Below are 126,387 nucleotides of genomic sequence, written 5' to 3' on the forward strand. Positions count from 1 at the left end.
ACTGTATAAGAGGCTACCGTCAGGTAAGCAAACAGAACCTCGTCCACCTCAGGACTGGATATGATGGGTGGCCGAGATAGGTACTCTTTAAGATGTTGAAATGCTACAACATATTCCTCGGTCCATTCAAATCCTTTCCATTTATGCAGCAAAAGGAAAAAGGGTCTGCACCAATCTGCTGACCTGGAGATAAATCAGTTCAAAGCAATAGTCATCCCGGTCAGTTTCTGGACCTCCTTAGGATTCCGAGGTGCTTGCAAGCTGTTAATAGCCTTAATCTGATCTGGGTTTACCTCAATTCCCCTGTGAGTCACTATGTAGCCCAAGAACTTTCCCAAGCCTACCCCAAACAAACACTTAGAAGCATTCAGGCGTAACTTGTGCTTTCTCAGAATTCCAAAAATTTTCGCAAGATCTCCCACATGCTCAGACACCACCTTACTCTTTACAACCATATCATCAATATAGACTTCAATGCTCTTGCTCAACTGTGGTTCAAACATTTTAGTTATCATCCATTGATAAGTAGACCCTGCATTTTTCAAACCAAAGGGCATTACTTTGTAGTGATAGTTTCCAATGGGAGTGACAAAAGCTGTCTTTTCCTGATCGTTCAATGCTAATGGTATTTGGTGATATCCTTGAAAGGCGTCCAAAAAACTCATCTGAGGATGACCTACCGTCGCATCCACCAACTGTTCTATCCAAGGCATAGGGAAAGGATCTTTAGGACAGGCCTTATTGAGGTTCGTGAAATCCATACACACATGCCATTTCCCAGTTCTCTTTTTCACCACCATCGTGTTAGCTAACCATTGAGGATAGAAAACTTCCTTGATTGCCCCTGCTTGCTTCAGCTTGGTTACTTCATTTCTAACAGCCTCGGCGTGCTCTTTTGACGGACGCCAAGGTGGCTGTCTCTTCGGGGTGATGGAAGGGTTAACATTCAGATGATGACAAATGAAACTTGGATCTACACCTGGGGCTTGATACGCGTTCCATGCGAACACATTAACATTTTTTTCTAAGGAATTCAACCAATTGTTCCCTCTCCTACAGAGGCAGTTGAGCTCCAACCTGAAAGAACTTCTCCGGATCATCGCCAACAATTATCCTCTCTAGATCTTCACATTTCGTCTCGTCGGTTGGTCCATTGATGGGCAACACTGGAGTTTCTGATTGCTATAAGCCATTATCAATGGTGGCCGAGATTTTAGCCTTAGGCCGATGTTGGATGGCCGTTACCAGGCATTGTCTGGTTGTAGACTGATTTCCTACTATCTCCAAAACCTAGCCTTTGGATGGGTACTTCATCTTCTGGTGAAGAGTAGAGGAGACGACCCCCAGGGTATGAAGCCAAGGTCTGCCCATAATGGCCATGTAGGGAGAGAAAGCATCTATGACAATGAAGTCCACTTCCACCACATCCAGGTCGGTCTGCACAGGTAATCTGATCTGACCCTTCGGAACGACCATTTTACCTTCAAAACTCACTAGAGGAGAACTGTAGGCTGTCAAGTTTTCAGGTTTCAAATTTAGCCCCTTATATAAGTCAGGATACATTATCTCAGCTCCGCTGCCTTGGTTAATCATCACCCTTTTCACATCGTACCCACCAATTCTAAGTGTAACCACTAAAGCATCATCATGGGGCTGTATGGTTCCAAGTTTGTCCTCATCTGAAAAACCTAACACTAGTGGGATGCCCATCTTAACTCTCTTAGGCATTGAGTTGGATTCTTCAGCTGGGTAACGAGATACTGACATTACTCTGGAAGGACAAGATCCGGTCCTACCCGGGCCAGCAAAAATGACATTTATTGTGCCAAGAGGGAGTCTTGAAGAAGCATCTCCCCAAAGCTCCAAACCCGTTTGGCTTCCCCGACCACTGGAATGATGCAAGAGTTGCTTCAACTTCCCTTCCTGGACTAGTTGGTCGAGATGGTCCCACAAGTTTCTGCAATCCTCGGTAATGTGTCCATGATCTTGATGATATTGACAGTAAAGGTTTTGGTTGCGCCTCATAGGATCTCCTGCTATTTTGTTCAGCCATTTAAAGAACGACTTGTTTTTAATCTTCTCCAGAACTTGTTGTACTAGTTCTCGAAACACAGCATTAACCACCTGGGTGTTGGCAGATCCTGTCTGCCTGACGAAATCTTTCCGAGGTCGATTATTATTGTAACAGTCCGACCTGAAATCCCTCCTCTCCTGAGGGATCACCTTAGCCTTTCCTTTCCCCTGTATTTGGTTTTCCTCTACCCTTCTGTACTTATCAATCCGATCCATAAGTTGGCACACACTGGTAACAGGCTTACCAGTCAGAGACTTCCTCAGGTCATGCTCGGCTAGGAGGCTAGCCTTGAAAGTACTAATGGCCACATCGTCATAGTCTCCGTCTATTTCATTAAACATCTCCCAGTATCTATCTGAGTAGGCCTTCAGAGTTTCCCCCTCCCGCATGGACATAGATAACAAGGATCCCAAAGGCCGAGGAACCCTACTACCAGTGATAAAGCGAGCACCAAAGGCTCGGGTGAGTTTCTTAAAGGAATCAATAGAATTCGCCCTTAAACCATTGAACCATCTCATCGCCACTGGGCCCAAGTTAGATGGAAAGACCTTACACATCAAAGCCTCATCTTTAGAATGAACAGTCATCCTTTGATTGAAATAACTAACATGTTCCACTGGATCTGTTCGACCATTATAAATGGTGAACGTGGGCTGATGGAATCGTCGAGGAAGACTCGCACCTTCTATATTTCGCATAAAGAGTGACTTAGAAACCTGACTCAACGCCTTGTTCATGGCATCGTTCCCTAGGCCTCTGCGAGGCGGGCTCTTATATCTACGTCTATGGTGATATTCCTCGTCGTAGGAGAATGTCTCACTAGGCGGAGTTCTGGATCTCCGTCTATAACTAGCACCATCTGTCTCCTTAGAAGACAGCTCGGAGTTAGGCGACGAATGTCTTCGCCGTGCGTGGCGCAATTCCCTCTTCAATTCATCGATTTCCCGTTGCATGTCCCTATCATTCTTTGCATGGGAAACACGGCTCTTCCCTCGAGATTGGCTTTTACTAGTATGAGCTATGTGCACACTCCCCTCACGATCTCCTCTCCGTTCGAGGCTCTTTCATGGATTGCTATGTTGAGAACCCCTAGATTCTGCTTGGTGTAGATTAGCATCCACCTGGTGTGGTCCTGTCGCTGCCTGGTGTGGACCTGCTTCTTCCATCTTAAACGTTGTACCCGAATCTCTTTTAGAATAGATCAAGTCTTCCCCACAGACGGTGCCAATTGTAAGGACTGAATTTGGATTTGACCCAATATAAGATTGGGTTTTAGCCCAACAAGCCCAAACAATGAATTTGTAGAGCGTGGATGAAAGAACTAGATCTACTCCAGAAGAAAAACAATAAAAGTTGCTGAATTAAGATTGTTAAGTACAAGTAAAATAAGAAAATCTGTCATCGGCACGGCCTGAGGAGCTTATGTTATAATGTCTTGTTGATGAATACAGTTACAAGAGTTCACAATATTATTACAAAGATTTCTTGATTTTTTTCGATCCTCCCTCTTTAGGCCACATTCCCATGCTATATACTACAATCTTGGTATCATCCCTACCATACACATGTAGGTTGGATTCTAGGAACTCCTTCTTGTCTCATCCAACACCTCCCAAAACCATCAACTAGTAGCTGTAAGGCTGTTTGATCACTGTTCAGATATCACCTCCACATTAATACGGCCAGAGAGTTAGTTGGGAGGCATTTAATGTGGAGGTAGCAGCTTTTGAAGATATTTGTTGCCACCCTTTGCTCATCCCTTATCCAATGCCCGACTCTTAGTTGTGATGCAACCTTGAAGGATGTCTGGGATGATAAGACATTCTTATTGACCTTGGATCCCCGTTTCCGAGATGAATTTTCTCCTCGGACATATTTTGGACTATCACATACAATCTTTATTTCTTCTTCTTATACCATTCCCATTATAACCTTATTTAACCATCCTCGGATTGGTTGATATCTTCGGATTGGGCGATAGGCCCAATTCATACAGTTTTAATAGTACCTTCTAGATAGTTGGCCCCCCACAACCATCTTCTTAAAAAAAAAAAAAAAAAAAAGACATATAAAAAATTTATTAGTAAAAATATTTTAAAGTTAACGAAACATATACCTTTTTCAGTTGAGAAAATCTGAGATGTATTCACTTTTAAAATAATATTTATTCAACTTTAAAGATTGATGATTATGATTTAAGACTTAAAATTTTCAGGCTATATTGTTTAGATTTTGATGTTTTTAATTTTATGCTCAAGGGTTTAGGAGCCATTTTTAAAAGCCTATTATTTTAGGTTTAGGGCCCATCATGTTAATTAAGGAAAAAGAAGTGGGTTGCAATAAGTTAATAGTCAACCGCAAAATTTAGTCACTCTATTATGAATAAAACCATTACAAATATTTATCGTTGTTGTTTATGATATGCTAGAATATACTTAATGATATCCTTTACAATTTAAAAATTTTGTTTCCTAACAAAAGCTAGTTGCCCCTTTTGTTAGGAAACAAGAAACCCAACCCAAAATTTTTGAGATGTGAACAGTAGAAAACAAAGAGCAAGAAGGATTAACTCTTTTGCACACGAACACTTAGATTTACATGGTTCTCCAAAAACTAGGGCAATGTCTAAGAGTTGCCGTAGTCTTATTATGACGATTATAACAAAGCTACATGTATCATTAATATAAATATACTGCCCTATTACTTTGACTACACGCATGTGGGACATTACAATAAAGGATCTAGGCATCTAAAGTGCACTTAGATATAAACAAATACTCAATATATTTGTACGGACAACACTTTGGGCATGTTGATTTGAACTCCTAGCATGATTAAATTAACACAATTGATCTAATTATATATAAATTAAAAAAAAAAATCAATAGACCAGACTTCACACACCTCTCATCACCTTTTGGCCTAGGTGTGGATGCACTATACAAAAACAAAACATCAAGGAAACAAAAGGTTAAAAAGTGCTGCAAAAAGTGTTTCTAAATCTGCTTGTAGACACTGCAGCTTTTAAAAAAACTCCACACCAAGGTGTTCTACATTTTTTTTTTTCTTATTTTGATCCAAAGAAATAAATTAGTTTCGACTATTGTTGCTTAAATGGCTTCCATGAATTTAAAATCACATATTTTAATTCCATTTAGCTTGAAAGAGACAATATACCTCGACTTCCTAATGGTTAACCTGTTTATTTATTTATTACTTATATCACATGGAGGATTAACACATGTTGATAGAAAATCTGGGATTCTCCTAGTTGAACTCATACTCCATGTTGAGCTTCGTGGCCACATTCATGTCACATCGTATGGTTTCTGTACATTTAAGGTAATATACAAATTGATGTGTGCCTATGTTTATTCTTATGATTCGGAATTTATTGGAAGCAAAAACATTTCACATTACAACCAAATACCATGTAACTACAAATTTTGATGAACACAATTTACTTGTTGGGATCGGGAAAATTAATTTACACTGGAAGAACTAAAGAAAAAGATTCAAGCAAAGTAACCAAGAGATGATAAAAGTAATACAGAAGTAGATTAGGATATGAGAATTAACACAAGAATTAGATGTTATAACTCTCCTCAGATTGTTTCAGATTCATTATTTTCTCACTAATAAAATACACACTTAACCTTCCTATTTTTTTGAATCCCTTCTTAGATGGGGGTATTGCTCTATTTATAGTGGAGGAGTCCTCTTCTTAGTGGATTATGGTGATAGTCGCAAAGAGATACTTATCTCACCAAGTGTCTCCTCTCCCTTTTGTACATTCAGGTGGAATTTTATATTTTAGAAACTATTCAGGTTGGTTATTCAGTAATAAATACAACTCAGGTTAAGTAGATTTACTTAATTAATGTGGAGGTAACTTTTGTCATGTTTAGACGCTATCCCTTTTGGTGGCGGTCGTCGGGATGGCTGTGGTTCTCGGGTCCAGTCTTACTTCAGCCAAGGTGGGGAACATTATTCTTTTGATTTGGACCTTCCAGGGGGGATTCTTAGGAGGGGCCTCTGGACCCATTGGTTGCGCCAGGCCTCCAGACATTCTTTAAACCTTTCTCGGGCCTTTGGGTCTCGGCCCAGGTAATGGCTACATACCCCTCCCACAGTAACCACTCAATTCCGATCAAATTTGTCCAAAAGTTTTACGTGCAATGACTACACTCACTCACAGCCCTTCATTCACTTGCACTGTTGCACATGTGCACATCCATGTGTGTTTCTCTGCATGGCAGTGTGCTACACTGCAATTTGTGTTGGGTTCAGGAAGTTTATATTGAAAACAATTAACATCAGAAGCTAAAAACATATTCATCTGAGAGATGAGATCCTCTCCTGACTCCTATCTTCTTCTAGGCACTCTCACCAGCTAATACTAGCAAATTGTCCCCGAACACCATCCTATTTGACAGACTAGCCTAGATTTTCAAGATCATCTGCTGTCTTCAATTTTGTTTTTAAAGAGACAAATTACTAACCAGAATTTGGCAGATGGAAACCACTAGTCTAAATATACTGCTGGGAAATATGGGATTTAGAAACATCACTTTAAAAGGCTGTTCTCGTTTACTACTCCCATAATTTCCTGTTATTGTGAATGATTACAGAAGGCTCCTCTCTCAAGTCTCAGACATGACGAGTTGAGATCCACAATATCTTACCGAAAGCTAAGTCCTATAGACTTGCTTACAAGTAACAACTAAGTGTGGAAAACTTGTGGTATGAATGATCCTTGCAATTGAATTGGCCCCACTCTTCACTTCGTATGAAGTCTAGTTTGTGAATAAAGCTTCCTATTTCATTAAAGAGAAGAGAAAGGGAAAGAATCAAAGAGAAGATAAGGACAAGGGAATGGGCCAGAACGAGTTATTATTAGAGTCAGCCTAATGAGTTAAGTTGTGGGGCACCACAATAGTGCACTACCCATTAATTCACACGCAAAGCATGGGTCGAGTGCTTCTGTACACGGACCTTATTAAGACGATGATACGTGTTTACTATTGATTATATGTCACAATCTTAACGATTTTAGTACACGTAACATTGAATCCAACTAAGATGTAACAAACCAACCACATGAAAGCTACCAATGGATCTGGAAGAGTCACAAAGCTGGGCCAAATCACTTTCGTATCATAAAATCCATGATATCATTAGTAGTAGTACGGCCTTCTACGCCTCTGCCACTCAAGTCCATCTGTCCAACCAAAATAAGAATTCTTGAAGTGAGGTTGAAGAACTATCTGGTCCTGAAAGAAACCCATATGTTCATATCCAAGTGACTGCATGTGTTAGACATTTGATAACTGATGAGGTGCTATGAGGTGAGGACTCCAATTTCACAACAATACATGGTAAAAATTGATACACACTTCTGATAATTAGATAGTTAATTATATGGAAATGATATAAACTAGTCTAGTCACATGCTGGTGAAAATGTTCACCTATCCTTTTGACTAGAATTGGTAGAAATGCAAATAGCTAGTGTAGTCTCGACTCTCAAATAATTATCTCTAAACGTCATATGTCTATTTTGGTTTGGTTAATATAATCGTCAGTGGACAACAAATTTTAGGTCAACTAGTACTACTTAGTATTTGCATTGGAGACGTCTAAAGGTTTGAATCTTTCTCCCCCATCTTCTCAAAAAAAAAAGTGTATAAAAGAATTATTAGTAAAGATATTTTAAAGTTCAAAATTAATGAAAACATATACCTTTTTCAATTGAGAAAATTTGAGATGTATTTACTCTTAAAATAATATTTATTCAACTTTAAAGATTGAGGATTAGTAACCCAAAAAAAAAATGAGGATTAGGATTTAAGACTTACAATTTTTAGGGTATATTGTTATATTTTGATGTTTTTAATTATATGCTTAAGTGTTTAGGAATCGATTTAAAAGCCTTTTATTTTAGGTTTAAGGCCCAACATATTAGAGAAGAGGAGGGTTGCAATAAGTTGACAATCAACAGTGAAATTTATGATATGTTGTTGTTTATGACTAGATCTACTATAAATACTTCTTCTTGTTGTTTATGATATACTGGAATATACTTAACGATACCTTTATGATTTACAAATTTTATTTCCTAATAGAAGCCAGTTGCCCCTTTTGTTAGGAAACAAGAAATCCAACCCAAGATTTATGGATGTGAACAGCAGAAAAGAAAGAGAAAAAAAGATGTAACGAAGCTACCTATATCATTAATATAAATATACTGCCCTATTACTTGCGCCACAGGCATGTGAAAAATTACAATAAAGGATCTAGGTATCTAAAGTGCACGTAAATATAAACAAATATATGCCCCAAATATTTGTACGGACAACACTTTTGGACATGTTGATTTGAACTCCTAGCATAATTAAATTCACACAATTGATCTATTTATCAATTTTTTTTTTTTTAATTTTTAAATTCAACAAATCAGGCTTCACACACGGAGGTGTCACACACCGCTCATGACTCATCACCTTTCGGCCTAGATGTGGATGCACTTTACAAAAACAAAACAGCAAGGAAACAAAAGGTTAAAAGGTCCTGCAAAAAGTGTTTCTAAATCTGCTTGGGGACACTGCAGCTTTTAAAAGAACTCCACACCAAAGTGTTCTACATTTTTTTCTTTATTTTGATCCAAAGAAATAAATTAGTTTCGACTATCGTGACTTAAATGGTTTCCAAGCATTTAGAATCACATATTTTAATTCCATTTAGCTTGAGCCTTGAAAGAGACAGTATACCTCGACTTTCTAGTGGTTAACCTTTTTATTTTTTATTTTTTTATATCATACGGAGGATTAACACGTGTTGATGGAAAATCTGAGATTCTCCTAGTTGAACTCGTACTCCATGTTGAGCTTCCTGACCACATTCATGTCACATCATAGGGTTTCTGTAGGTTTAAGGTAATATACAAATTGATATACGCCTAAGTTTATTCTTATGATTCTGAATTTATTGGAAGCAAAAACATTTCATACTATTGCAAATACCAAATCTTGGTAAGTGTGCGAGTCAAAACTTCCAAGGTGGGCCATAGGAACCTTTGATGAACACAATTTAATTGTTGGAATTGGGACAATGGGAGATCTAAAGAAAAAGATTCAAGAAAACAAGTAACCAAGAGATGATAAAAGGAACGCAAAAATTGATTAGAATGTGGAAATTAACAGAAAAATTCAAGGTTATAACTCTCCTCGGATTATTACAGGTTCACTCTTTTTTTATTAATACAATACGCACTTAACTTCCCTATTTTTCCAAATTCCCTCTTAGATAGGGGTATTTTCCTATTTATAGTGGAGGAGTCCCCTTCTCAGTAGGTGAGTTGTGGTGATGGTGGCAGAGAGATACTTATTCCATCAGGTGTCTCTTTCTTCTTTTGTGGACTTGAGTGAGATTTTAGGTTTGAGACGCTATTCAGGTCGGTCATTCAATAATAAATATCACTCAAATTAGATAGGATTGCCTAATTAATGCACAGGTAACTGTTGCCTGTTCAGTTACTACCCCCTTTCGGCTCCTTGACGGTCGTAGTGTTGCCTGTGGTTGAGGTAACCCAGTGTTACTTAAGCCATGGGGGCCGGGGAACATTGTTCTTTTGATTTGGACCTTCGAAGGGGGATTCTTTGGAGTGGGCCTCTGGACCCATTGGTTGCACTAGGCCTCCAGACCTTCTTTATGCCTTTCTCGGGCCTTTGGGTCTCGGCCCTGGTAATGGCTACATTCCCCTCCCAGTCTCCCACAGTAACCATTCAATTCTGATCAAATTTGTCCAAAAGCTTTATGTGCAATGACTACACTAACAGGCTCACTGCCCTTTATCCACTTGCACATGTGCACATCCATGCATGTGTGTTTCCTATGCAAGACAGTGTGCTACACTGCAAGTTGTGTTAGGTTCAGGAAGTTTATATTGAAAACAATTAACATCAGAAGCTAAAAACATATGCATCTGAGAGATGAGATCCTCTCCTATCTTCTTCTAGGCACTCTCACCAGCTAATAATAGCAAATTGTCCCCAGACACCATCCTATTTGACAGACTAGCCCAGATTTTCAAGATCATTTGCTGTCTTCAAATTGTTTTAAAGAGACAATTACTAAACAGAATTTGGCGGATGGAAACCACTAGTATTAATAATACCATAAATATTAAGGGTACTTCCAAGGACTTTCGGTGCACTAGATGCCAATATTGTTAGTAGTCATATCAAATATCACTCGGAGCCAGCTAGAAATCTACTGGCAAATTGACCATTACAATAAAAAGAAATAGACATTGCTGGTCAGTATCAGCTTTTTTTGTATGAAATTTTCTTTATCATAATAAAGTTTGTAAACCAATTGGTCAATTTCAGGTGTTTCCCCACCTAATTGAATGTAAGTTCTACATGACTACATGCCTCATTCAATACCCAGACAAAATAAGGAAAATACAAAAGAGGGGGAGGAGGGAATAAAAATAGTTAAATACAACATTTTTCAACGCTTGAGTCACTTTAAGATAGAAGTGACCCTTATTGATAAAAAGATGACGGAGAGTCTCTTAAATGGTTTATTCATATTAGAAAAAAAAACAATTACTTCACCAATGAGAAAATTTGAGTTGATTCAAGTTAAGGGAACAAAAAATAACATTAATAGAAGTAATAAAAAAGAACATCTTAATTGGAAGTACAAATAGAGAGTATAAAATCAAATAAAAGAAAAAATTATATGAGATTGACCTGAACATGTGTCAATTAGATTTGACTGTATTTTACAATTATTGGCATAACTTTTGATTGTTGTGGTTGACTCAAGTTAAAATGATGTTACTTAAATGATAACGGATCATGTCAATATTCGTGGAAAAAATCATCACTCTTAATTGAAAAAAAAAAGCCTATCAATTGAATCAAAATGATGGGAACTTGACATCAGTGGTGGTGCTTGCTTATTGCTTTGCATAAGCCAGAAACATTGGCATAGGATGCTGGGGCGGCGCAACTTTATATTCAGGGGGTTCAAGTGATTGTAAATCGTAAGTGTTTTTAAGTGTTTGTAAATCGTAAGTGTCACTCTTTTTTATAAATTTATATTATGTGTGAGTGTGTCTAATATTGATTGTGTGCATTACTTTTTGTTATAATGCTATTTGTGTAAATTATGATGTGTGTGAACGTTTGTGTGTACAATATAAATATAATATAAATTTATATAATTTAATAATTAGGAAATAGAGATGGTTTGTTACATGTGTGTATATTGTTATCATGTTATAATAATTTTTTTTTTATAAAGTTAGTAAAATTTAAGAAAAAAATTGTAAAGTTAATAATTGTCCAAGCATTTGATTGGTTAAGTAAACACATAATGTATAATTTTATGTATGAATGAATGTGGTTGTGTGCGTCAATAATTAATACAAAGCTAATGAGTTTAGTTTAGTCATTTAGTTTAAAATATTTTTATAAAAACAATAACAAATAGATAATAACAACTGCATAAAAATAAAAATGTTAGATAAACTTAACAAAATAAAATAGTCATAAGCTCATAGCTATCCACATTGGTCATTGGCAATAGATACTTATAATAAACTATCATATAACAATTCAAAATTTGAAAACTTGTAAAAGAAAATTGTAAATATTCACGTATTAATTTTTTTTGTCGATAACTTGAATATCTTGTAGAAAAAAATTGTAAATATTCATGTATTAATTTTTTTTGTCGATAACTCAATATATTCAAGTCTTTTTTTATTAAAATTTTTTAATGACCTCCTAAACAAAATTCCTGAAACTGCTACTAATAGGATGACCAGTTACAGACAAAAAAACTGTTTTCCTTTTGGTCCATGCCAATCCGTGGATATATGTAGCTTATGGTCCACACGCAGTACTAGAAAGGAAACATATTCAATGGACTTTGCAGGTAATACTAATAGCAGTATAGAACCCATCAACGAAGTAATTGTCTAGTCATGCCCCTAACTTTTAGGCAGCCCCACAAGCCCTGCCATACTTCTCAGAGTCACCCCCACATGATTGTTCTTAATCATTATTGTCTTTAAGATCCAAAGTGACTACTGAAAGACATACTAGGCAAAGAGAGAGAGCCAGCTAGTAACAACTAAGCATGATTTTGAACCTCTCTAACTAAAAACTCTCAATATATAACCAACTAATCATATTTTCTTTGCATCTATCCAATAAAGAATGGCTTTTCTGCAAGACAAAATACTCTATTCAGGTCTCCTAGTCTTCTGCATGACCATATTGGTGTCTTCACATAGTAGACCTTACTCGCCCTCAGGTGTTGCACATTTAACAGATTACTTTCCACATGTCTCAATTTATCAAGGCTTTTCTAAGTCCTTTGGAGGCTCAAATATCCAGCTAATCAGTAATGGTTCTATGGCCAATCTTGCTCTTGACAAAACATCAGGTAAAGTCCTTTACATATTATGGCTTAAATTGATACATGAAATTGTATTTTCAGAATTTACTCTAATGTGTATCTCTTTATGTTGTTTTATAGGAGCTGGATTGGTCTCAAAAAACAAATATTACTATGGATTCTTCAGTGCTGCAATTAAGCTGCCATCTGGTCTCTCATCTGGAGTTGTAGTAGCCTTCTATGTAAGCTCTTTCATTCACATACAAGAAGTCACACTTACATACAACATATTACATTTGACTGCAATATTGTACATATTGCATGGCTAAGGCAAACTGTATGTGTAACATCTTCTGCCTTAGCATATAGAATTGTACATTAGACATATATTTTTTCAATTTGCATGCATGTATTTATTTTAAACATGTGGCTACGATTGCATTGTACAAAATGCATCCATTTGGACATGAGAATATGTATCCAAATATGTTGACTAGAAAGTGGAATTTTCAGTTGTCAAATGCAGATACTTTCCCTCATACCCATGATGAGATTGACATAGAGCTGCTTGGTCATGAGGAAGGAAACGACTGGGCCTTCCAAACAAATATATACGCTAATGGAAGTGTAAGCACTGGAAGGGAAGAGAAATTCTATCTCTGGTTTGACCCAACAGAGCAGCATCATCAATACAGCATCATCTGGAACAGCTATCATACAGTGTAAGACAATCAAAACTCACATACATACACAGACACGCCTGCGCGCAAGTTTTATTACCATTATTCTAACACTTCATCTCACATGTGAGCCTAGACTTCCCTTTAATAAGTGGAGCACAACATGTGAGAGTTTGAACTTTTGGTTCAAACTCATATCTACCTCTTATGAGTCCCAAAAGCTTAAAACTATTATGAAAATGGTGAATTTAATCATTTTAGCTGATATTGTAACATACCTAATGCAGGTTTCTAGTGGACAACATACCTGTAAGAGAGTTTATTCACAAAAGTGCCTTCCCTTTTGTTTATCCATCAAAACCCATGTCAGTTTATGCAACAATTTGGGATGGCTCAGCGTGGGCAACTCATGGAGGAAAATACCCAGTAAATTACAAATATGCTCCATTTGTAGTTTCTTTTGCAAATGTGGAAATGAGTGGCTGCATATGGAATCCAACAGCTCCAGTTTCTTCATGTTCTAAGGCTGGTACTTCTAGTTATGACCCTGTTGAGGGACCAGAGTTTGTTAAGCTATCAAAGCAGCAGATTGAAGCAATGGACTGGGCAAGAAGGAAGCTAATGTTCTACTCTTATTGTAAAGATAAACCCAGATTTAAGGTCCTGCCACCTGAGTGCAAGTAAAAGATATTTTGGCATTCATATTTATTATTTAGTCATTTGTGAAAGTGCAATTGAATAACGTTGAAAGGCATTTTCACACTAAGAACACTACTGATAGATATCAAATAAACCAAAATGTTTATATGGTACTCTCTCTTTATTCTTTTTGTTCTCCACAAAGTCAAAGTTAATCATAACATTGAAGGCATTGTCACATTGATTAAGAGCACAACTGTAAGTAATCAAACAAAATGTGCACTTTAATATTTAAATATCATTTAAATAATATTTATTTAGTTAACGATATTATAATTTTTTTATTTAAAATTCATTATTTTTTACCCTTTTTTTTGTGTACGAAAAATGGAGGCCTTTATGGCTATATTATACCCTCGAGCAGGGAACCGTTTTGACATAAACTCCGGCCGTTCTTACCAGATCGTGTGGGGGATCAACCCCACCAAGGATGCCCACCAACAATTGGCTGTGGAGGTGATTCGAACCCAAGCCTGACAAGCAGGGCCATGAACTCCTTACCACTGAACCAACCAACCTGTTGGCTATATTTTTACCTTTTAATATAGCTAATTCACTTTGACGATTAAGTTGGATTTCTATTAATACATATATATATATATATATATATTTTTTTTTTTTTTGGGAAAAATGCTAAATCTATTATAAATTTTAGTACAAAAATCTTACAAACTAATGTAATCATGAATATAATTGGTGAAACTTTTTTTTTTTTGAGAGAGTTTCAACTTATGGCGTCCACTCCTAATAATAGCTCTTAATTATCAGACCAAGATATCAATTAGTTTTTGGTATAAGCGGGGATTGAATCCTAGATCTCTTATACAACCATCAAAGACTTTACCAGTTGAATTAACTGGAACCCACGGTGACACTTTAATAAAATAATAAATAATTATTTGAATTACTTTTTATGATTTGTGATACATTAATTTATAAGACCTATATAGTTAAATTTGTAATACTTAGAGCATTCCCATTAAGGATTGCATATGCCAAAAGATAACTTTTTTTTAGCATTTATAACCCAAAAACCCGCTCCATCAAAGATTGCATATGCTAAAAAATTTGCAATGTTGCTATAGTGCGCTCTCATTTTTGAGACCGCATTGTAGCACAATACTATCATTTTTTATTAATTTATTTCTCTCTCTCTTCCGTGTTTGTCTCCTTCCCAAGTCTCTTCTCTCTCCTCTCTCACTTCTCCTCTGTCACGCCATCTCACTCAAGCTTCTTCCTCTCCCTCTCACCATCTCACCCAAGTTTCTCTCTCTCTCTCTCTCTCTTTTTCTTTTTTTTCCTCTCTTCTCACCGATTCTCCCTCCTTCTTCTCACCAATGGATTGTGGTGGTGGTGGATCGTGGATCATGGTTGAGATTTGCTCCGATTTGATGGATGTTATTGGTCTGATTTGGTGGATTGTGGCAGAGATTCAGTTTGATTTCTTCTCTGGAATCTTTAGTGGTGGCTGAGATCGTGGCTAAGATTTGGTCCAATTTTGGGTTTTGTGGTGTTGTCTTTGAATCTTTGGTGGTGGATGTTGTTGTTTTTCTAGGTTTCATGGTGAATTTTGTGGATCTCTGTTGGTCATCGATTTTGGGTTTTGTAGATGCTGTTGTTTTTTGGGTTTTGTGATGAATCTCTGTGGGTCTCCGTGGGTTTTTCTGCATCTACTAGTCTTTTTTTTTTTTTTTTTTTTTTGGTGGTGGTGGCTGGGATGGATATGGGTTTGTTGGGTTGAGATGGAAGAGTGTGAGTTTGTTGGATAGATGGATGGGTATGGGTGGTTGGTGTTTTTTTCGAATGTTGGTGGATGGGGTGGGTATGGGTTTGTTGCGTTGAGAATGTCAAGTTTGCTGGGTTGAGAGTGACAGAGAGGAAGAGAGAGAAAGAAATATAATTGAAGAATAAAGAAATAATAAAAAAAAGAATATTTAAATGAAGTGGTAAAAAATATAGAATCTTTGATGTTGGGTGTATTGTAAAATGATTTTTTTTTATTATTATTATTTATAGATGTTGTTGTTTTCTGGGTTTTGTGGTGAATCTTTGTGGGTCTCCGTGGGTTTTTCCTGCATCTGCTAGTGTTTTTTTTTTTTTTTTTTTTTTAGTGGTGGTGGCTGGGATGGATATGGGTTTGCTAGGTTGAGATGGAAGAGTGTGAGTTTGTTGGATAGATAGGTGGGTATGGGTGGTTGGTATTTTTTTTGGGGTGGTGGTGGATGGGGTGGGTATGGGTTTGCTGTGTTGAGAAGGTCAAGTTTGCTGGGTTGAGAGTGACAGAGAGGAAAAGAGAGAAAGAAATATAATTGAAGAATAAAAAAAGAATATTTAAATGAAGTGGTAAAAAATATACAATCTATGATGATGGGTGTATTGTAAAATGAGTTATTAAAAGATAAAATTTTGGGTTTTGAGGTGGTATATGCTAAAAATTTTACTTCCTTTGATGGGAATGCTCTTAGTATCACTTAATTTTCTGGATCTTTTCATAATGGAGAGAAAAAAAACTCATAACTTTTTTTGTAAAAAAAAAAAAAAAAAATCACTTATTGTTCTTTATTTGGGAGCTTTTCTCTTGTAAGGGGGCCTTAAGTCTTGGACCTGGAGTCATAAAAAATTGCACTCAAATTTTCAAATTTTCACAATTATCCTTATTTGGGCCCACCACGATTAATGCAAATAGAGTATATTAAATTTTTGACAATTTTTTTTTTTTTTTTTTTTCATATTGGGTTATACATTGAGGGTGTTTATTGGTAGAACTTGAGATTTCATCTTGTTCGAGGTAGCATAATAAAATAATAGTTCTTAGGTACTTTCAGAATATGGAGAATGCATAATATAAGTTAACCTTAACTTTAGCCTAATATAAGTTGAGGTTAAAATGCATAATGTTTTACTACAAGAAATTCGGGTTAAAATGCATAATGTTTCATTTAATCCATATACATTCATAATTATTGATTGGAGAGAGAGAGGTGGCTTTTGTTTCCTTTCTTTCAACTGCTCCCTTACCTACTTTATTGTCACGCATCACAAGGGGAGCATGGGAAGACTTTAGCTGTTATCTGCTCTCACCAAATATATCATCTCAAATCAAGTTTTTTATTTTAAAAACACGTGGGGTAGATAAACTAGGGAAAAAGGAGATGTCCAATAAGGTTCCTTTTTTTTTTTAGTTAATTATTTTTTTTACTACCTAAACGAACTATAAAGCATCATATAAGATGATTGTTTAACACTAAATTTTATGATAATTGCTCTTTACTGCTACTCCAAAAAATCAATTAATTTCTTTTTAGTGCACACGAAATTCAAACCTAGTTCTCATATTCAACAATACGGGACATTACTTGTTGAGCTAATTAGTCCCTTCAAGAATACATATCTTGTTTTTCTGATTCCACAAAAATGAGGAGCTCTATACGGACAGGCAGCTGTGTGTGAGCTGTGAAATATGGACTATTTGTCCATAGGCAGAAAACTAATTACGTGCAGCTATTGCAGCAGCCAAAGGACGAAAACATGTGGTGCTTAAGGCTACAAGCCTACAATACATACAAGATACCAGATGTAATTGACATTATTGACTACCAAAAGAGAGAGAAATAATCCACAGCCAATATAGTCCCAAAAGGAGTTAAATTAAAAAACAGCTAAAAGTCAATTTATTAAATATACACTGCAGCACAATTGATTCACCCAGGATTTGCAGTCAATTACAAACAAAGATTTTATCATCGTCATCAGTCAAACATAGCCTCCAATTTTGATCCGGTCTTCTCTTTATTTTATTTGCAAAATGCCGCAGATAGAAAAAGCAAATTGAACTTAGAGCCATGCTGGATTATGCAAAGGAGTGACAACAGCCTTCACTTGCAAGTAATTATTCAAACTGTAAATTCCTTTCTCTCTGCCTTGCCCACTCATCTTGTACCCACCAAAAGGAATTGCAGCATCAAAGGTATCAAAGCAGTTCACCCATACCGTCCCAACTCGTAATGCGCGTGTTAAAGTGTTAGCAGTGTCTATGTTGTGTGTAAACACCCCAGCAGCAAGCCCGTAGGGTGTGGAATTCGCTCTTCGAATCACCTCGTCAAGGTCCCTGAAATTATAATAAGACATTCAGAAAGTATTAGGATACTCTCTCCATTTAAAATGGATCAAGTTCATGACTCAAATTAAATATTATAAATCTAAAGGTACATCCAGTATCGTGTCTAAATGTAAAAGGGACTCAGTTTCTCACTTGAATTTCAAGATGGTCTGCACTGGACCAAATATCTCATCTTTTGCTATCAACATGTCATCCTGATATAAGTTACAGTCAGTTGCATTCATAAACCGTGTTTCAATCTTCGTGGTAAAATGATGGTAAAACTAAAAGGTACCTTAACATTTGAGAACACTGTGGGCTTAATGAAATAGCCCTTGTTGCCAAATCTCTCTCCCCCAGTTTCAAGGGTAGCTCCACTTTCAATACCAGAATTTATGTAATTCAGGATTTTGTCAAATTGATCTGAGTCAATCTGATTCATTGAGTAAGCAACATTTAGTATCACTAAAGTTAGCAAGCCAATTTATACTTGTAGTAAATTGAAGCAGAAAGAGACATTACTGGTATTGTCCAAGATTTTATGAAGCATTACATGCAAAAGGTAAAAGTTATAAATGGAGGTGAGGCTTTTCAAACAACTTTCAACATTGAAGATGTAAGATCAGTGCCAAGCATATAAACAAGACATTAAAAATCAATTCACATGAACAATTGTTGTTGATTACCTGAGGACCTTGTTCTATGCCCCCCTTGAATGGATCACCAACAGAACGATTCACAGCACGTGCCTTTGCTTTCTCTACAAACTCATCATATACACGCTCATGTACAAATGTACGAGATCCAGCACAGCAGCATTGTCCCTGCAGATTGGACAAAATCAAGATCAATAAAATGAATTTTAACTTCTTTAAGACAAATCATAGTGTCAGAACAATCCTATGGTCAAACCTGATTAAAGAACAAAGCAAAGTGTGCAAGCTCAACAGCCTTATCTACATCAGCATCCTCACATACAATAAAGGGGGATTTCCCTCCAAGTTCCAAAGTAACTGGCTTTAGATTGCTTTTTGCTGCCAATTGAAGAACAACTTTTCCTGTAGCTGTTGATCCAGTGAAAGCAAGCTGCACAGAAATTACAGAGTGTGTAGGAGATATACAAGCAATTAAGCAATGATCTGTATATACAATATGAGAATATGTGTCCTGGATTGTTAGTATTCCCCCTAATCATTTCAAAATTTCATGGAATAACAAATAAATATCCCAGTTGATTGCTAAACACCCTTACAAGAAATTTTTATCTTTCTTGAGAGGCAAATTACATCTAATAGGAATGCAATCTTAATTCAGCTGAAGACCATGCCTCATGAAGTGGAGGTCACTGGTTCGACTCTTCTCCTTTTAACTCCTTAAGACCAATAAATCACTTGAACCAAAAGAAATATTTAGCCTACCTTATCCACATCCATATGACTGGCAATAGCTGCACCGGCAGTTGGACCAAAACCAGAGACCACATTTAGAACACCAGAAGGAAGTCCAGCCTGTCACAAAGATCATATGATCAATAGATGATAAAGAGAGCGCTTTTTGTTCAGAAAAAGATGAGTTAAGACAGTTTATTAAAATATATTGTCCAAAATGAACAGAAGATTGAAAAATGTTAATACATATAAGCTTGTGCTAGTCCTCTGCTAAAAAAATTTCAATAATTGTGATGTGATGTAAAATTTTTATCTTCAGTCAAGCTTTAAAAAAAAACAAAGACTGATTGTATCAACCACAATCATGTAGCACCAGGTCCAATTCTTGTGAAAACTTAATTCAAAGAGAGAGGCTGAGAGAATATTTGCTATTTAGAACAGCGCAATGAAACATTAAGAATTTTCATGGTCGAGGCCCAATATGTAATTTGTGAAATTTGGTGACTTAAACAACCTTAAATGTAAACGCATAAGTCATAAAACATCAATGTGAAAAGAACAAAAATTTTGATCATGATCTACCTCATGCAGTAGCTTTGCTGCAAAGAGAGCAGACAATGGCGTCTGCTCTGCTGTTTTCATTACAATAGCGTTGCCACATGCTAATGCAGGCCCGACCTTCCAAGCAAACATGAGAAGAGGAAAATTCCATGGAATAATCTGGCCCGCAACACCAATAGGTTCATGCAAGGTTTGCACATGGTACGGTCCATCAGCCGGAACTGTGAGACCATGGATCTTATCCGCCCACCCTGAAAGTTTCATATATAGAAATCTTAGAAATCTAGCAAAAATAGATAAAATGTAAGGAACACTCAAAATTGATAAAGCAAAATATGAACTATATCTACAGCACATACCAGCATAGTATCGCATTAGTCGTGCCAACATTGGAACTTCAATTTTGGCGGCCTGTTCATAAGGCTTTCCATTGTCCCAAGTCTCAAGTGCAGCAAGTTCATCATTGTGCTGTTCAATCAAATCAGCAAAGCGCAAAAGTACCCTTTGCCTTTCCTGGATATTATTTAAAATTTAAAAGAAAAAAAAATCAATTGTATGGTTTATAGACAGTGATGTTTTTGTTCTACATCAAATTAAAAGTGAAAAATAGGAAAACCAAAAAGGAATAGTTACATAAGCAGCCATCCTTGGCCATGGTCCTTCATCAAATGCCTTGCGAGCAGTAGCAACTGCTCGATTTACATCCTCAGCATCACCTTCAGCAACATTAGCAATCACATCCCCTGTCCTAGGATCCAATGTCTGAAAAGTTTTCCCTGATGCCAAACGTAGCCATAGCATAAATTTCAGCACACATCAGAATAACAATATAATGTGTCTGAGGATACCATATTTCCAAAAAATTTAGATTAAGCATACTGTAATGCATGGATGAAATTTTTTTTTTTTTTTTAATTAAAAATTAGTAGTATATATATACATGCATCCAATTGGTTTTGAATCAGCAAGTTTACCATTTCAGTCAGAACTCATTAGCATTGGAAAGTCTTACCTGATGCTGCATCCACAAATTGCCCACCAATCAAAAGCTGGGTATAATTTACTTTAACCGGTGGATTAATTGGATCTTCAACAGCAGCAGCAGTGCTATATTTATATATTCCTCTGCTCAAGTTAGAAGTACTTCTACCTGAAAATACAAAACAACATTCAACCAATAAAAAATCACTATTACTAAACCATAAACCAAGGAACAATATCAGAGAACATTTCTAAATTCCCAAGTTCGTTTATTTTTTAAATTTGATTTTTTTTCTTTTCCTAAGAGCTTTGCAGCTTAATTCATATATCCTAATGTTTATGGCGACATCCAAATTCAAATCCCCAACCCAACTATTGAATTATAAAAATAAAAAATAAATTGATGTCTTTTTATTTTTTTTAATTTTGAGAGAAAAAACTATAGGTGCTCCAGGAGCAATGCTCCCTCCTCTCGCATGAGAGGTGGGCCCCATATGTGGGTCTCGCCATAGAACCCACCCCTCATGTGAGAGGAGAGAGCATTATATCTGGAGAATGTAAGAATTAACCCCAATTTTTGGAAGTGGATTAGGAAAAAATCAAATCCAGTACAGAATCAGATTCATTGCACTTGGTCCATTGGGACCATTACTATTCTAAGATTCCATCCAAGAACAGTGGGGGCATTTCACAAATATATGAGTACAATGTCATTTTCAATATGCAATCAAGAATATCAAAAGTAAACAAAGACAAGTAGTTGATGTTGACAATTAAGTGAATTAACAAATTAGAGCAAGAAATTTACATACAATAATGTTTATTTATTTATTTATTTCTTAAAAAAAAAAACTATCCCCGTGAATATCTTTAGCTGTCACATCAAAACCTTGTAGAAATGTTCAAAACTTCATTCTCATTTTGTCATCAGTCCTCACTTTAGTCTTCGCAGGCATATTTTTCTTATCCAAAAACATGAATATTAACAAATTAGAGCAAGAAATTTACATACAATAATGTTTATTTATTTATTTATTTCTTAAAAAAAAAAAAAACTATCCCCGTGAATATCTTTAGCTGTCACATCAAAACCTTGTAGAAATGTTCAAAACTTCATTCTCATTTTGTCATCAGTCCTCACTTTAGTCTTCGCAGGCATATTTTTCTTATCCAAAAACATGAATATATTGAATTTAAAATCAATAAAATTATCAGACCAAATATATATTCTTTTTCTTTTTCTTTTTGTGAGCTAATAAAATCCGATTATTTGAATTAGAAATCCAAAAAAGAAAAAAAGAAAAAGAAAAGAATGAAAGCATTATGTTCAATTACAACCCTTTTCTTTTGGAAAAGAAACTAAGAATTCAAAAAGAAAATCAGATCCGTTTGGACTAGTTTCCATTTTTCGTTCAAATACACTTTTCTGGTCAACCAAACACAGCTGGGATATAACTATGATCCGATCAAAAACATCATAAGAAAAACACCAAACCTTAAAAAAACAGAACTCGATCCTAACCCCACAAAACACAGAATATCAGAATCAAACAATAACAAAACAAATCTTAAAAGAACTTAAAGATAAGAGTTTGATGTACGGTTTACCTCTAGAAAACAGAGTAGCTGAAGAAGAAGAAGAAGAAGAAGAAGAGAAAGAACGAGAGAGCAGTGAAGAGATCCTCCAAGAAGCCATGGTTCTCAATAAGACACACTCACAGTACAGTATGTCTCTCTCTTTGATAGATAGTTTCGAGCCAAACTCGGTCTATATAATGGCGTGCACTTCAGAGTTTTGCACCAATGAATGGTTCTTGTTGATTTTTTTTGTCTTTGAATATTATTGCTGTTATTATTTTACTATTATTATTGTTATTTTCAATTGTGTTGAAAGAGATGATAAGTGTGACGCATCAGAAACGTACCGCCTACCAACCAGTTGCAAAAGCAAAAGCAAATCCGTATGCAAATGCTATAATATTGGAACTTTCTTTACTGGGAAGTGGGGACGGTGATACGGCAAGTGGGAACTTCCTTGACCAATGTCATACGGCACTCATTAACATTTCTTTATATTTATTTTAAGAATTTATTTAAAAAAATATATATCACATTTTAAATTCTCTTTATTTTACATGGTATTTTATTAAAATATAAATTTTTTCTTGATTTTTTATTTTTTAATTGTTTAATGACTATTATTTATTCTCTTTCTTGATCTTTGGTATACGCAGAGAAATAATAAAAAATTAAATACAAAATGAACAATGTTAGTATAAATTTATTTAACTATGTAACAAATTTGTAAATTTACACACTAATATGAATCTTTTTTAGATAAAATTGTGTAAATTTTACATCTTTTTCTATTATACACCCACTGATCAAAGGGTATTGGTTTAACAATTACTTTTAGAAAATTTTTATGGAAAAAAATTGACTTTTTGACCATATTTTACGTTTCTCATAAAAGTGGTATTAAAAAATTCTTAAAATTATCCATTAACAAAGGTTAAGGACACCCAATTAGACCTTCTTTATTTGTACTCTTTTTTTAAGTTTTTTTTTTTTTTTGTTTATCAATATAATATAATTATAGCATTGAATGCCTGTTCAAAAATAAATAAGCAAAAAAAAAAAAAAAAAAAAAAAACTCGTCCAAGTAAAGACACATCCACTAGAATTCTTAAGATGACTATGTGATAGACTTCCAAAATTCTTTTTATTTTTTATTTTAAATAAATGAAGTTGATTTTTTGCCACCTTATTAATAATTTAAATAAAAAGTTAACAGATGCACTAAGAATATTGATTTAAGAAATATTTTTAAAAACTTTTTATGAGAAAAAAAAAGAAAAATAAAAATTTTGACCACATCTATAATTCTCATTAAAGTGGTGTGATTCTTTTTATAAATGATACATTAACAAATGTTCTAAGAATACATTATACATGTTAACCGGACCCTATAAATAGATGCTAAGCTAAATTTTTGACACTAAAAACTCTAAGGAACCTTATCCACGAGAAATTATTAGGTCCATTAGAGGATTGCTAAAATGATCCTCTTGATCTTTCTAACTAATAACACGTTGTCATTTATGTAAATGTGACATCACTTAGTAGTTTTTAATTTTTATTCTTGTGTTGATTAAAAATATGACTCACACATTTGCATAAATGACATTATTTCATTGACTAAGAAGATTACTTCAACAATTCTTATAATGGAACTAATAATTTTTCCCCATTCACGTGAGCATCTTTTTTGAGAATCAACGTCAAACATCTAATTTAAATAAATTGCATAAGTTGTAATAATAATGTCACTAAAATGACGTGGAATTCCCAACCAAAAAAATAATAACGACGTGGAATTTCGTGTAGGATAAGAGTAGATTTATGGTCAACTATCCTATCCTATCCAAATTATGGTGTGAATAAAAGACATTTTTAATAACTTCTAATTTAGAGCTTTGACTTATTGTAGCTTTTTAGGCAATCAAAATCACTTGTTTCACTTTTGGGTAATTAGAAATTAAATCATAGTGTTGCCCATAATGAGAGTAATGCTACAGACACAAACTATTCTACAAATATTTTATAAACTGCTTGTGTGGCATACTCCAACTCAGCTTTTTAAAAACTAAAATACCACCTCAGAAATTAACAAAGTAAATTAGAAAAACCCCAAATAACATTTGCAACAAAACCCTCTCCCTCTCCCTCTCTGCGCCTCCCTCTCTGCCTCAATTGAAAAAAAAGTAATTTATTGCTAATTAAATAGAAAAATTATTTACTCTTACAGGAGGAGTTCTATTAAACTCAAAGACAATTTTGGTAATTGAATTAACTGGTCTTTATGTAAGTTCACGGATAAGTTCAAATGTTAATAATTTGTAGGGAAAAGAATTGAAACGAATTTTTGGTGTGCTAATTGCTAAAAATGATTATGTAATTGTAAAGGACTTCCAGCTCTATTACGTAATTGTAATGTTGCAAAAATCATTATGTAATTGTAAAGGTCTTCCAGCTCTATTACGTAATTGTAATGTTGCACAATATGGTTGACTTGTAGGAAAATTGTAAAATAATTGAATTTTTTTATTTTTTTTATTTTTTTGATGAACGTTTGTAAAATAATTGAATTGAGTTATGAGATTCAATCTTATCACATCACATGGAATTATTACAGGCAAATTTAATAAGGAATCATTATTTCTTCCTGTGTGAATAATTTCATATAAAATATGAGATACTATCATCCCTTTTTCCTGGAAATAAGAGATGCTACCAGCTACCTTGTTACGTGAAAGCATGTCTCTGAAGGTCATGGGTAATATTATTCTCACAATAAGAGCACCTATTGGTGGAGCTATAAATTTAGCAATATGACACCAAAAAAAACTACGTTATCTATTTTACCACTTCAGTTTACAAAACACTCAATATCAGTGATTTTATTTTAGTATTCAATACAATAAAATAATATATCTGTTACAATAAACAACCACCACCACCACCAACATAATAAAATAATATACTGTAACTTTTAATATATATATATATATATATATATTTTACCTTCTTAGCTATAGTGCACAACCATCTTTAGCTGTGCATTCTAGCTTAAAAGCCAAATTTTTTGGCTTTCCTTTCACCATTGCAGCATGTTTTTTAGTTTTAGTGGTACAAATAATATGGCTTTTTAGCACCACTAATACTAATGCTATAATATATTTGTAGGGATGAGGGGCCTAAGAATATATGTTGGGCCTTGGGCCTTGTCTGAGGACACTTTGAGGTCCAATGACAGATAAATAGTAATAAAGATGTAAGACTCAGGACTCCATGAGCAAGCTACGAATGAGAAGGCTGGGGAAGGTAAGCCAATGAGGAGTATCTTCTTGACTAAACGAAGTAGAGGTCAAAAAGTGTGTTCTGTCATCCAGGGTGACATTCCAAGTGATGACATTCCAAGAAATTCTATTGATAAATATATGCATTATGAATGTACAGGACAAATGGGAGCTGGGAAATATCTAAGGGAAAGCTGCTACCATCGCATTGAATGCTCTGCAACTAACTCTTTGGTCGCATTATTAAGGAAGTGATACCTGAATAGTAGTTTTCAGCCTTACAGCTACTCCCTAGAGATTTCAGGAAGGTGCTAATGTGATAAGGATCAACACCAACAATCTAATCTACACATGAAGGGCAGAGATGAAAGGAAAAAGATAGTATAAAATAGAAGGGAGGCCTTGAGAGAGGGGGATCAGAGAATTGAAAGAGAAATATTGTAGCAACAAGAACTGTACTTGTAATCAACTTCAATTATATACAAAAACTGATCTCCTCAGATTGTGCCGAAGACGATTTTCTTAGATAAAACCAGTTTATTTTTACTTTATTGTCATTTGGATCCACTATAATCGTTACCCAACCTTATTAGAGCCTAATTTTCCAACCCACTCTTAACAAATTCATTGTATTGGGCTCTTTGGGCCTAAATCCTTTTAACTTTTGGGTTTAGGACTCAAACAACGTCCTTACAATTGGCGCCGTTTGTGGGAAATTTTGGTGTTGTGGTGAGTTCAACGTTCAATTATGGTAGGTTTAGGTCCGAATCGGGAAGAATCTATGGGGTCCCAATGTCAAGATCATTTTGTTAATCTTGAGCGAAGAAGGGATCAAGAGGTTAGTGTGCATACCACTCATACTAGTAGGAGTCAGTCTTGAGGCAAGAGCCACCTTTCTCATGACGAGAATACCAGAGCCATGCAACTGGAGATTGATCATCTGAAAAGGAAGTTGCGCCATGAACAGCGAAGACGAACTCCCTCCAATTCTGATTTCTCTTCTGGCGATGAGGAGGATGATAGTTATTGACCTAGGTCAAGGACCCCCCCAGTGAATCTTTCTTGTGTGAAGGGAACTACCACCATGGGCATAGGAATAAAAGCCCGCCTTGCAAAGGCTTGGGAAATGACGCTATGAGCAAGGTATTAAATCAAATTTTCAGATCACCTTTCAAGTGCAGAATCGAGGGAGGGAGACTTCCTTAACGGTTCACTTAGCCAACGTTCACCATTTACAATGGTCGAACAGATCCTATGGAGCACGTGAGCCACTTCAACCAGAGAATGACTATACACTCTAGGAATGAGGCCCTAATGTGCAAAGTATTCCCATCCAGTTTGGGGCTTGTGGCCATGAGGTGGTTTGATGGCTTGGGAGCAGGTTCTATTAATTCTTTTAAAGAACTCACCGAGTGTTTGGATCTCGCTTTATTACATGCAGTAGAGTTCCTCGGCCCTTGGACTCCCTGTTGTCTATGACCATACGAGAAGGGCAGACCCTAAAAACGTACTCAGATAGGTACTAGGAGATGTTCAATGAAATAGATGGGGACTTTGATGATGTGGCCATAAGAACCTTCAAGGTCGGCCTACTTGCCGAGCATGGCTTGAGAAAATCTTTGACCAGGAAACCTGCTAATAGTGTACGTCAACTCATGGATCGAATTGATAAGTATAAGCGAGTCGAAGAGGACCAACAACAAGGGAAAGGGAAGGCTATGGTTATCCCTTAAGAGAAGAGGGGTTTCAGGTCGGATCGCTACAACAATAACCGGTCCCGGAGGGACTTTGTTGGGCAATCGGGGTCTACTACTACTCAAATGGTTAACATGGTGTTCCGAGAACCAGAACACCAAGTCTTGGAGAAAATTAAGAACGAGCTATTCTTTAAGTGGCCAAATAAGATGGGAGGTGACCCCATGAAGCGCAATCAAAGCCTTCATTGCCAATACCACAGGACCGAGGGCACACCATAGAGGACTGTAGAATTTTGAGGAGTCATCTGGAGCAACTGGTCAGAGATGGGAGGTTGAAACAATTTCTACATTAGCCCAATGGACCAGGGGGTTAGACAGGATTAGGATTTCAGGGGAATGCTTTTTCCAGAGCCCCTTTGGACACCATCAATGTCATCTTTGCGGCCTTAAGGAGAACTGGTTTTCACCCTTCCAGGGTAATGTCTGTAGCCCGACCACCTACCGAGAACTCTAAACCTAAGCTAAAGAGGGCTAGAGTTGAGAACTGGCCAGCAATGAGTTTCTCTGAAGAGGACAAGGTTGGAACCGTACAACCACATGATGATGCCTTGGTGATCACTCTCAAGATAGGGGGATATGATGCTAAGAGAGTGATGGTGGATCAAGGCAGTGGGATAGAAATTATGTATCCTGATTTGTATAACAGACTGGGTTTGAAACTTAAGGACTTGACAACTTATGATTCGCCTCTGGTAAGCTTCAACGGGAAAGTTGTTATTCCAAGGGGCCAGATTCGACTACCCGTACAAGCAAGATCAGAGGTGGTGAAGGTGGATTTCATTGTAATGGATGCTTATTCTCCCTACACGGCCATTGTAGTAAGACCTTGGCTTCATGCCCTAGGAGCCGTTTCCTTCATTCTACATTTAAAGGTGAAATATCTGTCTAGGGACCTGATTGAGGAGTTGGTTGGGAGCTAATCCATGGCAAGGCAGTGCTTGGTCGCTGCAATAATGCATTAGCCAGGGGTGGAGTCCTCGACATCTGCTAAGAGGAGCTTATAGCAATCAAAGACTTTGGTGTTACCCGAGGATGAGATAGATGAGGGGGCAGAGTGTGAGAATTTAGAAAAGATTGTGGTAGATGATGATTTAGAAAAGTTTTTTCAGGTCGGAGCTCAGCTACCTCCTCAGGAGAAGGAAGAGCTTATAGAGTTTCTTAAGAGGAACATTAACATGTCGCATGGAGTGCTTACGAAGCTCCTAGGGTGAATCCAAATTTCATTTGTCATCATTTGAATGTCAATCCATCTGTTACCCCTAAAAACCAACCACCTCGACATTCATCTAGGGACCATTCTAATACTGTCAAGGACGAGATGACAAAACTTAAGCAGGCTGGGGCTATTAAAGAGGTGTTTTACCTCGAGTGGATAGACAATACTGTGGTGGTGAAAAAGAAGAGTGGAAAGTGGCGAGTGTGTATGGGATTCACAAATTTGAATAAGACCTATCCAAAAGACCCTTTCCCTATACCTCGGATAAACCAACTAGTGGATGCAATTGTAGGCCATTCTCGGATGAGCTTTTCGGATGCTTTTCAGGGATACCATCAAATACCACTGGCCTTGGGTGATCAGGAGAAGACATTTTTTATCACTCCAATTGGAAATTATCACTACAAGGTAATGTCTTTTGGTTTGAAGAATGCAGGATCTACTTATCAGAAGATGATGACTAGAATGTTTGAGCCGCAATTGGGCAAGAATATTGAGGTTTACATAAATGATATGGTGGTGAAGAGTAAAGTGGTGTCCGAGCATGTAGGAGACCTTAGGGATATTTTTGAGATACTGAGGAGACACAAATTGTGCCTTAATGCTTCCAAATGCTCCTTTGGTGTGGGATCAGGCAAATTTCTAGGCTATATGGTCACTAATTATGGAATTGAAGTCAACCCTGATCAGGTTAAGGCAATTAACAGTCTACAACCACCTCGGAATCCTAAAGAAGTCCAGAACCTAACTGGAATGACTGCTGCCCTGAATCAATTTATTTCTTGGTCAGCGGATAGGTGTAGAGCCTTCATCTAGTTGTTGAATAAGTGGAAGGGATTTGAGTGGACTGAGGAGTGTGAATTGGCCTTCCAGCAGCTTAAGGAATGCCTTTCTCGGCCACCTGTCATGTTCAACCTGAGGTGGACGAGGTCCTATTTGCTCACATTGTTGTGGCTTCCTATGCTGTGAGCTTGGTGCTGATACGAATTGACAATGGTGTGCAGTGGCTAGTTTACTATGTAAGTAAGTCGTTGCATGAAGTAGAAGTTCATTCTCTACCATTGAAGAAGGCCATTTTGGTAGTAGTACATGTTACACGTAAACTCGCTCACTACTTCCAATCCCACACAGTTGTTGTTTTAACCCAACTTCCACTTTGATCACTACTTCGGAGTGTTGAATTCACAAGGAGGATTGCCAAATGGAGTACGATCTTAGGAGTTTTTGATATCAAGTATATGCTTCGCACCTCTATCAAGGGCCACGTCCTCGCAGATTTGTTGCTGCATTTGCTGAATCCCCATTAGAAGAGGAGATATAGAGGCAAGACATGGATGGTAAATCAGTTAGCATGGTCACCTTGCAAGAACCTTTATCCTGGAAGTTATACGTTGATGGTGCAGCGAATCAAAGAGGATCCGGAGTGGGGCTAGTTTTAATATCTCCTAAGAAGATCACTATTGAGAAATCCTTAATATTGGGCTTCTCGGCCACAAACAATGAGACTAAATATGAAACTCTATTAGTAGGGATGACCATGGTCCAAAAAATGGGAGGAAAAGCAGTGAAGATCTTCTCGGATTCAAAATTGATGGTAGGCCACGTAAAAGGAGAATTGGAGGCCAGGGATGTGAGAATGCAAAGATATTTAAGTCAGGTAAGGCACTTGCGATTAGGGTTTGAGTCTTTCAACTTACTGCAAATCTCGAGAAGTGGAAACACACATACTGATTCCCTGGCCACTCTTGCAATCTCCTCAGCATAAGACTTGCCTCGGGTTATCCTTATTGAAGACTTGTGCAAGCCTGCCAAGATGAAGAAGGAGATGGTTTAGATTCATCAAATTAGGGTGGAACCTACCTGGATGGACCCTATAGTGCTATTCCTGAAAGAGGATATTTTGCCAAAGGGGAAATTCGAGGCTGATAAAGTGCAAACGAAGGCTCCTCGGTTTTGGTTGTTCGAGGACCAAAAGTTGTACAAGCGTTCTTTCTCTAGGCCATATTTACTAAGCGTACACCCTGAGGCATCAGAGCTACTCTTGGAGGAATTACATGAAGTGATTTGTGGCAACCACACAGGAGACAGGTCTTTATCTCACAAAGCCTTCACTTAGGGATACTGGTGGCCGAACATGCAGAGGAAAGCGCAAGAGTATGTGAAGAAGTGTGACAAATGCCAAAGATTTGCACCAAACATTCACCAATCAAGGGGAGTCCTTAATCCTCTGTCCAACCCTTAGCCATTCGCTCAATGGAGCTTGGATATTGTAGAACCTTTCTCTAAAGTAGCAGGGAATAAGAGATGGTTACTGGTCGGCACGGACTACTTCACCAAGTGGGTTAAAGCTGAATCATTAGCAAATATTAGGGACGTGGATGCTAAGAGATTTGTTTGGAAAAATATTGTTACTCGGCTTGGGATCCCTCATACCGTTATCTCTGAAAATAGTCTTCAGTTTGATAGCAAAATTCTTCAGGAGGTATTGTTGTGACTTGGGAATTATGAATAGGTATTCCACCCCAGCATATCCACAGGGGAATGAACAAGCCAAGGCTGTCGATAAGGTCATAGTGAATGGACTCAAGAAGAGATTGGATGATGCGAAAGGAAAATAGGTGGAAGAGCTGTCACACATCCTTTGGACATATCAGACCACCCCTCGTAGGTCAACAGGGGAGACACCCTTTTCGATGACTTATGGAGCCGAGGCTGTTATTCCTTTGGAGACTAGGCTTCCAACGCTGAGAACGAGTTCTTTCACTCCGAGCAACAATGATGGGCTGTTAGGGAAGAGCTTAGACTTAATTGAAGAGCGAAGAGAGAACACTATGGTCCAACTGGCGTATTATCAACACAAGCTCAAGTAAGGGTATGATGCCAACGTGAAGCTAAGACCATGGGCACTTGGAGACTTGGTATTAAGAAAGGTTTTGGGTACTGCAAAGAAACCCGCGTGAGGAAAGTTAGGGCCCAATTGGGAAGGACCATATCGCATCACCTTAGTGGTTGGAATATGTGCATATTATCTTGAAGATCTAGATGAAAATATTGTACCACGCCCCTAGAATGTAAACAACCTAAGAATGTATTATTATTAATAAAAGTTTTCTCTGCCATATTTTGGTTTATTACATTATGCGTCATGTGTCCTACTATTTATTTGAATATCAAACAGTACATTGGTCATATCTGGATCCTCAGACTATATACCTTGGGTTTATTGATATTTTCAATAATTTTTCTAAGTATTAAACAGAACCTTAGTTATGCTTGGCTCCTCGGATCACATGCTTTGGGTAAATTAATACTTCATGTCATTTCCGCTAAGTATTAAACAAAACCTTAGTTATGCTTGGTTTCTCGGACCACATGCTTTGGGTAAATTAATACTTCATGATATTTCTCTAAATATCAAATAGAACTTTGGTCATGCCTGGCTCCTTGGACCACATACCTTGAGTAAATTGATATTTTAAATTATTTTTCTATGTGTTAAACAGAACCTTGGTCATGCCTGGCTTCTAGGACCACATACCTTGAGTAAACTAACACTCTCTATCATTTTTTTTTTTAAGTGTTAAACAGAACCTTAAGTATGCCTGGTTCCTCATATCACATGCTTTGGGTAAATTAATACTTCATGACATTTCTTTAAATATCAAACAGATTCTTGGTCATGTCTGGCTCCTTGGACCATATACCTTGGGTAAATTGATATTTTAAATTTTTTTTCTGAGTGTTAAACAGAACATTGGTCATGCCTGGCTTTTAAGACCACATACCTTGGGTAAACTAACACTCTCTATCATTTAACTAAGTGTTGAGTAGAACATGGGACATGTCAGGTTCCTCGGATCACACACCTCGAGGAAAACATTTGGAAAGCTTACCCTAGGTCTTGATTAAAGGATTCGAAGGATACATTAATAAGATACTCTTAAAGGGAAAAACCTCAGGCGCCCTCTTTCTTTATTAAGCATTTCATTTGTCTCTCAGGATTTAGTCATTTTTCTCACCATGTACACATGTTTAATTTATTTAAGTTAACGGCTAGTTATTACTGCTAGCTTTTGTCAAAGTGTGGGTGTTCACCTTTGGAGGCATCATCGGTTTAAGGTCTCAGCAAAGAGCAAAACAAGGATTATAGTCAACCAAAAATAAGTATTGTAAGAAAAATAAAGATTCAGAAAATAAAGTTGAAATCTTTTCATTAAATAAAGGAAAAATACATTATAGACAATAGCAAACTGCCAATATAAAAGAAGAACTACAAAAGGAAAATAAAATCCTAAAGCTAAACCTTGGAATTGGGAGGAGGGTCTTCTTTGTTGCCGGACTGGGAGGTAGGAGCATCTTTGGTCTTGGGATCAACCTCCTTGGACTTGTCCTCGGCCTCCTTTGCCTCGATAGTAGCGTCCTTGGCCTTGGCAGCATCCTTGGCCTTAGTGACGTCCTTGGCCTTGACAGCATCCTTGGCCTTGACAGCATCCTTGGCCTTAACAGCGTTCTTGGCCTTTGGCGGAGGTTGGACCTCCTTACCCTTGCCCTTATCCTTGGCCATCTCAACCCCCTAGCCTTGGTCACCAACTTGGCTAGGCCCTTTGGGGACCTCGGGAGGGGGAAGAGAGGCCTGAGTGATAAAGGGCGGCTCAATTAAGAGTGGTGTAAGAGCAGTGGAAGGTGGGAGTTCGGCTGGAATCTTGCGAATGTTAGGAGGGTAGTAGATGTTTCCAACCTCCCCCCACTCTGAGGTAGCGGGGACTCCTGCAAGGTTGAGGGCCTCTAGCCACACTTCCTTGTAGTAGTCCCTGTAGACCTTGGCCAACTCATCTGCCAGTTAGACCTCGGTCTCCTGCACCCCAAGTTCGTAGGATGCTTGCTTTAAGGCCTTTGTGGCTTCCTTGGCCATCCGAGTAGCGGCCTTAGCTTTCTCTAGATCAGCACTTAACTCCAGGACCTGCTGCTTTACTGTGGCTAGCTTTAGCTTTCTCTAGATCAGCACTCAACTCCAGACCTGCTGCTTTACTGTGGCTAGCTATATCTCAGCATGGTAGAGCCTTTTACGCTGGTCCTCAGCATAGTCCTGGGCATTCTTCAAGCCCGCCTCGGCACTCATACACACCCTCTCCTCGGCAATCAGCTTAGTGGTAAGATTTTTATTCTTTTGCTTAGATGCACCCAAGGCCTTACTGGTCTTGGCGCGAAGGTTGGCCTCAACCTTGGCATCATTTCAGGTATCGTTGACCCACTCTTTGACTACAAAAACTTCCTAGATAGCCTGCACAAAAACAACAAGGGAATACCATGTAAAAAAAAAAATTATATATATATATATATAGTGAAATAATAATTAAAAAAAATGGGAAGGGCAACTTAGCATTTAAACTAAAGGATATGATTGTGAACCTACCAGGCCTAGATCCTTTTTCAGGGACATAAAGTGCTCTGGCTGCCTCATGTGCCTCAGAGCAGACATATCTTTCGGTAAGAGGAGGGGCTGCTCTAGGGCCTCAGCCACGTAAGAGGAGTGCTCTCTTTGAAACTCCTTAATAGAGGAGTTCCATGGAATGGCTGCTCCATCTAACTCCAGCTGAAGAGCCCAGGTGTGATGTTGTTGGTGCACCTCGGCCACATCTGGATCCTCCCTGCTCTCCACTGAGGAGGCCCGTCCTTTGCCTTGGGCCATTTTCTGCTCCTTGGCCTCCTGGTAGATCACCTCACCCTCCTTCACTTCCTACTCCTTCATTTTCTTCTTCAAATTGGGAATGGGGTGCAAGTCAGTAGTAGAAAGAGGAGGAGGGGGAAGAGTAGGAAGGGGCTGAGACTTTAAGGTCTCCTTAGAGGATGACCCCTTATTCCTCCTTGCAAGGAGATCCTTCAAGCATTTCCTCGGGTTAAGTGCCATCTCTTCTTCTTCCACCTCGGAGCTATCATCTATTTTTGCAACTACAAAGCCTAGGGTGTGAACACCTGAAGTCTTGTCAAACTCGTCCTCTGGGTCCGATATGTGGATGATAGGATCTCCCTGCTCCTCCCTCTCTTCCTCGAGTTGGAATTGGTCTATTTCTTCCTTGAGTGATAAGCGTGAGGAAGTAGTCTCTTCCCTCGGAGCCACTACTTCAGGGAGAACAAGTTGGGGAGGCAGCTCAACTGGCACAACATCTTCTCAGGCAAGGAACCCAGGTACAGAAACGTCTATCCTGTGGAGCTGAGGGTCGCCTGCCCTGATTGCGTGGCCCACGTCCTGGAAAGTGTCCTATAGTGGCTCGAAGTCTAGAATGAGGTGGACCGCTCTCAGCTGCATGTCCTCACTCATAAACACCTCGGACTTTAGGACTCTGTTGAGGTCTGGGACGTTGACCAAATTAAGGCTAGGCGCTACGTGTCTTTTATCTACAAAAAACAGCTGAGGAGAAAAATCACAGTCAGATTGATAAAATCCATCATAAAAAAGAAATGAAGTGTTAAAGGGAAGAATAGCAAAACTAAAAACCTAAATCCTGTGCCAAGGGATCTAACCCTAGAGCACCTCACCTGGCTCTCCCTCCCGAGTTAGGCAGTGAAGACTGTCATGCCATTCCCCAGAAGTGATTAGGTAGTTGTCTTTCATGCCTTTATTGGACTTGGGAAGATACGATACAAGCCTAACGATTGAGGACCTCTACTTAAGGTAATACCCTGAGTCAGCAAGCAAATGGCATTCGTACATATATACGACATCGTGCCAGGTGAGTCTCAGACCCATTTGCTTATTGAGAGCATTGATGCTACCTAAGACTCTAAACAGGTTAGGTGCGCATTGGTGAGGTCACAACCTATGGGCAATCAAATAATCTTTGGTTACCCTACCTATGGGAAGCGTTATTCCTTCTTCTATAAAGGCGGTCATGGGAATGACGACCTCCCCTTCATTTCTATGTGTGAGCACTTGGTCTGGAGCACAATATCATAGGGAAACTCCTTAGGGAATGTGATACTTGGCCTTAAAGCCCTTCATACTGGCAGGGGAATCTACAAGCTTGAATCTACTCATCTAAGCAAGCTAAGGGGAAGTAAGGGAAATGTTTTTGAAAAGGAACTGAAGATTAGAAGGTCGAGGAGGTTGGCCGAGAAGAAAAGAACTTAAGAATGTAAAGACTTACGAAAATAAAAACAGGTGATACTTCAGGAACTTCTTGAGAGTTGGGAGATTTGGGAAGTCTTGAAAGTTTGAGAGTTTGAGAGGTCTTAAGAGTTTACAGATTTGTGAAGTAAAGAAAAAAGTAAACCCACCAAGCGCCTTATATAGGAGGCAGAATTAAGTGGGAGTTATCCCGCTCAAAATTCAAGGAGAAATGCTAGCCATAGGATCTACATCTCACCATAAGATGCAGGGAACAAAGCGCCGCCTGGAGCATTTAATGAGACATCGCGGGCTCCGAAGTGTTAGGAACAGTTACAGGACACGCAAAGCAACATTCTCAAGTGTGGAAATCAAAGAAACATATGGGATTAATTATCCAAAGTCAAAACCCCATTTTTTCTCCTCTGACTGGAAGGAAAAAACCGGAGTTTTAAGGGGCTATTGTAGGGATGAGGGGCCCAAGAATATATGTTAGGCCTTGGGCCTTGTTCGAGGACACTAGACAAATAAACAGTAATGAAGATGTAAGACTCAGGACTCCATGAGCAAGCTACGAATGAGAAGGCTGGGGAAGGTAAGCTGAGGAGGAGTATCTCCTCGGCTAAACGCAGCAGAGGTCAGAAAGTGTGTTCTGTCATCCAGGGTGACATTCCAGGAAATTCTATTGATAAAGATATGCGTTATGAACGTACAGGACAAATGAGAGTTGAGAAATAAGGAAGTGATAAGGAAGTGATACCTGAACAATAGTTTTCAGCCTTACAACTACTCCCCAGAGACTTCAGGAAGGTACTGATGTGACAAAGATCAACACCAACAATCTAATCTACATGTGGAGGGCAGAGATGAAAGGAAAATGACAGTATAAAATAGAAGGGAGGCCCTAAGAGAGGGGGATCGGAGAATTGAAAGAGAAATACTGTAGTAACAAGAACTGTACTTGTAATCAACTTTAATTATATACAAGAACTGATCTCCTTGCATTGTGCCGATGACGATTTTCTTAGATAAAACCAGTTTATTTTTACTTTATTGTCATTTGGATCCACTATAATCGTTACTCAACTCATTAGAGCCTAGTTTTCTAACCCACTCTCTACAAATTCATTGTATTAGGCTCTTTGGGCCTAAATCCTTTTAACTTTTGGGCTTGGGACTCAAACAGCGTCCTTACAATATTTATTTCGGAATATTTGTGAGGTGGACATGGGCGACTCCACATTGGAGATAGGGTTGACACAAGACCACTTTGACTTGGAAAAAAATAATTATTATATATAAATTTTAAAAATTTTATAATTTTTTACCTTAAAAAAATTCTGACACCCTAAATTTTTTTAGGTCCAACATAATTAAACTTAGAACAAAATTTGGAAACAAATATGGTTATAGACTAAAGTCACAACTTCACTTAACATTTTTTTTTTGTTGGATGTGAATTTTGACAAATCCACCGTTGAATTATATACTTTTTCTTATATCCTCTATGCTTGCAAAATTTCAATAAAATCAAAGATCAATAGTTATGTTATCAATCAAATGTTTAAATTTCAAGTTTTTATAGTCTAATATTATACATAAAAATAAAGTTTATGGATTGAATAATAAATAATATCCGATTGACATGAAATTTGACACGTGTTTTAAAAAATACAAAGAACATGTAATTCAACGGTTAGATTTTCAAAATATATAATTATGTTAATTTGTTTAGTGAGTGTTGTAGCATTAGGTTACAACTAAGTTTGTAACCAAACTTAGTCCTTAACCTTTAGTTCCCTTAACAATATATTAGACCCTTACAACAAAAATGAAAAGCATAAGAAAATTTTTATTGAACTGAAATTCTGAAAAAGATGTAGTTTGCAGCATTGATGATGAGAATATCATGCAATGATTTCAAAAAAAAAAAAAAACCGAAGGCAATTATAAGATTTTATGTATTTACGTGTGGCTTTTTTTTTTTTTTTTTTTTTTTTGTCAATATGCATGTAAAACTCTTTATATATATATATATATATATATATTAAATTTTGTATAATTTAAGTTTCATAAAAATTCCTAGAATCACCACCGGTAATAAACTCAATAAATTTGTAGGACAGACAGTAAATCCATAAATCTCATGTTTCCTCCATTAGACTATCTAGATATCACTGTGACGGGAAATCTTATTCATTTCTCCAAGTTGCTTCAATAAATATATACATGGTCTATTGAACAAGCAATAGCTTATTTTCTCCCCTTTTTTATATGATCAAGTCACATGAGAAATAATAAGGATTTTAATATTACCACTTAGTCCCATGAAAGTGGGTCTAACATGATTGAAAGCAGATCCTAGTCCTACCAATCTGGCACAATAATTGAGACAAAATAAAATAAAATAAAAATAAAAATAAGCTATTGCACGTAGTCCATTGAATAATAAGCAAAATAATTGCCCTTTGTTCATATGATCACATGGATAATAATTAGGATTATTTATATTATCACTTCGTCCCACGAAACTAATGAAAGTTGGGACAAATATGATTTAAACCAAATCCTTCAATATAACCTGTAAAATCTTCATTATTTAAATTCAATCTTATCATCTTCATTATTTATTATTTTTTTTATAACAGTTACTTACAGCCTTACAGGCCTAGTTGAGATCCTATGAAAGATTTAATGCACCTAAACATAAATTTCTCCATCTTGATAAGTCAATGATAACAAAACCCTCCCTTGATATGTTTGAACCTCTCATCTTTTCTATCAAAAAGAAAAAAGAAAAAAGAAAATCTCTGATCTTCAAATAAAATTATTAAGATTCACAAATTTAACGAGCTAAAAGAAATATAGAAAAAGCACCCCAAAACAGGTAAATTTAATATTTTCACAGTACCCTTTTCAACAAATTATCTCTTATCTCTTATATATAAAAGCCGCTATGCCTGCTACAGTGCTTTGGCACTGTACACTCAGTGTGTTTGTACTGTGCAAGCACTGTAGCGGCTACAGTAATTTTTGGTTTCGTGAGCACCATACCGTACTGTAGCTACAGTACCTAAAGATTTTTTTTTCCAGAGTAATCCGTTTTTTTTTTTTTTTCTCCTTTTCTTTTAAATATTTATATAAACTGATATATATATATATATATATATATATTTTTTGTTATACTAACACAATATATTTTATATATAAAAGCCACTATAACTGCTACAGTATTTTGATACTGTACACTTAGTGTGTTTGTACTGTGCAAGCACTGTAGCGGCTACACTAATTTTTGGTTTCGTGAGCACCATGCGGTACTGTAGTTACAGTGCCAATAGATACTGTAGCTACAGTACCTAAAGCCTTTTTTTTTTCAGAGTAATCCGTTTTTTTTTTTTTTTTTTTCATTTTCTTTTAAATATTTATGTAAACTGATATATATATATATATATAGTTATACTAACACAACAAATTTCACAATATTTTTACAATTATTGACGTGTCAATTTCTTACAAATCGAAATAAAATAATAAAATATAAGATTGTAACTAACTACAACTAAAAATAAATGTTTTGAAAAAATATTACAAAATTTATTGTGCAGTGATTTTACTTTATTCAACTGATATTATAGCTACAGTACTTTGGTACGGTATACTCAGTGTGTTTGTATTGTGTAAATACTGTAGCGGCTACAGTAATTTTTGGTTTCGTGAGCACCATGCGGTACTGTAGCTACAGTGCCAGTAGGTACTGTAGCTACAGTACCTAAAGCCTTTTTATTTTCAGAGTAATCCCTTTTTTTTTTTTTTTTCCTCCTTTTCTTTTATTTTCTTTTAAATATTTATGTAAACTGATATATATATATATATATATTGTTATACTAACACAACAAATTTCACAATATTTTTACAATTATTGAGTATCAATTTCTTACAAGTTGAAATAAAATAATAAAATATGAGACTGTGATCAACCACAACTAAAAATAAATGTTTTAAGAAAATATTACAACACTTATTGTTATTACAATATTTTCACAATTGTTGAGATCTCAGTTTTTTATAGATCAAATAAAAAAATGCTAAATTCACAACATTTTAACATTAATTCTTACAATGCCTAAAGTTTTTTTTTTTTTTTAGTTATCGATTTGTGTTTTTTTTGTTTTTCCTTTTAAATATTTATGTAAGCTGGCATATCTATTTCTATTAACTATATAAATAGAGCCAAAGGTTCATGAATAGTGTTTTTTTGGTTTATTCAATTAGTGATGTGCACTTTTTGTTTTGTTTTCTTTTTTTCCTTTTTTTTTTTTTTTTCTTTTTTCCTTCAAGTATGCCAGTTAGTTTAAGCTTTATTTTTGTTTTTGTTTTTGTTTTTTGTTTTTTTTTAAGATCTTTATATGTTTACTTTGTACTTGCAATGTAAGTTTACATTGTAAATACACAAAAGTGGTTAATATTATACACATTTACACAAAAAATGGTAAATATTGTATAAATTTAATTTGCCAATTTTTTTGTGTCTACAATATAAATTTACATTGTAATTAAGTACAATGTATACATAGAGATATTGTGAAAATGTTGTGACGCATGTGTCAATTCCTTATGGGTCAAAATAAAATAAGATAAAATAATAAAATATCATACGGAGATCTAGCACAACTAAAAATGTCGTGACATATTGTTGTTATTACAATATATTTACAACTAATTATGTGTAAGTTATAGGTCAAAATAAAATAATAAAATATTAAATTGGGATCCGTAATGGTCTTATACAAATGAGATTAACTTTTTATAACATAATTATCAAAATTTTTAAAATTAATGTCTCTTTTTATTTTGTGATACAAATAAAATTTAAAATTGGTCATAATCACTATTTTTTTTTTTTCCCCATGGCTAGCACGTGCCTTGCACGTGCTGCCTTAACTAGTGACTAATAAAAAGGTATATATTGCTCTTTTTTCATCATTGTTTCCTTGACCTAATGGGAAGAGATAACCAAACAAAACAGATCAGAGGCACACAAGAAATTAGGGATAGTAAATATTTCCTACTTTGCATGATCCATCCTACCATGCCTCACTCTAAAAAGGTGATTGGGGGAGGGGGGACGAGTTTGGCTCGCTCAGCCTTGTCTTATACTATCTCGAATATATATATATATATATATATATATATATATATATATTTAAAGTACATTTTTTACACATTTTATTTACAATATTTTGTTTTACATATTCTTTTACTATCCTCTAAAATACTGAACTTTTTTTTTTTTTTTTTCTCTTAGCATCCTCATGATTGTCCCTCCCTTTTTTCTTTCATCTCTATCTAATTAATGTCGAAACCAACTCATTAGGGAAGAAAATATAACTCAAGCCTACTCCAACTCACCCTGTTCTTGCCCTGAAGACGGATGCAACACACTTGATATGACCTTAACTCACCTCGTTGTCATCCTTACAAATAATAATTCATGGTTTTGACATCAACAAAAATGAGTTGTAATATATATATATATATATATATATATGTTAAACTTGATGAGATCAATCTCAATGCTGGTGATGCAGTGGCAATTCTAGGAATTTTGTTTAGGGTGTTCCTTAAGAAGCATAAATTACACAATCTTATTTCTTTTTAGCCTTTAGATAATTAGGTTTGATTCAATGTTATTAATTCCATTCCGCAATGGCTGGAAAATACCGTGCCGGTAAACAAACCGGAATAGTAACCCACCCTATTCTACTTAGGAAAATTTTTTGGGTCATTCCGATTTATTTCGAGTGTTTCGAGGTTAGTGGCGAAGCCAGGAAGTTTTCCTAGGGGGCAAATTAACTATAAAAAAAATTATTGAATTAAAAAAAATTCAAGACCCAATAAATTTTTTTATTTTATGAATTAATATTTTAGCTTAATAATGTTGTGTCCTACATTTTTTTTTATTGTATAAAACTCATTTATAATTTAACCACTCAAGCCAAAATATAAATGCAAACAACAGTACATTGTAATAACTAATTATATATAACGATATTTTATAATCTTATATATTATTATATAACAGAAACTCAAAAATATTATAATATATTATATAATTAAAGTGAAAGACAGAAATCCACACTTGTCAAATTTACAGTCACAAAAATGTCATTCTCACACTCAGACACAGTATTTTGAAGTGTTGTACAGCAATAACACAGCACACAGAGTTATACAAAACACATAGTTATAGAAAAAAACGAAAGAAAGAAAAATAAGGTAACAAACACACAACAAGAGAGCGAGATAAAAAATGAGAAAGATACCAGTGATTCATAGAAGGGCGACTGGCGGTGTGGAGGACTGTCATGGAGAGGCAGCGTGATGGGGGCATTATACTCCCAGTAAATGTAAGAGGAGATTTGTTTTGCTCTTTTGTTTATTTATTAGTATTATTTTTTTCATTGGTGATTTGGAATTTGACGGAGAAGAATGGGGTTTTTTGTTAGTATTTGGAGGGTGGGTTGAGGAATGAACGGGTTTGCTGGGCTTGCACAGATTAGTCTTATACCGATCAGTTTTTTTTTTGGAAAATCCATGGGTTTCTGTTTTCAGTATATTGGGTTTTTTTTTTTTTTTTTCTTCGGTGGGCTTGACTATTACAATTTTTTTTTTTTTTAAGATTTTAGTTCAAAAATTTTTTTGGGCTTTTTTTAAAATTTTTTTTATTTGAGGATGTTCCTGATTTTGATTTTGATTAAGGGTGTTCCTAATTTTTTTTAAAGGATAAACAAATAAAAAAAATTTAATTATTATTATTATTATATATATATATATATATATATATTTTTTTTTTCATGTCAGTGTGTTCCTGGGAACACCCTGACATGAACTTGGCGTCGCCACTGTGGTGATGCTAGGACTGCTGCTAGTGCTATGGAAGATAGGTCCAGAATTGATACTAGTGCAGTGAAAGGCAAGACCACGATCCCAAGGGCAGAACATGAGGTAATGGACATGAGCTATTGCTGCCCCATGGCTGCTTGGGGAGATAAGGCTCTGATATAAATTCTTGTAATCATAGATAGTTGTAGTATAAGCTTGTAACCACTTTTCCCTACAAAAGTGGAAATTAGTTTTTCTTTAATTTTATTAGATAGCTCTTGTATATAAATAGCTAGGCGATTGTATTTTATTCAATTGTGTGGTTGTATTGCTCAGTTTTCTTCAATAAAACACAGTTTTATTTAGAGAGGGCCTTCACTTTTTACAATATATATATATATATATATATATATATATAAAGAGAAAATTCTCCTTTCACACCAACAAGGTAATAATCCTACCAATGGAGTTAATCTCCAACTAAAGCTTCAATTGTTTCCCATTAAAAAAAAAAAAAAAAAAAAAAAAAAAAAAAAAAAAAAAGCTTCAATTGTTTCAACGTAAAATGTTTTGTTTAATAAATTGAAGGAGATAAAAAGCAGAAGCATGTGTTACATTTTTTTTTTTTTTTTGCCGAGAAGAAGCATGTGTTTGTTACTATTTTGCTTGAAAAGTTTATTTATTTAATGTTTATTATAGAGATTATAGCAATGTAGAATTAAATGGCTATGGATAAATAGATAAGATAGTATATTAATGATAAAAGTTTGGATTGTAAACAAGCCAAGTCAAATATTAAATGTTCATATTTGTTCATTTTAGTTTTATTTTGAATGCGAGCTGAGCTCGATCTTATTGCCAAGCATTCATACTTGCTACATAATGTAAACATGGACACCATAATATCGTAATAATATCAAAATTCTGAATCAAGTTGTCATTTCAGGGACCTTTTTTAATAGGTAAGTAAGAATTTGAAACCTTTGATATCAGTTCCTTTAATAAATGATCTTTATCATTAATTCAAGATATCAATTGATTTATTTTTGACATATACAATACTCAAATCCTGTTATCTTGAATAAAAAAGCCTATATCAAGCTGAACAATTAAAAAAAAAAGAATTTATTTTCCATGCTACGTTGACCGCCAGAAATTAAAATAAGTAATTCTAAGTTTTGCCCTGCGCCTGCATTGTCCACTTCACCAACCTCCAGAAATTTCAAAACTTTATAGTGCTACACAATGGGGGTTGATCTTTACTGTAATATTAACGGATCTGAAATTTTAGATGACTTGGGTATTGGTCTTACCGGTAAGATTGATTCATATAATCTTTGGATAAAATATTTTCCTATCGAAGGGGAAATTATGGGACAAGGAATTGAGTAAGATCTGTTAGAATAAAATACATGGGTCCAGGCTTGGAGGTGACGAAATGGGCAGCCTCGGCTTGAAGAGAAAGCCATCGTCTGAGGTGTTGTGGAGTGGTGGTTGTGGTGAAGAAGCTCATGTTTCGGCCATGGAGGCTTGCTGATTCGTGGGTATCGAAGCCTTAGAGAGAGTGAGATCAAGATAGAGAAACCAAGAGATAGATATATAGAAAGTGGAGTTTGGTTTGGACTTCGGAGAAAAGGTCGACATGGAGACCTCATGGTGAGTCTAGATCTGAAGTTAGGGAGAAGATATGGAGACGTAGAGAGAAAGTGTTAGGGGTTTTAGTGTTTTACCCGTGAACATATATATATATATATATATATATATTTTTTTTTTTTTAATCTGAAGTGGCGGTACAGTAAATTGTTGATGTGGCATGAAAAATTATTTTTTAACACATTAGTTTTTATTTATTTTTTATTTATTTTTTAAAATAAAAAAGATAAAGGAAAAGACTAAATTGACACTACATTGAAAATGTTAGGGACTAAATTGAGATATGATGTAAAAGATATGATCTACTCTGTAAGCTTATTTTAAATAACCTAGGGCCCGTTTGGTAAAGGAGTTTGAATAATATTGTTTGTATTTTTTTAAAATACGTGTGGGTAAAAAAATATGTGAAAATGTGTGTAATATTATTTAAAAATTGAAAACATATTGCTAAAATGCTTTATCAAATGGGCCCTAATCTCTTGACTTCCATCCATCTAGGTGACTTCACTAACCTTATTTCAAGTTTTTTTTGTAGGTTTCGAAGGACTACAGAGTTGAGATTTTCATTCTCACATCTTGGTAATTGTGGAATCGAAGGAATGCTGTCCGTCGAAGCCGCCCAACTCATCCTTTGGACCATATCCTCTCAATTGCAAGTGGTATGCTCTAGGACTTCCTCAATGCTCAAGTTGTCATGCTCGTTGCAGTTCAGATTCCCATCTCGCATCAATAGCGCCCACCTGACCATCCTCAGTTCAAAGCAAATTTCGACGGTGCTGTTTTCAATAGCATCAATGTGGCTGGAATTGGAGTGGTTGTTCAAGATTTTAGAGGTGATGTTGTTGGTGCTCTCTCTATGCGTATTCCACTCCCTTAAATTGTTGTAGAAGTGGAGATCCTTGCGTGTCGATGTGCTGTCCAATTTGTATGTGAGATTGGCATCCATGAAGTAACTTTTGAAGGTGATTTAGCGCTCGTAATTCGAGCTCTCAATCTGGAAAGGCTGACCAGTCTGTGTATGGGCATATTATTGATGATGTTCTCCAACAAGCTTCCCAGTTGCATTTATTTGATTTTTGTCATGTTAATTGGACCTGTAATAAAGTTGCTGATGCTTTGGCTAAAAGAATCTAAAGCTGGTTTAATTTTTCAAGTTTGGCTAGAAGACATTCCTGGGGATTTAGGGCCCATTTGGTTTAAAGATAGCTCAGTTTTCAAAACTTATAACTCAAACCCAGAACTCATAACTCCCTACTCAAACCTCACCTCACTCAAAAACTACAAAACACCTATTTGGACTCACAACTCGATTACATATCTCTACAACTTTTTGCCAAATCCGTGGACCCCACCCACTGACACTACCCAATGTTGCCTACTGTTGCTACCCGTGTCTCTCCATCTCTATCTCAGCAACCATCAACAAAACCCATTCATCAATCATCGATAAAATCAAAACCCATTCATTAAAATAAAAATAAAACCCATCAATAGAACCCATCAACCATCAACAAAACTCATTCATCAACCATTGACAAAATCAAGACCCATTCATCAAAATAAAAATAAAACCCATCAACAAAACCCAGTCACGACAATAGCGCCTGTTTTGTCAGTCACGACAACAAAATCAAAACCCGGCATTGGCGATCATGGGTCTTGGTGTTTCGAGGCTCTCGCTTTGCCTTTCTTCGGCAAAGACCGCGGCTGAGAGAGGCTCTCGTGGTTTTCCTTTTCTGGGTCATTGGCTAGTGGCGGCGGAACTGGGCTGAACTAGAGAAAGGAAGAAAGAAAGAACCAAACAAAGAACCAGAGAAAGGAAGAAAGAAAGAAAAAACAGAGAAAGAAAGATAAACCAGAGAAAGAAAGAAAAGAAAAAAGTGGGAGAAGAAAGAGAGAGAAAAAAGTTAGAGAGAGGTAATAAGACAACACATATGGGCCCCACAGAGTCCGAATATTTACAACAATACCACTGAGTTTCATATCTCAGTTTTTGAAAACACCATTTAGCTGTTTCCTATTTCCATCACTCTAACTCAAATTTTTTGAGTTTTGAGTGATGGTATCAAGACAAACAAAAAAATTTGTGTGGATCCCACATGTTATGAGAACTTAGCTATGAGTTTTGAGTGATATGGTCCAAAATTGCTCTAAACCAAACAAGCCTTTAGACTCTTGGTTATTGCTGATGTTGTTTAAGTTTTTGGTTTTTGAATAAAGCCCTGTCTGGACTTCTAATAAGCCAGTTTCTAAAAAGAACCTTTGTAATTTAGCCTTCATTTAAATATTATTATTTTTATTATTTCTCTCACTTTTCAAAACACCAATTTTTTGTTATCACAATTAACAAAACACAAGAAACAATAAAGAAATTAAATAGGGAATAAATATAGGGAACATCGTTAGAAACACCCCCCCCCCCTCCCCCAAACAAAAAAAAAGGGAAGAGATAGGTAGTTTGATGCTGACTATTTTTTAGTTTGATTTTTCTATTGGAAAAAGTTAACCGTTGACATTAGTTTAAGAAATATTTGGAGAAAATTTTTATGAACAAATAAAAAAGTAATTGATTTTCTTAATAATTTTTATATTTTCTATAAAAGTGATATCAAAACTTTTCAAAAATTGTCTATTAACAAATATCACCACTCCGCTTAATAAGGCCACAGAGAGAGAAATAATGCACCCTTAAATAGTACAATTTATATTATATATATAGACTGCTGCACAATTTATTCACTTATTGACACATCCAACAAAATAAAGAAATTCAATCCATGAAGTCAATCACAAAAAAAAAAAAAAAAAAAAAGAAAGATTTTATCATAGTCATCATTCATCCATAGCCTTCAATTTTGATCCTGTCTTCTTTGTTATTTGCAAACACCGAACACCGAGAAAGAAAATTGAATTTAGAGCCATGCTGGATTCATACCATCATATCCTTTCTATCTGCCATGACCACTCATCTTGTACCCACCTAAAGGAAGTGCAGCATCAAATACATCATAGCAGTTCACCCAAACCGTCCCAGCTTTTAATGCACGTGTTAAAGTGTTAATAGTGTCTATGTTCTGCGAAAAGATCCCAGCAGCAAGCCCATAGTGCGTGGCATTCGATCTTCGAATCACCTCGTCAAGGTCCCTAAAATTAAATATTATAAATATAAAGGTGCATTCAGTACCACGTTGTTTAAAATTTTAAATCACTTAACAGACCCTGTAAATGTAAAAAGGATTCGATTCTCACTCGAATTTGAAGATTGTCTGCACTGGACCGAATATCTCATCCTTTGCTATCAACATGTCATCCTTGTATAAATTAACAGTTAGTTGCCTTTCATAAACCATATTATTTCAAAATCTTCATGGTACAAAGATGGTACGTATAACTAAAAGTTACCTGAACATTTGAGAATACTGTGGGCTTAATGTAATAGCCCTTGTTGCCATGTCTTTCTCCCCCGCTTTCAAGGGTCGCTCCACATTCAACACCAGATTTTATGTATTTCAGGATTTTGTCAAATTGCTCCGTGTCAATCTGATTCATTTGAGTAAGCAACATTTAGTATCAGTGTATCACTAAAAATAGCAAACCAATTTTACACTTGTAGTAAATAGAAGCAGCAAGAGAAATAACTGATATTGTCCAGGATTTTGTGAAGCATAACATGTAAAAAGTAAAAGTTGTAAATGCAGATGAAGCTTCTCAAACAACTTTCAACAATTTTGTAAGATCAGTGTCAAGCATACGTAAATGCAACATTAAAAATTAATTTACGAGGAATTGTTGTCGATTACCTGAGGACCTTGTTCAATGCCCTCCTTGAATGGATCACCAATAGAATGCTTCATAGCGTATTGCTTTGCTTTCTCTACAAACTCATCATATATACGTTAATGTACAAATGTACGAGATCCAGCACAGCAGCATTGTCCCTGCAGATTGGAAAAAATCATGATCAATAGAATGAATTTAACTTCCTTAAGACCCATCATAGTGTTGGAACAATTTTATAGACAAACCTGATTAAAGAACAAAGCCATGTGTGCAAGCTCGACAGCCTTATCTACATCAGCATCCTCACATACAATAAAGGGTGATTTCCCTCCAAGTTCCAAGGTTACTGACTTTAGATTGCTTTTTGTTGCCAAATCAAGAACAATTTTTCCTGTCTCTGTTGATCCAGTGAAAGCAAGCTGTGCATAGAAATTACTGAGAGTTTAGGTGGCATTCAAGCAAAGACCAGTATATACAATATGAGAATTAGTCCTGGATTGTTATTATTCCCCCTAATCATTTCAAAATTTGACGGAATACCAAAGAAATGTCACAATTGATTGCTAAGCACCATTACAAGAATTTTTTATCTTTCTTGAGAGGCAAATTAAATCTTATAAGAATGCAATATTAAAAATCTTATACCCAAGGATTCAGCTGAAGACCATGCCTCATGAAGTGGAGGTCACTGGTTCGACTCTTCTCCTTTTAACTCCTTAAGACCAATAAATCACTTGAACCAAAAGAAATATTTAGACTGCCTTATCCACATCCATATGACTGGCAATAGCTGCACCAGCAGTTGGACCATAACCAGGGATCACATTTAGAGCACCTGGAGGAAGTCCAGCCTGTAAGAAAGATCATATGATCAGAATAAAAAGAGCAGCTTATGTGCTGAAAAGATGAGTTCAGACATAAAACCTTAAATGTAAACGCATAAGACATAAAACCTTTATGTACAAAGAACAAAAGTTTCGTTCATGATCTACCTCATACAGTAGTTTTGATACAAAGAGAGAAGTCAATGGTGTCTGCTCAGCTGGTTTTAATACAACAGTGCAGCCACATGCTAATGCAGGCCCGACCTTAAAACAATACATGATGAGAGGAAAATTCCATGGAATAATTGAACCCACAACACCAATAGGTTCATGCAAGGTTTGCATATGGAATGGTCCATCGGCTGGAACTGTGAGACCATGGAGCTTATCCGCCCACCCTGAAAGTTTCACATATAGAAATCTTAGAAAACTTATAAAAATCGGCAAAATGTAACGAACGCTCAAAATATATAATGCAGAAGATGAACTATATCTATAGATTTACCAGCATAGTATCGTATTTGGCGCGCCACCATTGGTACTTCAACTTTAGCAACCTGTTCGTAAGGCTTTCCACTATCCCAAGCCTCAAGGCTCAAGTGCCACAAGTTCTTCATTGTGCTGTTCAATCAAATCAGCAAAGCGGAAGAGTACCTTTTGCCTTTCCTGGACATATTTAAAAAAAATAATAATAAAATAAAGAAAACAAATCAATTGTATAGTTTGTAGACACTGATGTTTACGTTCTACATCAAATTAAAAGTGAAAAATAGGTAGAACAATAAGTAATAGTTACATAAGCAGTCATCCTTGGCCATGGTCCTTCATCAAATGCCATGCGAGCTGCAGCAACTGCTCAATTTACATCTTCAACATCACCTTCAGCAACATTGGCAATCACTTCCCCTGTCCTCGGATCCAATGTCTGAAAAGTTTTCCCTGAGGCCAAATGTAGCCATAGCGTAAATATTAGCATGTATCAGAATAACAATATAAAGCTTCTGAGGTACCACGTTACTCAAAAATTGAGGTTAAAAATATAGTGATGTATAGCATGATTTTATTTTATTTGCAATAAAATTAGTAAATTATACATGTGTTCAATTGGTTTTTATTTTTTATTTTATTTTATTTTATTTTTTGAGTTGGCAAGCTTAAGTCCAAACTCATCTACATTACCTGATGCTGCATCGACAAATTTCCCATCAATCAAAAGTTGGGTATATTTTTCTGTAACCGATGGCTTAACTGGAACCTCATCAGCAGCATCAGTGCTATTTTTAGCCATTGTTTTGCTCAAGTTAGGGGTGGTCCTACCTGAAGGAAATACCATACGATCAACAAAAGTGCATTATTACAAAACCCAAAACCAAGGAACATTAGAACATTTCTAAATTCCCAAGTTCATTTATTTTTTATTTTTAAATTTGATTGATTTATTTTATTTGTTTGCCATAAGCCTTGTAGCTTAACTCACACATATCCTGGTATTTTTAATGTCGACCTCCAAATTTAAATAAGAAAAAGTTTAGTTACAAAATTAGTTGTAACTTAAGGTTACAATCTTATTTAATAAATTAAACATTATTATATATTTTGAAAATCCAACCGTTGAATTATATGTTTTTTATGCTCTTAATATACATATCAAATTTTGTGTCAATCAGATATTATTTACTATATGATCTATAAGCTTATATTTTACATATAATAATTTAAATTACAAAAATTTGTAATTTAAACAATTTATTGATGACATAGCTATTAATCTTTAATTTTCTAGAAATTTTGCAAGTATGTAGGATATAAAAAGAAGATGTAATCCAATGATGGATTTGTCAAAATTCATCTCCAATAAAAAGATAAACAAAATTTAGCTACAAAATTTGTTGTAACCTAAAACTACAACCTTACTCAATATCTTTTTATTAGAGGTGAATTTTGGCAAATCTACCATTAGATTACATCTTCTTCTTATATGCTCCATACTTGCAAAATTTTTAGAAAATTAAAGATTAATATCTATGTTATCAATAAATTGTTTAAATTGTAAGTTTTTGTAACTTAAAATTATGCATAAAATATAATCTTATAGATCATATAGTAAATAATATCCGATTGTCACAAAATTTAACATATGTATTAAGAGCGTAAAGAACATGCAATCTAACCGTTAGGTTTTCAAAATATGTAATAATGTTAAAGATATTAAGTATAATGTTAAAGATATTAAGTAAGGTTGTAGTTTTAGGTTATAACCAATTTTATAACTAAACTTTGTCCTAAAAAGATATTGAGTAAGATTGTAGCCTATGCCTATAAGAAATTTTGTAGCTAAACTTTGTCCATTTAAATATTGCTCCCAACTATTGAATATTATATATATATATATATATATATATATATATTTTGATTTCTTTATATTCTTTCAAGTTTTTTGGATGCATTCGAATGGATTTAGAAAACTTGATTCTCTAAAATCATACAACATTACACCCAGTACAAAACATGATTCAATGTACTTGACTATTTGGACTATTAGGACCATTACTATTCTAGGAATCCATCCAAGAAACCTAGTGAGGGCATTTAGCATGTATATTTGTATAATGTGTCATTTTCAATCGTGAAAAAAGTTAATGGATGTCATATGGACATTGGTTTAAAAAATATTTTTAGAAACATTTTATAGGAAAAGAAAAAAGTAACAAACTTTTTTTACAACTTTTTAAATTTCTCATAAAAAAAAACATTTATAAAATAGTCCATTAACAAATGCCTAAAGACATCTGGTAATCATATTGTTTCAATATACAATCAAGAACATAAAAAAGTAGATGAAGGGAAGTAGTTGATGTTTACAATGAACCAATTAGAGGAAAAAATTGTGCCAATGTTAGCTGTGACATCAAAACATAGAATATCACTATCAAACAACAACCAAACGAATCCAAAAAAAGAAAAAGTTTGAGGTATGGTTTATGTCTAGAAAACAAAGCAGCTGAAGAAGAAGAGAAAGAATGAGAGAGCAGAGAAGAGTTCATCAGAGCCACAATAAGACACTCACACTTGTTTCTTTGTGTGTGTGATAGTTTGAAACTAAACTCAGACTACGTATTATATATACATAAGAGTTGGGTACCAATCAATGGTTCTCATTGTTTTAACAATGCGTGGATAAATGGAGTATGCATCACATCATAACTAGTGCGTTTTGGATAAGATTAGATTTATGGATAATTGTCCCATTCCTATTCCTATCCAAATTATGATGATTGATGAATGTAAAATATTTTAGTAACTTCTAATTTAGAGCTTCGACTTATTAGAACGGTTTTTATATGCTAAGAATAGGCAATCAAATCATTTTGGTAATGTCTCGATTTAATTTAAAAAAATAAAAAAATTAATAGTGACTTATCAGTTATCGCCTATTATCTTCTCAAAAAAAAAAAAAAAATCACCAATTATACTGAAAAATTATTCACTCTTAGGAGATAGTTTTCCATTAAATGCAAAGACAATTTTGGTAATTGAATTAACTGGTCTTGATGCAAGTTTAAAAGTTAATAATTTGTAAGGAAATTGAAATGGATTGTTCACTACAAGAATTTTGGTCTTTTGCGACCAATGTTTTAGCGACGACCAAAAAGTCGTCACTATTAAGCATACATTAGCGACGAAAATATATGGTCATCGCTAATAAGTGTATTGTAGCGACGACACTAAGGTAGTCGCGAATAAGTCATCGCTAACGCCATGGAGGGAATTTTATTTACTTTTGGAAAAATGGAGGGAAACTTTTAGCAATGACAATAAATTTTGTTGTGACTACATTTATGTCGCTAAAATAAGGTGTATTTTAATGACAACATCTATCATCGCTAATAATAATCTTTAGTGACGACCTTATATTTCGTCACAAATATGTGGCCAAAAATATATAGTAAATATATTATATATATGCGTTATTTATCAGTGATGACACATTGGTGGTCGCTATTAGAATGCTATTAGTGATGACATAACATGTCGTCGCAAATATATCTACCTAAATATAATGGAGGGTAAAATTTTCACTCTCAAAAAGTGGTGGGAATTATTGGAGGGAAGCAGATTTTATATTAGCAATGAATTAGGTCGTCGCTATAAGGGATCTTTTAATGAAGACAAAGATTGTCGTCACTAGTATGTAGCGAAAACAATTTTGATATAATATGATTTTTATTTTTTTATCAAATCCTCCAAATGCTTCTTAAAATATTAAAAATGACATAAATTCCTTTAAAATGTTTGAAATGATTAAAATACCGTTAACCTCGTCCAAATTACCAAAATACCCCTAAACTTATATAATGACCAAAATAAACTTGCAGCCTCTAAAGTAATTTAAAACTTTCAAATCCGTTTAAAAAAAAGAAAAAAAAAGAAAATATGAGGCAACGGAGGGCTTGTTGCTTCAATATACTCTCAAATCATAATGTTACCCATTTGAAACTTGAAATCGATAAAATAATAAAAATTGAGAACGTTCTAATTCCACTCAAAATACTGACTAATTCTTATAGTTATCAAAATGTGAATCGTATCGGGAATCAATTTTTGATTTTTCTGTATCATGTGTCATAAGAAAGGTATTAGTCAATATTTACCAAACTAATAAATTCATTATAAATATATGAAAGGTATATTCATTATAAATTCACAATATATTCAACTAATAACCAATTCAATCATCAATTATGTAATGATATTTACCAAAAGTAAGTAAATAAATCAAATTAAAATATATTTATAACATACATATTCAAATTAATTAAAATCAAAAGTAATAATACGTGATATATGAGCCAAAATAATAAATTTTTTTATCATTTTGCCTAATCAATTTTATCGAAGTCAATGTTAACAAGATGTTCATCATCTTTCAAAATTATTTATTTATTAACATTTTCTAACAACTACTCCAATACCCAATAATCCACTGAAAACCTTCCTACTAAACCTAATTTCACAAAGTCTAGTGGTCTCGAGATCATCTATTAAGTTTGATCGGGTTTGATCAACTTTAACTAAACTTTAACTGTGCCTTTCTCTAAATCTAACAGTTTGATTGTGACCATAATTTACTAAATTAACATTTCATTACACTCTTCAAGTCCAATGGTTAGATTTCAAATTTAAGTATGGTGTGCGATGGATATGTGTTGTGTATCTATATGGCTATGTTCTCTTAATTTGACCATTGAATTGGTCTCAAATTTCACCAACACTAATATGTCACCATACCCTTCAATCCTAATGATCAAGATTTGAATATAAATTTCACCAAGTCCAATGGTCAAAGGACCATGTATTAAGTTTAATTGGGTTTGACCAACTTTAACTAAACTTTGACCGCTTCTTTCTCTAAATCCAGCCGTTTAATTGTGAATATAATTTACTAGAATTAACATTTCATTACAATCTTCAAATCCAATGGTTAGATTTCAAATCTAAGGATGATGCGTGATGGATATATGTTGTGTACCTGTATGACTATGTTCTCTCAATTTGACTATCAAATTGTTCTCAAATTTCACCAACACCAATATGTCACCATACTATTCAATTCTAATGATCAAGTTTTGAATATGAATCTCACCAAGTCCAGTGGTCTCGGGACCATCTATTAAGTTTGACCGGGTTTGACCAACTTTAACTAAACTTTGACCGCATATTTTTTTAAATCCAACTGTTTGATTGTGATCATAATTTACTAGAATTAACATTTCATTGCACTTTTCGAATCCAACAATTAGATTTGAAATCTAAGGATGGCGCGTGATGGACATGTGGTGTGTATCTGTATAGCTATGTTCTCTCAATTTGACTATCTAATTGTTCTCAAATTTCACCAATTCAATATGTCACCATACTCTTCAATATCAATGATCAAGATTCGAATATGAATTTCAATAAGTCCAGTTGTCTCAAGATCATCTATTAAGTTTGAATGGATTTGACCAACTTTAACTAAATTTTGACCGCACATTTCTCTAAATTCAACCGTTTGATTGTGACCATAATTTACTAGAATTAACCTTTCATTGCACTCTTCGAATCCAACAGTTAGATTTGAAATCTAAGGATGACGCGTCAATCTGACCATCTAATTGTTCTCAAATTTCACCAATTCAATATGTTACCATACTCTTCAATCTCAATGATCAAGATTCGAATATGGATTTCAATAAGTCTAGTTGTCTCAGGACCATCTATTAAGTTTGAACGGGTTTGACCAACTTTAACTAAATTTTGACCGCACATTTTTCTAAATTCAACCGTTTGATTGTGACCATAATTTACTAGAATTAACCTTTCATTGCACTCTTCGAATCCAACAGTTAGATTTGAAATCTAAGGATGGCGCGTGATGGATATATGTTGTGTACATGTATGACTATGTTCTCTCAATCTGACTATTAAATTGTTCTCAAATTTCACCAATACCAATATGTCACTATACTATTCAATCCTAATGATCAATATTCGAATATGAATTTCACCAGATCTAGTGGTCTTGAGACCATCTAATAAGTTTGACCGGGTTTTACCAACTTTAATTAAATTTTGACCGCACATTTCTCTAAATCCAACCGTTTGATTGTGACCATAATTTACTATAATTAATCTTTCATTGCACTTTTCGAATCCAACGGTTAAATTTCAAATCTAAGAATGGCACGTGATGGATATATATTGTGTACGTGTATGACTATGTTCTCTCAATCTGACCATCCAATTGTTTTCAAATTTCATCAACACCAATATGTCATCATACTCTTCAATCCTAATGATCAAGATTCGAATATAAATTTCACCAAGTCCAGTGGTCTCGGGACCATCTATTAAGTTTGATCGGGTTTGACAAACTTTAACTAAATTTTGACCACGCCTTTCTCTAAATCCTACCGTTTAATTGTGACCATAATTTACTAGAATTAACCTTTCATTGCACTCTTCAAATCTAACGGTTAGATTTCAAATCTGAGGATGGCACGTGATGGACATATGTTGTGTACCTGTATAGCTATGTTCTCTCAATCTGATGATCTAATTATTCTCAAATTTCACCAAACCAATGTCATCATAATTTTCAATCCCAATGATCAAAATTTGAATATGAATATCACCAAGTCTAGTGGTCTCGGAACCATCTATTAAGTTTGACCGGGTTTGACCAACTTTAACTAAACTTTGACCGCAAATTTCTCTCAATCTAACCGTTTGATTGTGACCATAATTTACTAGAATGAACCTTTAATTGCACTTTTTGAATCCAACGATTAGATTTCAAATCTAAAGATGCCGCGTGATGGACATGTGTTGTGTACTATATGGCTATGTTTTCTCAATCTGATCATTCAATTGTTCTTAAATTTCACCAATACCAATATGTCACCCTACTCTTCAATCCTAATGATCAAGATTTGAATATGAATTTTACCAAGTGTAGTGGTTTCGAGACCATCTATTAAGTTTGACCGGGTTTGAACAACTTTAACTAAACTTTGACCGCACATTTCTCAAAATCCAACCGTTTGATTGTGACCATAATTTACTAGAATGAACCTTTCATTGCACTCTTCGAATCCAATGGTTAGATTTCAAATCTAAGGATAGTGCGTGATGGACATATGTTGTGTACTTGTATAGCTATGTTGTATCCAATGTTATGAATACTATTTAGGATCCCTTTTCGATTTGTCCAATGAATTGAAATATTTTAATACCGACCAATTTCAATGTACTGTTTCAAGACGTTTCGGATTTCAAAATATATAAAACTATTTACTTTTAAAAACATATTACTTTTTTTTTTTTTTTTTTTGATAAGAAAACATATTACTTATATATATATATATATATACTAGTTTTGAAGCACGTGCTAGCTAGTAAAATGATTTTACAATTATGGGTATAAATAAAATTTATTTATAGTTATTTAATTATTGGACTGCCTAGAAATTATACAATTAAATGTTTCAAAATATTCAGATATCAATATTTTAGCCTTGTTCCGTTACTTTTCTCGTAAATGCTATTTTTTATATTTTACTGCCAAAGATCACATACGTAAAAAAAAAAAAAAAAAAAAAAAGTAGTATTTGTTATATAAAGTAGATAATATAATTTTTTATGCTATATTTTATGTCAAAATCTAAATACAAGAATTTCTTTTTATATAAATTAACTATAATAATAACGTAAATCATATTAGACTTTATACAAAAAAAATCTTCAATATCACAAGTGTAGTTTATAAAGATGAGTATATATTGTGTACAAAAAGAGGTCTAAAAAAACAAATGTATCCATATCTACACCTTAGATCTACAAAAGGGAAGACAAATTGATACATAATTGAGTAATAATTATGTCTCTATCTGGCTTTCATGATTTTCAATTTTTTTTTTTTTTTTTTTTTTTTTTTTTTCTGATTTCTAGTGAAGTTTTCAAACACATATATATATATATCAATTTACTTGTCACAGTAGCTTGTATTCATTTACTTTCATTTTGCACATCAAAGATGGAAATAATATTAAATCTATTGTGCGTTTCTCCATAAACGTCATAACTTGCAGATTTGAGATGAATAATGAACTTTTGGTCAAAAGAAAGCCTTGCAATGTTTTCTAAATTTTTTATTCTATCGTACCATTAGAGCAATAATGTGAGAATTTCATATATTTTCAAACGTATTCAAAACAAGAGATTTATGAACTATTAAACTATATCTTCATAAGTTTAATAAATAAATAAATAAATAGAATTTTATAAGTGTGCTTGTATTATACCTCAGTGGTTGCTAGCAAAAGACAAAACAAACCCTTTCGGCCTGCTTGTATATAAAGGGTAAAAAAGTCAAGAAGGTGCTGGACAAAGTCAGTAAAAAAAAAAAAACAAAAAAAAATGCTGAAACAATAAACAAATAGCAAACAAGCTACTCGACAAAAGAACTATTTACATGTGCATTCGCTCTTTTTAATATAGGTAAAAGATATCTATTACTTTTAAAAACATAAGTGTTATATTTATAAAACTTTGTATTTTAAAATTAATCTAATCAAATCAATTAAACTACTATTATTTTAATTAAAATATTATTAAAATACTAATTATTCTTTTAATGTAGCAAACTGGCAAACGAAGGCTAGGCACACTGCACAATGTCAAACGACTCAAACCATTCCTATTTCCAACATTTTATTACTCCCTCCGTCCCACTTTGTTTGTCCTGTTTGAAAAGTCAAACTTTTTAAGGGAACATCATTTATTATCTTGTCTATCTTTTAAAAATGTATAAGTTTCCAAAACTACCCTTAAATAAATTTATCAAAAATTTGAATTATTAATAAAATAGGGGTATAATAGGAACATTAATAAATTAATGACTTTTATTTTTAGAAATAGGACAATATTTTGGGACATCCTAAAATGGAATAGAGGACAAACAAAGTGGGATGGAGGGAGTATATTTTACTTACTTTTCATTTTTTTTTTTATCTCTTGTTTTTTCTCAGTCCCTCATATCTTCATTTTTGTCTGACACCTTTATTTATGTCCGTCACCACATCTTTTCATCTTTATCTACACATTGACTTAGACACGCAACTTTGATTTTTCATCATGCCTTCCAAGATTTTAAAGTTTTTCTACAGCATGGCGAGCACGCCCTTTCTTTTTTTTTTTTAGGAGTCTACAGCACGCCTTTGTAGTAGTTAGTATTAATATTATGAATATTGTTTCGATTATTTCGGTTTGCTATTAAAACAAAATATTTTGATATAAATCTATTTGGATATATCATTGCATACCATCTCAGAGTTTTACTATTTTATAAATTTATATATATATATATATATATACATTTTGGTAAAAGTTCAAGGCCACACAATTTGTTAAAAATATTTATAAATTATAAAAGTTTTTTAATATTTTTGATTCTTAAGTTTTAGTTAAAATCTTAATTTTTTTATAAATTCATTATACATTTATATTAAAAATACAAACCTTTTTTAGATGGCACATGATAATAAATTTTATTTTTTATTAAGATTAAAATTATAAATTTATTTAAATATTTGATATTATTTTGATGTAACGTATTTAAAGTAATAAAAAAAAGAAAAGATGTCAGACATAAGTAAAATATAACATTATTTTATTCAAAACAAATTAATAAAGAGGTTTCATGAGATACTTTGGGTCAAGCACATCAAAAAGGACAAAACTAATGTTATGTTGGATATAAATATTAAAAAAGTGTACATGTGAGCAGCTAACTATCCAGGCAAAACAAAAAAAAAAAATTCAGCAAAAAAGTGAGCAGGTTGCCTGAGCATTCAATGGGGGCAGTGTCCTTGAGACGTCCTATCATCATCTCAATTCCAAGGTTCTGACTTTTTATGTAAAAGAAAAAAATAGTAGCTACATAAGTGAGTAATAGTAGCTATAGGCTAGTAATACAGCTGGGAAGTATTATGGTTTATATTCTCAAGGAAATATTTGAGCTCCCACGTCTCATCTTTGCTCCCCAAGTCTGTAAATTTCAAGATTCAAGCATTATAGTTTATGTTCATTCATTACCTATCTTCTTCTTCATTTTGCTGCCTAAGTCTGTAAGAGCATCAGCAGTGGGAAGGCTATATGCCAAATATTAGGAAGATTTGGCATTCAAGTCCCAAAACTACTCAACAATGGAAAGGCTATATGCCATATGCCAATGTCAAATTTGGGATTTAGCTACAGTACCATCTCAAATGTAAGATGGTACTGTAGCTGAATGTTATAAAAAAAAATAATTTTTTAATAATCTCATTTCTCTCTCTTCAGCCATTTATCCCAGGAAATTTCTCTCTCCTCTCTCATTTTTTCAGTTTCTTTTCTCTCTCTTTCTTCCTGCTCTTTCTTCCTGCTCTCTCTTCTTCAACGGAATGGGGGCAACGGCGTGAGGCTCGATATCATCTTCGCCGACTGACTCGCTCTCTCCCTCGGCCCTAATGATGGCGGCGCGCCTCTCCTGCTCCGCCTTCGCCACCACAAACTTCGACCTCTCCGCCTCTTGCTGCGCCACCTGCTTCTGCTCCACGGCGCGCGAGAGATCCGCGCCGTACGACAGGTGCGTGATCGCCACGTGATCGAGCACGATGTTGAAGTTCCTGGTGCGCTCGGTGAGCCAGGTCTCCATGAGCGCCGAGACCTGCGGGCGCTCGATGAGGAGCTGATCGACGTTGAACTGAGCCACGACGGCCTTCAAGACCTCGTTGCCGATCGAAGGGAGGACCTTCTCGTCGTACTTGAGACTTAAGGTTTGGACGATCTGAGGGAGGCGCGTGACCTCAGGGCGCGAGAGGACGTGGAGGGTTAGGTTGATTTTGATTTTGGATTTTGATTTTGGTTTTGATTTTGATTTGGCTGTGCTGTGTTTCCATTGGTTTGATTTTTTTTTTTTTGTGGGTTCATGGTGGTGGAGTTGGGGGTTGCCGTGGATTGGTTTGATTTTGATTTTGATTTTGTGGGTTGCCGTGCTTGCCGGAGTTTGTGGCTGGGGTTTCAAGCAACAGTTTGGGTATGTTCTAGTAGCAGGTGGTTGTGATTTGGGTCTTGAGTTTTGGGTTTTTGTTTTTATTTGGAACTTGGATCGTCTTCTCTGAGTTCTGGATTGGTTTTTTTTTTTTTTTTTTTTTTTTTTTTTTTTTTTTTTGTTGCTGCTGTGATCGGTGCTTAAAGGAATTGGTATGATTTTTTTTTTTTGGTGGGTTCATGGTGGTGGAGCTGGGGGTGCCATGGTTTGGTTTGATTTTGATTTTGATTGTGGGTTGCCGTGGTTGCCGGAGTTTGTGGCCGGGGTTTCAAGCAACAGTTTGGGAATGTTCTATTTGCAGGTGGTTGTGATTTGGGTTTTGGGTTTTTGTTTTTATTTGGGTTTAGGTATATATTATTTTATTATGTGAAAATATTATTTTAATAAGTAGAATAGGAAAATAAAAGTTGGGATGTTGGGTGTATTGTAAAATGGTATTGTATAATTGATAAAGTAGGTTTTTGGGATGGTAAAATAAGATGGGATTTAGAATCCGGATGTGGATGCTCAAAGCTCATCTCTTTTTATATTCTTATTCTTTTTATTTTTACCACTTAGAGCTATGCAAACAGCAAGAGCAAGAGGCAGATTTGCACAAAATTGGGGCGGATTTGCGCATAATCTTTTCTCATATTCCTCCTCAACACATCCCAGATGGGTTCTGTCTTTTCTATTTTTATTTATTTATTTATTTATTTTTTGCTTTTGACTGCAGTTTAGAAATATTGGAGAGAAAGGATTGTTTGTATTTGGAGGGAAAATGGGTTAGGGATGGGCCGAAAATTATATTTGGAGGGAAATTTTTTTATTTTATTTTAATTTATTTTATTTTTGCTTTTGACTGCAGTTTAGAGATGTTTGAGAGAAAGGATTGTTTGAATTTGGAGGGAAAATGGGTCAGGATTGTTTGTATTTGGAGGGAAAATGGGTCAGGGAAAATGGGAATGAAAAAAACACCTAATATAACGGATTTTGTAGTCCCATGATGAGCATGATCCCATGTCTTTCTCAGTCATTACCGCCAATTATATATTACTCATCATCTCTCTCGTTCATTCTCACATACCCGCTAAACCTGTAGATTCACTGCCGCTATTCAGGTATTTTTTTTTCTTTACTTCTGGTTAATTTTGTTCTTAGTGTTCTCAAGTTTTCAACTTATTAAAATAGGAAAATTGTTAAAAAGTGGCATAAATTTTATTACTTATTAGTTGGCCTGACAATAGCTTTTTAATCGACATCACTTGATCAACAATATTTTAAGATTTAATGTTTTATTTTATAATATTTAATTGGAAGTATCTTTGGATATTTGGTAGTTTGACCAAGTCTATAGGATATTTGGTTATTTGATCTCAGCCAGATTTCATGGCTGTGAAGTATCTCACGTTGCTATCCTAGCTTGTAGGAGTTGTGGATATTGCTTTCCTATTTTATAGTAGTTGTGGTTAATGCTAGATAAAGTGTTGTGATGTAAAGCCTATTTATAGGCTCTTTTGTTTATCAATAATATCATTCAGCTTTTATCATTCAACAAGTCCCTTTCTGCCTTTTGTTTTTTCTTTGTATCAGAGTCCTGTGGCAACACGTCCCTTTTGCTTTCTATTTTTCTTAACTCTGTATCAGTGGTATCAAAGCCAGTGAGAAAAGCACGAGAGAAAGAGTCCTCAAATAGTATTGATGGCTTCAGATTCAAACTTTGTGCAGGCGGCAATCCCACGCTTTGATGGTCACTATGACCATTGGAGTATGCTAATGGAGAATTTTCTTCGGTCCAAAGAGTATTGGCCAATTGTTGAATCTGGTATTCAAGTACCAGCACCAAATACAACCTTGTCAGATGCTCAGAAAACAGAGTTGGAAGGGAGAAAGCTCAAAGATTTAAAGGCAAAAAATTACCTTTTCTAGGCAATTGATCATCCCATCTTGGAAACAATTCTTAGCAAAGAAACTTCCAAAGATATTTGGGATTCAATGAAGAAAAAATATGAAGGCTCTGCTAGAGTGAAGCGTGCACAGCTTCAAGCCTTGAGAAGAGATTTTGAGACTCTACAAATGAAGGATGGAGAATCTGTCACCAGCTACTGTGCCAGGACTATGGAGATTAGCAACAAAATGCGTTTTCATGGTGAGAAGATGGAAGATGTCACCATTGTTGAAAAGATATTGCGTTCTCTGACACCAAAGTTTGATTATGTCGTGTGTTCCATTGAAGAATTGAAAGACATAGATGCATTTTCCCTTGATGAACTGCAGAGCTCCTTGTTGGTCCATGAACAGAAGATGAACCGAAGTTCAACTTCAGAGGAGCAAGCTTTAAAGGCTTCTATCTCTACTCATTTCTCAAACTCTAGAGGAAGGGGTAGAGGTAGAGGAAGGGGAGAACGAGGCAACAGAGATGGCAGCAGGCATTTCAAAGCCGATGATGGACAATTTCAGAGCAAAGGCAGAGGATGAGATCAACATTTTGACAAATCCAAGGTAGAGTGCTTTAGATGTCATAAATTTGGTCATTATCGTTTTGAATGTTATACTAGGCTGCCTAAAGACAAAGAAAAGGAACCGCAATTGAATTTTGCTGAAAAGAAGTGGAAACTTTGTTAATGGCTGTTCAAGCTAATCAAGAACCTGAATCTGATGTTTGGTATGTGGATACGGGCTGCAGTAACCACATGTGTGGAAGTAAGTCTTCTTTTTCTTACTTAAATGAATGCTTTCTTTCTTCAGTACGTTTTGGTGATTGTTCCACTGTGAAGGTGATGGGAAAGGGTGATATAGAGATAAGAACCAAGAATGGTTTTGTAGAAACAATTTCTAATGTCTTTTATGTTCCTGACTTGAAAAGCAATTTGTTAAGTGCTGGTCAATTGCAAGAAAAGGGTTATATTATCACTATTCAAAAGGGTGTTTGTGAGATTTATGATCCTACTAGAGGAGCCACTGCTGTTGTGCAAATGAGTTCAAACAGGTTGTTTCCATTGAAGATTACAAGTGTGCAATCTTGTTTGGTAGCTGAAGTAAAAGATTCTTCTTGGTTGTGGCATTTTCGTTATGGCCACTTAAGTTTTGGTGGATTGAAGACCCTCCAACAGAAAAATATGGTGGCAGGTCTTCCTCAGATTAGTATTCATTCTCAAGTTTGTGAGGAATGTGTTGTTGGCAAACAACATCGTTCTCAATTCTCCCAAGGGAAGTCATGGCGAGCAAAAGTAGCTTTAGAGCTAATTCATTCTGATATATGTGGCCCGATTACACCATGTTCTAATGGAGGTAAAAGATACTTAATTACCTTCATTGATGATTATACTCGAAAAACTTGGGTTTATTTTTTACAGGCAAAATCAGAAGCTTTTTGTGCATTTAAAAGCTTCAAGGCTTGTGTGGAAAATGAAACAGGAAACACCATTAAGACCCTCCGAACAGATCGTGGCGGAGAATATTGCTCAACCGAATTTGAAGTTTTTTGTGATGATCATGGCATTCGAAGAGAGTTGACAGCTGCTTATACACCTCAACAAAATGGTGTATCAGAGAGGAAAAACAGAACCATCCTCAATATGGTGAGAAGCTTGTTGACAAAAGGGAGAATTCCAAAATCTTTTTGGCTTGAAGCAGTAAATTGGAGTATTCACATCTTGAACAGAAGTTCTACATTTGCTATTCAAAATATGACACCAGAGGAAGCATGGAGCGGAAGGAAACCTGCTGTAGATCATTTCCGGATTTTTGGGTGTATTGCTTATGCCCATATTCCAGATGAGAAGAGGAAAAAGCTAGATAACAAGGGAGAAAAATGCATTTTTCTTGGTGTTAGTGATAAGTCAAAAGCTTATAAACTTGAAGTTTTTGTGATGATCATGGCATTCGAAGAGAGTTGACAGCTGCTTATACACCTCAACAAAATGGTGTATCAGAGAGGAAAAACAGAACCATCCTCAATATGGTGAGAAGCTTGTTGACAAAAGGGAGAATTCCAAAATCTTTTTGGCCTGAAGCAGTAAATTGGAGTATTCACATCTTGAACAGAAGTTCTACATTTGCTATTCAAAATATGACACCAGAGGAAGCATGGAGCGGAAGGAAACCTGCTGTAGATCATTTCCGGATTTTTGGGTGTATTGCTTATGCCCATATTCCAGATGAGAAGAGGAAAAAGCTAGATAACAAGGGAGAAAAATGCATTTTTCTTGGTGTTAGTGATAAGTCAAAAGCTTATAAACTATACAATCCTAGCACCATGAAAATTGTCATCAGCCGTGATGTGGTGTTTGATGAAGAAAGCACCTAGTCATGGAATGAAAATGGTGTTAAAGAAAGTATTTCAGCAGATTTTGATGATGAAGAGAAAGGGCAGCAGCCTATGGAGAATGAACAAGAAGAGGAAGTCACTCAAAATGTTCCAATGGTTGATCAAAGCCCACTTGTAGCTGAATCACAAAGGCCTCAACGTGTTCGAAAAAGACCAGCATGGATGCATGATTATAATGTAGCTGGAATTGATCAATCTGAAGACCCACTCACTCACTTTGCTCTATTTTCAGATTGTGATCCTACCAATTTTGAAGTGGCTGTCACAGAACCAAAATGGAGAAAGGCTATGGATGCTGAAATTACAGCCATTGAAAGAAATGATACTTGGGAGCTGACTGATCTTCCAAAAGGGCAGAAAACAATTGGTGTAAAGTGGGTTTACAAGACAAAGCTGAAGGAGAATGGTGAGGTTGACAAGCATAAGGCACGCTTGGTTGCTAAGGGCTACAAGCAAGAGTTTGGTGTTGATTATAAAGAAGTTTTTGCTCCGGTTGCAAGGCATGATACAATCAGATTGGTGATTGCTATGGCAGCTCAAAACTCATGGCCTATCTTCCAAATGGACGTGAAATCAGCATTCCTCCAAGGAGATTTGAAAGAAGAGGTATTTATCGATCAACCTCCTGGTTATATAAAACTTGGCAATGAGCATAAAGTGTATAAGTTAAAGAAATCTCTATATGGATTAAAACAAGCTCCACGGGCTTGGTATAATCGTATAGAAACTTATTTTTTGAAAGAAGGATTTCAAAAATGTCCTTATGAACATACACTTTTCATAAAAGTTGAGGATGGAGGAAAGATGCTCATTGTTTGCTTATATGTAGATGATCTAATCTATACTGGAAATAATACAGCCATATTTGAAAGCTTTAAGAAATCTATGATGGTTGAATTTGAAATGTCTGATCTTGGTATGTTGCATTACTTCCTTGGCATAGAAGTAGTGCAATCAACTAATGGGATTTTTATTTCTCAAAAGAAGTATGTGCAAGATGTTTTGGATAGGTTTCAGATGAAGGATTGCAATCCTGTAAGCACTCCAACTGAGTTTGGCTTGAAGCTAAACAAAGATCATGAAGGGAAGAAGGTGGACAGTACACTTTACAAGCAAATTGTTGGTAGTTTGATGTATTTAACTGCAACAAGGCCAGACATAATGTATTTTGTGAGTTTAATAAGTAGATATATGGAGAATCCAACAGAAATACACTTGTTAGCTGTCAAGAGAATCCTTCGTTACTTGCAAGGAACTAGAGATTTTGGGCTGTTCTACAAGAAGGGTGAAAAGTCAGACTTGTTTGGGTTTACTGACAGTGATTATGCAGGAGATCAAGATGATAGAAGGAGCACTTCGGACTATGTTTTCATGTTAGGAACAAGAGCTGTTTCATGGTCATCAAAGAAGCAGCCAATCGTCACATTGTCAACCACTGAAGCTGAATTTGTTGCAGCAACAGCTTGTGCTTGTCAAGCTATTTGGCTGAAGAAGATACTTGAAGAATTGCAGTTCAAAGAAGATGAACCTACTCTTATTTACTGTGACAACAGCTCAGCAATAAAGCTCTCAAAGAATCCTGTTCTACATGGTCGAAGCAAGCATATAGATGTGAAGTATCATTTCTTGAGGGATCTCACGAATGATGGAGTTATTAATCTGGTTTACTGCAGAAGTGAAGACCAGGTTGCAGATATTCAGACCAAGCCTCTCAAGTTGGCTACATTTGTGAAGCTACGTGGTCTACTTGGATTGTGTTCACATTCTGCCACAAAGGAAGACTTTGTAGAGGGTTGATTTTTTCCTTTTAAACTGATTTCTGCAGATTTCAGTTTAAGGGAGGGTGTTAAGATTTAATGTTTTATTTTATAATATTTAATTGGAAGTATCTTTGGATATTTGGTAGTTTGACCAAGTCTATAGGATATTTGGTTATTTGATCTCAGCCAGATTTCATGGCTGTGAAGTGTCTCATGTTGCTATCTTAGCTTGTAGGAGTTGTGGATAGTGCTTTCCTATTTTATAGTAGTTGTGGTTAATGCTAGATAAAGTGTTGTGATGTAAAGCCTATTTATAGGCTCTTTTTTTTATCAATAATATCATTCAGCTTTTATCATTCAACAAGTCCCTTTCTGCCTTTTGTTTTTTCTTTGTATCAGAGTCCTGTGCCAACACGTCCCTTTTGCTTTCTATTTTTCTTAACTCTGTATCACAATATAATATAATATCCAAATTCTAAAATTTACTTTTTATTCTTACCTTAATTTATTTTCATTTTATCCAATTATAGTTGTTTTCATGAGTCGTCATGGTCAAAACTGATTGGTTCAAAATTGATCCTTCGGTGGGTTGGGGATAGTTCAATATTTATAGTCAACTGCACGTAGAAAATAGATTTATTTAAATGTGGACATTTGGGATTTTTTTTCTTTTTTTCTTTTTCCTTCAAATGGGGTTCTAAAGTAATCTTTTGTTTATGGTGATAAATGATGATACCAAAAATGTTAATTGTTTGAACTTTTATTTAGTTGGCTCAATAATTAAAGAAAAATTGTGTCTAGTTCCTTTTCATGGGGATGGAAGAAGTTCACTGGTAAAAGTTCTTTGGTCACTAACAATCTTCTCTCAACAGATATGGAAAGCATTTTGTTTTTTGGTTTTTGTTTATCTTATAACTGAAAAAAAAAAGAGTAGAAGGAAATGATTAGAGTGACTTTTTTTTATCTAGATGTTGTCATTGTAGTATCCTACTAGCTTTGTGAATTCTAATCCTTACTTCACCTAAGATTTTCTTTTGGGAAATTAAGTTCCATCACCTAAGAAATAACCAGAGACTCTTTTGTTTGGATGTCCATGTTGTGTATCCATTTAAATTCTTTTTCTTTAAGTCCACCATGAATGATTTGTTTTTTAGATAAGTGATATTTCGTTTGTGTTAATGGTTTTTCATTTACTTTAAATTCTTTTACTTTATTTTCTTTACAATGATTGTTTTTCTTTGTCAATTATATTATTTGTTGGCTTCCTCTCTCTCTGTCAATATATATTAGTTTTTGGCCCCCCTAAGAAGAATGTCTCCACCTGATGGACCATCACATGAGATGGTTGTCCCTACTGCATCTAGTTAGTGCAAGTTTAATCTTTCATGTAGTTGTCTTTGTTACTATAGAATTTGTATAAGTAATGTTGCCAAAATGTTACTGACTATGCTATCTTATTTTTCCTAATAGTTAATATGCCCAACAAACGGAAAAGAGGTAGAAATCTATGCACCAAGTTTAAAAAATTGAGGGAAAATGGACTCGTTCCGACAACCATCCCTCCAGGGGCCAAAGGACCTGTGGGCGAAAATGCTGGTGTGTTTACAAGAAGGGTGGGCTTCATCGTTCGTGAACATGCGAACCTTAGCTATGAATCTTGGTCTAAGGCCCCATAAGAACACCGACAAATGTTGAAGAATCGTTTGGTGGTAAGTTGTTACTACAAAGGCTATGGTATTTAAAATTTGTGTAAAAAAATGAATGATAATTGTTTTTTTAATTATTATGTTTTAGGCTGATTTCACGTTGGACTCAAATCGTGTTGAGGATAAGATGTGTATGGAGATTTCATTGTCAAGTTGCTATAATAATGTTCGGAGTAACTATTACAAGGAGTACTTGCCATTTAGTAAGGAGGACGTGAGGGCCAATGTTCCACCAGATTTGACACAGGATAAATGGGATGCTTTATGTGATCTATATGAAACAACCTCATGGAAGGTAAATTTTGTTCATACTAGAATGTTAATAATTTTCAACACAAGTATATTTTCATATATTTTTTGTTATGATTGTTAATTCTCTTCGTTTTAATTATCTTTTTTCTTTTTTATCTAATACTTGTTAGAAAAAGTCTGACCGGAATAAGGAGAACAGAGGAAAGAACAAAACTGGTCACACTTGTGGATCCAAATCATTTATTGCTTACTATGAAGAGGTTGCAACAATTTAATTCATTATTATTTATAATAATGCTAGTGTATACATGTTAATTTTATCTTTATTATGTGCAGAAAAAACAAGGTGGTAAAGAGATTGGAAAAGTGGATTTTTATAAGATGACCCGCACAAAGAAAGATGGTTCTTTTGTGACTACTACCAGTGAAGAAAATTACGTAATTAATATTCCAATTTGTATTCATATATATCAAAGTTTGATTTCATATAGATAATTTATAGAGTAAATCTTGAAATAATTGCATAAATTATTTAGTAAAATTTTGTAACTTGTGCATAATCTAATGATAGAAAAAGTAGCTGATGAAGAGAACCAAAGCACTGAGGAGGAAATTTTTACAGAAGTGCTAGGGACAAGGCGAGGCTTTGTAAGAGGGATGAGAAAATTTGTGATTCCGACCCCAACCCCTTCTTCTCATTTGCGATATGAGACAAGCATGAATATGGAGTTGGAAACCTGCAAGCAAGATTTGTCCAATACGATGCTGAAACTGTCTGATGCGGAGCAAAAACAGGGTGAGTCGGATCAAAAACTTGCTGAAACAAATGGCACAGTTGCAGAGTCAGGTAGAGGAACAACATCAGCAACTAGCTATACTGATGGCAAGGTTTGGTAGCTAGTCTATAAGGTGGTTAGTTTATTAGTATTTGAGACTTTGTTATTACTTTATGAAGACTTTGTTATTACTTTATGAAGACTTTGTTATTACTAGTTGAAGAACTTGTTATTACTTTATTAGTATTTGAGACAATAGATTGGAATTAAAATTATGTATGTGATATTGAACTTGGGAATTGTTTTTCCTTATTAGTAGTTATTGCCTTTATTCCTTTGATGGTTTCCCAGGTCTCTCCATTTTTTATCACTATCATTTACCGTTTTTGTTTTTTGTTGGTATGCTCCAATTAAGTTATATCTTTTAACTTTTCAAAAACCGGTGCCTAAATTTTCAGTGGTGGAAGTTGTAGGTTTGGAAAATCAATTAGGAAATGATAGTGGGGATTTCATTTATTTATTCTATTTACTTAATTGTACTGCTAATTGAATGTGTCAGGTTTATGAACTGGTTTATGGATCGTTTACCGTTCCTGTGATGTAATAGTTTAGGAAAAATAAGTTATCTTCAGTTTGAGCTTTCACTTTTGCGTCTTAGTTTACAAGGAAAAAGTATTTTGTAGATATGAGAAGTGGAGTTGAGAGGTTTTTGAAAGGGATTTTTGCATGGAAAAAGATCACAATCATTTTAAGTGCCATCCCTAAATTATAGGGAGTGTTAATGTTCATCAGAACTGACTCACATACATAACTATAAGAAATTAGGATTTGACTTTTGGAGACAAAATTAAGAACTGACTCACGTACATAACTATAACAATGCAACTTGTTCAAAAATTCTTTTTACAATAAACGCATGAAGAAATCATCAAGGGAAAGGAAAAGGAAAAGGAAAATTAAATTGCCGTATAAATTATCTACTAAGTATATAAAAAGAGCAAATGTCTCTAGCTATAGGTGAGAAAGAAAAACTTTTAATATTAAAAAAAGTTATGTCTACAGAATTTTCACAATAAATCTCTTAAGTAGCAAGTTATTATTTACTATTATTGGCGAGAAAAAAAAAATTTAATGGTGGGTTCAAATTAGAATCATTAATAACTTTTCGCTAAAAATTTGCTGAAAAAGTATTGTAAATATATTATAGACGTAACACTTATTATTTAATACTATTACCTAAAACCTTTAAAATAAGGAGAATTGATGAGCATTTTTTTTTTCCCCTTCAAGAATGCAGTTTGGATTGAGTTTGTATTCATTTTTTTTTTTAATGATTTTATATGTTTACTTTGTACCTCTATAATGTAAGCTTATGGTGTAAAATTTAGACACAAAAAATAACAAATATTAAACATATTTGTAAAACAATGGTAAATATTGTACAAGTTTTGCCAATGTGTACAACATTTGCCAATTTTTGTATGTCTACAATATAAATTTTCATTGCAAGTACAATGCAAATATAGAGATATTGTGTAAATATTGTAACACGTGTCAATTCTTTTTCGGTCAAACTAAAATAAAATAATAAAATATCAAACCAAGAACTAGCATAATTAAAAATAAAGGTACTGTATTGTGTATTGTGAAAATGTCGTGACATTTTGTTGTTATCACAATATTTTTATAATTCTTGAGACTTAAGTTCCTTATAAGTCAAAATAATCTAATAAAATATTAGATTAGATTGTGTTCCTAGATTTTTTTTCTTTTCTTTTCTTCATTTAGTCAAATTTAATTAGCCAAAATTCACATTTTCAAGCACATTTTTCTTGGGTTATTTTTTTTTTTGCACACCGTTTATAATTTAAAGTAATAAAATAAAATAAAAAGACAGTTTTGCACCAAAAGAAAATTAAGTTTGGGGTAATTTTATTACTCCCTCAACTTTAAAACTGAGGAAATACCCCTAACTATTATCCTCTTAGTTAAATCATTTTGAAATCTTATAATTTTTAAAATATTTTATGGTAGAATATCTAAAATAATCTTACAAAATTTTAATATCCCAAAATATTTTTTATGTATTTTGAGTTTTTTTGTGGTAGTCATTGCTTGAAAAGTTGGAATAGTGATATGTACAACACATACCGTGTCACCCAAATTAATTGATGGGAAAAGAGTAAAACGTGCCCCCCAAATTAATTGATAGAAAAAGAGTAAAAATGGTGAAGTATACTTAAAATAAAGCCATCTGCCATCTCTACTATGTAGGCTAGTCTAGGCTTTGACATAACTTTCAACTAAACTAGACTTGGCCTGCCACAGCTTTTTAATTTTTTATTTATTTCCTTTAGTCATGACTTTTATTTGTGGCAGTGTTTAGCCTGCTTCTTGTCCTGCAGTAGGTGGATAGGCTTTTTTAATTTTTTTTTTGTGCTCTTGCCATTTTTTAATATATCAATTCTATCTTTTTCGGTAAAAAAAAAAACTGAACTAGACCAGGCTTTATTTATGTGCACTAGGCTTTATTGATGTGGACGTGGTTTTCAATTAAATTAGACTAGGCTTTATGTATGTGGTCGTGTAGGCCGACAGGGTCTCAGAATGCTTCCACATCTCTAAGCCAAACCAAAAACCAATGCAACTATCTAACCTACACGCTCTGGGTGTTCGTCTTCCTCTTCTCAAATTTTTTACACAGACTACACCCTTTCCAGATCTTCTTAAATCTCAATTCTACAGCTTTTAATTTCCACAGATTTCCAATCCCACCCCTCAGATTCAATTCCCATTTTAATTTCAATTTCTAGGGTTTCACTAATCACACCGGTGAGTGAATGCAAAAAAGAAAAGAAAAGAAAACCTTCCTCTTCCATCACTGTTTGAACAAGTTCGAAATATCCATTCAACTGTCATAGACTCCAGCGCCGATCAGGTACACTCTCAATGTTGAACAGTTTGGTCTATTTATTTCCTTCAACTTCTTTGCCTTCAACCCTTGAATTAGTAATTGGGAAACATAATTGAGCATTGAGAGTGTTTTTTTTTTTTTTTTTTTTTTTTCTGTTGTATTTTGCAGGTTAGCGATTTGGGAAACGTAATTGGGTTGCCGCTACAAAGCGTGTAAAGGTTAGATATTCGTATTGTTTTTATCTCTATAGTTATTTTGTGGTTGAAGGGATTTCAATTACCCTAGTTGGACTGTCTTATATTTATTATTGCTTTCGATTTTGTTTCTGAAATATTGTCAAATATTTTGATATTTGTTTGTTTCTAATCCTAAAATTAACATAAAGTAGACCTAAAATAGTTTATTTTGGAGATGACTCGCTCATTATTGAAGATGACTTGCTCATTATTTCCCACACATTTTACCCCTCTTACGTTTCGTTTGCTTCAATTGTTTACAATATGTTGTCTTTTATGGATGAATTTCGTCATGTTCATATCTCCCATGTAGGTAAACAATACAATTGCTCAACTAATTTGTTAGCTAAAAATGTTTTAGTCATTGATGATTTTTTTTTCTTTTTTTTTTGTTTGAATTGAAGATAATCCTTATTTTCTAAAATAAGCTATTCTCTATGACGTAATAATTGTTTTTCATATTGAATAAGGTTTGATATAATCTTATATAAAAAGAATTGATAGATAATTGTGAAATTGATTTGGACTCTAAACATCATTTCCATTGACGCAGATATCACAATCTATTACTTCTATAATTGAAAATATATATATATATATATATATAAAAAAAAAAAAAAGTAAAGAAGACAAGTTATTCTTTCTTTTTTATACTAATTTAGAAGCCATACAAGACTTTTTTTGGATGAACAAGAAGCCATAGAAGATAAAAGTCTCATGCACAGTTTTGAATATGAAATTTGTCCTATATTTAGACTTATTAATTTTTTAATAGGAGTAATATTCTTCCTTGTTTTTTTAGAGGAGAATTATTCTTCCTTGTTAGTTGGGGAGGTTGTGTGGAGTCTTGAAACGGGTAGGCATTCAAATTGACATTTACATTTTTATTATAATTTTTTTGTGGGGGTGGGGAGTCATATGTTGCGCAGAGCTTTTTACATGCAACGATGGATACAATTTAGTTGAAGCGATCTATTGATCTGGCTTCTGGCCCACCCAAAATACTTTTGTTTGGTTGCTAATGCCTTTTATCTTTCATTGTTAATAAATCTAGTTCACTGGTTCCGTTTCAGTTCAAATAATGATTATTAATAATGTCAAAATAATGATAAATTAAATTTATTCATCTTACCAACCTTTTGGGATAGGTAGATTTGAGCCTTGAGTCCAGACCTCTCGTTGGTATAAAAGGAAAAAAGGGAGAAATATTTCAACTTTAATGCCTATGAAGTAATGATTTTATTCCTCAATAATTACAATGCCGACGGTCTAATAATTTTTTAAATATTGAAATTAAAAATTAAAATATTTACTCTTTTTTTTAGAAAATAAAATATTCACTTTTTTAATATCAGTTCTTAGATTAATAAAAATTTTAATCTTTTACTTTTTACCTTCTTAACTTTTTTTTCTATACATTTTCATTGTGCAATAGTTATTTATTTGGTACACAGTTTTGGAGATTGAACCTCCTATTTACTAATTTTGACTAATTTTTGAATTTTTTCAGTTTTAGGGTAATCATTGGTTTGGTATAGTTATAGCTAAACTAGTTGAATCAACTGATCAGGTCTGGTTTTGAAACTATGGCTGTCACCATGAAATTTTATAAATTTAGTATGTACAATGTACATATTCATTATAATTATTATTTTTACTTATCAAAAAAATATTAATTTGTTTTTGAGGCACTTGTAGTCTTGTACAATGAATTGATCGGATTAGTTGAAAATAGTCTATTATGATTATTGTTGTTTCAATAACAAGCAATTTTTTTTATATTTTTTAATTGATTTTATTTCTGAAGAAAATTGGGTTATACTTGGTAAGTAGTTCACTTCTTTTATATTTATGAATTATGATAGAGACATCATAATAGAGAACTTGTTTAACTCATCGACCCACTTCATTTCCAATAAGAATGTGTTTGTTGAAATTATGATAGGGACATCAAGATGGATAAAAGTTGGATGCATGAAACTGATAGAACTAGTACACGATATAGTGAAGGTGTTAAACAGTTCATTAACATGGCACGTGGTCATGCGGATCGAGTTGGTAGGATTAATTGTCCATGTCGTAAATGCACAAATCGATATTATCAACATATAGACGCGGTGGAGACTCATTTAATTTTGAATAGATTTGATTTGAATTACACTGAATGGATATTTCATGGGGAAGAAGATCCGTTTTATAAACATGTGCAAGTTGAGCATAATGATAATAATTCACAAGCAGAAGACATTGATGACGTTGGAGAAATGTTAGATGACATTTATAGGGGGACATTTCCAGATGCAAATATAGGTGAATCCTCCACTTCTCCAGGTCCATCAAACAATGATCACAAAACAAGACTTTTTGATCAGTTGTGGGAAGATGCCCAATGTGAGCTTTATCCAGGTTGTAAAAAGTTTTCTAAACTCTCTTTTTGTATGAAGCTGCTTCATATAAAGACACTTTGCAATTGGAGTGATAAGTCGTTTGATTTGATGATTGACTTGATAAAGCAGGCACTCCCAGATGGGGAGTCATTGCCAAAATTGTATTATGAAGCGAAGCAGTTTAGGCGAGACTTGGGTTTTAGCTATGAGTTGATATATGTATGCAAAAATGTCTGTACACTTTTTTGGAAGGAACATGCTGATAAAGAAGAATGCCCAAAATGTCATACTTCAAGATGGAAAGAGGACAATGGTAAAGGTAAAAAAATTCCTTGGAAGGTCTTAAGGTATTTTCCAATTAAACCAAGGTTGCAGCAATTGTTTATGTCGAAAGATATAGCTAAAGACATGAGGTGGCACAAAGATGAGCGACTTGAAGATGGAGATTACCTTAGACATCCTGCCGATTCAATAGTGTGGAAAGAGTTTGATAAAAAAACATGCTTGGTTTGCTGCAGATTCCCGCAATGTGCGACTTGGTTTAGCAAGCGATGGGTTTAATCCATTTGGTAACATGAGTACATCATATAGCATGTGGCCAGTAGTACTTATGCCGTATAATTTACCTCCATGGAGGTGTATGAAGGATCCATATATGATTTTGTCCTTACTTATTCCTGGACGTAAGGCACCTGGAAACAAAATTGATGTGTACTTGCAGCCGTTGGTGGATGATTTAAAAGAATTATGGAATGAAGGCATCAAGACGTATGACGCATCAAAGCAACATTCATTTAAGTTGCATGCAGCGTTATTATGGACTATAAATGATTTTCCTGCATATGCGAACTTATCTGGGTGGTCTACCAAGGGAAAGTTAGCATGTCCCATATGTAACGAGAATACAGAGTCGAGTTATTTGAAGTCTAGCCACAAATTGTGTTACATGGGTCATCATCGATTCTTACCTCAGGAGCATAATTGGCGCCAGAAAAAAGAATTTTTTGATGGAACTGAAGAGCATAGGATAGCTCCTAATGAATTATCAGGAGATCAACTGTTACAACAACTATTGAATGTTCCAAAAGTGCAATTTGGAGATGATGAAGCTACAAGAAAAAGAAAGCGCACGAAGATCGAGTTGAATTGGACAAAGAAAAGTATTTTTTTTGAGTTACCTTATTGGTCAACACTGAAACTGAGACATAACTTAGATGTCATGCATATTGAGAAGAATATATGTGACAGTGTCTTAGGTACACTGATGTATGATAGTGGAAAAGGGAAAAATAAAGACGCTTCTAAAGCACGAAAGGATTTAGAAGATATGGGCATACGTAAAGATTTACACTTACAGAAAATTGGTACATCTACAAAAATGTCACAAGCAAAGTATACATTGACAAAAGCTGAGAATACAAGATTCTGTGATTGGCTAAAAAATGTAAAGTTTCCTGATGGGTATGCATCTAACATTAGTAGATGTGTGAACACCAATGAGGGTACGATTTCAGGAATGAAAAGTCATGATCTTCATGTACTCTTACAACGATTACTTCCTGTTGCAATTCGTGGATATTTCAATGATAATATACGTACAACATTGACTGAATTGTGTTTATTTTTTAAGGACTTGTGTTCACGAACATTGAAGTTAGATGTCTTAAATCAAATGAAGGAAGACATTGTTGTGATTTTATGCAAAATGGAAATGATATTTCCACCTGCTTTTTTCGATATAATGGTACATCTAGCTCTTCATTTACCTTGAGAGGCAGAGCTTGCAGGTCCTGTTCAATTTCGTTGGATGTATCCAATTGAAAGGTTTCTTGGTAAATTAAAGCGATTTGTACGAAACAGAGCACGTCCAGAAGGGTCAATTGCTGAGGGATATTTATCTATTGAATGTTTGACATTTTGCTCCATGTATCTTCGTGAGATTGAGACAGTATGGAGTTGTGAGGAGCGAAATAGCGATAGGTGCCAGGGGGAAAGGGATGTAAGCTTGTCTGTTTTTTCACAACCAGTACGTCCTTTAGGAGCAGCAAAATATGTAAGACTTGATGATATGCATCTCACACGGGCTCGATGGTATGTGCTTAGCAATTGCTCAGAAATTTATTCGTACAAAACGTAAGTGTTTCATTGATTTTTTTTTTTCAATTTACATATTACTTAGAAATAAAATGAAGTGTTTATATGTTTTTATTATGTAGTAAGTGTTATCTGAAGATCTATTGATTTTTTTTTAAAGAAAATTTTCATGTTACTTGAACATAAAATGAAGTGTTTTTACGTATTTATAATGTAGTGAGCATTATTTGAAGATCCAGGGAGAAGGCATCATTGACATTGATCATAAACATGAAGTTGAATTCGAAAATTGGTTTAAAGATCATATATGTGGGAGTAATGCAACAAATGTGTCAAAAGAATTATATAGTCTTGCATGCGGATCTGATGCTCTAGTTGCAGTTTACCAAGGTTGCATTGTGAATGGTGTTAGGTTCCACACAAAAGACCGTGAACATACTCGTCGTACTCAAAATAGCGGTGTCTTTGTTTCGGGTGAAGATGGTGGAACAAAAACTAACTATTATGGTGAGTTGAGGAATGTTTTGGAGCTAACCTATATGGGCAATAATCGTGTATATTTATTTGAGTGTGATTGGTGGGACACTAGGGATGGAACAGGAATGCAAAGGGATGAGCATTGTACAAGTGTGAATACATCTCGTACATGGTATCATTCTGACCCATTTATCCTAGCATGCCAAGCTTCACAAGTTTTTTACTTGAATGATACCAAATTGGGTAGTAGTTGGCGAGTGGTGCAACATATGACGCATAGAAACATGTATGATATTCCTACAGACACAGAGAAAGTGCATGAAGAAAATGAAGAAGATAATGGTAATGCGGTATACCAAGAAAGTGAATGCATTGGGGTTAATGCAACTGTTCAACAAGAAAATGATGAAGACTTAACTTTATTACATAGAGATGGTGTGCCAGCAATAGATTTGGAGGACTTCATACCTGTTGATGATGTATATGTGTAACTTGATGAAAGTATGTTCATCAATGATGATTTGTCTAATGAGGAATGGGATACAGATTCCAACAATGAAGAAGAAACATATAGTGATGACGATGTTTCAAGCTCAGATCAGGAAAAAGATTTATCTAGCAATGATGAATCTATTGGAGATTTTAGGGATGAAGATTAAGTTGAGTTTTGATGCAGGTTAAGTTTTGTTAAATACATAAAGCTTTCATATCTTCTCAGCTATGGTATTTTTGAAAAATAAAAATGTTAAAATTTTACTTGGATGTTAAAACTATTTTGTACACATTTTTTTCATCTACTTTAGTTCACCTTTATATTGGTTTATTCTTTTTATTTCAGGTTAAAATGTCTCATACCTTGGGCTACTGATGATGTTAAGGGGAGATACTTTTCATTGCAAAATTGGTTGTATATCTTCTTAAGGAATTTGTCATTATTTTATTATTATTAGAGAGAGTAGATTTGAATTTAAATTATGTATGTGATATAAAACTTGTGTATTGTTTTTCCTTATTAGTAGTTATTGTTTGAGTAGTTGTTATGCCTATATGAGTATTTGTGATTCAAAATTTGTGATGTGTGGAAATATGGTTTATTAAAGTCGGATTATTATGGTAGCAACCTAATTGTCCTTATCATGAGTTCATCTTTTTTGGCCCAATTTAGAACTCCTGTTTATAACATGCAAATAACACCTTGGCTTCTACATCATGGCAATCCATTTAGCTAAATCTAATTCACAAATGGCCAGCGTGTGATCCTTGTAATAGATCCAGCTGCTTGACCCACTCATACTATGAAACTTCCTGATTTATTTGCAAAATATACTGCACATTTGTCTGGTATTAAAGCATATTGTTTATGTGTCATTTTACATTTTAACAAGTGCTTGCACTTTTGGAACTCATTGGTATGTTTGTTTGTTTGGATAGGAGATTGAGAATGAGAAACTTAAGTTGGAACATGTTTAGCTTTCAGAGGAGAATAGTGGGTTATGTGTGTAGAATAAAAAATTGGCTGAAGAGGCTTTTTTAAGCAAAAGAACTAGCTTCTGCTGTTGTTGTGGAGTTGAACAATTTGGCTGGTGAAGTGTTAAAGCCCTCCAATATTTCGGTTTCGGGTCTTATAGTCTTCAAAGGCTGTGAGTAGTCTCCCTTTCTTCTCCTTTCTTTTGTGTTTTCTTCTATAATTCAATGTTATTGTAAATTATTCCATATAAATCTAAAATTTTAAAGGTGTCATCAGATGCCATTTTCTTGTAAAACCATGAAGAAGCCTGGCATATTCTAGTTTATTAGGAAGCTTGCCTTTTAATTCTATCTTGCTCCTAATTTTCTTACACTTACAAATTAAACATCGCATCCAAATTTCTATTTCTCATTTTTTATTTGTAAAAGTGAAAAAAATTTGCATTCATTCAAACTAATATAGGTATGCTTAAACGTTAACTAATGTTGTGATTAAGTTTCACTCAAAATATATGTGAGTTGCTTTTCATGTATTGTATTTTTCTCTTAGCATTTGAAAGTACACCTGCACTGCAAACCTGTGGTATAAAGTAAACCATGAACTTACCCCTAATCTTTCCAACAAAGAATATTCACCCCGCCCTGCCTTCCCTAAATGTAGCATTTTGAATAGTAAAGTTAAAAAATTAGAACCTTCTTGAATTAATCTTTCTGGAGGGAAAAAATGAATCATTTAAAAAAAGCAAAGAAAATCTTAGTATATTTTTAGCTTTTGAGGTATATTTTTGACCATTTATCATTTTCACTTTATTGTTAAATTCCCAAAGTGGGACTCTCAATTTGGAGAGGGAGTATAAAAATCTGCATAGACCCATTATCTCATCTTTCTAAAAATTAAAATCTTTTTAAGTTAATGCTTGAGATAGTTTTTTTGTGGAAGGGTTAGAGGTAACGCATGTGCTTAATTTTATACACCTTTTGGTTATAACTCTTTATCTTATACTTGTTTTGAAGGTTATGCTGAAAGTACCAATGGTAGTTTGTCTTGAAGGCACAAACGTGATTAGAAAAGAGCACGACTTCACTCTTTTGTTCAACTTCTAAGTCCAAGGCATTTACCAGACACTATGTGAAAGAAACAAAGTTTTTATTTTTATTTTTTATAGAAGAAGAAACTAAACTCAAAGTTTGACACTTCAACTCTGAGGAGTGTCAAAGTTCTCATCTTTCCTGGTTGTGTTAAATTGAGGTACTTTTGATGATCTCTCTTCATTTTACCTTCTGGGTATTCCTTAATTTTTGTAAACAAGTTGTGGGTATCTTTGAAAATTAGCAGCTGTTTCATGGTTTAGTTGTGGGTCTCTGTGTCTTAGAGTTTCATGGGTTTTGAATGATTTTTGGAGTTTTTGTGTGTTTTGGGTGTAACTGATTGGTGAATTGTAAAAAGGGTCTTAATTTAATTTGAGTTATGGAGTACTTTTTAAAAGGAGACTAGTTTGGAAATACTGAGAAAATTGGATATGGAATTTTAGCGATTACTTTTCTTTTCTTTTTCTTCTTTTTCTTGTTCCTTGTTGGCTCTTGTTTTGTGTTTTGTTCATTGCAACAAGTTTTAGCTTGATTGCATATCTTCATGAGAAATTCGTTATCCTTTGATTAGTATTTGAGTGAATAGATTGGAGCTTTTATTATGAATGTGATATTGAACTTGGGTATTATTTTCCCTTATTAGTAGTTATTGATTTAGCAGTTGTTATGCTTCTATGAGTATTTGTGATTGAAAAGTTTTTATGTTCATAGGATTGTGCTTTGTTATTACCTAACAGGTACCATTGTAAAATTCAGAATGTAAATTTTAGAGAAAAATTAAAAAAAAAAAATGTTAAATATTATTAGCGATGACAATTTCATCGCTAATATTTTATCATATCATTAGTGACGACAAACAATATCATCGCTAATATGCAATTTTTAATGATGACATGTTTGTGGTCACTTATATATTGTTATCTATGACGACAAACAATATCATCGCTAATATGCAATTTTTAGTGATGACATGTTTGTGGTCACTTATATTTTGTTATCTGTGACGACAACAAGCGTCGTCGCTAGTAATGATATATCAATGACCATAAACATGTCGTCATTAATAATAATCTATTAGTGACGACAAAAAAATTTGTCACTACTAATGAGATAGTAGCGATGACATTTCGTCTTGGGGTCTCGAGTTATTTATGACGACAACTGTTATTATTAGCGACAACTTTGTTGTCGTTAACAGTATTGTATTTGCAATGACATTAATATCGTCGCTAAAAAACTTTTTTGTAACCAAATTCGTTTAACGAAAATTAGCGACGACATTTTTCGTCGCCAATATAATTAGTGACGATATTCAAAGCATTAGCGACGACTATATGCCATCGCTAAAGACCAAATTTCTTGTAGTGGTTGTGTGCTAACTGCTAAACCATTTGATTGTAATGTCTTCTAACTCTATTACGTAATGTGATGTTGTACATTGGTTGGTTAGTAGGAAAGTTGTAAAATAATTACACTGAGTTATGAAATTCAATCTTATCACATGGATAAGATTGAATACTATATTTGGTCAACAAAAAAACTTATAACTTATCTTTTAGAGATTTTTGTCTACTAAATTTTTTGAAAACCACCCCTATCTCCTGACAAACTAAATAAAGAAAATTAGAAGGTAGGAAAGTTGTAAAATAATTGCACTAAGTTTTGAGATTCAATCTTATCACATAGAAAGTTGTGTGAATATAGTTTTTTGTACTTTCAGTATTTAGTAATACTAGGAAAAATGAGTTAAATGAATACTATATTTGGTCAACAAAAAAAACGTATAGCTTATTTTTTGGAGATTTTTGTTCACTAATTATTCTTAGAATACAACTCTATCTCAGGATATGAGTTAAATAAGAAAAATTAAAATATCATTTTCCAACTTATTTACGGTTGCTACATAAAAAAAAAAAATGATATAATTTTATAAAAATATTTTTTAGAAAATAATTCATTTTCTATCGAAACAACATAGTACAATTAGTATTGCAAAACAGCCCAGGAGCTGCCACAAATATTGCACGTAGTCCCATCATGAATAGGCCATAGTTAAAATTTTGCACAATGAGTTTGATATGGAGGAAACATTATTTCTTCCCATGTGAATAATTGGGTCATAAAAATCCATGTTGGCTTCATGCTATCACTCACCGAGACTGACCCAGAAAAAAGAAGGCAGGACAAATCCGAATCTTATTATAATCTCAGAAATTAGAGAGGGTTTTTTTTTTGAGAAACTAGAGAGGATTTTGGTACTAAATAACTACTTTATAAAAAGAGGTCTGTAATCTTCAGAATAGAACGGGGATAGCCGGATAGGTGAAGGTGGGTTTCGTGGCGAGGCCGGGAGAAGAATTTGCAAAATAGTGCTTCAAGAGGAACCTGAATTTGCAAAAACTGCTTCTTTCCACTAGAGTTTGAAAACATAAGGGGCATGGTAATTCAACGGAACATTCCACTTGGATTTGAACTGAATAGTTCTTTAAATAGCATATTGTTGTATTGTAAACTAATTATTAGTAATTAAATTATTACGAAATACATTTGTTCTATAGATACTGAATGTACACGTTACATATATTTTTCCAATTAATGTTGGTTGTATCACCATTAAAAAATGTTTAGTACATCTCTCAGATAGATCCAAAAATCCATATCTGCCAACTGCATGCCTCATTGTACCTGCTAATGCCCACACGTGTATAAATTGGGAAATGAAATAGAAAAATGTTGAACTGAATAGTTCTTTATATAGCACATTGTTGCATTGTAAACAAATTATTAGTAATTAAATTATTATGAAATACATTTGTTCAATTGTTCTATATATAGATACTGAATGTACACATTAAATATATTTTTCCAATTATTGTTCGTTGTATCACTGTTAAAAAATGTTTAGTACATCTCTCGGATAGATCTAAAAATCCATATCTACCAACTGCATGTCTCATTGTACTTGCTAATGCCTACACGTGTATAAATTGGGAAATGAAATAGAAAAATGAATAAGTGTAATCTTTTCGCTAAATGGGTGTTGCCCAAGTTTAGATTCTGGCAATTACTAAAATGGGTCTTCATTATTTAGTTGTTGTATGTTGTAACCTTTGAAGATACTTATTGGAAGCATAAATGATCAACTGACCTCAATCTTATGCTTTGAATCTAATCAACGGAAGTTTTTTTTTTTTTTTTTTTTTTTTTTTTTTTTTTTTTTTAATAATAAAAAAATTAACTAAACTAAGCTTTAATCACCTACACATTAAACCCAAAAAAAAAATTGATTTAAATTTTTTTCCCTGTTCAATCCATTGGGCTATATCCATTGATATTTCATAAAATACAAATGAAAAAAAAAAACGTCTACATAATAAAAATTAAAAAAAAAAAAATTGTTTAGAAAAAAGAACACACACTACTAAAAATATTACTCTCATTCCTATTTCAAATCTAATTATGCTAACTGCTAGCTTTTAATTGTTGGGCAATACAATTAAAGAGAAGGCAAGGTCAAAGCATTAGCAAGAACTAAGTCTGCAAGTATACATAAGTTAATTAATATATACTAGTCTCTAAGCTTAATATATACTAGCCTCTAAGCACTCGCTTATGAGCGCATGCTCAAAGGCTCTTCTATTCTTTTTTTTTTTTTTTTTTTTTTTAAGGTTAGTTTTCATTCATCTTAATTTGAAGTTGCTACACTTTCGAATTACAAAAATACCTAGGGGTGTGATGAGATTTATGTCAAAAAATTATTTATTCACAAATTACATAAATCTCATTGCACTCTTAAGTATTTTTGTGATTAGAAAATGTAACAATTTTGAATTATAATGAATGAAAACTATTAACTTAAAAAAAATAAAAAATAAAAATAGAAAAGTCTCTAAGCACGCACTCACATACGTGCTCTAAGGCTAATAGTATTTGAATTTTTTGCTTCAACTACCCATTCATTTTGAGGTGAGTCAAGCACTTTGTTTTCAATTTATCTACTAAACTCTCTCTCTCTCTCTCTCTCTCTCTCTCTCTCTCTCTAAAGTAAAAAATCTAATTTGACTACCTACCCTCTACAATTTAGAGTTTTATGGATTTTGTGGATCTAAGTATTTGGAATTTATGAATCTTGGGATTTTAATTAGATTAAAGATGGAGGAAAGACTTGAGAGAGAAGGGAAAAGTTTAAGAGCAATTTCTGCTTTGTAGAGGAAGAAGTGTAGATTCAAGGCTGCGTAATTCAAAGATTCAGGTACTTTAATGGCTGCATATGATGTGCTTGTAAATATATCCAAATTAGTTTTTTTTTTTTTTTGGTGGTGTGGCTTTTGTTATTTGTATGTGCTTGTTTTAGTTTACTTCATCTCTAGAACGTTCTAACTGTTATTTGCCAAAAGTACCTATTCGAAATCATAAAAAGTATGACAGAAGGTCAGCTTGTGTTAAATCTTCTTTTTTCCAAACCTTCCTACTGTTATTTTTATATAAAATATTTTTTTTCATAACTCCTTTGCAATTTAAGTTTGGTAATACGTTTGTCAACTTGTGTACTGTTGTTGTATGATCATATTATTTGATCCAAAGAAGATTTAATGATAACTTTTAAGAACTTGGGGCAAACAAAATCAAGATTTGAGCCAGTTGACATATGAAGAGTATTTTGTTGATTGTTTTAATTAAAAGTTTGCGTGCATCATCTTTAGCCTTATTTATTTATTTTCTTAACACAAGTTCACTCTCTCCCTGTCTTTGTTTAACTATGACAGTAAAGTCATTTGCTTATTGTCTTTTAGAGTTGATATTTATATATTTTTTAAAATCGTCTTTTAAAGTTGATTTTTCCCCGTATGTAAGGAGCAATTTATACAGAAACAGGGAGAATCCATCACATTCTAGCAAGTTTTGACCATGTATGTCAAATTTACCAACAACAAAAAAAATGCTTATTGATTTATATGCCTTAGTATGAGTCAATAGTGGGATTTTCAGAGGATACTAAGGTTTGTGTTCTAAATTTTAATGAACCAGGTTAGAAGTTGGAAAATTAAACTATTGCTTAAAATAATATTGTTATGTTTGTTATTATAATATTTTTTAAGCATTTTACTTGTTCCAATCATGACAAATTATTGTCTCAATTGTATAGTTTGTATCACATTTTTTTGTTATATGAAGTTATGGTGTTTTTTGAAACCCAGTTAGAGGATTTTTGTCTTTAAAATTTATCTTTTTTCAATTAGTTTGATTGTAAATTCTGAAAAATATTGGGAAAATAGTTCGGATATTACTTTTATGACATAAAGGTAAAATATCACTACAATTATTAGTTATTATTGGGTTCATTTTACATATTACATTTTTGGTGCTAATAATTAGTATATTAATTTCTTTTCGTTTGATATTCCTACTAAAAAATATCATAGTTCTTTTATGTCTTTTTGAATTGCAGTGACTAATTATCGATTTGTGTTGGTAGAGATATGATGATATGCTCGCACTTCAAAATGTAGATTATAGACTCTTGATTTTACTTTTAGTCTAGCATCCTCTAGATAAATTCTTTAAAAGTAATTGTTGAATTAAATGATGATATGAAGGGAATTATAATATTGTTTATTATTGATTTCCCATAATAAATTTTTACACGTGCTTTTTTGCACTTACCTCAAAACTAGTATTATGTAAAACTGTTTTGTATTAGATTTTTTTGAATAAAGTTTTGTAGTAGATTAGTTCATGTATTGATTCACTTGCTTTAAATTATTTTCAAAATTAAGTAAAGTCAATATAAACATTTTATGGTCTATGCATATATTTGTATTTGGAAGAAAAATATATATATTTTCTTTTCAAGTTTGAAAACGTTAATGGACATTAATGCTACATTTTTTCGATTCTCAAAAAAAAAAAAATGCTACATTTTTTCTATATTGTAAATTATAAATATCTCAATTCCTATCATATACAAAATTACAAATAAAACAATAGGTGAATTACTAAACATGTCAATTCCATTTCTCAACGAAAAAAAAAAATGTCAATTCCTATTATATAGAGATACAAATATAGGTATTATCGTCATATTAATTTTTTTTTACCTCTTTTTCATACTTTATTTCAAGTCAAAACACTCCCACAAACTTGAAACCCCCCAATTCCTCTCTCATTTTCTACCAACCAAACAAACTCTATAACAAATTCACAATAAAAATAAATAAATAAATAAACTCACTAAATCAAACATTGCAGCCAAAAAATAAATAAATAAAGAAGATTTGATTGACCATTCCATATTTTCATTGTGTCGAATGGGAAAGTAAGCACAATTCAATTTGGAAGTTGGAACCCAATACCCCAATTTCACTCTTACATTTTCTCACAAATCAAAGAAACCCACATAACTTTCTAAAAAAAAAAAAAAAAAAGAAAAAAGAAAGAAACCCACATAAAATAAACCACCAAAAAAAAAAAATTCAAATCACTTAGCACCCTTAGATGAAAGGTGTACCTATCAATTTTCCATTCTAAAGGTTCCTTAGCATCTATTCCATTTTGTGAGTCAGGATTAGAGGGTGTCGAATTTGGAAAGTAATGTTTAATTTTGAAGGGAAAAATGAATTGAAGTTAAAAAGTGGCTTAATTAATCCCTGATAATCCATTACCTAAAAAATTAAATTCGGGAAAATAGAAAGATTGGAAGTTGTAAAGAGGAACAATTAATCTCTAATAATCTATTTATTTTTTCTTCTAAAAAATGATAATTTAACATAATTGACATAAAGACCATTACCTAAAATAATATAATTTAGAAAAATAGAAAGATAGATAGTTAGATAAAATTTGACATAAATGATACAACAAATGTGAATTAAAGTGACTTAGAAACCATTAGATTAAAAAAAAAGAAACATTTAATATAGAAGACACATCACCATGTATTGTAATGACACTATATATTTTTTATAATTTTTTTTAAAAAGTGCTACACAGCTACACCTATAATATTCTCATAACACATCATAGGTTATAAGTTGTTAATGATTTTAATTTGGACCCATAATTGAAATTACTTTTTTTCCTACCAGTTACAACGAATAACAACTTACCACTTAGAATTTATAGTAAAAATGTTATGAACATATTTATTATTATTATTATTGATTTAATGGTCATTCTCTACTTTTGGAAATTTTATTTTTCCCCTTATATGTATTAGGGAGTAATGTTACAAACACAAACTATTTTACAACATTTTTATAAATTATTGATGTGACAAATTCTTACTAGTTCTAATATGGGTCCATCACTAACATTATATATTTACTTTCAATAACTATTTGAAAAATGCTAAAGCCACATTAGTAGTTTGTAAAAATATTGTAAAAGAGTAATGTTACAGACAAACTATTTTATAACAATTTTACAAATTATTGATGTGACAAATTCTTACTAGTTCTAATATGGACCCATCACTAACATCATATATTTACTTTCAATAACTATTTGGAAAATGCTAAAGCCACATTAGTAGTTTGTAAAAATATTGTAAAAGAGTAATGCTACAGACACAAACTATTTTACAATATTTTTACAAACTGCTGATGTAACTTTAGCATTTTCCAAATAGTTATTGTAAGTAAATATATAATGTTAATGATGGGTCCATATTAGAATGAGTAATGCTACCGATACAAATTATTTTACAACATTTTTACAAATTGTTGGTGTGACTTTAGTATTTTCCAAATAGTTATTGCAAGTAAAAATGTGATATTAGTTATGGACTCATGTTAGAATTAATAAAAATTTGCCACATCAGTAGTTTGTGAAAATGTTGTAAAATAGTTTGTGTCTATAGCATTACTCTATTAGAACTAGTAAAAATTTGTCACATCAACAGTTTGTAAAAATATTGTAAAATAATTTCTATCTGTAGTATTACTTACGTATTGGGTACCAATGGACATGCATGACATTAAGGGTCATATTTATATATATTTATTTTTGGAAAATAATTTAACTCTCATATATAATTGCTCTAATTTAAAATATGGATAATAATATAATTAAGGTTTGCAATTGAAAATTCTGGCTTAACTAATTAAGTATGGCATTTTTTTTCTTTCCTGTTCAGTTTCATCACCTCACACGTTTTTAAACCTCAAGCGTGTGGCAAATCTTTTTTATTAAGTCTAATAATTATTAGATATTTTCATATACGTCATTGTTATAGCTTATAGGCTTTGACAAAGAGACACATGTTACCATATATATATTTTTTTTTAATCCATGAGTTTTGTTTATTACTATTTTTGCTTATATTAGTTCATGGCAATATTGACAAGAGAGAATTAATACACATTTATATTTAAAGAAATGTATATAAACAACAAGTCAATTTATATTAAATATAGACTGCTTCACATCCAACAAAATAAAGAAATCCAATCCAAGAATACAGTTTTTTTTTTTTTTCTCCCCTTTAAGAATCGATTGCAGTGAATCATAAACAAATACTTAATAATCTCATCATTCAAACATAGCCTCCAATTTCGATCCTGTCTTCTCTTTATTTTGATCTGGTCTTCTCTTTATTATTTTTTGCAAATGCCGAAGACAGAAAAAAGAAAATTGAATTTAGAGCCATGCTGGATTCACCAAAGGAGTGCAAACAGACTTGACTTGCAAGTAATTTTCCAAACCGTTAAATCCATTCTCTCTGCCATGCCCACTCATCTTGTACCCACCAAAAGGAAGTGCAGCATCAAATATATCATAGCAGTTCACCCAAATCGTCCCAGCTTTTAATGCACGTGATAAAGTGTTAATAGTGTCTACGTTCTGCGAAAAGATCCCAGCAGCAAGCCCATAGCGCGTGGAATTCGCTCTTCGAATCACCTCGTCAAGGTCCCTAAAATTAAATATTATAAATATAAATGTGCATTCAGTATCACGTTATTTAAAATTTTAAATGACAGTACATTAACAAACCCCGTAAATTAAAATCGCCTAGTGTAAAAAGGATTGTTTCTCACTTGAATTTGAAGATGGTCTGCACTGGACCGAATATCTCATCCTTTGCTATCAACATGTCATCCTTGTATAAATTAACAGTTAGTTGCCTTCATAAACCGTAGTATTTCAAAATCATCATGGTACAATGATGGTATAACTAAAAGGTACCTTAACATTTGAGAACACTGTGGGCTTAATGTAATAGCCCTTGTCGCCAAGTCTTTCTCCCCCGCTTTCAAGGGTAGCTCCACTTTCAACACCAGATTTTATGTATTTCAGGATTTTGTTAAATTGCTCCGTGTCAATCTGATTCATTTGAGTAAGCAACATTCAGTTTCAGTGTATCGCTAAAGATTGCAAACCAATTTATACTTGTAGTAAATAAAACCAGACAGAGACATAACTGATATTGTCCAAGATTTTGTGAAGCTATATTACATGTAAAAAGTAAAAGTTATAAATGCAGATGAGGCTTCTCAAACAACTTCCAACAATTTTGTAAGATAAGAGTCAAGCCTACACAAACGTGGCAGCAAAATTTACTAATTCACATGAGGAATTTTTGTTGATTACCTGAGGACCTTGTTCAACGCCCTCCTTGAATGGATCACCAACAGAACGCTTCAAAGCGCGTTGCTTTGCTTTCTGTACGAACTCGTCATATATACTTTCATGAACAAATGTACGAGATCCAGCAGCACAGCATTCTCCCTGCAGATTGGACAAAATCATGATCAATAAAATGAGTTTTAATTTCCTTGACAGGGTTCAGGTGATAACCCAACAGTAATGGTATTTTTTGCGGTGTTCCATGATGATTATGGTTCGAACCACAGTATGGTAGGATTTTTTTGTTGTTGAGAAAAGTAACATATGGTAGGATTGGTGTATAATAAAAATATTGTTATTGCTAAATCTATACTTATCAACAAAAAATAAATAAATAAATTCCATAAGACACATCATAGTGTTGGAACAAGTTTATGGACAAACCTGATTAAAGAACAAAGCCAGGTGTGCAAGCTCCACTGCCTTATCTACATCAGCATCCTCACATACAATAAAGGGTGATTTCCCTCCAAGTTCCAAATGTACACCCTTCAGATTGCTTTTAGTTGCCAAATCAAGAACAATTTTTCCTGTCTCTGTTGATCCAGTGAAAGCAAGCTGTGCATAAGAAATAGTTTAGGAGGCATTCAAGCAATGACCAGTATATACAGTAACAATATGAGAACGTGTTCTGGATTGTTAGCATTCCCCCTAATCATTTCAAAATTTAATGAGATACCAAAGAAATGTCACAACTGATTGCTAAACACTCTTACAAGAAATTTTTATCTTTCTTGAAAGACAAATTGCATCTAATGGGAATGCAATGTTAAAGATCTTAACCCCAAGGGTTCAGCTGAAGACCATGCCTCATGAAGTGAAGGTCACTGGTTCAAGTCTTCTCCATCTAACCCCTTAAGGCTAATAAATCACTCGAACCAAAATAAATATTTAGACTACCTTATCCACACCCATATGACTGGCAAGAGCTGCACCAGCAGTTGGACCATAACCAGGGATCACATTTAGAACACCTGGAGGAAGTCCAGCCTGTCACAAAGACCATATGATCAGAGTAAGTGATAAAGAGAGCAGCTTATGTGCAGAAAAGATGAGTTCAGACATAAAACCTCAATGTACAAAGAACAAAAGTCTATCACCTCATATAGTAGCTTTGATACAAGGAGAGCAGTCAATGGTGTCTGCTCTGCTGGTTTCAATACAACAGTGCAGCCACATGCTAATGCAGGCCCGACCTTCCAGGCATACATAGGGAGAGGAAAATTCCATGGAATAATTCCACCCGCAACACCAATAGGTTCATACAAGGTTTGCATATGGAATGGTCCATCAGCTGGAACTGTTAGGCCATGGATCTTATCCGCCCACCCTAATATTTTCACATATAGAAAAACTTACAAAAATTGACGGAATGTAACGAACAATCAAATTATATAATGCAGAAGATGAACTATATCTATAGATTTATGGTTTACGGTTACGGCTTACCAGCATTGTATCGCATTAAGCGTGTCACCATCGATGCTTCAATTTTAGCCTGTTCATATGGCTTCCCACTGTCCCAAGTCTCAAGCGCTGCAATTTCAGCATTGTGCTGTTCAAGCAAATTCGCAAAGCGCAAAAGTACCTTTTGCCTTTCCTGGATATTGTTTTAAATTTTTTATTTAAAAAAAAAAAAATCAATTATATGGACTGTAGACTGTTTTTTTGTTCTACATCAAATAAAAGGTGAAAAATAGGAAGCACAATAAGGAATAGTTACATAAGCAGTCATCTTTGGCCATGGCCCTTCATCAAATGCCTTGCGAGCAGCAGCAACTGCTCGATTTATATCTTCAGCATCACCTTCAGCAACATTGGCAATCACTTCCCCTGTCCTGGGATCCAATGTCTGAAAAGTTTTCCCTGACACCAAATGTAGACATAGCATAAATTTCAGCATACATCAGAATAATAACAATATTAACCTTGTCATGGACGCTTTGCAAAAAAAACCTAAAAGTTAAAAACTTTTTTAAAAATATTAAAATTACTCTTTTAACTATTTTTAAATTTTAAATAATTTTTAACTAAAAGATAAAGGTATTTTAGAATGTTTAAGAATTTGTGTAAAGATATTTTAGTACGCAAAATGATGAAACTCAATCCAAGAATCCTGTAATTAGTAGCGTAAATAATGTGTCTGAGGATACCACATTACCTAAAATTTGAGGTTAAAGATATAGTGATTTATGATATGATTTTTAAAAATAAATAAAAAATATTTATATATATGGTAAATAATATATGCATTCAATTGGTTTTTTTTGGACTTGCAAGCTTATCTTCCTCTCATTCTTATGGAATGATGAAGCTTGAGTCCGAACTCATCTACATTACCGGATGCTGCATCGACAAATTTCCCATCAATCAAAAGCTGGGTATATTTTACTTCAACCGGTGGCTTAATTGGAGCCTCAGACATTCTTTTGCTCAAGTTGGTGGCAGTCTTGCCTGAAGGAAATAGCATTCAACCAATAAAAGAGCATTATTACAAAACCCAAAACAAAGGAATTATAGAACATTTCTAAATTCCCAAGTTCATTTATTTTTATAATTTGATTTCTTATTTTTGCTAAAAAAACATTGTAGCTTAACTCACATATTCTAGTGTTTTTAATGACGACCACAAAATTCTAATACCCCTCCCCAACTATTGAATTATAAAAAAGAAAAATAAAACTTGATATATCTTTTAATTCTTTCAGCTTTTTTTTTTTTGGAAGCATTTGAATGGATTTTGAAAACCAGATACCCCAAAATCATACAACGTTAAAACACCCAGTACAGAACCTGATTCAATGTATAATGTGATTTTCAATATGCAAAACCTTAACCAGAACTCAATCTTAACCCAAAAAACATAGAATATCACAATCAAACAATTACAATAATACACTCACACTTGTCTCTCTTTCTCTGTGTGATAGCTTGATACAAATCTCAAATTGCTATATATTTTCGTGTGTCAGTGTGTGTTTATATACATATCAGTTGGGCACCAATGAATGATTCAAGATGATTGCTACCACTCTATCTTTGTCTAATAATAGTACATACTATCTAATAATAGTGCATGATATCTCAACAAACAAACAAAAAAAAAGAGATAAGAAGTGTGACGCATCAAAAACCCCAAAATAATTAAAACCTTTTCTAATGAGCATTAACTATTAATAATAATTTTATTAAAGAATTATCAAAAGGTGACGCCAATCGAGGGTTTTTGTATATTATTACTATTATTATATTTTTTTTGGTTGAAAAGTGTATTTGCTTATTATGTTTGTTTGTTCCATAGATTATAGCAGTGTAGTATTATTATTAAATAGATGTGGGTAAATAAATAAGGTAATAAATTAATGAGAAAAAGCTAATCCAACAATATATATCTACTAGACTTTTATTACTAGTGGAGCTAATTAATGTGATTGGTACCAGTTTAACAAGAGATAATAAATAGGTGTTTGAATTATTTATTTTTTTTATAATTAATACTTACATAATAAAATTTATAATTTTTTTTTTAATTTGCAATATACAAAATTTAAATTGTAAAGTATGATAGGCCTATGTGTGAGGTGGTAAATTAATTTGAGAATATTGCGATTTTTTTATGGGATAATTTTATAGGTTTTGTTACTTGCTAATAAAAGGACTATTTGAGTTGTCAGCCAACTCAGTGCTAAGACCGATTATCAAGACGGTTTTTTTTTTTTTTTTCTCCGATAGAAAAGATAGAAATTATCAAGACGTCTAACCTCATGTGGATTTTTTTTTTTTTCGTAATTCCTTTGCATTTAATTTGGTAATACTTTTGTCAAACTTGTATACTGTTGTTACTTCAACCTGTATGATCATATTATTTGATCTAAAGAAGATTTAATGACATCTTTTTAGAAGTTGGGGCAAAGAAAATCAAGATTTGAGCCAGTTGACATATGAAGAGTTTTTTGTTGATTGTCTTAAATAATGATTTGTGTGCATCATCCTTAGCCTTACTTATTTATTTTCATAACACAAGTTCACTTTCTCCGTCTTTGTTTAACCATGACAGTAAAATCATCTTTTAAAGTTGATTTTTTTTTTTCCCGTATATAAGGAGCAATTTATGCAGAAACAGGGAGAATCCATCAATTCTAGCAAGTTCTGACCATTTAAATGTCAAATTTACCACCCCAAAAAAAAAATGCTTATTGATTTATATGCCTTAGTATGAGTTATACATAGAGCAATAGTGGAATTTCAAAAGAAAACTAAGGTTTGTGTTCTAAATTGCAACTGAACCATGTTAGAAAAGTGATGTTGGAAAATTGGCTAATTTTAAAACTTCAAAATTTAAATAAAAAATAAAAAAAAGGTTTTTCCTAACCACCTTTCTTCCGCCTTTTTCTCTCATTCTCTCTCTCACGTTTTGTTTAGAACCCATTATCAAGTAGTTATCCAAATTTTAATCCAAAAATAAAAAGCAATTATCCAAACTTAAAATTCAACAAAAACCTATTATGAAACACTGAAAAAAAAAATACTTGTACTTTTTTTTTCTTTGTTCTTCATTCTTCGTGTCCCTTCATCTTTATTCATCTTCTCTTTCTTCTTAAAATTCTAAAAAACAAATTCAATCCTTAGGGCATGTTTGGTAAGAGTATTTAAATATAGTTTTTTATTTTGCAATCTATAAAATAGTGGGTCCCACACTTAAATTTATTGTTTGACTAATATATTCTAAATACAGTTTTCAAAAAATTGTATCCTATTTTCCTGATTTAGAACAGGATTTTGAAAACGGCTAACAGAGTGTGTTTTGAGGACATTGAAAATGTTTTTAATAACATAATTGTAAATAAATTAGAAATGGTAGACCTCACATATTTATCCAAACTCTTTTATCTCTTAAATTAAGGAGCTTCTCTTTATTACAAAAAGAATTCTTACACTTCAAATTTGAAACTTATCATTAAAAAAAAAAAAAAATGATGAACTCTATTTCCTTATCATTATCCACACAAAAAAAAAAAAAAAAAAAAGTAATCTACAGATTCTACACGTTACTTTTTGTAAATTTTTTTTTTAAAATCTCAAAAATAGAAATGTTCTCCCAAACAATTTTTTTTTTTTTTTTAGTATTTTGAAAATTGTTCTTAAAAGTGGGAGACAAACATGTAAAATATAAAAACTATTATCTAAAAACTAGTTTCAAGTTAAATTTTTTTGAAAATTGTTTTTATACTATTTTTGAAAACAAAAATAAAAATTCTTCTACCAATCAGGCCAACATATCCCACTAATTTCAAAGGACAATTACTCAAAACTCAATTAGGAAGCTACAAATATACCATTTGTTTTTAATAAATTTCATTATATTACTTTCTTTTTCCCTTTGTCTTTCTCTTTGTCTCTCTTTCTCTAATTGCTCCAGACACAAAAGAAAAGAAGAAAAAAACCTTATCACACGCACTTATTCATACAACTATCTTAATGCATTATCACTCATTCCTTAATTTTTGGGATAATTACCTAATTGTGCTTTAAGCCTTTAACTCCCTTTCCTCGATTTCTTAGCTACCTATAATTGTTTGGTCAGCCAATGTATGACTGCCGCATAATATGTGCGTGTTTTTTATGTGTCATAGCATTTCTCTTAAATTATTGAACAAATGATTTGTGTTTCTCATTTTACGTCTCACTTAGTGATTGGCAGATAAATTTTCTTTATCAGACAATATAACCGTATTACTATAATTACCTCCTCAGGTCTGGTGGAATCTGGAAGGAAAATAACTAGCTAGGCGCCTTACTTCTAAAAAAATAAAACAAAACAAAATCTTGGTGCCTTCCTTCCAACAATCCTTTATCCCTTTTTTTTGTGGGACATTTTATTTTCCACCAATTGTGGAATATCAGGTATGTGATGTTTTCTCATTTTAAACTTTAGGTAACGTTTGGTATGGGGAATCCACATTACTCTTGGCATTCAAAATATTAGGAATGTAATCAGTGGCGGAGCTAGGATTAGACTTTAGGGGGGGGCAAAATTTATAACTAATATACATGTGTCTCTATAAACAAATACATATTGTGTATGTAGCATACAACATATGCATCATATATACACAATATTAACCAAACTTGACAATTAAATGCCAATAATATGAATAGTAAGTGATCATTCAATATTGAAAGATCCCCTAAAATCATTGCATATCATTATATTGTGTATAGTTTATTAGTGTTTTTTTTTTTTTTTTAAATATATAGCGAATAAAATAATCCCCTAATATATTTTATGGAATTTGTCATGTAATTGTTTCCAAATTTTATATCTTAATACTTTTGAAAGGAAACTTTTTTTTTGGGTGCTATTTTCGCCTCTTCAATTAAGACTTTTTCTTCTTTATTTAAGTTTATTTTTATAAATTTTGAACTTTAAAAAATATTGATAAAGTAAAAAAAGATATGAAGATATATGATATATCAATTGAATTTGACTTTTCAAAAAGATAGGAAGATATATATACCCACAAAGAAAAAAAGGATGTATGTGGTTGTTTACTGTGGCTCTGCACTTTACAGTATTATTTTGAAACATGTAGCTGAAGAGATTTTCAATATAGCTCAATTACTCACGCACTACTTATCACAGTTTCAATTAAATCTCCACCTTTTACTATTACACACATAAAAAATGAAAAATTTTGGGCAGGTCAGGGGGGGCAAGTGCCCCCTCTCGACCCCCCCTGACTCCGCCCCTGAATGTAATGCCTTGTAATCTGGATGCCTAGGAATAGTTAATATAACTATTCTTATGTTTGGTTTAATTGAGAATCTAATAAGATTTTTAGGAATGTGAGATTATAATGTTTAGGTTATTCCTAAGAATCTTAATAGAATTATTTATTTTTCCCATTCTATTTTTAGATTTGTGAATCCAATATAAGTTTGTTTGTTTGTTTTTTTTTTTTTTTTTTTTTTTTTTAAATCTTCCTCTAAATAAATAATGAAAAACAAAATATAAACTATAAATTATGACAAATCCAAAAACGTGCATACAAATATGATGGGTTGTTAAAAATTAAAAATCTACACATTCTGTATCATTGTATAACAAACATCAAAAGCACCAGATATGATACAAATTATTAAAATTGTAGAAACAAAGCCATTGATCTAAAAACAAAAAATATAAAAACAAAAAACCAGATGAAGCCACCAATCCAAATCTATATTTCTAGCAACTATTCAAAACCAATATTTGAGATACAAATAGATACATTAACAAATTTCTATGAAAATAGATCCATTAATAATTTGTTGAGACATACAACAATAAAAGTGAATACCTAGTAACAATGGAGGGTCTCCTTCAAACTTTTTTTTTTTTTTTTCACACATGAAACTTAAATAGAACTTTGTTAATGATTATATCAATAGAGTTGTCTATCTTATTTATGTTGTTTTGGCAGGAAAAGATAAAGACAAAGGAAAAGATATTGATGATTTTTTTTTTATTTTATCTCAATTGCTTAAATGATAAAAACAAAGGGTTAAAATTGTCAATTTATTAAAAATACAATTTTCTTTAAGCTTAAGAATCTGGATACCCACCTATTTTAAAGGGAATCCACATTCCTACTGAAAGGGGTTAAAGGGGAATCCATATTCCCTTGACATCTGATTCCCTAATGTGATTTGCAACAAAATATGAGAATATTTAAACATTCCTAAGAATGCTAAAACATTCCCTCGTGCCGAACGCCACATTAGTTCTTTTATACAGAAATTCAAAAAAATAAGTAAGCAAAATTTGGCACATATGTAAAACATGCCACAATAATGGATCTATTAGAACTTTCACCAATTTCAATTAACAAGGACAAGAAAATCAGCATTTCATTGATTTTAGATGTAATTCAAAAGAGTCCGAATTTGGTAAGGATGTGGTGCAAAACCCCCACTTTACACCCTCCAATAGAAATATGCCACCTCACCATTTTACTCTTAAATGAATAACACATACCACTGCACACTCTTAGTGTGATGGTAACTCCATAAGTTTAAGTGCTTGTGGGGTATAAAGGGTAAGGGGCCGAGGTTCAAGTCTTCAGGAATGAGTTTCACATACATATACACTTAAATTAGGTTAGAGTATAATTTCTATTTTGTATCAAAAAAAAAATTTCCTTTTATACCCAATTTCATAAAATCAAAAATCCCAATCATATGAGAAACCCAGCTCTACCTCTACCTCTAACAGCCAGAGACGTTGCCAGAGTGTTGCCGGAATCTAGAAGTTCTTAATGCTTGGTTTTACCTTGGGAGCAATCGGCAGAGAAATCTATTTGTTAACAGCCTCTCTTCTTCTTGTCATTCACATTTTGCCAAATTTTATTTTTATGACTGATGATGCCGTAAATATCATCAGTGAGCTACACGATCCTCACACACTCGTAATGATACCTACACAGAAAAGAGAGAAGACCTACCGGAGAGCACCGGTGTGGTGCCGGCCGAATACCCTCCGAAGGTCAAGTTAGAACTATTCTCACAACTCTAGAATGCTAGAGAAGGGTAAATTATTCGTACCTCGGTTTGTGAGGGCATTGGGGCTTTTATAGTAGAAGAAGGTTGACATCTCTTCCTTGGCGTAGAAGTCTTTTCCTTATAGAAATTCTCTTGAATAGTCTCAAACGTGATGGACAAGACATTTCCTTGTAGAAAAGATCTTCATTTACGTGCGTATCTTTCGGAATCCTCTTCATGCTAGGATTCTATAGTGTTGCAAGTATTTTCCATTTAGGGTTTCTACTGCATCTATCCATAACGGGCATTTGCACAAGTTGGGCTTGCCTTCTATTGGCCCACAGACATGGATCCATAAGGCCCATTTAATGGAAGTCCGTCAGGCTATATTTTTACCCTCTTTAGTTGCCCCCTTCACCTCATGGGTTCGTCAACCTTGAGTAGAAGGACCCATGGGGTGACGGTTCAAAGCTTCAGGATGATGGTTCAAAGCTTCAGGGATGACGGTTCAATACGGATGTCGTGAACTACGCTAATGCCTGACAGGTTGTCCGGAAGCCATTATGACGTATGACACGTGTTGCTCTTTAATTGGATTTTACCTCGGATCGAAGCATCGCTTCTTCTTCCATGCACTTCCTCTATAAATATCAGTATCTGTCTTTCTCATTTCTTCATTTTTAGCTGAAACACATTGTCAGAGCGTAACCGTCATCCTTGTCAGAGATCACTCCGTTCAGTTGCTATATCCGTCATCAACACACTTCCTCCGTTCACTCACAAAATTGGTAAGTACTTTCTTTTCGCAAGTCCCTTTTACCTGCAGATATATTTTTACCTCCTACATTTACTTTCCTAGACTTTGTACACTTGTCATAATTTCTAGATCCGTCAAAGTCTTAAGTTTTGTCGTCGCGTTATAGGCAATGTCTAGTGCGTCAAGTAACCAGTCAATTGTTTGTGACGGGGCGGATTATGAGGAAGTATACCCTTCTAGTCATAAAGACCAAGAGAATCCAGGCGAAGCGAGGAGTCCGTCCGCCTCTTCCTCGTCCTCAACAAATGAAGATATAGAGATGGCTGAACAAGAAGAGGTTTCTGATGATGGCGAGGAACAAACATTAAAATCTATAGTAGGTGCTGATGGACTTAGGGAGTTCATCATGCTATTGGAGTGGACGATGAATAATTTTGTGTCCACCATCAAGGAGAATCACTTCAGAACTCTTAGGGATAATTTCCAAATTCCAAATAACATCCCCATCTGTCTGCTCTATAAGTCAGAGAAGTGCTACTATGAAAGGGTGGAAGGTGTCGGAGTGTATGAACAGATGCTGAAGGCGGGACTTAGGTTTCCACTAAGCTCCCTTCACCATGAGCTCCTCAAATACTTGGGCCTATCCGTCAACCAAGTGTCTCCAAACGCCTGGAGGGTCTTCATAGCAATGGAGGTCCTGTACGGTGCTACGACTAATGGTACCAGGAGGCTAACAATGAGGGAATTCCTTCATTGATACCGTCTGGATGAGATAGACAAGTCAAGGGGAATATATAGTTTCGTTCCCAGGAGTCCGTTGTTGAAGGTTATATTTGAAACACCAGACTCAAATAGGGATTGGAAGAGTCGTTATTTCTTCCTAGAACGTGACGAGTGGATGTGTCGTCTAGGGGACACGGAACACATGCTTGTTGACACAACTTGGGGCATATTGCATCTGTCCAGTATGCACCCGTCCTAGCATGTGAACTTTTTACAATCGTTCAATTTATTATAACTTTCCCAACAGTTTTAACTGTTCTTTTTCTTTGCAGTTAGACGGCCCCACAGGTTGAACTAGAGGAGTTCAGCTTTCTTAAGAATATTTTTTCTAAGACCCAGCCGGAGGAAAGGACTTAGGCAAAATTAGTTACACTCAATACCATCCATTGGTATTGCGATGGACTTGAGCCAACGCCAGCAGTTGTTAGATACGAAGAAAAAATTCGCAGGCGTAAGTCCGTCGTCCTCATTGTATTTGAATGATCTTTAATTTTATCGTAGTAGTTAACTTCACCCATTTACCTTTTCAGAAATGGACGACGCTAAGAGGAGAGCACTAATTAGGTCGCAGGTCGCAAAGAAAAATGAGTCCGGTGACATGGCTCCCAAGGGGACGGACTCAAGCAACCCGTCCACAAAGAGGAAGCAGCTACCTAAAGGGGACCGTCCTGCTAAGAAGCCCAAAGTCCCTTTGGAGCCCATTGTGGGGCTAATGGCTGAAGGTGCAAAGACAGTCACCCCAGTGAAATATGGGGCTAGCAAAGGCCCTATGAAGGCTCTGTCCACAAATCAAGAGAAGCCACCCATCCTCCTCCACAAAGATTCTAAATATGCCTTGGAGCAGCTCTCATCCATCATGTTGTCAGAGGATTATGAGGACTTGGGCAACCACTCCATAGAGGCCATGGGGGAGACGGGTCTTTTTGCAATTACCCAAGTAACCTAGCCCATCACATTTATGTCCGTCCTTTCCAATTTGCCTTCAATTCAACTCACATTTTTCTTGTGTTTCAAGCCATGCTTATGATGAAAGGGCTGATGGGACGGTGCCTTACTCATGAGACAGCCCTGGGCCGAGTACGAGCAAAGGCAGAGTAGACGGAGGAGGAGCTGAACCAGCTACATAGTTGGAAATCTAAAATGGAGAAAAAGTTTGAACTTTCGGAGAGGGTAAGGAAAGATCTTGAGCAAAGCACGGAGGAGGTGAAGACGGCCCTTGAGGGAAAGGACAAGGAGATAAAGGACCTGAAGGATAGGCTCCGCCAAGCTAAGGAGGTGGCGATATGCGAGTACCGTGACTCCAACGCCTTGCTGTCAGAGCTGGGAGACTTTTTCCTGCAGGGTTTTGATGACGCCCTCCATCAGGTTAAGAAGGCCTACCCCGACCTGGACGTTTCAAACATTAAAGTTGAGGACCAAGCTCAAACCTACGTCATGCCTGTCACCTCAGAGGATACCGATGACCTTTTTGTTGAGGGTGCAATTCTAGGTGACGGAGAGTCGACTTAGGCCCAGAATGCTCAAGGTCAAGTTCAAATTGTGGCAGATGACACCCATGTAGATCCTTAGGAGTAGACTTATTTTGTTTTATTATTATTATTATTATTGTCATTTTGGAAAACAATCCATTAATTTTATCCGTCACCATGTATATGTTAAACAATTTCTCCCCTTCAAGGGTTTTTTGTAAGTTCTATCTGCCCCTTTTGGTTTAATTGCTTGTTTCATGGTTGCTATGAATGTAGTGATCTGTTTTTAATTCAACCCGTCCACTATGTGGGGCATTTAATTTTATGACCTTTAGGTTAAAACCGAACTTCCACAATGTGTCCGTCCACATTATGTTATGGAATTATAAGTTGCGTTCGTCTTAACATCCAAAGGGACCATCCTTCTTGTGGATTTGGTTAGACTTTTATCCCTAATGGACGGTCCGTCCACCCTTTTCTATATATATTTTTGTTGATCTGGATGGATCGTTCACCTTATAGGCTTAATATTCAAGGATGGTCCGTCCATTTTGAGTAAAATTTACATCCTGTATGGGTGAACCATCCATTTCATGAACTAGGTAGTTTATACCATCCATTTTAGACTGAATTTTTCATCCCTCTAGGATGATCCGTCCAGTCTCTGGACATAGTTTTTACCAGTCCACTTTTGTGGACATTGAATTTCTATCTTCTTATGATCCGTCCAGTTTCTGGACTAAGTTTTTTACCTGTCCACTTTTGTGGACTTGAATTTTCATCCTTTTAGGATGATCCGTCCGGTGTTCGGACTCTGTTTTTGTCCGTCCATTTTTATGGACTTAGAATCTACATCTTCCTGGGATGATCTATCCACTTTGTGGACTTTATATATCCGTCCATTTTTGTGGACTTAGAATCTTCATCCTCTTGGGATGATTTGTCCACTTTGTGAACTTTGTTTTTGTCCGCCCATTTTTATGGACTTAGAATCTACATCCTTCTGGGATGATCCGTCCACTTTGTGGACTTTATATATCCGTCCACTTTTGTGGACTTTGTGAGAATTCAGGTTGAAAAGACATAGAGATGTGTCTGAATATTCTTCTTAAAAAAAATCATGTGTTTGTAGAAAAGTACCAGCCCCCTTGGGCTTAAAAAGATACTTAAAGTATTGTAGCAAAAAGTTGTTAAAGTAAAACTAATAATTGTTGTCTCTACTGATAGTATTTCTATAGGTGCTCCATGTTCCATGGGTGCTAAAACTTTTGTCCGTCCAGCGTCTCAAGGTTATAGGTGCCTTTCCTTTGCCATGATGCAATCCTGTAGGATCCTTCCCAGTTAGGGCTGAGCTTTCCTTGCGAAGGATCTCTAGTAGCATTACCTTCCGTAGTACAAGATCTCCAACCTGAAATTCTCTATGCCTGACGTTGGAGTTGTAGTGTTTTACCATGAGATTCTGATACCGCGTCATCCTTTGCTCCACTGTCATTCGTACTTCGTCCACCAAGTCGAGCTGAAGGCACATGGCCTCTTCGTTCTTATTCTCGTCGTAGTTCTCCGTCCAAAAGCTTGTGAGCCCTACTTTTGCTGGGATGATAGCGTCACTTCTGTATGCTAGCCAAAAAGGCGTTTCTCTAGTGGGCGTTCTTGTTGTAGTTCGGTATGCCCACAGAACGCTTGGTAGCTCGTCTGGCTAGATAGCCTTTGCCCCTTCGAGTCAGGTCTTGATGATCTTGAGTAAAGACCAGTTCGTGACTTCAACTTGTCCATTGGTCTGTGGGTGTGCGGGCAACGAGTAGTGATTCTTGATACCTAGCTCCAAACATAAGTCCTTAAATGCGCTGTTCTCGAATTGCTTTTCGTTGTCGGAGACAAGCACTCTAGGTATCCCGTACCTGCAGATGATATTTCTCTAAACAAAACTTCTAATGTTCTTCTCCGTGACAGTGGCTAGGGCTTCTGCTTCCACCCACTTAGTGAAGTAGTCAATACCAACCACCAGCAACTTTAGCTGCCTAACTGCTATTAGGAAGGGTCCCATGATATCTAGTCCTCATTGAGCAAAGGGCCATGGGGCCATCATGGGAGTCAGTTCTTCGGATGGTTGCCTGATGAGATTGTTGAACTTTTGACACTTGTCACAAGTCTTGACATAAGCCTGTGCGTCCTTTAGCATTGTAGGCCAATAGTATCCTACTTGGATCAATTTGTGCACTAATGATCATGCCCCTGAGTGGTTTCTGCAGATACCCTTGTGGACTTCTCTCATTATGTAATCTGCTTCCTCGTGGCATAGACATCTCAGGTACAGTTGGGAGAACCCTCTTTTGTATAAAACATTTTTTATCAGCACAAATCGTGATGCTTGGACCTTTAACTTTCTAGCGACATCATTCTCGTCTAGTAAAATGCCAGTCTTCAGGTATGATATCAATGGCGTAGTCCAATTCCTTTCCGAATTTACTTCCTGCACATTTGTTTCATCATCGATAAGCGAGGAGACTTGGAAAAATGACAATACCTGTTCGGGGACAAGCATGAATTCTACCGAGGCTGCTTTTGCTAGTCGGTCAGCGCGTTCATTTTCACCCCTTGGTATTTAAACAAATCTGACTTCGACGTTGCCGATTCGATTCTCCACTTCTTCTAGATACTTCTTCTAGATACTTCTTCATCCTTTCGTTTTTACACTTTTAGCCGCCATTAATCTGACTTGTTACTACCTGTGAGTAGCAATGTACGGCCACGTTTTCCACACCTGCAGCCTTTGTGAGGTCTAGCCCTACCACCAAGGCTTCATATTCTGCCTCGTTGTTGGTCGTGGGGAAATGTAGTCGGATCATGCACTCGATCTTATCCCCCTCCGAGGTTTGGATCACCACGTCAGCCCCTCCTACTCGTCTATTTGAAGATTCATCCGTATAAATATTCCACTGTCGTGTCTCCTCTGCCCCCTAGCCGTCTACAAGGGTGAATTCGGCGATGAAATCAGCCCCTACTTGACCTTTTACAGCCGTTCGCGGATGGTAATGTATGTCAAACTCACTAAGCTCTACTGCCCACAAAGCCATTCTTCTTGCTGCCTCGGGGCTACTCATGGCTCTTCTTAAGGGCTTGTCCGTCAAGACAATAATGGTGTGTGCTTGGAAGTACGGTTTGAGTTTTCGCGTAGCGATTATCAGCGCGAAGGCCAACTTCTCTATCTGAGGTTATCTCTCTTCTGCTCCTCGGAGTGCTCGGCTTGTAAAGTAGACTGGTCTCTGAGATCCGTCCTCCTCTCTCACCAAAGTTGCGCTAACAGCGGCTTGTGAAACAGCTAAATATAGGTAAAGCTCTTCTCCTGGCTTGGATGGAATGAGCAACGGTGGAGATGAAAGATATGTCTTTAAGTTGTCAAACGCCATCTGGCATTCATCTGTCCACTCAAACAATTTTCTCAAAGTGCGGAAGAAAGGTAGGCATTTGTTCGTCGCTTTCAAGACGAACTTGTTTAGGGCAGCGATTTTGCCGTTCAAACTTTGCATCTCTTTGACCGTCTTCAGCGATTCTAACTCTATTATGGCCCGTACCTTCTCCGGGTTAACCTCTATACCTCTTTGGGATACCATGAAGCCCAAGAATTTCCCCGCTCTTACTCCGAACGCACACTTGCCTGGGTTTAGCTTCATGTTATATAACCGGAAGGTGTCGAATGTCTCGCGGAGGTCGCCTAGGTGATCATCTTCATTTAGGCTCTTCACCAGCATGTCATCAACATAAACTTGTATGTTTCTCCCAATTTGGTGTGCGAACATCTTGTTCATTAACCTTTGGTATGTTGTTCCAGCATTTTTGAGTCTGTATGGCATCACCTTGTAGCAGAACAGTCCCTGGCTGGTGACAAAAAAGGTCTTCTCTTGATCGGCTTCTTCCATCTTAATATGGTTGTAGCCCGAGAAAGCGTCCATGAAGCTCAAAAGCTGGTGTCTTGCAGTCGAGTCTACCTAAGTATCTATCTAGGGGAGTGGATAGCTGTCTTTGGGGCAGGCCTTATTGAGGTTCATGAAGTCTACGCACATCCTCCATTTTCCATTAGCCTTTTTAACCATGATGACATTTGCCAACCAATCGGGGTAGTACACTTCTCGGATGAAATCTGCCTCAAGCAACTTTCATACTTCCTTAGCAATGGCTTTGTCCCGCTCTTGAGCGAATACTCGTTTCTTCTGCCGGATTGAGGGAAATGAGGGTGATACATTTAGTTTGTGAACTATGATTGAGGGGTCGATCCCTAGCATGTCATTGTGACTCCAAGCGAACACGTCTTGATTGTCTCTTGGCGCACCAGCCAGCTTGCCAATGTACCCACTCTAGTAGTCCGTTATGGCCTTAAGTCATCGAGGATTACTTCTTCTAACTCTTCAACTGGCTCCGCTACTGTCCGTTGTTCTTCTATGCACATTGTTTGTTGATGATCGTCCATCTCTAGCATAGCAATATAGCATTCTCATGTTGCCACTTGATTTCCACGCAGTTTTCCTACTTCAAAATCTGTTGGGAACTTGATCATTAAATGGTAGGTTAAAGTTACAGCCTTTCATGAGTTGAGCGTGGGCCGCCCGAGAATGGCATTGTAAGCGGACGAACAATCGACCACTAGGAATGTTACTTCCTTAGTGATTTGTTGGGGGTAATCACCCACCGTTACTGACAACATGACGGCACTAATGGGGAACACTCTCATCCTTTCGAAACCAACTAGAGGGGCATTAACCAAGACCAACTGTTCCCTATCAATTCTCATCTGCTGAAAAACTGGGTAATACAGGATGTCTGCCGAACTGCCATTGTCGACCAGAACTCGGTGCATGTTATAGTCTCCCACCCTTAGGCTGACAACAAATGCGTCGTCATGCGGGTGGTGCAGCCTTTGAGCATCTTCTTCTGAAAATCCGATGACGGGGTTGTCGATCTGTGCCATCTTGGTTACAGTGCCCGTAAGCTGGACATTCTGGACCATTCTCAGGTATGTCTTCCTGGCTTTTTTGGATGACCTAGAGGTTGTCGTGCCCCCCACGATCATCCTTATGTCTCCAATGGGCGGCCTTGGGCGCTCATTCTCCCGTCATAGGGCCTACTCTTGGGGTGGATCCGTCTGTTCCTTGCTAACGAACTTCTGTAACTTCCCCTGTCTTATAAAGGCCTCTATCTGCTATTTTAGATCGTAGCAGTCAGCTATGCCGTGCCCGTGGTCTCGATGGAAATGGTAGTACTTATCCCTTGGCTTCTTGCTGGGATCTCCCTTCAACTTGCAGGGGAACGTCAGGGTTCCTTCATCTTTGATTTGCATCAAGACCTGATCTATTGGGGCAGTTAACGAGGTGAAGCTTGTGAATCTCCTAATGGGGGGTTTGGAGCGTCTATCATCCCGTCGTTCTCCGATCCTAGCCACCTTGCACCCCCCATCCTGCCTTGTGTCCTCCTGTCTTTCCCTTTTTCTGGGCTTATCCTCGCAGGCTAGCAATGCGTCTTCCGTGTTCATATACTTGGTGGCCCTGTAAAGCACGTCCGACATGGTCTTTGGATCGTTCTTGTACAGAGAAAATAGGAACTTACCCCTTCCTATCCCATTAGTGAATGCTGCCACGAGTATCTTTTCATCCACCTTGTCAATTAAGAAGGCCTCCTTGTTGAAACGGATTATATAGGACCTTAGCGTCTCATCCTTCCGCTGCTTAATGTTCATCAGACATGCAGTCGACTTCTTGTATCTGTGCCCTCCTATGAAGTGCGAAGTGAACTAGGTGCTCAGCTCCTTGAAAGTACTGATAAAGCCAGGTGTTAACCGATTGAACCAAATTCTCGCAGCACCCTTCAGCGTTGTAGGGAAGACCCTACACATGATTTCGTTTGCAACTCCTTAAAGGTGCATCAAGGACTTGAAGGTCTTTAGGTGATTTAGAGGATCCTTGACTCCGTCATAACTGTCTATATGTGGCATTCAGAATTTATGCGGCAGAAGGAAGCAATTGACGGAGACAGTGAATGGTGAGTCGGTCCGGTTGACTAGGTCGTCAAGATCGTTAGATACTCATCCCTTGAGTGCGTTCATCATAACTTCCATCTGCTCCTTCATTGCCTGCATCTCCGTGACAATAGGCGGAGCCATATCCATGAAGGTTGGGAGGCTTATGTTTTGTCGCTCCGATCTACTTGGGGCGTTACTGCCCTCCGGTCTCTCCTAGTTCCTGCGATCAGCACTAGCACCTTCTTGATCTTCTTCTTGGTTTCCCATCGTTGCGTTCTTCTGTCGCAGCTGTTCCTCTAGGGTTTGGTTTTGTTTGGTGAGGCGCTCCACTGCCGCTGTAAGGGTTAGGACCTGTCTCTCCAGGGCAGTAGGTTGTGGCTCATCTTTCTAAACGTTGTTGGTGGTCACCATCGAGCGTGTAAGTACCAAGCAGCCCTTTGTTTGGGTAGCGTTTGTATGGCTTACAAGTTGCAATTACGATACTACTTTTTCCCACAGACGGCACCAACTGATAATGCCATAAATATCACCAGTGAGCTACACGATCCTCACACGCTTGTAGCGATACCTGCACAGAAAAGAGAGAAGACCTAACAGAGAGCATCGGTGTGGTGCCAACCGAATACCCTCCGAATGTCAAGTTAAAACTATTCTCACAACTCTAAAGTGCTAGAGAAGGGTAAATTATGCGTACCTCGGTTTGTGAGGGTATTGGAGCTTTTATAGTAGAAGAAGGTTGGCATCTCTTCCTTGGCGTAGAAGTCTTTTCCTTATAGGAATCCTCTTAAATAGTCCTAAACGTGATGGACAAGACATTTCCTTGTAGAGAAGATCTTCATTTACGCGCGTATCTTTTGGAATCCTCTTCATGCTAGGATTCTATAGAGTCACAAGTATTTTCCATCTGGGGTTTTTGCTCCATCTATCCATAACAGGCCTTTGCACAAGTTGGGCTTACCTTCTATTGGCCCACAGACATGGATCCGTCAGGCCCATTTAATGAAAGTCCATCAGGCTATATTTTTACCCTCTTCAATGACATAAAGGTAAAATATCACTACTACATTTATTAGTTATTATTGGGTTGGTTTTACTTATTACATTTTTGGTGCTAATATTTAATATATTTCTTTTGGTTTGATATTCCTACTGAAAAATAATATAGTTCTTTTATGTTTTTTTGAATTGCACTGACATAGTTTGATATTCCTACATCTTTTCGATATTGTAAGTTACTAAAGTCTTAATTCCTATCATATACAGATTAAACAATAGGTGAATTACTAACATCTCAATTCTTCTCATACATAGATACAAATATAGGTATTATTGTCATTTTCTTTTTCTTCTTTGTCATACTTTATTTGTATCCAAAACACTCCTTCAAACTTGAAACCCCCCAATTCCCCTCTCATTTTCCACTAACCAAACAAACTCTGTAACAAATTCACAATAAAAATAAATAAATGAAATCACAAAATCAAACTTTGTAACCACAAAAAAATAATAAAGAAGATTTGATAGACCATTCCATATTTCCATTGTTTCTAATGGGAAAGCAATCACAATTCAATTTGTAACCCAATACCCCAATTTCACTCTTACATTTTCTCACAAATCAAAGAAACCCACATAAAAATAAACCACCAAAAAAAATAAATTCAAAACAGTTAGCAACCTTAGATGAAAGGTCTATCTACCAATTTTCCATTCCAAACGTTCCTTACTTTTCTTAGCATATATCCCATTTATTAAGTCAGGATTAAAGGGTGTCAAATTTGGAAAGTGATGTTTAATTTCAAAGGAAAAAATGAATTGAAGTTATAAAGAGGCTTATTAATCCCTAATAATTCATTACCTAAAAGATTTAATTCGGAAAAGTAGAAGTGCTTGTGGGGTGTGGGGGACAAGGGTTGGGTTCAAGTCTCCAGAAGGAAGTTTCATACACACATACACTTAAATTAAGTTAGAGTAGAACTTCTATCTTGTATTAAAAAATTAATAATAATTGGCATAGAGACCATTACCTAAAATAATATAATTCAGGAAAAAAAAATATAAAGATAGATAATTAGATAAAATTTGACATAAATCATCACAACAAATGAGAATTAAATTGATTTAAAAGCCATTAGCTAAAAAACATTTAATATAGAAGACACATATCACTGTAACGACACTATTATATATTTTTGCTAATATTTTTTGGAAGAAGTGCTACATCTACACCTACAATATTTTTACAACAAATTATAGATTGTAAGTTCTTAATGGTTCTTTGGACCTACATTGCTAGATATGCGAGACATGTTAGCAAGTTATCGGTATGGATAGAGGATGTTCCTCCACACCTTTTTCCTGTAATCCATGTCGAGTCGGCATTTGATCAATAAAATTATAGTGTTTCCTCTCAAAATAAATAAATAAATTGGACCTACATTTAAAATTACCTTTTTGCCTACTAGTAGCAATAAGTAACAACTTATCACTTAAAATTTATTGTAAAAATATTGTGAACTAGTATTTATTTATTTATTTATTTATTTTTAATTAGTGATTTAATAGTCATTCTGTCCTTTTCCCCTTATATTGGGTACCAATGGACATGTATGACATTTATGGGTCATATATATATATATATACATATATATATATATATATATATATATTTGGAGAGTCATTTAACTCTCCTATTTAATTGTTCTAAATGAGTAATGCTACTGCCAAAAAGTATTTTATAATATTTTTACAAAATGTTGATATGGTCAATTTTTTATTGGTTTTCACTTAGACCCACCATTAACATCATTTTTTCATTTACTAATAATCATTTACCATATTAATAGTTTATAAAAAAATTTGTAAAAAAGTTTATATCTCTAGCATTACTCATTTAAAATATGGTAATAATAATATAATCAAGGTTTGTAATTGAAAATAGTGGCTTAACTGCTTAAGTATGGCATTTTTTTTTTCCCCTGTTCAGTTTCATCACCTCACACGTTTCTAAACCTCAAACGTGTGGCAAATCTTTTTCTTTTCTTTTCTCTTTTTTCTTAAGTCTAATAATTATTAGATATTTTCATATATGTCATTGTTATATGCTTTGACAAAGAGACACATGTTACCTTTTTTGTTTTTTTTTTTTTTTTTGGTATCCATGAGTTTTGTTTATTATTATTTTTGCTTATATAGTTCATGACAATATTGACCACAAGGTGAGAGAGAAATAATTTTCTAAGAGAGAGAGAGAGAGAGAGAGAGAGAAATAACACACCTTTAAATAGATACAAGAAGTCAATTTATATTAAATATAGACTGCATCACATCCAACAAAATAAAGAAATCCAATCCGAGATTGAAGTCCTTTTTTTTATTATTTTTTTATCAATTGCAGTGCATAACAAACAAAGATTTGATAATCCAATTTTGATCCGGTCCTTTCTTTATTTTAATCCGGTCTTCTCTTTATTACAATTTGCAAACGCCGAAGACTGAAAAAGGAAAATTGAATTTAGAGCCATGCTGGATTCACCAAAGGAATGCAAACAGACTTGACTTGCAAGTAATGTTCCAGACTATTCATTCCTTTCTCTCTGCCATGCCCACTCATCTTGTACCCACCAAAAGGAAGTGCAGCATCATATACATTATAGCAGTTCACCCATACTGTCCCAACTCGTAATGCACGTGTTAATGTGTTAATAGTGTCTACGTTCTGCGAAAAGATCCCAGCAGCAAGCCCATATTGCGAGTCATTCGCCCTTCGAATCACCTCGTCAAGGTCCCTGAAATATTATAAATCCAAAGGTGCATTCAGTACTGCGTTATTTAAAATCGCAAGTGTAAAAAAGGATTCGTTTCTCACTTGAATTTCAAGATGGTCTGCACGGGACCAAATATCTCATCCTTTGCTATCAACATGTCATCCTGATATAAATTAACACATAGTTGCCTTCATAAACCATAGTATTTCAAAATCTTCATGGTACAATGATGGTATAACTAAAAGGTACCTTAACATTTGAGAACACTGTGGGCTTAATGTAATAGCCCTTGTCGCCATGTCTTTCTCCCCCACTTTCCAGGGTAGCTCCACATTCAACACCAGATTTTATGTATTTCAGGATTTTGTTAAATTGCTCCGTGTCAATCTGATTCATTTGAGTAAGCAACGTTCAGTATCAGTGTATCACTAAAGATTGCAAACCAATTTATACTTGTAGTAAATAAAAGCAGCCAGAGACATAACTGATATTGTCCAAGATTTTGTGAAGCTATATTACATGTAAAAAGTAAAAGTTATAAATGCAAGTGAGGCTTCTCAAACAACTTTCAACAATTTTGTAAGATAAGTGTCAAGCAAACACAAATGTGACAGTAAAATTTACTAATTCACATGAGGAATTGTTGTTGATTACCTGAGGACCTTGTTCAATGCCCTCCTTGAATGGATCACCAATAGAACGCTTCAAAGCGCGCTGCTTTGCTTTCTCTACGAACTCATCATATATACTTTCATGTACAAATGTACGAGATCCAGCACAGCAGCATTGTCCCTTCAGATTGGAAAAAATCATGATCAATAAAATGAATTTTAACTTCCTTGAGACCAATCATAGTATCAAAACAATCCTATGGACAAACCTGATTAAAGAACAAAGCAAAGTGGGCAAGCTCCACTGCCTTATCTATGTCAGCATCCTCACATACAATAAAGGCTGATTTCCCTCCGAGTTCCAAAGATACTGACTTCAGATTGCTTTTGGTTGCCAATTCATGAACAATTTTTCCTGTCTCTGTTGATCCAGTGAAAGCAAGCTGTGCATAGAAATTACTGAGAGTTTAGGAGGCATTCAAGCAATGACCAGTATATACAACATGAGAATGTGTTCTGGATTGTTAGAATCCCCCCTAATCATTTCAAAATTTGATGGAATACCAAAGAAATGTCACAATTGATTGCTAAACACCCTTACAGGAAATTTTTATCTTTCTTGAGAGGCAAATTACATCTAATAGGAATGCAATATAAAAGATCTTAACCCCAAGGGTTCAGCTGAAGACCATGCCTCATGTAGTGGAGGTCACTGGTTCGAGTCTTCTCCATCTAACCCCTTAAGGCTAATAAATCACTTGAACCAAAAGAAATATTTAGACTACCTTATCCACATCCATATGACTGGCAAGAGCTGCACCAGCAGTTGGACCATAACCAGGGATCACATTTAGAACACCTGGAGGAAGTCCAGCCTGTCACAAAGATCATATGATCAGAATAAGTGATAAAGAGTGCAGCTTATGTGCAGAAAAGTTGAGTTTAGAGATAAAACCTCAATGTAAAAAGAACAAAAGTTTATCTACCTCATGAAATAGCTTTGCTGCAAATAAAGCAGTCAATGGTGTCTGCTCTGCTGGTTTCATTACAAGGGTGTTGCCACATGCTAATGCAGGCCCGACCTTCCAAGCAAACATGGGGAGAGGAAAATTCCATGGAATAATCCCACCCGCAACGCCAATAGGTTCATGCAAGGTTTGCATATGGTATGGTCCGTCAGCTGGAACTGTGAGACCATGGATCTTATCCGCCCACCCTAAAATTTTCACATATAGAAAATCTTAGAAAACTTACAAAAATCAACAGAATTTAACGAACAATCAAAATATATAATGCTGAAGATGAACCGTATCTATAGATTTACCAGCATAGTATCTCATCAGGCGTATATAAATTTGAACTTCTGTAACAGCCTGTTGATATGGCTTCCCATTGTCCCAAGTCTCAAGCACTGCAAGTTCATCATTGTGCTGCTCAAGCAAATCCGCATAGCGCAAAACTATTTTTTGCCTTTCCTGGATATTGTTTAAAATTTTTTATTTAAAAACAAAAAAAATCAATTATATGGATTGTAGACTGTTTTTTTTGTTCTACATCAAATAAAAGGTGAAAAATAGGAAGCACAATAAGGAATAGTTACATAAGCAGTCATCTTTGGCCATGGCCCTTCATCAAATGCCTTGCGAGCAGCAGCAACTGCTCGATTTATATCTTCAGCATCACCTTCAGCAACATTGGCAATCACTTCCCCTGTCCTGGGATCCAATGTCTGAAAAGTTTTCCCTGACACCAAATGTATACATCAGAATAATAAGAATATGATGTGTCTGAGGATACCATATTACCTAAAGTTTGAGGTTAAAAATATAGTGATTTATGGTATGATTTAAATATATATATATATATATATAGTAAATTGTACATACATTCAATTGTTTTTCTTTTCTTTTCTTTTTTTTTTTTCTTTTCTTTTTTTAATTTGCAAACTTATCTTATGGAATGATGAAGTACCATTTGGGTCCAAACTCATCTACATTACCTGATGCTGCGTCGACAAATTTCCCATCAATAAAAAGCTGGGTATATTTTACTGTAACCGATGGCTTAATGGGAACCTCAGACATTCTTTTGCTCAAGCTAGTGGCAGTCTTACCTGACAAGGAAATAACATTCAACCAATAAAAAAGCATTATTACAAAACCCAAAACAAAGGAACAATAGAACATTTCTAAATTCCCAAGTTCATTTATTTTTAAAATTCGATCTCTTGTTTTTGCTAAAAGCATTGTAACCTAACTCACATATTCTGGTGATTTTAATGATGGTTGCAAAATTCAAATACCCCTCCCCAACTATTGAATTATAAAATTGAAAAACAAAAAAACTTATTCAACGTGCTTTTGTCCATTTAGTATATAGTATATATGTATAATGTGATTTTCAATATACAAAACCTTAACCAGAACTTAAATCTTAACCAAAAAAACATAGAATATCACAATCAAACAATTACAATAAGACACTCACACTTGATTCTCTTTCCCTGTGTGATAGCTTGATACAAAACTCAAGTTGCTATGTGTTTACGTGTGTGTCAATGTGTTTATATACTAGCAGTTGGGCACAAATGAATGGTTCTAGATGATTTCGACAACCGTATCTTGTCTAATAATAGTACATACTATCTAGATGTACTACTATTTATCTCCAAAAAAAAAAAAGATGAGAAGTGTGACGCATCAAAAACGCCAAAATAATTGAAACACATTTTTTAAAAAATAAGCATTAACTATTTATATTAATTTTATTAAAGAATTATCAAAAGTTGAACCCACCGTGGGTTTCTGTATATTATTATCATATCTTTTTTGGCTGAAAATTTTATTTATTTATTATGTTTGTTTTTTACATAGATTGTAGCATTGTAGTATTATTATTATGAATAATGCTAGACATACAAAATTAATATTTTGTAAAAATGTTATAAAATAGTTTATGACTATAGTATTACTCTATTATTATTAAATAGTTATGGATAAATAAATAAGATAATAAATTAACGAGAAAAGGCTAATCCAAACAACATGGACAATATTTTTACTACTAATATAAAACACTTATAAATAGAGCTAATTAATGTGACTAATACCAGTTTAACAAGAGATAATAAATAGGTGTTTGAATTATTATTTTATATAATTAATACTTATATAATAAAATTTATGACATCCATAAATCTTAAGTATTTTTTTTTTTAATTTGCAATATAAAAAATTTAAATTGTAAATTATGATAAACCTATATGTGAGGTGGTAAACTAATTTGAGAATATTATGAATCTTGATTGTGCTAATAAAAGGACTATTTGATTAGTCAGCCAACTCAGTGCTAAGACCGATTATCTAGACGTCAATGGTGGGGATCAGTGTGAAGGTTGTGATAATAGTTTCACTAAACTCATGTGGAATTTTGTGCCGGGTATGGTTTTTCCTACTTTAAAGGTTTGTTTTAACAGTGCTTGGATTCTTCTTAAAAAAAAAAAAAAACAAAACAAAATAAAAACAAAAACACAATACTTGGATAAAATGGGAGTATGCATCACATCGTAATTAGTGGGTTTTGGTTAAGACTTTTTTTTTTTTTTTTTTTTTTTGTGTGGACAGAAAAGCGGTAGGGTTTTGGATAAGACTTAAGAGTAGATTTATGGACAATTACCCTATTCCTATCCAAATTATATGATGAATACCAAATATTTTAGTAATTTCTAACTTAGAGCTTTGACTTTCTCAAAAAAGAAAAAAAAAAGTAATTTAGAGCTTTGACTTATTATACCGGTTTTTTGCATGCAAAGAATAGGCAATGAATTCACTTCTTTCTCCAAAAAAAAAAAAAAAAAAAAAAAATCACTTGTTTCACTTTTCGGTAATTAGAAATTAAATTATATTGTTGCTACTATAATGTCTCAATTCAATTAGGATAAAAAGAAAAAAAAAAAGCTTTTATTAACGAGAGCCAAACGATTTTTTGTTAAGATTACAAAGTTTATCTACAAAATTAGTTGTAGTCTTAGGCTATAACCTTACTTAATAAAATAAATATTATTTCATATTTTGAAAATCTAACCAGAATTGCATGTTCTTTACACTCTTGATACACATGTCAAATTTTGTGTCAATCGGATATTATTTACTATATAATCTATAAGTTTATATTTTATGCATAATTTTAAACTACAAAAACTTGTAATTTAAAAAATTTTATTGATGACATAACTATTAATCTTTAATTTTCTAGAAATTTTGCAAACATAGAGAATATAAAAAGAATATGTAATCCAATGGTGGATTTGTTAAAATTTACAATCAATAAAAAGATATTAAGTAAGGTTATAACCTTAAGCTACAACCAATAAGGTTATAACCAATTTTGTAACTAAACTTTGTCCTTTATAAAATAAAACTAGTAATTGTCTCATGCATTGCAATATTTTTTTTAATAATTTTTTTTCATTTATTATTGTTGTTATTGTTGTTGATGCATAAAAACTCGTATGCAAATATAGTTATTTAAAATTATTGTGTAGAATTAATAATGGTAAATAACTAAAAGATAACTATAATCAAGGATTATTTTTAAAAAAACTTATAATCAAGAAAAGCAGAATGGCTTGAGAAAATTACATGTGCTATCATTGCATTCATCCTCATATTTCTCATTTCAAAATTAATTACATACTAGTTAAATTCCCGTGACATGCACAATTTTGATCATAAATTTATGGGATAATTACACTTTACCCACTTGTGGTTTGCCTCTAATTTGACTTGCTTACCTGTGATTTCAATTTTGACACTTTACCCACCTGTGATTCCCACCATTACTGTGTCGTAACCCACCTCTCCTTCAGCCGTTACTCTAACGCATAATATGTCAAAAAGAATCTAATTCATGTTCATGCTAACAGAAGAGTGGATCCAATACTAAGATGACTTCTTTCCCAGGAAGTGCAGCAAGTACTTTAGGAATTTTGGGATATCATGCCCCACGAGTGAGTTGCCAAGTGCCCCCTAGGAGGGCAGTCTACCACAAGATCGAATTGGAGCCTAAAGCCAAACCCCCTTATACTTAGACTGGGGCTGGGTTTAGAAGATGCCCCCCCCCCCCCCCCCCCCAAACTAGCATCTATTAGCTAATTCATACCTGTATCATAGACGGCAATTCGTTCTCTTCCCTTTAGCAGTCTAAGGTAAGCGGTAGCATTCCCCTAATCGGTCTAGTCCATAGTAATAGAAGCAATCAGTACGATTATCTTTTTACAATTCTCTTTCCTTTAACATAACAATATACTTGTTGTGTAATATTTTCTTTCCGAAGGTGGGGTTAAGGCAGCAAGCATAGGTGCTTCGGTTTCCGGTAGCAAGTAATCAGGTATGTGTAAAGCAAATCCGTCCTGTCCTGGTAGGCGCAGGAGATCAAGCAAAGCATGATGGTCTTCAGTCTAGTATTCTAATAGATCAAAACACTCCTCACTCTCCAAACTCACTCTCATCCAACCCAACTTGCTCACCAAACAAAGATCCTACAAAATGCAATGCACTTCGCTTGAGATAACTAGGTTTTGATCGTGCATGCAAACCGAGCCAAGGAAGAAGGAGACACAGTTGCTCCTCTATTCAACTGTTGTAGGTAGATCAGAATCACCTAAGATCCTACAATGCAATGCGCTTCGCTTGAGATAACTGGGTTTTGATCATGCATGCAAATCGAGCTGAGGAAGACGGAGACACAGTTGCTCCTCTGTTCAGTGGTTACAGATAGATCAGGATTATTACTCTTTAATTTTTGAAACCTGGGGTTTTAAATTGGGTTTTAAAATTCTTTCTTCCAAATTGGGTTTTTGCTTAACCATGGAACTGGTAGTGCTTGTTAAAAAACTATGTTTCAATTTCATCAAACTGGGTTTTTGCTTGCTATGTTTCAATGTAAGGAAGTACAAGCTTTTTGTTCTATTAAACATATATACTCTGATTTTCAAACCAAATGTGACGAAAATTTTTGTTCCAATTACATCCATTTTGAGTAACCAGCAAAGGAATATGCTTGTCATAAATTTTTTTTTTTTTTTTTTTAAAAAAAGAAAAGAAAAAAAAAGGGCAATGTAGACAGGTTCAATTCTAAGCTATGCTTTCTCATGAAATTGGGTTTTTGCTTGCATTCTTCAATGTGGAGCTACTGGACCATAGGATTAGGCTTCCTTCATCAATGTGGGGCTCCATCGATTATTGCTTTTCATGATTTTGCAATGGTATTAATTATTGCTTTTCTGCTTTCTCTTTCCATGGGTTTGTCTCCCAAAAACAGAACAAAAACTTTTAATAATATTGTCTGTTTCTGTGTTGTGCTTTATGTGGACCACAAGACCACATGAAACTTTTCCACATGCAAGCTCATCTCATACTTTATTCTATTGTATTTTATATGCAGATGGCTTACTTGACATTTAATTTTGAGATTCATCATGGTGGCCAATTTTTGTGGAACCCAGATTTGGTATATTTAGAAGGTAGTACTTCTTTTATTGATGAGGTTGACCTAGATAAACTTAGTTATTTTGAAATACAAGATATTTATTCTGATTTGGGGGCATTTAGTACAAGTAGATTTCATTATCTTATTCCTGGAGGTAATTTGGAGCAAGGGTTAAGGCTTATAAATGTAGATGATGATATAGCTTATATGTGTAGGATCCATGCTGCATGGCCTACAGATAAGATAACACTATATGTTGAGGGTGGTGAGGAGCCATTTGCAGTTGAACAACCATTTACTAATGAGGAAGTAACAAATGATGATGATGTGCATAAGGCACCTCAGAATGATGATGATGTGCATGAGGTGGGTCAGAATGATGATGATGTGGATGATATGCATAAAATGCATGAGGGAGGTAATGTGGATGCTGTAGGAGGTGGTGGACAAGATTTTGATTGGTTGAAGGATGGGTTTGAGGGGCCAGATTTTGATGATGATATATTTGGAAATGTAGATGATGGGTCATCTACACATGATGGAGTTAGTGTCAATGCAGCAGCTCCACATAGGCCCTCTAAGGATCTACTTGTGTATGCAGCCCCACATAGGACTACTATAGCTGACAATGTCCTACCTCTTGAAGAGGGTGAATGGATTAACCCATCTCTTAAAGATGACATGGAAAGTCTAGTAGGGTCTGATGATGATCAGCCAACACCAACTGCTGCAAAAGAATCTGAGTTTAATGTCCAAACTAACATGAGAAAACCATAGTTAAAGAAAGGAATGAAGTTTTCAAACTCTAAGGTATTTAGGGAGACATTGAGGGAATATGCTATAAAAAAGCCAGTAAATATCAAGTTCAAGCTGAATGAGAAGAAGAATATATCAGTTTATTGCATAAATGAATGTGGATGGAGGTGTTATACATCTCAACTATCTGGGAAGTTGACATTCCAAATAAAAACATTCAATCCAGAGTGCACCTGCCCTAGATCCTTCAAACAAAGCCAAGTGATTGCAAGTTATGTTGCAAAGAAGTTTATGCAGGAGTTTGACAAAAATCCCAATTAGAAAGTGGCTGGTATTCAACATCATGTGAAGTAAGCACTTGAAGTTGACATAAGTTACAATCAAGTGTATAGGGCAAAAAGGAAATCTACTGACTTGATTACTGGGGATGAACAACTGCAATATGGAAAGCTTAGGGATTATGCAGAGATGATAAAATTGAATGATAAAGGAAGTAGGGTTATTCTGCAAAATTATACTAAAGAATATTTGCACAAAAACAACACTTTCCATTTCAGAAGATAGATACAATAGTTAGGTACTTTGTATTTCAATTACCCAATCACATTTCAACATCCCCCCAAGCATCATGGCAGATTAAGGTTTATCACCCTTACATTGTTGTTCACTGAGGCAAAACACAACAACAACATTACAAAAATGAAAAATAATCATGACAAAACTAGTGCCACCTTATACAATCTCTCACTCTCTCTAACCCTCTTAAGTTTCTCCCTAGCTTCTACATAAAGCTCATGAGTTTCTCTTTCCCTCCGGTTAGATCTTTCTTCCATTTCCCTAGTTGTCATTTCTCTTTGATTTGCAAGCTGCAATTTATTCTCAAGCATACTTATCCTTTCACGGTCACTCTTACAAGTTTCGTTATCCACCCACTAAAAGAAGCCACATTTAGAACCAACCTGATCATTACAATTATAACAATTAATTTCACAGTTCACAATTAATCACAACTAATAACTCAATTCAATTCAAATACAACAATGTAATGTTTCTTACATTAAATTGACTACAACCGAGGAATCTTCTTCCATAGTTACCAGCTTTTCGACTTGTTCATAGGGCACAATTCTCATGGGTACATAAATGACTATCTTCGGCATCGTAGAAACCACTAGTTGTAGAGTCATTGCCAGTTGATAAAGACATAACAAAAATTTGTTACAAGCTTATAGACCAACAAATCTGTTACAAGTGGCATAGTTCAAATTTTTAGCATGTATGATAGCATAAACCATTGTTAACACTTATCAAATTAAGTAAGATAAACTCACATTGAAATCCTGCATTAATGCATTGCAAACAAGCACCTTTGTAAGAAACACCAAAATTCCAAGAAAGAAGCAATCAGAGATTGACAATTTGACCACTTAGTGTTGCCAGCTAGCTTTAATTTGTGGTTTTGTATGTGTAATATTTTGTGGACTGATAGCTTTCACCAATGTAGATTACCAAGCTTTAAGAAGTCTGTCTACATTTTCATGACTCCTGAATTTGTCAGTTTGTTATTATGCTCTTTATCAGTAATGCTACAATATAAGTTGTTTCAAATGTTAGTTAATTGTGACAAACTTTCTTTTGTAACAGTTGATGGATATCAATGAAAGTCTTGTTTATGTTCTTCTCAATCCCTCAATTAATCATGCTCAAAAGGATCTTCCAGTCACTATTTACGAAAGTGGTACGTAACCTGCATCATTACCTCATAGAAGGAAGGATAATCCCAACTAAAATGGCAAAGGTATTAACTTTAACTAAAGCAAGTTCCCTCACAGTATAAGTACAAGATAAAGAGACATAGGGTCATGCAACCCTAGATTGATGAATACCAAAAAAAAACATAGATTTGCATTTAAATCGTCCTTGCAATAACCCAATTTCGAAATTTTTTTTAAAAACCCTAGGTTTCAAAAAAACAGATGAACAGAGCATATGAACAAAGCATATGAAAGTAAAAAACCAAAACTTGAAGCTCGCCCAAGCAACAGATGAACCCAAAATCAAGAGAAAACAAACAGATCAAATACAAAAAAATCAAAAATATAATTATTGCACAATGAACTCACCCAAGCAACAAATGAACCCAGAATCAAAGGTCCTTCTTCCTCAGGTTACTTGCACGATCAAAGCCCAGATGGTACTTGGTCTACAATCTCAAGCACATTGCATTGTAGCATCTGGATCTTCGTTTGGTGAGCAAGTTGGGTTGGATAGGAGTGAGGAGTGTTTTGAACTGTTTGGCCTTTTGTTTTTGGCGTATTATGTGTTAGAGTAACGGCGAAAGGAGAGGTGGGTTATGGCATAGTAACGGTGGGAATCACAAGTGAGTAAAGTATCAAAATTGAAACCACGGGTAGGCAAGTCAAATTAGAAGCAAACCACATGTGAGTAAAGTGTAATTATCCCTCAATTTATAAAACATAATTTTTTTTGAAAAAAATACTTACTATATTTCATTTTGCAAATAGCTATAATTTATTTACTCTTGTGGTCAATCTACATTCCGCCTTTGCACTCGAAGGCCAATCTCCTCTACTTCAATTGGTTTTTTTTTTTTTTTTTTTTTCATGAAAACAATTTTACAAAGATCTTATTGATTATTATAAAAAAATCAATAAGATTTTTTCAATGACAAAAAAAATAAATAAATAAATAAGAGTTATTTTCTTTATTTTTTTACTTTATTCTTTTCCTTAGACTTTATACCTCCATAATTCTCATCTAACATATCAAATTCTCATAGGAATTGTTCATGTAATAGAATTGCAATATAATGAGATGATTGTATATCTAATGGAGCTGTAATATACCTAGTGTTATAAGTGGGTTTTGTTACCCAAATAATAATAAAGGACGTTAAAAATAGTTTTTACTTTTGAGAGAACATTTTATTATTGAATAATCATTTCTTTAATTATATTTATTAGATACTATAATTCAATTTAATCAAATCATACTAAAAATCTCATTAAATACATATCTTTAAAAAGCTTATAATTATTGACTTAGCTAAGACTTAATGTGGTGTATTTAAATGTTTGAATTTGGTAAAGGATCTTAAAATAAATAAGTGGCACTTTTATTTTTTTGGGTAAAGGTTAATAATTTGTATTTATTATAATTTGGAAATATATATTTTTTATTTTCAAAAAAATAAAAATGATAAACTTTAGAGACAATCAGTAACTATAATTTTTTTTTTTTTTTTTTTTTTTGAACATGTATTTGAAAGTAGCATAGTGATATAGAGAAAAGTTTGGGTAGGAAAAATAAGATGAACGTGAGGACTGTATAATTTCTCGAATGAAGAAATTATAAGGTCCTCATGGTAGACAAGTGATGTGATCTACCATTCTACTAAAAGACTCCCACCTCTTTAAAATTGCTGAGGTGAAATTTTTTTTTAAATAAAAATTGATTACTGACTCTACAATTTTAAACAAGTGGGAGTCTTTTAGTGGAATGGTAGACAAGTGATGTGATCCACCATGAGGACTGTATAATTTCTTGAACGTGAGAGAAAAGAAGGCTAAATTTTAGGAGTTCTCTTAGTTTTTAATTTTTTAAATTGGAGGTGTTTTACTTTTATTCAAATGAAAAAAGAATAAAAAATGCTAAATTTTAGGGAATAAAAAGATCCTAAATTTTAGGAGTTCTTTTTTTGAATCCAAAATAAAATTTGTTATATGACATTTATGACCCTATTTTTAAGATAAGCTACCTTTCATTAATAAGAGTATTTTTTAATTACATAAAAGTCCAGTTCAAATAGGGAAATCTTTTTATATATAGTATAGATATATATAGATATTAAAGCATAAACTTTTGTGCCTAATCCATGTAGCAAAATAATAAAGAATGCATCTACTGAAAGACCATTTATGTACATGTAAGATGTAATCATATTTTAGAGACCATATATTTGTCGTACATTAAAAACTAACCTTTTTCAATTGACACCATATATTTACAATGTCACGCCCCGTCCCTATGTGCACGATATTGTCCTCTTTAGGCGGCTCAAAGGCTCTCTTAGGAAAATGCCTCATGCACATCAAGGGAGGGCACCCCTTATGAACCAGGTTTTGGACACTCACTTAAGCAATGTGGGACTCTTGGCACCCAATGCCTCACCCACACCCTTAGAGGAGAGCCATCCTCGGCTTTGATACCATCTATCATACCCCGCCCTCATGTGCACGATATTGTCCTCTCTGGGCAGCCCGAAGGCTCTCTTAGTCCCTTAAGGTTTTGTTCTTGCCACGTGACACCAAGCCTCGTGGGAAAAGGCCTCATGCACATCAAGGGAGGGCACCCCTTATGAACCAAGTTCTGGACATTCACTTAAGCGATGTGGGAATCTTGGCACCCAGTGCCTCACCCACACCGTCAAAGGAGAGCCGTTATCGGCTTTGATACCATTTGTCACACCCCACCCCCATGTGCATAATATTGTCCTATTTGGGCGGCCCGAAGGCTCTCTTAGTCCCTCAAGGTTTTGTTCTTCCCACGTGACACCAAGTCTCGTGGGAAAAGGCCTCATGCACATCAAGGGAGGGCACCCCTTATGAACTAGGCTCTAGACACTCACTGAAGCGATGTGGGACTCTTGGCACCCGGGGCCTCACCCACACCCTCAGAGGAGAGCCGTTCTCAGCTCTTTGAGGCACTGGGTGCCAAGAGTCCTACATTGCTTAAGTGAGTGTCCAGAACCTGGTTCACAAGGAATGCCCTCCCTTGATGTGCATGAGGCCTTTTCCCATGAGGCTTGGTATCATGTGGGAAGAACAAAACCTTGAGGGACTAAGAGAGCCTTTAGGCGCCCAAAGAGGACAATATCGTGCACATGGGAGTGAGGTGTGACAGATGGTATCAAAGCCAAGGATGGCTCTCTTCTGAGGGTGTAGGTGAGGCACTAGGTGCCAATAGTCCCACATTGCTTAAGTGAGTGTCCAGAGCTTGGTTCATAAGGGGTGCCCTCCCTTGATGTGTATGAGGCCTTTTTCCACGTGGCTTGGTGTCACGTGGGAAGAACAAAACCTTGAGGGACTAAGAGAGCCTTCGGGCTGTCCAAAAAGGACAATATCGTGCACATGGGGGCGAGGCGTGACAGATAGTACATTAAAAGCTAACCTTTTCAATCGACTAAGGGTGTGAGTCATGTCATTGTAACCACTTTTTTAGATTTTTGGTATCCCAAAACTTCAAAATCTTAGAATGGACACCATAGAAAGAAAAAAAATTAAACTTCTAATTAAGGAATGAAACTTTAATTTTATGTGTGCTAGCATTGAATCCAAACCTGTCCAGCATTTTCCTAGCACTACAAAAAACTTATAATGGCATTTAACGAACGTCACTATAGGTCCTAAAACGCTGCAATAGCCCAAACTACTATAGGTCCTAAAACGCCACTATAAGCCCGTTTGGGCTATTGCAGCGTTTTCTATAGTGACAGTTACAACTGTCACTATTGTAAGACAAGGGCCTATACTAGCATTCATAAAATGCCACTATAGGTCCTTAAAAAAATTATTAAAAAAAAAAAAAAAAAAAAACAACAACAACAACAACAACAACCACAACTAAATTTTTTTAAATAATGGCATATTCCTAGAATATTCGGTTATAAAAGTTTTTTTATTTTTAAATTAAAATGACCTATAGAGGTGTTTTATGAATGCCATTATAGGTTCTTCTAAAACCCAGGACCTATAGTGGCGTTTTTAAAATGCTACTATAATCCCTTGCAAGCATTTGAAAATGTCACTGTAGAGCTCTCAGAACACGGTTATAGATAAGCCTATAACAGCGTTTTTTTATGAACACCACTATAGGCAGCATTTTTTGTAGTGTGATAGCAATGAAAATCTCATCTTCGATAAAAAGAAGAAATGTAATGTAAATAGAAGGTTCCTGGAAGAGTTAAAGATCAATAAAGAGTATAGAAGAAGTGATCATGAAAAAAAAAATTCAACAATATATACACAAACAATCTAAAGCTTCTAACCAAGGAATTAAACTTTAATTTCATGTGTGCTAGCATGGGATTCATACTTATCCACCGTTCTCGCTGTAGCAAAAAGGGTATCAATGGAAATCTCATCTTCGATATAAGAAAGAAATGTAATGCTCATAGAAGGTGCCTGGAAGAGATAAAGGATCAATAAAGAGTATAGAAGAAGTGATCAAGAAAAAAATTCAGCAATACATACACAAACATCCTCTTCATTAATATTTTTTTTTATTCCAAAAAGTTCTTCAATTTCAATAACCAAAAGACTAGGCAGAGTATAAAAGGCTATGAAAAAACTGTAGCAAAATATGGAATAGATTACTGAAGCTATGCAAGTTCATGTGGCACTGATTGTTTTCTCTTATATTGTGTATTACTTCCAAGATTGATACAACTGCAACTTGCAAGCAATGAAAGATGTTCTGTATCATGTGTCCAAGAGGCCCAATTGATTTGCTGCTTTGGCCGCTTGATTTTTCCAATATAAAGCAGTGTGCTCCTTGTTTGTAGGTGAAAGATAAGGCAATGTGCTTCTTGCTCGTTGGCGAAATAGACTTTTAATTTCAGTGCAAAAGCCTTCGTTTGTTTTCTAAATATAAATAGATAACTTGGTTTTCTAGTTTCAAATTAATTCTAGAATAGTAGAGTCCTAGATAGATACACTTTGAGAATATATATAAATATATTTATATATATATATGATCTTAGCATCTCGGATCTATAAGCCTCCATCGAATTGTTCCTGCCTTCTTGGAGATAATATGACTTTAGCATTTAAAATTATTTTTTTAGACCAGCAATTCGGTTGAATGACTTCTTTGTGGGTCCAATTCATGTATTATAATTTACTTTATTATTTTAAACATGGTCTAAGCCAATGAAACATAAGGGAAATTTAAGGAAGTGTGGTTTGGAAGGTATGAGTAAACTTTTTTTAGGCCTTTTGCATGAGCCCAAATCATGTGTGTTGCAAAGTGGACTAGAGACATTCGCATCACCAAAAGCTCATGGAAAAGGTTTGCCAGTCTACTACTCAGAATTTTCACCCCATTGGAGACTTCTATCTCCTACTAAATGTGGTTAAACCACTGTTTTAAAAACCGAACCAAATTGACCAGTTCAATTGATTGAACCAAGAATTGGGCATAAAACTAGTCTGGTCAAAACTGGGAAAAAACAGTCAAGAATTGAGAAAATTTGGCAACCAGTCCCTTTTTCGGTTCTTTGACTGGTACGGTTTTTAAAATCATGGGTTAAACATTCTGACCAATCCATGTTAGCCTCTAGAGCCTTGCTGACCTCCCTAGCCGCCCTAACTACTAGTTGCCACTTCAAGTAGCTTCCCAATGCTTTAATTCAGCTGGGGAAGAGCAGCCAATGAACATTGGTCAAAGTCTTTCCCTAATCATGCTAAACACAGCTCCTCCCTTTTACCCAAATAAAGCAATTTTGG

General features: G+C 34.6%; 9 protein-coding genes and 1 pseudogene across 13 annotated transcripts; 6 read left to right on the plus strand and 4 right to left on the minus strand.

Annotated features, from left to right (window-relative positions):
* Positions 1-12,146: 12,146 nt before the first annotated feature.
* LOC126718537 (probable xyloglucan endotransglucosylase/hydrolase protein 33) lies at positions 12,147-13,981 on the plus strand. The gene is made up of 4 exons (XM_050420794.1): positions 12,147-12,537; positions 12,631-12,731; positions 13,003-13,211; positions 13,457-13,981. Exons 1-4 carry the CDS (start codon positions 12,309-12,311, stop codon positions 13,851-13,853), a joined length of 936 nt encoding a protein of 311 aa, XP_050276751.1. The 5' UTR covers positions 12,147-12,308; the 3' UTR covers positions 13,854-13,981.
* Positions 13,982-17,496: 3,515 nt separating this feature from the next.
* On the minus strand, positions 17,497-22,702 carry LOC126718538 (benzaldehyde dehydrogenase, mitochondrial-like). Its single transcript, XM_050420795.1, has 11 exons — positions 22,506-22,702; positions 20,929-21,066; positions 20,550-20,692; positions 20,276-20,429; positions 19,938-20,167; positions 19,386-19,475; positions 18,880-19,053; positions 18,654-18,791; positions 18,263-18,400; positions 18,121-18,182; positions 17,497-17,976 (listed from the first exon to the last, which is right to left on the minus strand). Exons 1-11 carry the CDS (start codon positions 22,591-22,593, stop codon positions 17,703-17,705), a joined length of 1,629 nt encoding a protein of 542 aa, XP_050276752.1. The 5' UTR covers positions 22,594-22,702; the 3' UTR covers positions 17,497-17,702.
* A 5,230-nt stretch (positions 22,703-27,932) lies between these two features.
* Positions 27,933-28,433, plus strand: LOC126719837 (uncharacterized). Its single transcript, XM_050422349.1, has one exon. It carries the CDS (start codon positions 27,933-27,935, stop codon positions 28,431-28,433), a length of 501 nt encoding a protein of 166 aa, XP_050278306.1.
* A 6,033-nt stretch (positions 28,434-34,466) lies between these two features.
* On the minus strand, positions 34,467-60,212 carry LOC126719838 (benzaldehyde dehydrogenase, mitochondrial-like; annotated as a pseudogene).
* Positions 60,213-61,117: 905 nt separating this feature from the next.
* On the plus strand, positions 61,118-69,756 carry LOC126718541 (uncharacterized). Of its 3 annotated transcripts, none has more exons than XM_050420801.1 (7): positions 61,118-61,708; positions 67,968-68,040; positions 68,148-68,386; positions 68,472-68,678; positions 68,806-68,895; positions 68,972-69,073; positions 69,194-69,756. In XM_050420801.1, the coding sequence occupies exons 3-7, from the start codon at positions 68,366-68,368 to the stop codon at positions 69,530-69,532; spliced, it is 759 nt and encodes a 252-aa protein (XP_050276758.1). In that variant the 5' UTR covers positions 61,118-61,708; positions 67,968-68,040; positions 68,148-68,365; the 3' UTR covers positions 69,533-69,756. The 3 variants fall into 3 exon arrangements, with proteins under 3 accessions (XP_050276758.1, XP_050276760.1, XP_050276759.1); XM_050420803.1 differs by having other exon boundaries at positions 68,812-68,895; XM_050420802.1 differs by lacking the exon at positions 61,118-61,708 and having other exon boundaries at positions 67,204-68,040.
* Positions 61,965-63,722, plus strand: LOC126718542 (uncharacterized). The gene has a single exon (XM_050420804.1). It carries the CDS (start codon positions 62,583-62,585, stop codon positions 63,063-63,065), a length of 483 nt encoding a protein of 160 aa, XP_050276761.1. The 5' UTR covers positions 61,965-62,582; the 3' UTR covers positions 63,066-63,722.
* A 2,225-nt stretch (positions 69,757-71,981) lies between the features above and the next one.
* Positions 71,982-80,537, plus strand: LOC126718540 (uncharacterized). Of its 3 annotated transcripts, XM_050420799.1 has the most exons (7): positions 71,982-72,349; positions 72,494-72,543; positions 74,507-77,081; positions 77,260-78,195; positions 78,358-78,423; positions 78,951-79,159; positions 80,001-80,537. In XM_050420799.1, the coding sequence occupies exon 3, from the start codon at positions 75,523-75,525 to the stop codon at positions 76,717-76,719; it is 1,197 nt and encodes a 398-aa protein (XP_050276756.1). In that variant the 5' UTR covers positions 71,982-72,349; positions 72,494-72,543; positions 74,507-75,522; the 3' UTR covers positions 76,720-77,081; positions 77,260-78,195; positions 78,358-78,423; positions 78,951-79,159; positions 80,001-80,537. The 3 variants fall into 2 exon arrangements, with proteins under 3 accessions (XP_050276756.1, XP_050276755.1, XP_050276757.1); XM_050420798.1 differs by having other exon boundaries at positions 78,358-79,159.
* Positions 74,517-75,509, plus strand: LOC126719839 (uncharacterized). Its single transcript, XM_050422351.1, has one exon. The coding sequence runs from the start codon at positions 74,517-74,519 to the stop codon at positions 75,507-75,509; it is 993 nt and encodes a 330-aa protein (XP_050278308.1).
* A 7,919-nt stretch (positions 80,538-88,456) lies between the features above and the next one.
* LOC126719840 (benzaldehyde dehydrogenase, mitochondrial-like) lies at positions 88,457-91,590 on the minus strand. The gene is made up of 9 exons (XM_050422352.1): positions 91,423-91,590; positions 91,149-91,299; positions 90,800-91,029; positions 90,600-90,689; positions 90,084-90,257; positions 89,664-89,801; positions 89,259-89,396; positions 89,111-89,172; positions 88,457-88,986 (listed from the first exon to the last, which is right to left on the minus strand). The coding sequence occupies exons 1-9, from the start codon at positions 91,588-91,590 to the stop codon at positions 88,713-88,715; spliced, it is 1,425 nt and encodes a 474-aa protein (XP_050278309.1). The 3' UTR covers positions 88,457-88,712.
* A 19,049-nt stretch (positions 91,591-110,639) lies between these two features.
* LOC126718539 (benzaldehyde dehydrogenase, mitochondrial-like) lies at positions 110,640-114,239 on the minus strand. The gene is made up of 11 exons (XM_050420796.1): positions 114,104-114,239; positions 113,616-113,729; positions 113,217-113,359; positions 112,941-113,091; positions 112,603-112,832; positions 112,402-112,491; positions 111,886-112,059; positions 111,660-111,797; positions 111,255-111,392; positions 111,107-111,168; positions 110,640-111,026 (listed from the first exon to the last, which is right to left on the minus strand). The coding sequence occupies exons 2-11, from the start codon at positions 113,698-113,700 to the stop codon at positions 110,753-110,755; spliced, it is 1,485 nt and encodes a 494-aa protein (XP_050276753.1). The 5' UTR covers positions 113,701-113,729; positions 114,104-114,239; the 3' UTR covers positions 110,640-110,752.
* Between the last annotated feature and the right edge of the window lie 12,148 nt (positions 114,240-126,387).

This window comes from Quercus robur, chromosome 3, assembly GCF_932294415.1.
Source record: "Quercus robur chromosome 3, dhQueRobu3.1, whole genome shotgun sequence".
Lineage (NCBI taxonomy): Eukaryota > Viridiplantae > Streptophyta > Magnoliopsida > Fagales > Fagaceae > Quercus > Quercus robur.

What these genes read in the sequence shown, in the direction of transcription:
- LOC126718537 (XM_050420794.1), top strand. Translation starts at nt 12,309, where the DNA reads ATGGCTTTTCTGCAAGACAAAATACTCTATTCAGGTCTCCTAGTCTTC. An exon ending in TGCTCTTGACAAAACATCAG is followed by an intron (nt 12,538 to 12,630) that starts GTAAAGTCCTTT and finishes GTTGTTTTATAG; the next exon opens with GAGCTGGATTGGTCTCAAAA. An exon ending in TGGAACAGCTATCATACAGT is followed by an intron (nt 13,212 to 13,456) that starts GTAAGACAATCA and finishes TACCTAATGCAG; the next exon opens with GTTTCTAGTGGACAACATAC.
- LOC126718540 (XM_050420798.1), top strand. Translation starts at nt 75,523, where the DNA reads ATGAGTACATCATATAGCATGTGGCCAGTAGTACTTATGCCGTATAAT.
- LOC126718539 (XM_050420796.1), bottom strand. Translation starts at nt 113,700, where the DNA reads ATGTCTGAGGTTCCCATTAAGCCATCGGTTACAGTAAAATATACCCAG. An exon ending in GTCATATGGATGTGGATAAG is followed by an intron (nt 112,060 to 112,401) that starts GTAGTCTAAATA and finishes TTCTATGCACAG; the next exon opens with CTTGCTTTCACTGGATCAAC. An exon ending in TTGCTTTGTTCTTTAATCAG is followed by an intron (nt 111,798 to 111,885) that starts GTTTGTCCATAG and finishes TCCAATCTGAAG; the next exon opens with GGACAATGCTGCTGTGCTGG.
- LOC126718541 (XM_050420801.1), top strand. Translation starts at nt 68,366, where the DNA reads ATGTTGAAGAATCGTTTGGTG. An exon ending in TGTTGAAGAATCGTTTGGTG is followed by an intron (nt 68,387 to 68,471) that starts GTAAGTTGTTAC and finishes ATTATGTTTTAG; the next exon opens with GCTGATTTCACGTTGGACTC. An exon ending in TTATTGCTTACTATGAAGAG is followed by an intron (nt 68,896 to 68,971) that starts GTTGCAACAATT and finishes TATTATGTGCAG; the next exon opens with AAAAAACAAGGTGGTAAAGA.
- LOC126718542 (XM_050420804.1), top strand. Translation starts at nt 62,583, where the DNA reads ATGAAGAAAAAATATGAAGGCTCTGCTAGAGTGAAGCGTGCACAGCTT.
- LOC126718538 (XM_050420795.1), bottom strand. Translation starts at nt 22,593, where the DNA reads ATGGCTTCTTGGAGGATCTCTTCACTGCTCTCTCGTTCTTTCTCTTCT. An exon ending in ATTTGTGGATGCAGCATCAG is followed by an intron (nt 20,693 to 20,928) that starts GTAAGACTTTCC and finishes GTTTGGCATCAG; the next exon opens with GGAAAACTTTTCAGACATTG. An exon ending in CAGCAAAGCTACTGCATGAG is followed by an intron (nt 19,476 to 19,937) that starts GTAGATCATGAT and finishes TCTTTGTGACAG; the next exon opens with GCTGGACTTCCTTCTGGTGT.
- LOC126719839 (XM_050422351.1), top strand. Translation starts at nt 74,517, where the DNA reads ATGGATAAAAGTTGGATGCATGAAACTGATAGAACTAGTACACGATAT.
- LOC126719840 (XM_050422352.1), bottom strand. Translation starts at nt 91,590, where the DNA reads ATGCTATGTCTACATTTGGTGTCAGGGAAAACTTTTCAGACATTGGAT. An exon ending in TATCAAAGCTACTATATGAG is followed by an intron (nt 90,690 to 90,799) that starts GTGATAGACTTT and finishes TCTTTGTGACAG; the next exon opens with GCTGGACTTCCTCCAGGTGT. An exon ending in CAGTGTTCTCAAATGTTAAG is followed by an intron (nt 89,173 to 89,258) that starts GTACCTTTTAGT and finishes AATTTATACAAG; the next exon opens with GATGACATGTTGATAGCAAA.
- LOC126719837 (XM_050422349.1), top strand. Translation starts at nt 27,933, where the DNA reads ATGTCTGTAGCCCGACCACCTACCGAGAACTCTAAACCTAAGCTAAAG.